At 47.7% G+C, this 121896-nt stretch overlaps 1 protein-coding gene across 2 annotated transcripts; it reads left to right on the forward strand.

Annotated features, from left to right (window-relative positions):
* The first annotated feature begins 59598 nt into the window (after positions 1-59598).
* MSANTD2 (Myb/SANT DNA binding domain containing 2) lies at positions 59599-120174 on the forward strand. 2 transcript variants are annotated; one of them, XM_073657374.1, is made up of 5 exons: positions 59599-60078; positions 103203-103455; positions 103667-103813; positions 115909-115966; positions 117185-120174. In XM_073657374.1, the coding sequence occupies exons 1-5, from the start codon at positions 59632-59634 to the stop codon at positions 118011-118013; spliced, it is 1734 nt and encodes a 577-aa protein (XP_073513475.1). In that variant the 5' UTR covers positions 59599-59631; the 3' UTR covers positions 118014-120174. The 2 variants fall into 2 exon arrangements, with proteins under 2 accessions (XP_073513475.1, XP_073513476.1); XM_073657375.1 differs by lacking the exon at positions 103667-103813.
* The last annotated feature ends 1722 nt before the right edge of the window (positions 120175-121896 follow it).

A 121896-nucleotide genomic window follows, 5' to 3' on the forward strand; every position in this document is an offset into this window, starting at 1 on the left:
GCGCTCAGTAAGTTTTTCCTGTCAGTTAATGCCTCCTCAGCACACGGTGACAGTTATTCCTGTCAGGTAATGCTTCCTCAGCACACAGTGACAGTTATTCCTGTCAGGTAATGTCTCATCAGCACTCAGTGAGTTATTCCTGTCAGGTCATGTCTCCTCAGCACACGGTGACAGTTATTCCTGTCAGGTAATGTCTCCTCAGCACTCAGTGAGTTATTCCTGTCAGGTAATGTCTCTTCAGCACACGGTGACAGTTATTCCTGTCAGGTAATGTCTCCTCAGCGCTCAGGGACAGTTATTCCTGTCAGGTAATGTCTCCTCAGCACACGGAGACAGTTATTCCTGTCAGTTAATGTCTCCTCAGCGCTCAGGGACAGTTATTCCTGTCATGTAATGTCTCCTCAGCACACGGTGACAGTTATTCCTGTCAGTTAATGTCACCTCAGCACACGGTGACAGTTGTTCCTGTCAGGTAATGTCTCCTCAGCGCTCAGTAAGTTTTCCCTGTCAGTTAATCCTCAGCGCTCAGGGACAGTTATTCCTGTCAGGTAATGTCTCATCAGCGCCCGGTGAGTTATTCCTGTCAGTTAATGTCACCTCAGCGCTCGGTGACACTTAGGCCTGTCAGGTAATGTCACCTCAGCACACGGTGACAGTTATTCCTGTCAGGTAATGTCTCCTCAGCACTCGGTGACAGTTATTCCTGTCAGGTAATGTCTCCTCAGCACTCAGTGAGTTATTCCTGTCAGGTAATGTCTCTTCAGCACACGGTGACAGTTATTCCTGTCAGGTAATGTCTCCTCAGCGCTCAGGGACAGTTATTCCTGTTAGGTAATGTCACCTCAGCGCTCGGTGACAGTTATTCCTGTCAGGTAATGTTTCCTCAGCGCTCAGTAAGTTTTTCCTGTCAGTTAATGCCTCCTCAGCACACGGTGACAGTTATTCCTGTCAGGAAATGCTTCCTCAGCACTCAGTGAGTTATTCCTGTCAGGTAATGTCTCTTCAGCACACGGTGACAGTTATTCCTGTCAGGTAATGTCTCCTCAGCGTTCAGGGACAGTTATTCCTGTCAGGTAATGTCTCCTCAGCACACGGTGAGTTATTCTTGTCAGGTAATGTCTCCTCAGCGCTCAGGGACAGTTATTCCTGTTAGGTTATGTCACCTCAGCGCTCGGTGACAGTTATTCCTGTCAGGTAATGTCACCTCAGCACTCGGTGACAGTTATTCCTGTCAGGTAATGTCTCCTCAGCGCTCAGTAAGTTTTTCCTGTCAGTTAATGCCTCCTCAGCACACGGTGACAGTTATTCCTGTCAGGTAATGCTTCCTCAGCACACAGTGACAGTTATTCCTGTCAGGTAATGTCTCATCAGCACTCAGTGAGTTATTCCTGTCAGGTCATGTCTCCTCAGCACACGGTGACAGTTATTCCTGTCAGGTAATGTCTCCTCAGCACTCAGTGAGTTATTCCTGTCAGGTAATGTCTCTTCAGCACACGGTGACAGTTATTCCTGTCAGGTAATGTCTCCTCAGCGCTCAGGGACAGTTATTCCTGTCAGGTAATGTCTCCTCAGCGCTCAGTAGGTTTTTCCTGTCAGTTAAGGCCTCCTCAGCACACAGTGACAGTTATTCCTGTCAGGTAATGTCACCTCAGCACACAGTGACAGTTATTCCTGTCAGGTAATGTCTCCTCAGCGCTCAGTAAGTTTTTCCTGTCAGTTAATGCCTCCTCAGCACACAGTGACAGTTATTCCTGTCAGGTAATGTCTCCTCAGCGCTCAGTAAGTTTTTCCTGTCAGTTAATGCCTCCTCAGCACACAGTGACAGTTATTCCTGTCAGGTAATGTCTCCTCAGCACACAGTGACAGTTATTCCTGTCAGGTAATGTCTCCTCAGCGCTCAGTAAGTTTTTCCTGTCAGTTAATGCCTCCTCAGCACACAGTGACAGTTATTCCTGTCAGGTAATGTCTCATCAGCACTCAGTGAGTTATTCCTGTCAGGTAATGTCTCTTCAGCACACGGTGACAGTTATTCCTGTCAGGTAATGTCTCCTCAGCGTTCAGGGACAGTTATTCCTGTCAGGTAATGTCTCCTCAGCACACGGTGAGTTATTCTTGTCAGTTAATGTCTCCTCAGTGCTCAGGGACAGTTATTCCTGTCAGGTAATGTCTCCTCAGCACACGGTGACAGTTATTTCTGTCAGTTAATGTCACCTCAGCACACGGTGACAGTTGTTCCTGTCAGGTAATGTCTCCTCAGCGCTCAGTAAGTTTTCCCTGTCAGTTAATGTCTCCTCAGCGATCAGGGACAGTTATTCCTGTCAGTTAATGTCTCATCAGCGCCCGGTGAGTTATTCCTGTCAGTTAATGTCACCTCAGCGCTCGGTGACACTTACGCCTGTCAGGTAATGTCACCTCAGCACACGGTGACAGTTATTCCTGTCAGGTAATGTCTCCTCAGCACACGGTGACAGTTATTCCTGTCAGTTAATGTCACCTCAGCGCACAGTAAGTTTTTCCTGCCAGTTAATGTCACCTCAGCACACGGTGACAGTTATTCCTGTCAGGTAATGTCTCCTCCGCGCTCAGGGACAGTTATTCCTGTCAGGTAATGTCACCTCTGCACACGGTGACAGTTATTCCTGTCAGGTAATGTCTCCTCAGCGCTCAGGGACAGTTATTCCTGTCAGGTAATGTCTCCTCAGCGCTCAGTAGGTTTTTCCTGTCAGTTAATGCCTCCTCAGCACACAGTGACAGTTATTCCTGTCAGGTAATGTCACCTCAGCACACAGTGACAGTTATTCCTGTCAGGTAATGTCTCCTCAGCGCTCAGTAAGTTTTTCCTGTCAGTTAATGCCTCCTCAGCACACAGTGACAGTTATTCCTGTCAGGTAATGTCTCCTCAGCGCTCAGTAAGTTTTTCCTGTCAGTTAATGCCTCCTCAGCACACAGTGACAGTTATTCCTGTCAGGTAATGTCTCCTCAGCACACAGTGACAGTTATTCCTGTCAGGTAATGTCTCCTCAGCGCTCAGTAAGTTTTTCCTGTCAGTTAATGCCTCCTCAGCACACAGTGACAGTTATTCCTGTCAGGTAATGTCTCATCAGCACTCAGTGAGTTATTCCTGTCAGGTAATGTCTCCTCAGCACACGGTGACAGTTATTCCTGTCAGGTAATGTCTCCTCAGCACTCAGTGAGTTATTCCTGTCAGGTAATGTCTCTTCAGCACACGGTGACAGTTATTCCTGTCAGGTAATGTCTCCTCATCGCTCAGGGACAGTTATTCCTGTCAGGTAATGTCTCCTCAGCACACGGTGACAGTTATTCCTGTCAGTTAACGTCTCCTCAGCGCTCAGGGACAGTTATTCCTGTCAGGTAATGTCTCCTCAGCACACGGTGACAGTTATTCCTGTCAGTTAATGTCACCTCAGCACACGGTGACAGTTGTTCCTGTCAGGTAATGTCTCCTCAGCGCTCAGTAAGTTTTCCCTGTCAGTCAATCCTCAGCGCTCAGGGACAGTTATTCCTGTCAGGTAATGTCTCATCAGCGCCCGGTGAGTTATTCCTGTCAGGTAATGTCACCTCAGCACACGGTGACAGTTATTCCTGTCAGGTAATGTCTCCTCAGCACACGGTGACAGTTATTCCTGTCAGTTAATGTCACCTCAGCGCACAGTAAGTTTTTCCTGTCAGTTAATGTCACCTCAGCACACGGTGACAGTTATTCCTGTCAGGTAATGTCTTTTCAGCGCTCAGGGACAGTTATTCCTGTCAGGTAATGTCTCCTCAGCACACGGTGACAGTTATTCCTGTCAGTTAATGTCACCTCAGCGCACAGTAAGTTTTTCCTGTCAGTTAATGTCACCTCAACACACAGTGACAGTTATTCCTGTCAGGTAATGTCTCCTCAGCGCTCAGGGACAGTTATTCCTGTCAGGTAATGTCACCTCAGCACACGGTGACAGTTATTCCTGTCAGGTAATGTCTCCTCAGCGCTCAGGGACAGTTATTCCTGTCAGGTAATGTCTCCTCAGCACACAGTGACAGTTATTCCTGTCAGGTAATGTCTCCTCAGCGCTCAGTAAGTTTCTCCTGTCAGTTAATGCCTCCTCAGCACACAGTGACAGTTATTCCTGTCAGGTAATGTCTCCTCAGCACACGGTGACAGTTATTCCTGTCAGGTAATGTCTCTTCAGCACACGGTGACAGTTATTCCTGTCAGGTAATGTCTCCTCAGCGCTCAGGGACAGTTATTCCTGTCAGGTAATGTCACCTCAGCACTCGGTGACAGTTATTCCTGTCAGGTAATGTCTCCTCAGCGCTCAGTAAGTTTTTCCTGTCAGTTAATGCCTCCTCAGCACACGGTGACAGTTATTCCTGTCAGGTAATGCTTCCTCAGCACACAGTGACAGTTATTCCTGTCAGGTAATGTCTCATCAGCACTCAGTGAGTTATTCCTGTCAGGTCATGTCTCCTCAGCACACGGTGACAGTTATTCCTGTCAGGTAATGTCTCCTCAGCACTCAGTGACTTATTCCTGTCAGGTAATGTCTCTTCAGCACACGGTGACAGTTATTCCTGTCAGGTAATGTCTCCTCAGCGCTCAGGGACAGTTATTCCTGTCAGGTAATGTCTCCTCAGCACACGGAGACAGTTATTCCTGTCAGTTAATGTCTCCTCAGCGCTCAGGGACAGTTATTCCTGTCATGTAATGTCTCCTCAGCACACGGTGACAGTTATTCCTGTCAGTTAATGTCACCTCAGCACACGGTGACAGTTGTTCCTGTCAGGTAATGTCTCCTCAGCGCTCAGTAAGTTTTCCCTGTCAGTTAATCCTCAGCGCTCAGGGACAGTTATTCCTGTCAGGTAATGTCTCATCAGCGCCCGGTGAGTTATTCCTGTCAGTTAATGTCACCTCAGCGCTCGGTGACAATTAGGCCTGTCAGGTAATGTCACCTCAGCACACGGTGACAGTTATTCCTGTCAGGTAATGTCTCCTCAGCACTCGGTGACAGTTATTCCTGTCAGGTAATGTCTCCTCAGCACTCAGTGAGTTATTCCTGTCAGGTAATGTCTCTTCAGCACACGGTGACAGTTATTCCTGTCAGGTAATGTCTCCTCAGCGCTCAGGGACAGTTATTCCTGTTAGGTAATGTCACCTCAGCGCTCGGTGACAGTTATTCCTGTCAGGTAATGTTTCCTCAGCGCTCAGTAAGTTTTTCCTGTCAGTTAATGCCTCCTCAGCACACGGTGACAGTTATTCCTGTCAGGAAATGCTTCCTCAGCACTCAGTGAGTTATTCCTGTCAGGTAATGTCTCTTCAGCACACGGTGACAGTTATTCCTGTCAGGTAATGTCTCCTCAGCGTTCAGGGACAGTTATTCCTGTCAGGTAATGTCTCCTCAGCACACGGTGAGTTATTCTTGTCAGTTAATGTCTCCTCAGTGCTCAGGGACAGTTATTCCTGTCAGGTAATGTCTCCTCAGCACACGGTGACAGTTATTCCTGTCAGGTAATGTCTCCTCAGCACTCAGTGAGTTATTCCTGTCAGGTAATGTCTCTTCAGCACACGGTGACAGTTATTCCTGTCAGGTAATGTCTCCTCAGCGTTCAGGGACAGTTATTCCTGTCAGGTAATGTCTCCTCAGCACACGGTGAGTTATTCTTGTCAGTTAATGTCTCCTCAGTGCTCAGGGACAGTTATTCCTGTCAGGTAATGTCTCCTCAGCACACGGTGACAGTTATTCCTGTCAGTTAATGTCACCTCAGCACACGGTGACAGTTGTTCCTGTCAGGTAATGTCTCCTCAGCGCTCAGTAAGTTTTCCCTGTCAGTTAATGTCTCCTCAGCGATCAGGGACAGTTATTCCTGTCAGTTAATGTCTCATCAGCGCCCGGTGAGTTATTCCTGTCAGTTAATGTCACCTCAGCGCTCGGTGACACTTACGCCTGTCAGGTAATGTCACCTCAGCACACGGTGACAGTTATTCCTGTCAGGTAATGTCTCCTCAGCACACGGTGACAGTTATTCCTGTCAGTTAATGTCACCTCAGCGCACAGTAAGTTTTTCCTGCCAGTTAATGTCACCTCAGCACACGGTGACAGTTATTCCTGTCAGGTAATGTCTCCTCCGCGCTCAGGGACAGTTATTCCTGTCAGGTAATGTCACCTCAGCACACGGTGACAGTTATTCCTGTCAGGTAATGTCTCCTCAGCGCTCAGGGACAGTTATTCCTGTCAGGTAATGTCTCCTCAGCGCTCAGTAGGTTTTTCCTGTCAGTTAATGCCTCCTCAGCACACAGTGACAGTTATTCCTGTCAGGTAATGTCACCTCAGCACACAGTGACAGTTATTCCTGTCAGGTAATGTCTCCTCAGCGCTCAGTAAGTTTTTCCTGTCAGTTAATGCCTCCTCAGCACACAGTGACAGTTATTCCTGTCAGGTAATGTCTCCTCAGCGCTCAGTAAGTTTTTCCTGTCAGTTAATGCCTCCTCAGCACACAGTGACAGTTATTCCTGTCAGGTAATGTCTCCTCAGCACACAGTGACAGTTATTCCTGTCAGGTAATGTCTCCTCAGCGCTCAGTAAGTTTTTCCTGTCAGTTAATGCCTCCTCAGCACACAGTGACAGTTATTCCTGTCAGGTAATGTCTCATCAGCACTCAGTGAGTTATTCCTGTCAGGTAATGTCTCTTCAGCACACGGTGACAGTTATTCCTGTCAGGCAATGTCTCCTCAGCGTTCAGGGACAGTTATTCCTGTCAGGTAATGTCTCCTCAGCACACGGTGAGTTATTCTTGTCAGTTAATGTCTCCTCAGTGCTCAGGGACAGTTATTCCTGTCAGGTAATGTCTCCTCAGCACACGGTGACAGTTATTTCTGTCAGTTAATGTCACCTCAGCACACGGTGACAGTTGTTCCTGTCAGGTAATGTCTCCTCAGCGCTCAGTAAGTTTTCCCTGTCAGTTAATGTCTCCTCAGCGATCAGGGACAGTTATTCCTGTCAGTTAATGTCTCATCAGCGCCCGGTGAGTTATTCCTGTCAGTTAATGTCACCTCAGCGCTCGGTGACACTTACGCCTGTCAGGTAATGTCACCTCAGCACACGGTGACAGTTATTCCTGTCAGGTAATGTCTCCTCAGCACACGGTGACAGTTATTCCTGTCAGTTAATGTCACCTCAGCGCACAGTAAGTTTTTCCTGCCAGTTAATGTCACCTCAGCACACGGTGACAGTTATTCCTGTCAGGTAATGTCTCCTCCGCGCTCAGGGACAGTTATTCCTGTCAGGTAATGTCACCTCTGCACACGGTGACAGTTATTCCTGTCAGGTAATGTCTCCTCAGCGCTCAGGGACAGTTATTCCTGTCAGGTAATGTCTCCTCAGCGCTCAGTAGGTTTTTCCTGTCAGTTAATGCCTCCTCAGCACACAGTGACAGTTATTCCTGTCAGGTAATGTCACCTCAGCACACAGTGACAGTTATTCCTGTCAGGTAATGTCTCCTCAGCGCTCAGTAAGTTTTTCCTGTCAGTTAATGCCTCCTCAGCACACAGTGACAGTTATTCCTGTCAGGTAATGTCTCCTCAGCGCTCAGTAAGTTTTTCCTGTCAGTTAATGCCTCCTCAGCACACAGTGACAGTTATTCCTGTCAGGTAATGTCTCCTCAGCACACAGTGACAGTTATTCCTGTCAGGTAATGTCTCCTCAGCGCTCAGTAAGTTTTTCCTGTCAGTTAATGCCTCCTCAGCACACAGTGACAGTTATTCCTGTCAGGTAATGTCTCATCAGCACTCAGTGAGTTATTCCTGTCAGGTAATGTCTCCTCAGCACACGGTGACAGTTATTCCTGTCAGGTAATGTCTCCTCAGCACTCAGTGAGTTATTCCTGTCAGGTAATGTCTCTTCAGCACACGGTGACAGTTATTCCTGTCAGGTAATGTCTCCTCATCGCTCAGGGACAGTTATTCCTGTCAGGTAATGTCTCCTCAGCACACGGTGACAGTTATTCCTGTCAGTTAACGTCTCCTCAGCGCTCAGGGACAGTTATTCCTGTCAGGTAATGTCTCCTCAGCACACGGTGACAGTTATTCCTGTCAGTTAATGTCACCTCAGCACACGGTGACAGTTGTTCCTGTCAGGTAATGTCTCCTCAGCGCTCAGTAAGTTTTCCCTGTCAGTCAATCCTCAGCGCTCAGGGACAGTTATTCCTGTCAGGTAATGTCTCATCAGCGCCCGGTGAGTTATTCCTGTCAGGTAATGTCACGTCAGCACACGGTGACAGTTATTCCTGTCAGGTAATGTCTCCTCAGCACACGGTGACAGTTATTCCTGTCAGTTAATGTCACCTCAGCGCACAGTAAGTTTTTCCTGTCAGTTAATGTCACCTCAGCACACGGTGACAGTTATTCCTGTCAGGTAATGTCTTTTCAGCGCTCAGGGACAGTTATTCATGTCAGGTAATGTCTCATCAGCGCCCGGTGAGTTAATGTCACCTCAGCGCTCGGTGACACTTACTCCTGTCAGGTAATGTCACCTCAGCACACGGTGACAGTTATTCCTGTCAGGTAATGTCTCCTCAGCACACGGTGACAGTTATTCCTGTCAGTTAATGTCACCTCAGCGCACAGTAAGTTTTTCCTGTCAGTTAATGTCACCTCAACACACAGTGACAGTTATTCCTGTCAGGTAATGTCTCCTCAGCGCTCAGGGACAGTTATTCCTGTCAGGTAATGTCACCTCAGCACACGGTGACAGTTATTCCTGTCAGGTAATGTCTCCTCAGCGCTCAGGGACAGTTATTCCTGTCAGGTAATGTCTCCTCAGCACACAGTGACAGTTATTCCTGTCAGGTAATGTCTCCTCAGCGCTCAGTAAGTTTCTCCTGTCAGTTAATGCCTCCTCAGCACACAGTGACAGTTATTCCTGTCAGGTAATGTCTCCTCAGCACACGGTGACAGTTATTCCTGTCAGGTAATGTCTCTTCAGCACACGGTGACAGTTATTCCTGTCAGGTAATGTCTCCTCAGCGCTCAGGGACAGTTATTCCTGTTAGGTAATGTCACCTCAGCGCTCGGTGACAGTTATTCCTGTCAGGTAATGTCACCTCAGCACTCGGTGACAGTTATTCCTGTCAGGTAATGTCTCCTCAGCGCTCAGTAAGTTTTTCCTGTCAGTTAATGCCTCCTCAGCACACGGTGACAGTTATTCCTGTCAGGTAATGCTTCCTCAGCACACAGTGACAGTTATTCCTGTCAGGTAATGTCTCATCAGCACTCAGTGAGTTATTCCTGTCAGGTCATGTCTCCTCAGCACACGGTGACAGTTATTCCTGTCAGGTAATGTCTCCTCAGCACTCAGTGAGTTATTCCTGTCAGGTAATGTCTCTTCAGCACACGGTGACAGTTATTCCTGTCAGGTAATGTCTCCTCAGCGCTCAGGGACAGTTATTCCTGTCAGGTAATGTCTCCTCAGCACACGGTGACAGTTATTCCTCAGTTAATGTCTCCTCAGCGCTCAGGGACAGTTATTCCTGTCAGGTAATGTCTCCTCAGCACACGGTGACAGTTATTCCTGTCAGTTAATGTCACCTCAGCACACGGTGACAGTTGTTCCTGTCAGGTAATGTCTCCTCAGCGCTCAGTAAGTTTTCCCTGTCAGTTAATCCTCAGCGCTCAGGGACAGTTATTCCTGTCAGGTAATGTCTCATCAGCGCCCGGTGAGTTATTCCTGTCAGTTAATGTCACCTCAGCGCTCGGTGACACTTACGCCTGTCAGGTAATGTCACCTCAGCACACGGTGACAGTTATTCCTGTCAGGTAATGTCTCCTCAGCACACGGTGACAGTTATTCCTGTCAGGTAATGTCTCCTCAGCACACGGTGACAGTTATTCCTGTCAGGTAATGTCTCCTCAGCACACGGTGACAGTTATTCCTGTCAGTTAATGTCACCTCAGCGCACAGTAAGTTTTTCCTGTCAGTTAATGTCACCTCAGCACACGGTGACAGTTATTCCTGTCAGGTAATGTCTACTCAGCGCTCAGGGACAGTTATTCCTGTCAGGTAATGTCACCTCAGCACACGGTGATAGTTATTCCTGTCAGGTAATGTTTCCTCAGCGCTCAGGGACAGTTATTCCTGTCAGGTAATGTCTCCTCAGCGCTCAGTAAGTTTTTCCTGTCAGTTAATGCCTCCTCAGCACACAGTGACAGTTATTCCTGTCAGGTAATGTCTCCTCAGCACACGGTGACAGTTATTCCTGTCAGGTAATGTCTCCTCAGCACTCAGTGAGTTATTCCTGTCAGGTAATGTCTCTTCAGCACACGGTGATAGTTATTCCTGTCAGGTAATGTCTCCTCAGCGCTCAGGGACAGTTATTCCTGTTAGGTAATGTCACCTCAGCGCTCGGTGACAGTTATTCCTGTCAGGTAATGTCTCCTCAGCGCTCAGTAAGTTTTTCCTGTCAGTTAATGCCTCCTCAGCACACGGTGACAGTTATTCCTGTCAGGTAATGTCTCCTCAGCACACGGTGACAGTTATTCCTGTCAGTTAATGTCACCTCAGCGCACAGTAAGTTTTTCCTGTCAGTTAATGTCACCTCAGCACACGGTGACAGTTATTCCTGTCAGGTAATGTCTTTTCAGCGCTCAGGGACAGTTATTCATGTCAGGTAATGTCTCATCAGCGCCCGGTGAGTTAATGTCACCTCAGCGCTCGGTGACACTTACGCCTGTCAGGTAATGTCACCTCAGCACACGGTGACAGTTATTCCTGTCAGGTAATGTCTCCTCAGCACACGGTGACAGTTATTCCTGTCAGTTAATGTCACCTCAGCGCACAGTAAGTTTTTCCTGTCAGTTAATGTCACCTCAGCACACGGTGACAGTTATTCCTGTCAGGTAATGTCTTTTCAGCGCTCAGGGACAGTTATTCATGTCAGGTAATGTCTCATCAGCGCCCGGTGAGTTAATGTCACCTCAGCGCTCGGTGACACTTACGCCTGTCAGGTAATGTCACCTCAGCACACGGTGACAGTTATGCCTGTCAGGTAATATCTCCTCAGCGCTCAGGGACAGTTATTCCTGTCAGGTAATGTCACCTCAGCACACGGTGACAGTTATTCCTGTCAGGTAATGTCTCCTCAGCGCTCAGGGACAGTTATTCCTGTCAGGTAATGTCTCCTCAGCACACAGTGACAGTTATTCCTGTCAGGTAATGTCTCCTCAGCGCTCAGTAAGTTTTTCCTGTCAGTTAATGCCTCCTCAGCACACAGTGACAGTTATTCCTGTCAGGTAATGTCTCCTCAGCACACGGTGACAGTTATTCCTGTCAGGTAATGTCTCTTCAGCACACGGTGACAGTTATTCCTGTCAGGTAATGTCTCATCAGCGCTCAGGGACAGTTATTCCTGTTAGGTAATGTCACCTCAGCGCTCAGGGACAGTTATTCCTGTCAGGTAATGTCTCCTCAGCACACAGTGACAGTTATTCCTGTCAGGTAATGTCTCCTCAGCGCTCAGTAAGTTTTTCCTGTCAGTTAATGCCTCCTCAGCACACAGTGACAGTTATTCCTGTCAGGTAATGTCTCCTCAGCACACGGTGACAGTTATTCCTGTCAGGTAATGTCTCTTCAGCACACGGTGACAGTTATTCCTGTCAGGTAATGTCTCCTCAGCGCTCAGGGACAGTTATTCCTGTTAGGTAATGTCACCTCAGCGCTCGGTGACAGTTATTCCTGTCAGGTAATGTCACCTCAGCACTCGGTGACAGTTATTCCTGTCAGGTAATGTCTCCTCAGCACACGGTGACAGTTATTCCTGTCAGGTAATGTCTCTTCAGCACACGGTGACAGTTATTCCTGTCAGGTAATGTCTCCTCAGCGCTCAGGGACAGTTATTCCTGTTAGGTAATGTCACCTCAGCGCTCGGTGACAGTTATTCCTGTCAGGTAATGTCACCTCAGCACTCGGTGACAGTTATTCCTGTCAGGTAATGTCTCCTCAGCGCTCAGTAAGTTTTTCCTGTCAGTTAACGCCTCCTCAGCACACGGTGACAGTTATTCCTGTCAGGTAATGCTTCCTCAGCACACAGTGACAGTTATTCCTGTCAGGTAATGTCTCATCAGCACTCAGTGAGTTATTCCTGTCAGGTCATGTCTCCTCAGCACACGGTGACAGTTATTCCTGTCAGGTAATGTCTCCTCAGCACTCAGTGAGTTATTCCTGTCAGGTAATGTCTCTTCAGCACACGGTGACAGTTATTCCTGTCAGGTAATGTCTCCTCAGCGCTCAGGGACAGTTATTCCTGTCAGGTAATGTCTCCTCAGCACACGGTGACAGTTATTCCTCAGTTAATGTCTCCTCAGCGCTCAGGGACAGTTATTCCTCTCAGGTAATGTCTCCTCAGCACACGGTGACAGTTATTCCTGTCAGTTAATGTCACCTCAGCACACGGTGACAGTTGTTCCTGTCAGGTAATGTCTCCTCAGCGCTCAGTAAGTTTTCCCTGTCAGTTAATCCTCAGCGCTCAGGGACAGTTATTCCTGTCAGGTAATGTCTCATCAGCGGCCGGTGAGTTATTCCTGTCAGTTAATGTCACCTCAGCGCTCGGTGACACTTACGCCTGTCAGGTAATGTCACCTCAGCACACGTTGACAGTTATTCCTGTCAGGTAATGTCTCCTCAGCACACGGTGACAGTTATTCCTGTCAGGTAATGTCTCCTCAGCACACGGTGACAGTTATTCCTGTCAGTTAATGTCACCTCAGCGCACAGTAAGTTTTTCCTGTCAGTTAATGTCACCTCAGCACACGGTGACAGTTATTCCTGTCAGGTAATGTCTACTCAGCGCTCAGGGACAGTTATTCCTGTCAGGTAATGTCACCTCAGCACACGGTGAAAGTTATTCCTGTCAGGTAATGTTTCCTCAGCGCTCAGGGACAGTTATTCCTGTCAGGTAATGTCTCCTCAGCGCTCAGTAAGTTTTTCCTGTCAGTTAATGCCTCCTCAGCACACAGTGACAGTTATTCCTGTCAGGTAATGTCTCCTCAGCACACGGTGACAGTTATTCCTGTCAGGTAATGTCTCCTCAGCACTCAGTGAGTTATTCCTGTCAGGTAATGTCTCTTCAGCACACGGTGATAGTTATTCCTGTCAGGTAATGTCTCCTCAGCGCTCAGGGACAGTTATTCCTGTTAGGTAATGTCACCTCAGCGCTCGGTGACAGTTATTCCTGTCAGGTAATGTCACCTCAGCGCTTGGTGACAGTTATTCCTGTCAGGTAATGTCTCCTCAGCGCTCAGTAAGTTTTTCCTGTCAGTTAATGCCTCCTCAGCACACGGTGACAGTTATTCCTGTCAGGTAATGTCTCCTCAGCACTCAGTGAGTTATTCCTGTCAGGTAATGTCTCTTCAGCACACGGTGACAGTTATTCCTGTCAGGTAATGTCTCCTCAGCGCTCAGGGACAGTTATTCCTGTTAGGTAATGTCACCTCAGCGCTCGGTGACAGTTATTCCTGTCAGGTAATGTCTCCTCAGCGCTCAGTAAGTTTTTCCTGTCAGATTATGCCTCCTCAGCACACAGTGACAGTTATTCCTGTCAGTTAATGTCTCCTCAGCACACGGTGACAGTTATTCCTGTCAGGTAATGTCTCCTCAGCACTCAGTGAGTTATTCCTGTCAGGTAATGTCTCTTCAGCACACGGTGACAGTTATTCCTGTCAGGTAATGTCTCCTCAGCGCTCAGGGACAGTTATTCCTGTCAGGTAATGTCACCTCAGCACACGGTTACAGTTATTCCTGTCAGGTAATGTCTCCTCAGCGCTCAGGGACAGTTATTCCTGTCAGGTAATGTCTCCTCAGCGCTCAGTAAGTTTTTCCTGTCAGTTAATGCCTCCTCAGCACACAGTGACAGTTATTCCTGTCAGGTAATGTCTCCTCAGCACACGGTGACAGTTATTCCTGTCAGGTAATGTCTTCTCAGCACTCAGTGAGTTATTCCTGTCAGGTAATGTCTCTTCAGCACACGGTGACAGCTATTCCTGTCAGGTAATGTCTCCTCAGCGCTCAGGGACAATTATTCCTGTTAGGTAATGTCACCTCAGTGCTCGGTGACAGTTATTCCTGTCAGGTAATGTCACCTCAGCGCTTGGTGACAGTTATTCCTGTCAGGTAATGTCTCCTCAGCGCTCAGTAAGTTTTTCCTGTCAGTTAATGCCTCCTCAGCACACGGTGACAGTTATTCCTGTCAGGTAATGCCTCCTCAGCACACAGTGACAGTTATTCCTGTCAGGTAATGTCACCTCAGCACACGGTGACAGTTATTCCTGTCAGGTAATGTCTCCTCAGCGCTCAGGGACAGTTATTCCTGTCAGGTAATGTCTCCTCAGCGCTCAGTAAGTTTTTCCTGTCAGTTAATGCCTCCTCAGCACACAGTGACAGTTATTCCTGTCAGGTAATGTTTACTCAGCACACGGTGACAGTTATTCCTGTCATGTAATGTCTCCTCAGCACTCAGTGAGTTATTCCTGTCAGGTAATGTCTCTTCAGCACACGGTGACAGTTATTCCTGTCAGGTAATGTCTCCTCAGCGCTCAGGGACAGTTATTCCTGTTAGGTAATGTCACCTCAGCGCTCGGTGACAGTTATTCCTGTCAGGTAATGTCACCTCAGCGCTTGGTGACAGTTATTCCTGTCAGGTAATGTCTCCTCAGCGCTCAGTAAGTTTTTCCTGTCAGTTAATGCCTCCTCAGCACACGGTGACAGTTATTCCTGTCAGGTAATGCCTCCTCAGCACACAGTGACAGTTATTCCTGTCAGGTAATGTCTCATCAGCACTCAGTGAGTTATTCCTGTCAGGTAATGTCTCCTCAGCACACGGTGACAGTTATTCCTGTCAGGTAATGTCTCCTCATCGCTCAGGGACAGTTATTCCTGTCAGGTAATGTCTCCTCAGCACACGGCGACAGTTATTCCTGTCAGTTAACGTCTCCTCAGCGCTCAGGGACAGTTATTCCTGTCAGGTAATGTCTCCTCAGCACACGGTGACAGTTATTCCTGTCAGTTAATGTCACCTCAGCACACGGTGACAGTTGTTCCTGTCAGGTAATGTCTCCTCAGCGCTCAGTAAGTTTTCCCTGTCAGTCAATCCTCAGCGCTCAGGGACAGTTATTCCTGTCAGGTAATGTCTCATCAGCGCCCGGTGAGTTATTCCTGTCAGGTAATGTCTCCTCAGCACACGGTGACAGTTATTCCTGTCAGTTAATGTCACCTCAGCGCACAGTAAGTTTTTCCTGTCAGTTAATGTCACCTCAGCACACGGTGACAGTTATTCCTGTCAGGTAATGTCTTTTCAGCGCTCAGGGACAGTTATTCATATCAGGTAATGTCTCATCAGCGCCCGGTGAGTTAATGTCACCTCAGCGCTCGGTGACACTTACGCCTGTCAGGTAATGTCACCTCAGCACACGGTGACAGTTATTCCTGTCAGGTAATGTCTCCTCAGCACACGGTGACAGTTATTCCTGTCAGTTAATGTCACCTCAGCGCACAGTAAGTTTTTCCTGTCAGGTAATGTCTCTTCAGCACACGGTGACAGTTATTCCTGTCAGGTAATGTCTCCTCAGCGCTCAGGGGCAGTTATTCCTGTTAGGTAATGTCACCTCAGCGCTCGGTGACAGTTATTCTTGTCAGGTAATGTCACCTCAGCACTCGGTGACAGTTATTCCTGTCAGGTAATGTCTCCTCAGCGCTCAGTAAGTTTTTCCTGTCAGTTAATGCCTCCTCAGCACACGGTGACAGTTATTTCTGTCAGGTAATGCTTCCTCAGCACACAGTGACAGTTATTCCTGTCAGGTAATGTCTCATCAGCACTCAGTGAGTTATTCCTGTCAGGTCATGTCTCCTCAGCACACGGTGACAGTTATTCCTGTCAGGTAATGTCTCTTCAGCACACGGTGACAGTTATTCCTGTCAGGTAATGTCTCCTCAGCGCTCAGGGACAGTTATTCCTGTTAGGTAATGTCACCTCAGCGCTCGGTGACAGTTATTCCTGTCAGGTAATGTCACCTCAGCACTCGGTGACAGTTATTCCTGTCAGGTAATGTCTCCTCAGCGCTCAGTAAGTTTTTCCTGTCAGTTAATGCCTCCTCAGCACACGGTGACAGTTATTCCTGTCAGGTAATGCTTCCTCAGCACACAGTGACAGTTATTCCTGTCAGGTAATGTCTCATCAGCACTCAGTGAGTTATTCCTGTCAGGTCATGTCTCCTCAGCACACGGTGACAGTTATTCCTGTCAGGTAATGTCTCCTCAGCACTCAGTGAGTTATTCCTGTCAGGTAATGTCTCTTCAGCACACGGTGACAGTTATTCCTGTCAGGTAATGTCTCCTCAGCGCTCAGGGACAGTTATTCCTGTCAGGTAATGTCTCCTCAGCACACGGTGACAGTTATTCCTCAGTTAATGTCTCCTCAGCGCTCAGGGACAGTTATTCCTGTCAGGTAATGTCTCCTCAGCACACGGTGACAGTTATTCCTGTCAGTTAATGTCACCTCAGCACACGGTGACAGTTGTTCCTGTCAGGTAATGTCTCCTCAGCGCTCAGTAAGTTTTCCCTGTCAGTTAATCCTCAGCGCTCAGGGACAGTTATTCCTGTCAGGTAATGTCTCATCAGCGCCCGGTGAGTTATTCCTGTCAGTTAATGTCACCTCAGCGCTCGGTGACACTTACGCCTGTCAGGTAATGTCACCTCAGCACACGGTGACAGTTATTCCTGTCAGGTAATGTCTCCTCAGCACACGGTGACAGTTATTCCTGTCAGGTAATGTCTCCTCAGCACACGGTGACAGTTATTCCTGTCAGGTAATGTCTCCTCAGCACACGGTGACAGTTATTCCTGTCAGTTAATGTCACCTCAGCGCACAGTAAGTTTTTCCTGTCAGTTAATGTCACCTCAGCACACGGTGACAGTTATTCCTGTCAGGTAATGTCTACTCAGCGCTCAGGGACAGTTATTCCTGTCAGGTAATGTCACCTCAGCACACGGTGATAGTTATTCCTGTCAGGTAATGTTTCCTCAGCGCTCAGGGACAGTTATTCCTGTCAGGTAATGTCTCCTCAGCGCTCAGTAAGTTTTTCCTGTCAGTTAATGCCTCCTCAGCACACAGTGACAGTTATTCCTGTCAGGTAATGTCTCCTCAGCACACGGTGACAGTTATTCCTGTCAGGTAATGTCTCCTCAGCACTCAGTGAGTTATTCCTGTCAGGTAATGTCTCTTCAGCACACGGTGATAGTTATTCCTGTCAGGTAATGTCTCCTCAGCGCTCAGGGACAGTTATTCCTGTTAGGTAATGTCACCTCAGCGCTCGGTGACAGTTATTCCTGTCAGGTAATGTCACCTCAGCGCTTGGTGACAGTTATTCCTGTCAGGTAATGTCTCCTCAGCGCTCAGTAAGTTTTTCCTGTCAGTTAATGCCTCCTCAGCACACGGTGACAGTTATTCCTGTCAGGTAATGTCTCCTCAGCACACGGTGACAGTTATTCCTGTCAGTTAATGTCACCTCAGCGCACAGTAAGTTTTTCCTGTCAGTTAATGTCACCTCAGCACACGGTGACAGTTATTCCTGTCAGGTAATGTCTTTTCAGCGCTCAGGGACAGTTATTCATGTCAGGTAATGTCTCATCAGCGCCCGGTGAGTTAATGTCACCTCAGCGCTCGGTGACACTTACGCCTGTCAGGTAATGTCACCTCAGCACACGGTGACAGTTATTCCTGTCAGGTAATGTCTCCTCAGCACACGGTGACAGTTATTCCTGTCAGTTAATGTCACCTCAGCGCACAGTAAGTTTTTCCTGTCAGTTAATGTCACCTCAACACACAGTGACAGTTATGCCTGTCAGGTAATGTCTCCTCAGCGCTCAGGGACAGTTATTCCTGTCAGGTAATGTCACCTCAGCACACGGTGACAGTTATTCCTGTCAGGTAATGTCTCCTCAGCGCTCAGGGACAGTTATTCCTGTCAGGTAATGTCTCCTCAGCACACAGTGACAGTTATTCCTGTCAGGTAATGTCTCCTCAGCGCTCAGTAAGTTTTTCCTGTCAGTTAATGCCTCCTCAGCACACAGTGACAGTTATTCCTGTCAGGTAATGTCTCCTCAGCACACGGTGACAGTTATTCCTGTCAGGTAATGTCTCTTCAGCACACGGTGACAGTTATTCCTGTCAGGTAATGTCTCCTCAGCGCTCAGGGACAGTTATTCCTGTTAGGTAATGTCACCTCAGCGCTCAGGGACAGTTATTCCTGTCAGGTAATGTCTCCTCAGCACACAGTGACAGTTATTCCTGTCAGGTAATGTCTCCTCAGCGCTCAGTAAGTTTTTCCTGTCAGTTAATGCCTCCTAGGCACACAGTGACAGTTATTCCTGTCAGGTAATGTCTCCTCAGCACACGGTGACAGGTATTCCTGTCAGGTAATGTCTCTTCAGCACACGGTGACAGTTATTCCTGTCAGGTAATGTCTCCTCAGCGCTCAGGGACAGTTATTCCTGTTAGGTAATGTCACCTCAGCGCTCGGTGACAGTAATTCCTGTCAGGTAATGTCACCTCAGCACTCGGTGACAGTTATTCCTGTCAGGTAATGTCTCCTCAGCACACGGTGACAGTTATTCCTGTCAGGTAATGTCTCTTCAGCACACGGTGACAGTTATTCCTGTCAGGTAATGTCTCCTCAGCGCTCAGGGACAGTTATTCCTGTTAGGTAATGTCACCTCAGCGCTCGGTGACAGTTATTCCTGTCAGGTAATGTCACCTCAGCACTCGGTGACAGTTATTCCTGTCAGGTAATGTCTCCTCAGCGCTCAGTAAGTTTTTCCTGTCAGTTAACGCCTCCTCAGCACACGGTGACAGTTATTCCTGTCAGGTAATGCTTCCTCAGCACACAGTGACAGTTATTCCTGTCAGGTAATGTCTCATCAGCACTCAGTGAGTTATTCCTGTCAGGTCATGTCTCCTCAGCACACGGTGACAGTTATTCCTGTCAGGTAATGTCTCCTCAGCACTCAGTGAGTTATTCCTGTCAGGTAATGTCTCTTCAGCACACGGTGACAGTTATTCCTGTCAGGTAATGTCTCCTCAGCGCTCAGGGACAACAGTTATTCCTGTCAGGTAATGTCTCCTCAGCGCTCAGGGACAGTTATTCCTGTCAGGTAATGTCTCCTCAGCACACGGTGACAGTTATTCCTCAGTTAATGTCTCCTCAGCGCTCAGGGACAGTTATTCCTGTCAGGTAATGTCTCCTCAGCACACGGTGACAGTTATTCCTGTCAGTTAATGTCACCTCAGCACACGGTGACAGTTGTTCCTGTCAGGTAATGTCTCCTCAGCGCTCAGTAAGTTTTCCCTGTCAGTTAATCCTCAGCGCTCAGGGACAGTTATTCCTGTCAGGTAATGTCTCATCAGCGGCCGGTGAGTTATTCCTGTCAGTTAATGTCACCTCAGCGCTCGGTGACACTTACGCCTGTCAGGTAATGTCACCTCAGCACACGGTGACAGTTATTCCTGTCAGGTAATGTCTCCTCAGCACACGGTGACAGTTATTCCTGTCAGGTAATGTCTCCTCAGCACACGGTGACAGTTATTCCTGTCAGGTAATGTCTCCTCAGCGTTCAGGGACAGTTATTCCTGTTAGGTAATGTCACCTCAGCGCTCGGTGACAGTTATTCCTGTCAGGTAATGTCACCTCAGCGCTTGGTGACAGTTATTCCTGTCAGGTAATGTCTCCTCAGCGCTCAGTAAGTTTTTCCTGTCAGTTAATGCCTCCTCAGCACACGGTGACAGTTATTCCTGTCAGGTAATGTCTCCTCAGCACTCAGTGAGTTATTCCTGTCAGGTAATGTCTCTTCAGCACACGGTGACAGTTATTCCTGTCAGGTAATGTCTCCTCAGCGCTCAGGGACAGTTATTCCTGTTAGGTAATGTCACCTCAGCGCTCGGTGACAGTTATTCCTGTCAGGTAATGTCTCCTCAGCGCTCAGTAAGTTTTTCCTGTCAGATTATGCCTCCTCAGCACACAGTGACAGTTATTCCTGTCAGTTAATGTCTCCTCAGCACACGGTGACAGTTATTCCTGTCAGGTAATGTCTCCTCAGCACTCAGTGAGTTATTCCTGTCAGGTAATGTCTCTTCAGCACACGGTGACAGTTATTCCTGTCAGGTAATGTCTCCTCAGCGCTCAGGGACAGTTATTCCTGTCAGGTAATGTCACCTCAGCACACGGTTACAGTTATTCCTGTCAGGTAATGTCTCCTCAGCGCTCAGGGACAGTTATTCCTGTCAGGTAATGTCTCCTCAGCGCTCAGTAAGTTTTTCCTGTCAGTTAATGCCTCCTCAGCACACAGTGACAGTTATTCCTGTCAGGTAATGTCTCCTCAGCACACGGTGACAGTTATTCCTGTCAGGTAATGTCTTCTCAGCACTCAGTGAGTTATTCCTGTCAGGTAATGTCTCTTCAGCACACGGTGACAGCTATTCCTGTCAGGTAATGTCTCCTCAGCGCTCAGGGACAATTATTCCTGTTAGGTAATGTCACCTCAGTGCTCGGTGACAGTTATTCCTGTCAGGTAATGTCACCTCAGCGCTTGGTGACAGTTATTCCTGTCAGGTAATGTCTCCTCAGCGCTCAGTAAGTTTTTCCTGTCAGTTAATGCCTCCTCAGCACACGGTGACAGTTATTCCTGTCAGGTAATGCCTCCTCAGCACACAGTGACAGTTATTCCTGTCAGGTAATGTCACCTCAGCACACGGTGACAGTTATTCCTGTCAGGTAATGTCTCCTCAGCGCTCAGGGACAGTTATTCCTGTCAGGTAATGTCTCCTCAGCGCTCAGTAAGTTTTTCCTGTCAGTTAATGCCTCCTCAGCACACAGTGACAGTTATTCCTGTCAGGTAATGTTTACTCAGCACACGGTGACAGTTATTCCTGTCATGTAATGTCTCCTCAGCACTCAGTGAGTTATTCCTGTCAGGTAATGTCTCTTCAGCACACGGTGACAGTTATTCCTGTCAGGTAATGTCTCCTCAGCGCTCAGGGACAGTTATTCCTGTTAGGTAATGTCACCTCAGCGCTCGGTGACAGTTATTCCTGTCAGGTAATGTCACCTCAGCGCTTGGTGACAGTTATTCCTGTCAGGTAATGTCTCCTCAGCGCTCAGTAAGTTTTTCCTGTCAGTTAATGCCTCCTCAGCACACGGTGACAGTTATTCCTGTCAGGTAATGCCTCCTCAGCACACAGTGACAGTTATTCCTGTCAGGTAATGTCTCATCAGCACTCAGTGAGTTATTCCTGTCAGGTAATGTCTCCTCAGCACACGGTGACAGTTATTCCTGTCAGGTAATGTCTCCTCATCGCTCAGGGACAGTTATTCCTGTCAGGTAATGTCTCCTCAGCACACGGCGACAGTTATTCCTGTCAGTTAACGTCTCCTCAGCGCTCAGGGACAGTTATTCCTGTCAGGTAATGTCTCCTCAGCACACGGTGACAGTTATTCCTGTCAGTTAATGTCACCTCAGCACACGGTGACAGTTGTTCCTGTCAGGTAATGTCTCCTCAGCGCTCAGTAACTTTTCCCTGTCAGTCAATCCTCAGCGCTCAGGGACAGTTATTCCTGTCAGGTAATGTCTCATCAGCGCCCGGTGAGTTATTCCTGTCAGGTAATGTCTCCTCAGCACACGGTGACAGTTATTCCTGTCAGTTAATGTCACCTCAGCGCACAGTAAGTTTTTCCTGTCAGTTAATGTCACCTCAGCACACGGTGACAGTTATTCCTGTCAGGTAATGTCTTTTCAGCGCTCAGGGACAGTTATTCATATCAGGTAATGTCTCCTCAGCGCCCGGTGAGTTAATGTCACCTCAGCGCTCGGTGACACTTACGCCTGTCAGGTAATGTCACCTCAGCACACGGTGACAGTTATTCCTGTCAGGTAATGTCTCCTCAGCACACGGTGACAGTTATTCCTGTCAGTTAATGTCACCTCAGCGCACAGTAAGTTTTTCCTGTCAGGTAATGTCTCTTCAGCACACGGTGACAGTTATTCCTGTCAGGTAATGTCTCCTCAGCGCTCAGGGACAGTTATTCCTGTTAGGTAATGTCACCTCAGCGCTCGGTGACAGTTATTCCTGTCAGGTAATGTCACCTCAGCACTCGGTGACAGTTATTCCTGTCAGGTAATGTCTCCTCAGCGCTCAGTAAGTTTTTCCTGTCAGTTAATGCCTCCTCAGCACACGGTGACAGTTATTTCTGTCAGGTAATGCTTCCTCAGCACACAGTGACAGTTATTCCTGTCAGGTAATGTCTCATCAGCACTCAGTGAGTTATTCCTGTCAGGTCATGTCTCCTCAGCACACGGTGACAGTTATTCCTGTCAGGTAATGTCTCTTCAGCACACGGTGACAGTTATTCCTGTCAGGTAATGTCTCCTCAGCGCTCAGGGACAGTTATTCCTGTTAGGTAATGTCACCTCAGCGCTCGGTGACAGTTATTCCTGTCAGGTAATGTCACCTCAGCACTCGGTGACAGTTATTCCTGTCAGGTAATGTCTCCTCAGCGCTCAGTAAGTTTTTCCTGTCAGTTAATGCCTCCTCAGCACACGGTGACAGTTATTCCTGTCAGGTAATGCTTCCTCAGCACACAGTGACAGTTATTCCTGTCAGGTAATGTCTCATCAGAACTCAGTGAGTTATTCCTGTCAGGTCATGTCTCCTCAGCACACGGTGACAGTTATTCCTGTCAGGTAATGTCTCCTCAGCACTCAGTGAGTTATTCCTGTCAGGTAATGTCTCTTCAGCACACGGTGACAGTTATTCCTGTCAGGTAATGTCTCCTCAGCGCTCAGGGACAGTTATTCCTGTCAGGTAATGTCTCCTCAGCACACGGTGACAGTTATTCCTCAGTTAATGTCTCCTCAGCGCTCAGGGACAGTTATTCCTGTCAGGTAATGTCTCCTCAGCACACGGTGACAGTTATTCCTGTCAGTTAATGTCACCTGAGCACACGGTGACAGTTGTTCCTGTCAGGTAATGTCTCCTCAGCGCTCAGTAAGTTTTCCCTGTCAGTTAATCCTCAGCGCTCAGGGACAGTTATTCCTGTCAGGTAATGTCTCATCAGCGCCCGGTGAGTTATTCCTGTCAGTTAATGTCACCTCAGCGCTCGGTGACACTTACGCCTGTCAGGTAATGTCACCTCAGCACACGGTGACAGTTATTCCTGTCAGGTAATGTCTCCTCAGCACACGGTGACAGTTATTCCTGTCAGGTAATGTCTCCTCAGCACACGGTGACAGTTATTCCTGTCAGGTAATGTCTCCTCAGCACACGGTGACAGTTATTCCTGTCAGTTAATGTCACCTCAGCGCACAGTAAGTTTTTCCTGTCAGTTAATGTCACCTCAGCACACGGTGACAGTTATTCCTGTCAGGTAATGTCTACTCAGCGCTCAGGGACAGATATTCCTGTCAGGTAATGTCACCTCAGCACACGGTGATAGTTATTCCTGTCAGGTAATGTTTCTTCAGCGCTCAGGGACAGTTATTCCTGTCAGGTAATGTCTCCTCAGCGCTCAGTAAGTTTTTCCTGTCAGTTAATGCCTCCTCAGCACACAGTGACAGTTATTCCTGTCAGGTAATGTCTCCTCAGCACACGGTGACAGTTATTCCTGTCAGGTAATGTCTCCTCAGCACTCAGTGAGTTATTCCTGTCAGGTAATGTCTCTTCAGCACACGGTGATAGTTATTCCTGTCAGGTAATGTCTCCTCAGCGCTCAGGGACAGTTATTCCTGTTAGGTAATGTCACCTCAGCGCTCGGTGACAGTTATTCCTGTCAGGTAATGTCACCTCAGCGCTTGGTGACAGTTATTCCTGTCAGGTAATGCCTCCTCAGCGCTCAGTAAGTTTTTCCTGTCAGTTAATGCCTCCTCAGCACACGGTGACAGTTATTCCTGTCAGGTAATGTCTCCTCAGCACACGGTGACAGTTATTCCTGTCAGTTAATGTCACCTCAGCGCACAGTAAGTTTTTCCTGTCAGTTAATGTCACCTCAGCACACGGTGACAGTTATTCCTGTCAGGTAATGTCTTTTCAGCGCTCAGGGACAGTTATTCATGTCAGGTAATGTCTCATCAGCGCCCGGTGAGTTAATGTCACCTCAGCGCTCGGTGACACTTACGCCTGTCAGATAATGTCACCTCAGCACACGGTGACAGTTATTCCTGTCAGGTAATGTCTCCTCAGCACACGGTGACAGTTATTCCTGTCAGTTAATGTCACCTCAGCGCACAGTAAGTTTTTCCTGTCAGTTAATGTCACCTCAACACACAGTGACAGTTATGCCTGTCAGGTAATGTCTCCTCAGCGCTCAGGGACAGTTATTCCTGTCAGGTAATGTCACCTCAGCACACGGTGACAGTTATTCCTGTCAGGTAATGTCTCCTCAGCGCTCAGGGACAGTTATTCCTGTCAGGTAATGTCTCCTCAGCACACAGTGACAGTTATTCCTGTCAGGTAATGTCTCCTCAGCGCTCAGTAAGTTTTTCCTGTCAGTTAATGCCTCCTCAGCACACAGTGACAGTTATTCCTGTCAGGTAATGTCTCCTCAGCACACGGTGACAGTTATTCCTGTCAGGTAATGTCTCTTCAGCACACGGTGACAGTTATTCCTGTCAGGTAATGTCTCCTCAGCGCTCAGGGACAGTTATTCCTGTTAGGTAATGTCACCTCAGCGCTCAGGGACAGTTATTCCTGTCAGGTAATGTCTCCTCAGCACACAGTGACAGTTATTCCTGTCAGGTAATGTCTCCTCAGCGCTCAGTAAGTTTTTCCTGTCAGTTAATGCCTCCTCAGCACACAGTGACAGTTATTCCTGTCAGGTAATGTCTCCTCAGCACACGGTGACAGTTATTCCTGTCAGGTAATGTCTCTTCAGCACACGGTGACAGTTATTCCTGTCAGGTAATGTCTCCTCAGCGCTCAGGGACAGTTATTCCTGTTAGGTAATGTCACCTCAGCGCTCGGTGACAGTTATTCCTGTCAGGTAATGTCACCTCAGCACTCGGTGACAGTTATTCCTGTCAGGTAATGTCTCCTCAGCACACGGTGACAGTTATTCCTGTCAGGTAATGTCTCTTCAGCACACGGTGACAGTTATTCCTGTCAGGTAATGTCTCCTCAGCGCTCAGGGACAGTTATTCCTGTTAGGTAATGTCACCTCAGCGCTCGGTGACAGTTATTCCTGTCAGGTAATGTCACCTCAGCACTCGGTGACAGTTATTCCTGTCAGGTAATGTCTCCTCAGCGCTCAGTAAGTTTTTCCTGTCACTTAACGCCTCCTCAGCACACGGTGACAGTTATTCCTGTCAGGTAATGCTTCCTCAGCACACAGTGACAGTTATTCCTGTCAGGTAATGTCTCATCAGCACTCAGTGAGTTATTCCTGTCAGGTCATGTCTCCTCAGCACACGGTGACAGTTATTCCTGTCAGGTAATGTCTCCTCAGCACTCAGTGAGTTATTCCTGTCAGGTAATGTCTCTTCAGCACACGGTGACAGTTATTCCTGTCAGGTAATGTCTCCTCAGCGCTCAGGGACAGTTATTCCTGTCAGGTAATGTCTCCTCAGCACACGGTGACAGTTATTCCTGTCAGGTAATGTCTTCTCAGCACTCAGTGAGTTATTCCTGTCAGGTAATGTCTCTTCAGCACACGGTGACAGCTATTCCTGTCAGGTAATGTCTCCTCAGCGCTCAGGGACAATTATTCCTGTTAGGTAATGTCACCTCAGTGCTCGGTGACAGTTATTCCTGTCAGGTAATGTCACCTCAGCGCTTGGTGACAGTTATTCCTGTCAGGTAATGTCTCCTCAGCGCTCAGTAAGTTTTTCCTGTCAGTTAATGCCTCCTCAGCACACGGTGACAGTTATTCCTGTCAGGTAATGCCTCCTCAGCACACAGTGACAGTTATTCCTGTCAGGTAATGTCACCTCAGCACACGGTGACAGTTATTCCTGTCAGGTAATGTCTCCTCAGCGCTCAGGGACAGTTATTCCTGTCAGGTAATGTCTCCTCAGCGCTCAGTAAGTTTTTCCTGTCAGTTAATGCCTCCTCAGCACACAGTGACAGTTATTCCTGTCAGGTAATGTTTACTCAGCACACGGTGACAGTTATTCCTGTCATGTAATGTCTCCTCAGCACTCAGTGAGTTATTCCTGTCAGGTAATGTCTCTTCAGCACACGGTGACAGTTATTCCTGTCAGGTAATGTCTCCTCAGCGCTCAGGGACAGTTATTCCTGTTAGGTAATGTCACCTCAGCGCTCGGTGACAGTTATTCCTGTCAGGTAATGTCACCTCAGCGCTTGGTGACAGTTATTCCTGTCAGGTAATGTCTCCTCAGCGCTCAGTAAGTTTTTCCTGTCAGTTAATGCCTCCTCAGCACACGGTGACAGTTATTCCTGTCAGGTAATGCCTCCTCAGCACACAGTGACAGTTATTCCTGTCAGGTAATGTCTCATCAGCACTCAGTGAGTTATTCCTGTCAGGTAATGTCTCCTCAGCACACGGTGACAGTTATTCCTGTCAGGTAATGTCTCCTCATCGCTCAGGGACAGTTATTCCTGTCAGGTAATGTCTCCTCAGCACACGGCGACAGTTATTCCTGTCAGTTAACGTCTCCTCAGCGCTCAGGGACAGTTATTCCTGTCAGGTAATGTCTCCTCAGCACACGGTGACAGTTATTCCTGTCAGTTAATGTCACATCAGCACACGGTGACAGTTGTTCCTGTCAGGTAATGTCTCCTCAGCGCTCAGTAAGTTTTCCCTGTCAGTCAATCCTCAGCGCTCAGGGACAGTTATTCCTGTCAGGTAATGTCTCATCAGCGCCCGGTGAGTTATTCCTGTCAGGTAATGTCTCCTCAGCACACGGTGACAGTTATTCCTGTCAGTTAATGTCACCTCAGCGCACAGTAAGTTTTTCCTGTCAGTTAATGTCACCTCAGCACACGGTGACAGTTATTCCTGTCAGGTAATGTCTTTTCAGCGCTCAGGGACAGTTATTCATATCAGGTAATGTCTCCTCAGCGCCCGGTGAGTTAATGTCACCTCAGCGCTCGGTGACACTTACGCCTGTCAGGTAATGTCACCTCAGCACACGGTGACAGTTATTCCTGTCAGGTAATGTCTCCTCAGCACACGGTGACAGTTATTCCTGTCAGTTAATGTCACCTCAGCGCACAGTAAGTTTTTCCTGTCAGGTAATGTCTCTTCAGCACACGGTGACAGTTATTCCTGTCAGGTAATGTCTCCTCAGCGCTCAGGGACAGTTATTCCTGTTAGGTAATGTCACCTCAGCGCTCGGTGACAGTTATTCCTGTCAGGTAATGTCACCTCAGCACTCGGTGACAGTTATTCCTGTCAGGTAATGTCTCCTCAGCGCTCAGTAAGTTTTTCCTGTCAGTTAATGCCTCCTCAGCACACGGTGACAGTTATTTCTGTCAGGTAATGCTTCCTCAGCACACAGTGACAGTTATTCCTGTCAGGTAATGTCTCATCAGCACTCAGTGAGTTATTCCTGTCAGGTCATGTCTCCTCAGCACACGGTGACAGTTATTCCTGTCAGGTAATGTCTCTTCAGCACACGGTGACAGTTATTCCTGTCAGGTAATGTCTCCTCAGCGCTCAGGGACAGTTATTCCTGTTAGGTAATGTCACCTCAGCGCTCGGTGACAGTTATTCCTGTCAGGTAATGTCACCTCAGCACTCGGTGACAGTTATTCCTGTCAGGTAATGTCTCCTCAGCGCTCAGTAAGTTTTTCCTGTCAGTTAATGCCTCCTCAGCACACGGTGACAGTTATTCCTGTCAGGTAATGCTTCCTCAGCACACAGTGACAGTTATTCCTGTCAGGTAATGTCTCATCAGAACTCAGTGAGTTATTCCTGTCAGGTCATGTCTCCTCAGCACACGGTGACAGTTATTCCTGTCAGGTAATGTCTCCTCAGCACTCAGTGAGTTATTCCTGTCAGGTAATGTCTCTTCAGCACACGGTGACAGTTATTCCTGTCAGGTAATGTCTCCTCAGCGCTCAGGGACAGTTATTCCTGTCAGGTAATGTCTCCTCAGCACACGGTGACAGTTATTCCTCAGTTAATGTCTCCTCAGCGCTCAGGGACAGTTATTCCTGTCAGGTAATGTCTCCTCAGCACACGGTGACAGTTATTCCTGTCAGTTAATGTCACCTGAGCACACGGTGACAGTTGTTCCTGTCAGGTAATGTCTCCTCAGCGCTCAGTAAGTTTTCCCTGTCAGTTAATCCTCAGCGCTCAGGGACAGTTATTCCTGTCAGGTAATGTCTCATCAGCGCCCGGTGAGTTATTCCTGTCAGTTAATGTCACCTCAGCGCTCGGTGACACTTACGCCTGTCAGGTAATGTCACCTCAGCACACGGTGACAGTTATTCCTGTCAGGTAATGTCTCCTCAGCACACGGTGACAGTTATTCCTGTCAGGTAATGTCTCCTCAGCACACGGTGACAGTTATTCCTGTCAGGTAATGTCTCCTCAGCACACGGTGACAGTTATTCCTGTCAGTTAATGTCACCTCAGCGCACAGTAAGTTTTTCCTGTCAGTTAATGTCACCTCAGCACACGGTGACAGTTATTCCTGTCAGGTAATGTCTACTCAGCGCTCAGGGACAGATATTCCTGTCAGGTAATGTCACCTCAGCACACGGTGATAGTTATTCCTGTCAGGTAATGTTTCTTCAGCGCTCAGGGACAGTTATTCCTGTCAGGTAATGTCTCCTCAGCGCTCAGTAAGTTTTTCCTGTCAGTTAATGCCTCCTCAGCACACAGTGACAGTTATTCCTGTCAGGTAATGTCTCCTCAGCACACGGTGACAGTTATTCCTGTCAGGTAATGTCTCCTCAGCACTCAGTGAGTTATTCCTGTCAGGTAATGTCTCTTCAGCACACGGTGATAGTTATTCCTGTCAGGTAATGTCTCCTCAGCGCTCAGGGACAGTTATTCCTGTTAGGTAATGTCACCTCAGCGCTCGGTGACAGTTATTCCTGTCAGGTAATGTCACCTCAGCGCTTGGTGACAGTTATTCCTGTCAGGTAATGCCTCCTCAGCGCTCAGTAAGTTTTTCCTGTCAGTTAATGCCTCCTCAGCACACGGTGACAGTTATTCCTGTCAGGTAATGTCTCCTCAGCACACGGTGACAGTTATTCCTGTCAGTTAATGTCACCTCAGCGCACAGTAAGTTTTTCCTGTCAGTTAATGTCACCTCAGCACACGGTGACAGTTATTCCTGTCAGGTAATGTCTTTTCAGCGCTCAGGGACAGTTATTCATGTCAGGTAATGTCTCATCAGCGCCCGGTGAGTTAATGTCACCTCAGCGCTCGGTGACACTTACGCCTGTCAGATAATGTCACCTCAGCACACGGTGACAGTTATTCCTGTCAGGTAATGTCTCCTCAGCACACGGTGACAGTTATTCCTGTCAGTTAATGTCACCTCAGCGCACAGTAAGTTTTTCCTGTCAGTTAATGTCACCTCAACACACAGTGACAGTTATGCCTGTCAGGTAATGTCTCCTCAGCGCTCAGGGACAGTTATTCCTGTCAGGTAATGTCACCTCAGCACACGGTGACAGTTATTCCTGTCAGGTAATGTCTCCTCAGCGCTCAGGGACAGTTATTCCTGTCAGGTAATGTCTCCTCAGCACACAGTGACAGTTATTCCTGTCAGGTAATGTCTCCTCAGCGCTCAGTAAGTTTTTCCTGTCAGTTAATGCCTCCTAAGCACACAGTGACAGTTATTCCTGTCAGGTAATGTCTCCTCAGCACACGGTGACAGTTATTCCTGTCAGGTAATGTCTCTTCAGCACACGGTGACAGTTATTCCTGTCAGGTAATGTCTCCTCAGCGCTCAGGGACAGTTATTCCTGTTAGGTAATGTCACCTCAGCGCTCAGGGACAGTTATTCCTGTCAGGTAATGTCTCCTCAGCACACAGTGACAGTTATTCCTGTCAGGTAATGTCTCCTCAGCGCTCAGTAAGTTTTTCCTGTCAGTTAATGCCTCCTCAGCACACAGTGACAGTTATTCCTGTCAGGTAATGTCTCCTCAGCACACGGTGACAGTTATTCCTGTCAGGTAATGTCTCTTCAGCACACGGTGACAGTTATTCCTGTCAGGTAATGTCTCCTCAGCGCTCAGGGACAGTTATTCCTGTTAGGTAATGTCACCTCAGCGCTCGGTGACAGTTATTCCTGTCAGGTAATGTCACCTCAGCACTCGGTGACAGTTATTCCTGTCAGGTAATGTCTCCTCAGCACACGGTGACAGTTATTCCTGTCAGGTAATGTCTCTTCAGCACACGGTGACAGTTATTCCTGTCAGGTAATGTCTCCTCAGCGCTCAGGGACAGTTATTCCTGTTAGGTAATGTCACCTCAGCGCTCGGTGACAGTTATTCCTGTCAGGTAATGTCACCTCAGCACTCGGTGACAGTTATTCCTGTCAGGTAATGTCTCCTCAGCGCTCAGTAAGTTTTTCCTGTCACTTAACGCCTCCTCAGCACACGGTGACAGTTATTCCTGTCAGGTAATGCTTCCTCAGCACACAGTGACAGTTATTCCTGTCAGGTAATGTCTCATCAGCACTCAGTGAGTTATTCCTGTCAGGTCATGTCTCCTCAGCACACGGTGACAGTTATTCCTGTCAGGTAATGTCTCCTCAGCACTCAGTGAGTTATTCCTGTCAGGTAATGTCTCTTCAGCACACGGTGACAGTTATTCCTGTCAGGTAATGTCTCCTCAGCGCTCAGGGACAGTTATTCCTGTCAGGTAATGTCTCCTCAGCACACGGTGACAGTTATTCCTCAGTTAATGTCTCCTCAGCGCTCAGGGACAGTTATTCCTGTCAGGTAATGTCTCCTCAGCACACGGTGACAGTTATTCCTGTCAGTTAATGTCACCTCAGCACACGGTGACAGTTGTTCCTGTCAGGTAATGTCTCCTCAGCGCTCAGTAAGTTTTCCCTGTCAGTTAATCCTCAGCGCTCAGGGACAGTTATTCCTGTCAGGTAATGTCTCATCAGCGGCCGGTGAGTTATTCCTGTCAGTTAATGTCACCTCAGCGCTCGGTGACACTTACGCCTGTCAGGTAATGTCACCTCAGCACACGGTGACAGTTATTCCTGTCAGGTAATGTCTCCTCAGCACACGGTGACAGTTATTCCTGTCAGGTAATGTCTCCTCAGCACACGGTGACAGTTATTCCTGTCAGGTAATGTCTCCTCAGCACACGGTGACAGTTATTCCTGTCAGTTAATGTCACCTCAGCGCACAGTAAGTTTTTCCTGTCAGTTAATGTCACCTCAGCACACGGTGACAGTTATTCCTGTCAGGTAATGTCTACTCAGCGCTCAGGGACAGTTATTCCTGTCAGGTAATGTCACCTCAGCACACGGTGACAGTTATTCCTGTCAGGTAATGTTTCCTCAGCGCTCAGGGACAGTTATTCCTGTCAGGTAATGTCTCCTCAGCGCTCAGTAAGTTTTTCCTGTCAGTTAATGCCTCCTCAGCACACAGTGACAGTTATTCCTGTCAGGTAATGTCTCCTCAGCACACGGTGACAGTTATTCCTGTCAGGTAATGTCTCCTCAGCACTCAGTGAGTTATTCCTGTCAGGTAATGTCTCTTCAGCACACGGTGATAGTTATTCCTGTCAGGTAATGTCTCCTCAGCGCTCAGGGACAGTTATTCCTGTTAGGTAATGTCACCTCAGCGCTCGGTGACAGTTATTCCTGTCAGGTAATGTCACCTCAGCGCTTGGTGACAGTTATTCCTGTCAGGTAATGTCTCCTCAGCGCTCAGTAAGTTTTTCCTGTCAGTTAATGCCTCCTCAGCACACGGTGACAGTTATTCCTGTCAGGTAATGTCTCCTCAGCACTCAGTGAGTTATTCCTGTCAGGTAATGTCTCTTCAGCACACGGTGACAGTTATTCCTGTCAGGTAATGTCTCCTCAGCGCTCAGGGACAGTTATTCCTGTTAGGTAATGTCACCTCAGCGCTCGGTGACAGTTATTCCTGTCAGGTAATGTCTCCTCAGCGCTCAGTAAGTTTTTCCTGTCAGATTATGCCTCCTCAGCACACAGTGACAGTTATTCCTGTCAGTTAATGTCTCCTCAGCACACAGTGACAGTTATTCCTGTCAGGTAATGTCTCCTCAGCACTCAGTGAGTTATTCCTGTCAGGTAATGTCTCTTCAGCACACGGTGACAGTTATTCCTGTCAGGTAATGTCTCCTCAGCGCTCAGGGACAGTTATTCCTGTCAGGTAATGTCACCTCAGCACACGGTTACAGTTATTCCTGTCAGGTAATGTCTCCTCAGCGCTTAGGGACAGTTATTCCTGTCAGGTAATGTCTCCTCAGCGCTCAGTAAGTTTTTCCTGTCAGTTAATGCCTCCTCAGCACACAGTGACAGTTATTCCTGTCAGGTAATGTCTCCTCAGCACACGGTGACAGTTATTCCTGTCAGGTAATGTCTTCTCAGCACTCAGTGAGTTATTCCTGTCAGGTAATGTCTCTTCAGCACACGGTGACAGCTATTCCTGTCAGGTAATGTCTCCTCAGCGCTCAGGGACAATTATTCCTGTTAGGTAATGTCACCTCAGTGCTCGGTGACAGTTATTCCTGTCAGGTAATGTCACCTCAGCGCTTGGTGACAGTTATTCCTGTCAGGTAATGTCTCCTCAGCGCTCAGTAAGTTTTTCCTGTCAGTTAATGCCTCCTCAGCACACGGTGACAGTTATTCCTGTCAGGTAATGCCTCCTCAGCACACAGTGACAGTTATTCCTGTCAGGTAATGTCACCTCAGCACACGGTGACAGTTATTCCTGTCAGGTAATGTCTCCTCAGCGCTCAGGGACAGTTATTCCTGTCAGGTAATGTCTCCTCAGCGCTCAGTAAGTTTTTCCTGTCAGTTAATGCCTCCTCAGCACACAGTGACAGTTATTCCTGTCAGGTAATGTTTACTCAGCACACGGTGACAGTTATTCCTGTCATGTAATGTCTCCTCAGCACTCAGTGAGTTATTCCTGTCAGGTAATGTCTCTTCAGCACACGGTGACAGTTATTCCTGTCAGGTAATGTCTCCTCAGCGCTCAGGGACAGTTATTCCTGTTAGGTAATGTCACCTCAGCGCTCGGTGACAGTTATTCCTGTCAGGTAATGTCTCCTCAGCGCTCAGTAAGTTTTTCCTGTCAGTTAATGCCTCCTCAGCACACGGTGACAGTTATTCCTGTCAGGTAATGCCTCCTCAGCACACAGTGACAGTTATTCCTGTCAGGTAATGTCTCATCAGCACTCAGTGAGTTATTCCTGTCAGGTAATGTCTCCTCAGCACACGGTGACAGTTATTCCTGTCAGGTAATGTCTCCTCATCGCTCAGGGACAGTTATTCCTGTCAGGTAATGTCTCCTCAGCACACGGCGACAGTTATTCCTGTCAGTTAACGTCTCCTCAGCGCTCAGGGACAGTTATTCCTGTCAGGTAATGTCTCCTCAGCACACGGTGACAGTTATTCCTGTCAGTTAATGTCACCTCAGCACACGGTGACAGTTGTTCCTGTCAGGTAATGTCTCCTCAGCGCTCAGTAAGTTTTCCCTGTAAGTCAATCCTCAGCGCTCAGGGACAGTTATTCCTGTCAGGTAATGTCTCATCAGCGCCCGGTGAGTTATTCCTGTCAGGTAATGTCTCCTCAGCACACGGTGACAGTTATTCCTGTCAGTTAATGTCACCTCAGCGCACAGTAAGTTTTTCCTGTCAGTTAATGTCACCTCAGCACACGGTGACAGTTATTCCTGTCAGGTAATGTCTTTTCAGCGCTCAGGGACAGTTATTCATATCAGGTAATGTCTCATCAGCGCCCGGTGAGTTAATGTCACCTCAGCGCTCGGTGACACTTACGCCTGTCAGGTAATGTCACCTCAGCACACGGTGACAGTTATTCCTGTCAGGTAATGTCTCCTCAGCACACGGTGACAGTTATTCCTGTCAGTTAATGTCACCTCAGCGCACAGTAAGTTTTTCCTGTCAGGTAATGTCTCCTCAGCACACGGTGACAGTTATTCCTGTCAGGTAATGTCTCCTCAGCGCTCAGGGACAGTTATTCCTGTTAGGTAATGTCACCTCAGCGCTCGGTGACAGTTATTCCTGTCAGGTAATGTCACCTCAGCACTCGGTGACAGTTATTCCTGTCAGGTAATGTCTCCTCAGCGCTCAGTAAGTTTTTCCTGTCAGTTAATGCCTCCTCAGCACACGGTGACAGTTATTTCTGTCAGGTAATGCTTCCTCAGCACACAGTGACAGTTATTCCTGTCAGGTAATGTCTCATCAGCACTCAGTGAGTTATTCCTGTCAGGTCATGTCTCCTCAGCACACGGTGACAGTTATTCCTGTCAGGTAATGTCTCCTCAGCACTCAGTGAGTTATTCCTGTCAGGTAATGTCTCTTCAGCACACGGTGACAGTTATTCCTGTCAGGCAATGTCTCCTCAGCACACGGTGACAGTTATTCCTCAGTTAATGTCTCCTCAGCGCTCAGGGACAGTTATTCCTGTCAGGTAATGTCTCCTCAGCACACGGTGACAGTTATTCCTGTCAGTTAATGTCTCCTCAGCGCTCAGGGACAGTTATTCCTGTCAGGTAATGTCTCCTCAGCACACGGTGACAGTTATTCCTGTCAGGTAATGTCTCCTCAGCACTCAGTGAGTTATTCCTGTCAGGTCATGTCTCCTCAGCACACGGTGACAGTTATTCCTGTCAGGTAATGTCTCCTCAGCACTCAGTGAGTTATTCCTGTCAGGTAATGTCTCTTCAGCACACGGTGACAGTTATTCCTGTCAGGCAATGTCTCCTCAGCACACGGTGACAGTTATTCCTCAGTTAATGTCTCCTCAGCGCTCAGGGACAGTTATTCCTGTCAGGTAATGTCTCCTCAGCACACGGTGACAGTTATTCCTCAGTTAATGTCTCCTCAGCGCTCAGGGACAGTTATTCCTGTCAGGTAATGTCTCCTCAGCACACGGTGACAGTTATTCCTGTCAGTTAATGTCACCTCAGCACACGGTGACAGTTGTTCCTGTCAGGTAATGTCTCCTCAGCGCTCAGTAAGTTTTCCCTGTCAGTTAATCCTCAGCGCTCAGGGACAGTTATTCCTGTCAGGTAATGTCTCATCAGCGCCCGGTGAGTTATTCCTGTCAGTTAATGTCACCTCAGCGCTCGGTGACACTTACGCCTGTCAGGTAATGTCACCTCAGCATACGGTGACAGTTATTCCTGTCAGGTAATGTCTGCTCAGCACACGGTGACAGTTATTCCTGTCAGGTAATGTCTCCTCAGCACACGGTGACAGTTATTCCTGTCAGGTAATGTCTCCTCAGCACACGGTGATAGTTATTCCTGTCAGGTAATGTTTCCTCAGCGCTCAGGGACAGTTATTCCTGTCAGGTAATGTCTCCTCAGCGCTCAGTAAGTTTTTCCTGTCAGTTAATGCCTCCTCAGCACACAGTGACAGTTATTCCTGTCAGGTAATGTCTCCTCAGCACACGGTGACAGTTATTCCTGTCAGGTAATGTCTCCTCAGCACTCAGTGAGTTATTCCTGTCAGGTAATGTCTCTTCAGCACACGGTGATAGTTATTCCTGTCAGGTAATGTCTCCTCAGCGCTCAGGGACAGTTATTCCTGTTAGGTAATGTCACCTCAGCGCTCGGTGACAGTTATTCCTGTCAGGTAATGTCACCTCAGCGCTTGGTGACAGTTATTCCTGTCAGGTAATGTCTCCTCAGCGCTCAGTAAGTTTTTCCTGTCAGTTAATGCCTCCTCAGCACACGGTGACAGTTATTCCTGTCAGGTAATGTCTCCTCAGCACACGGTGACAGTTATTCCTGTCAGTTAATGTCACCTCAGCGCACAGTAAGTTTTTCCTGTCAGTTAATGTCACCTCAGCACACGGTGACAGTTATTCCTGTCAGGTAATGTCTTTTCAGCGCTCAGGGACAGTTATTCATGTCAGGTAATGTCTCATCAGCGCCCGGTGAGTTAATGTCACCTCAGCGCTCGGTGACACTTACGCCTGTCAGGTAATGTCACCTCAGCACACGGTGACAGTTATTCCTGTCAGGTAATGTCTCCTCAGCACACGGTGACAGTTATTCCTGTCAGTTAATGTCACCTCAGCGCACAGTAAGTTTTTCCTGTCAGTTAATGTCACCTCAACACACAGTGACAGTTATGCCTGTCAGGTAATGTCTCCTCAGCGCTCAGGGACAGTTATTCCTGTCAGGTAATGTCACCTCAGCACACGGTGACAGTTATTCCTGTCAGGTAATGTCTCCTCAGCGCTCAGGGACAGTTATTCCTGTCAGGTAATGTCTCCTCAGCACACAGTGACAGTTATTCCTGTCAGGTAATGTCTCCTCAGCGCTCAGTAAGTTTTTCCTGTCAGTTAATGCCTCCTCAGCACACAGTGACAGTTATTCCTGTCAGGTAATGTCTCCTCAGCACACGGTGACAGTTATTCCTGTCAGGTAATGTCTCTTCAGCACACGGTGACAGTTATTCCTGTCAGGTAATGTCTCCTCAGCGCTCAGGGACAGTTATTCCTGTTAGGTAAGGTCACCTCAGCGCTCAGGGACAGTTATTCCTGTCAGGTAATGTCTCCTCAGCACACAGTGACAGTTATTCCTGTCAGGTAATGTCTCCTCAGCGCTCAGTAAGTTTTTCCTGTCAGTTAATGCCTCCTCAGCACACAGTGACAGTTATTCCTGTCAGGTAATGTCTCCTCAGCACACGGTGACAGTTATTCCTGTCAGGTAATGTCTCTTCAGCACACGGTGACAGTTATTCCTGTCAGGTAATGTCTCCTCAGCGCTCAGGGACAGTTATTCCTGTTAGGTAATGTCACCTCAGCGCTCGGTGACAGTTATTCCTGTCAGGTAATGTCACCTCAGCACTCGGTGACAGTTATTCCTGTCAGGTAATGTCTCCTCAGCACACGGTGACAGTTATTCCTGTCAGGTAATGTCTCTTCAGCACACGGTGACAGTTATTCCTGTCAGGTAATGTCTCCTCAGCGCTCAGGGACAGTTATTCCTGTTAGGTAATGTCACCTCAGCGCTCGGTGACAGTTATTCCTGTCAGGTAATGTCACCTCAGCACTCGGTGACAGTTATTCCTGTCAGGTAATGTCTCCTCAGCGCTCAGTAAGTTTTTCCTGTCAGTTAACGCCTCCTCAGCACACGGTGACAGTTATTCCTGTCAGGTAATGCTTCCTCAGCACACAGTGACAGTTATTCCTGTCGGGTAATGTCTCATCAGCACTCAGTGAGTTATTCCTGTCAGGTCATGTCTCCTCAGCACACGGTGACAGTTATTCCTGTCAGGTAATGTCTCCTCAGCACTCAGTGAGTTATTCCTGTCAGGTAATGTCTCTTCAGCACACGGTGACAGTTATTCCTGTCAGGTAATGTCTCCTCAGCGCTCAGGGACAGTTATTCCTGTCAGGTAATGTCTCCTCAGCACACGGTGACAGTTATTCCTCAGTTAATGTCTCCTCAGCGCTCAGGGACAGTTATTCCTGTCAGGTAATGTCTCCTCAGCACACGGTGACAGTTATTCCTGTCAGTTAATGTCACCTCAGCACACGGTGACAGTTGTTCCTGTCAGGTAATGTCTCCTCAGCGCTCAGTAAGTTTTCCCTGTCAGTTAATCCTCAGCGCTCAGGGACAGTTATTCCTGTCAGGTAATGTCTCATCAGCGGCCGGTGAGTTATTCCTGTCAGTTAATGTCACCTCAGCGCTCGGTGACACTTACGCCTGTCAGGTAATGTCACCTCAGCACACGGTGACAGTTATTCCTGTCAGGTAATGTCTCCTCAGCACACGGTGACAGTTATTCCTGTCAGGTAATGTCTCCTCAGCACACGGTGACAGTTATTTCTGTCAGGTAATGTCTCCTCAGCACACGGTGACAGTTATTCCTGTCAGTTAATGTCACCTCAGCGCACAGTAAGTTTTTCCTGTCAGTTAATGTCACCTCAGCACACGGTGACAGTTATTCCTGTCAGGTAATGTCTACTCAGCGCTCAGGGACAGTTATTCCTGTCAGGTAATGTCACCTCAGCACACGGTGACAGTTATTCCTGTCAGGTAATGTTTCCTCAGCGCTCAGGGACAGTTATTCCTGTCAGGTAATGTCTCCTCAGCGCTCAGTAAGTTTTTCCTGTCAGTTAATGCCTCCTCAGCACACAGTGACAGTTATTCCTGTCAGGTAATGTCTCCTCAGCACACGGTGACAGTTATTCCTGTCAGGTAATGTCTCCTCAGCACTCAGTGAGTTATTCCTGTCAGGTAATGTCTCTTCAGCACACGGTGATAGTTATTCCTGTCAGGTAATGTCTCCTCAGCGCTCAGGGACAGTTATTCCTGTTAGGTAATGTCACCTCAGCGCTCGGTGACAGTTATTCCTGTCAGGTAATGTCACCTCAGCGCTTGGTGACAGTTATTCCTGTCAGGTAATGTCTCCTCAGCGCTCAGTAAGTTTTTCCTGTCAGTTAATGCCTCCTCAGCACACGGTGACAGTTATTCCTGTCAGGTAATGTCTCCTCAGCACTCAGTGAGTTATTCCTGTCAGGTAATGTCTCTTCAGCACACGGTGACAGTTATTCCTGTCAGGTAATGTCTCCTCAGCGCTCAGGGACAGTTATTCCTGTTAGGTAATGTCACCTCAGCGCTCGGTGACAGTTATTCCTGTCAGGTAATGTCTCCTCAGCGCTCAGTAAGTTTTTCCTGTCAGATTATGCCTCCTCAGCACACAGTGACAGTTATTCCTGTCAGTTAATGTCTCCTCAGCACACGGTGACAGTTATTCCTGTCAGGTAATGTCTCCTCAGCACTCAGTGAGTTATTCCTGTCAGGTAATGTCTCTTCAGCACACGGTGACAGTTATTCCTGTCAGGTAATGTCTCCTCAGCGCTCAGGGACAGTTATTCCTGTCAGCTAATGTCACCTCAGCACACGGTTACAGTTATTCCTGTCAGGTAATGTCTCCTCAGCGCTCAGGGACAGTTATTCCTGTCAGGTAATGTCTCCTCAGCGCTCAGTAAGTTTTTCCTGTCAGTTAATGCCTCCTCAGCACACAGTGACAGTTATTCCTGTCAGGTAATGTCTCCTCAGCACACGGTGACAGTTATTCCTGTCAGGTAATGTCTTCTCAGCACTCAGTGAGTTATTCCTGTCAGGTAATGTCTCTTCAGCACACGGTGACAGCTATTCCTGTCAGGTAATGTCTCCTCAGCGCTCAGGGACAATTATTCCTGTTAGGTAATGTCACCTCAGTGCTCGGTGACAGTTATTCCTGTCAGGTAATGTCACCTCAGCGCTTGGTGACAGTTATTCCTGTCAGGTAATGTCTCCTCAGCGCTCAGTAAGTTTTTCCTGTCAGTTAATGCCTCCTCAGCACACGGTGACAGTTATTCCTGTCAGGTAATGCCTCCTCAGCACACAGTGACAGTTATTCCTGTCAGGTAATGTCACCTCAGCACACGGTGACAGTTATTCCTGTCAGGTAATGTCTCCTCAGCGCTCAGGGACAGTTATTCCTGTCAGGTAATGTCTCCTCAGCGCTCAGTAAGTTTTTCCTGTCAGTTAATGCCTCCTCAGCACACAGTGACAGTTATTCCTGTCAGGTAATGTTTACTCAGCACACGGTGACAGTTATTCCTGTCATGTAATGTCTCCTCAGCACTCAGTGAGTTATTCCTGTCAGGTAATGTCTCTTCAGCACACGGTGACAGTTATTCCTGTCAGGTAATGTCTCCTCAGTGCTCAGGGACAGTTATTCCTGTTAGGTAATGTCACCTCAGCGCTCGGTGACAGTTATTCCTGTCAGGTAATGTCACCTCAGCGCTTGGTGACAGTTATTCCTGTCAGGTAATGTCTCCTCAGCGCTCAGTAAGTTTTTCCTGTCAGTTAATGCCTCCTCAGCACACGGTGACAGTTATTCCTGTCAGGTAATGCCTCCTCAGCACACAGTGACAGTTATTCCTGTCAGGTAATGTCTCATCAGCACTCAGTGAGTTATTCCTGTCAGGTAATGTCTCCTCAGCACACGGTGACAGTTATTCCTGTCAGGTAATGTCTCCTCATCGCTCAGGGACAGTTATTCCTGTCAGGTAATGTCTCCTCAGCACACGGCGACAGTTATTCCTGTCAGTTAACGTCTCCTCAGCGCTCAGGGACAGTTATTCCTGTCAGGTAATGTCTCCTCAGCACACGGTGACAGTTATTCCTGTCAGTTAATGTCACCTCAGCACACGGTGACAGTTGTTCCTGTCAGGTAATGTCTCCTCAGCGCTCAGTAAGTTTTCCCTGTCAGTCAATCCTCAGCGCTCAGGGACAGTTATTCCTGTCAGGTAATGTCTCATCAGCGCCCGGTGAGTTAATGTCACCTCAGCGCTCGGTGACACTTACGCCTGTCAGGTAATGTCACCTCAGCACACGGTGACAGTTATTCCTGTCAGGTAATGTCTCCTCAGCACACGGTGACAGTTATTCCTGTCAGTTAATGTCACCTCAGCGCACAGTAAGTTTTTCCTGTCAGGTAATGTCTCTTCAGCACACGGTGACAGTTATTCCTGTCAGGTAATGTCTCCTCAGCGCTCAGGGACAGTTATTCCTGTTAGGTAATGTCACCTCAGCGCTCGGTGACAGTTATTCCTGTCAGGTAATGTCACCTCAGCACTCGGTGACAGTTATTCCTGTCAGGTAATGTCTCCTCAGCGCTCAGTAAGTTTTTCCTGTCAGTTAATGCCTCCTCAGCACACGGTGACAGTTATTCCTGTCAGGTAATGCTTCCTCAGCACACAGTGACAGTTATTCCTGTCAGGTAATGTCTCATCAGCACTCAGTGAGTTATTCCTGTCAGGTCATGTCTCCTCAGCACACGGTGACAGTTATTCCTGTCAGGTAATGTCTCCTCAGCACTCAGTGAGTTATTCCTGTCAGGTAATGTCTCTTCAGCACACGGTGACAGTTATTCCTGTCAGGTAATGTCTCCTCAGCGCTCAGGGACAGTTATTCCTGTCAGGTAATGTCTCCTCAGCACACGGTGACAGTTATTCCTCAGTTAATGTCTCCTCAGCGCTCAGGGACAGTTATTCCTGTCAGGTAATGTCTCCTCAGCACACGGTGACAGTTATTCCTGTCAGTTAATGTCACCTCAGCACACGGTGACAGTTGTTCCTGTCAGGTAATGTCTCCTCAGCGCTCAGTAAGTTTTCCCTGTCAGTTAATCCTCAGCGCTCAGGGACAGTTATTCCTGTCAGGTAATGTCTCATCAGCGCCCGGTGAGTTATTCCTGTCAGTTAATGTCACCTCAGCGCTCGGTGACACTTACGCCTGTCAGGTAATGTCACCTCAGCACACGGTGACAGTTATTCCTGTCAGGTAATGTCTCCTCAGCACACGGTGACAGTTATTCCTGTCAGGTAATGTCTCCTCAGCACACGGTGACAGTTATTCCTGTCAGGTAATGTCTCCTCAGCACACGGTGACAGTTATTCCTGTCAGTTAATGTCACCTCAGCGCACAGTAAGTTTTTCCTGTCAGTTAATGTCACCTCAGCACACGGTGACAGTTATTCCTGTCAGGTAATGTCTACTCAGCGCTCAGGGACAGTTATTCCTGTCAGGTAATGTCACCTCAGCACACGGTGACAGTTATTCCTGTCAGGTAATGTTTCCTCAGCGCTCAGGGACAGTTATTCCTGTCAGGTAATGTCTCCTCAGCGCTCAGTAAGTTTTTTATGTCAGTTAATGCCTCCTCAGCACACAGTGACAGTTATTCCTGTCAGGTAATGTCTCCTCAGCACACGGTGACAGTTATTCCTGTCAGGTAATGTCTCCTCAGCACTCAGTGAGTTATTCCTGTCAGGTAATGTCTCTTCAGCACACGGTGATAGTTATTCCTGTCAGGTAATGTCTCCTCAGCGCTCAGGGACAGTTATTCCTGTTAGGTAATGTCACCTCAGCGCTCGGTGACAGTTATTCCTGTCAGGTAATGTCACCTCAGCGCTTGGTGACAGTTATTCCTGTCAGGTAATGTCTCCTCAGCGCTCAGTAAGTTTTTCCTGTCAGTTAATGCCTCCTCAGCACACGGTGACAGTTATTCCTGTCAGGTAATGCCTCCTCAGCACACAGTGACAGTTATTCCTGTCAGGTAATGTCTCATCAGCACTCAGTGAGTTATTCCTGTCAGGTAATGTCTCCTCAGCACACGGTGACAGTTATTCCTGTCAGGTAATGTCTCCTCAGCACTCAGTGAGTTATTCCTGTCAGGTAATGTCTCTTCAGCACACGGTGACAGTTATTCCTGTCAGGTAATGTCTCCTCAGCGCTCAGGGACAGTTATTCCTGTTAGGTAATGTCACCTCAGCGCTCGGTGACAGTTATTTCTGTCAGGTAATGTCTCCTCAGTGCTCAGTAAGTTTTTCCTGTCAGATTATGCCTCCTCAGCACACAGTGACAGTTATTCCTGTCAGTTAATGTCTCCTCAGCACACGGTGACAGTTATTCCTGTCAGGTAATGTCTCCTCAGCACTCAGTGAGTTATTCCTGTCAGGTAATGTCTCTTCAGCACACGGTGACAGTTATTCCTGTCAGGTAATGTCTCCTCAGCGCTCAGGGACAGTTATTCCTGTCAGGTAATGTCACCTCAGCACACGGTTACAGTTATTCCTGTCAGGTAATGTCTCCTCAGCGCTCAGGGACAGTTATTCCTGTCAGGTAATGTCTCCTCAGCGCTCAGTAAGTTTTTCCTGTCAGTTAATGCCTCCTCAGCACACAGTGACAGTTATTCCTGTCAGGTAATGTCTCCTCAGCACACGGTGACAGTTATTCCTGTCAGGTAATGTCTCCTCAGCACTCAGTGAGTTATTCCTGTCAGGTAATGTCTCTTCAGCACACGGTGACAGCTATTCCTGTCAGGTAATGTCTCCTCAGCGCTCAGGGACAATTATTCCTGTTAGGTAATGTCACCTCAGTGCTCGGTGACAGTTATTCCTGTCAGGTAATGTCACCTCAGCGCTTGGTGACAGTTATTCCTGTCAGGTAATGTCTCCTCAGCGCTCAGTAAGTTTTTTCTGTCAGTTAATGCCTCCTCAGCACACGGTGACAGTTATTCCTGTCAGGTAATGCCTCCTCAGCACACAGTGACAGTTATTCCTGTCAGGTAATGTCACCTCAGCACACGGTGACAGTTATTCCTGTCAGGTAATGTCTCCTCAGCGCTCAGGGACAGTTATTCCTGTCAGGTAATGTCTCCTCAGCGCTCAGTAAGTTTTTCCTGTCAGTTAATGCCTCCTCAGCACACAGTGACAGTTATTCCTGTCAGGTAATGTTTACTCAGCACACGGTGACAGTTATTCCTGTCATGTAATGTCTCCTCAGCACTCAGTGAGTTATTCCTGTCAGGTAATGTCTCTTCAGCACACGGTGACAGTTATTCCTGTCAGGTAATGTCTCCTCAGCGCTCAGGGACAGTTATTCCTGTTCGGTAATGTCACCTCAGCGCTTGGTGACAGTTATTCCTGTCAGGTAATGTCTCCTCAGCGCTCAGTAAGTTTTTCCTGTCAGTTAATGCCTCCTCAGCACACGGTGACAGTTATTCCTGTCAGGTAATGCCTCCTCAGCACACAGTGACAGTTATTCCTGTCAGGTAATGTCTCATCAGCACTCAGTGAGTTATTCCTGTCAGGTAATGTCTCCTCAGCACACGGTGACAGTTATTCCTGTCAGGTAATGTCTCCTCAGCACTCAGTGAGTTATTCCTGTCAGGTAATGTCTCTTCAGCACACGGTGACAGTTATTCCTGTCAGGTAATGTCTCCTCAGCGCTCAGGGACAGTTATTCCTGTTAGGTAATGTCACCTCAGCGCTCGGTGACAGTTATTCCTGTCAGGTAATGTCTCCTCAGCGCTCAGTAAGCTTTTCCTGTCAGTTAATGCCTCCTCAGCACACAGTGACAGTTATTCCTGTCAGGTAATGTCTCCTCAGCACACGGTGACAGTTATTCCTGTCAGGTAATGTCTCCTCAGCACTCAGTGAGTTATTCCTGTCAGCTAATGTCTCTTCAGCACACGGTGACAGTTATTCCTGTCAGGTAATGTCTCCTCAGCGCTCAGGGACAGTTATTCCTGTTAGGTAATGTCACCTCAGCGCTCGGTGACAGTTATTCCTGTCAGGTAATGTCACCTCAGCGCTCGGTGACAGTTATTCCTGTCAGGTAATGTCTCCTCAGCGCTCAGGGACAGTTATTCCTGTCAGGTAATGTCTCCTCAGCGCTCAGTAGGTTTTTCCTATCAGTTAATGCCTCCTCAGCACACAGTGACAGTTATTCCTGTCAGGTAATGTCACTTCAGCACACAGTGACAGTTATTCCTGTCAGGTAATGTCTCCTCAGCGCTCAGTAAGTTTTTCCTGTCAGTTAATGCCTCCTCAGCACACAGTGACAGTTATTCCTGTCAGGTAATGTTTACTCAGCACACGGTGACAGTTATTCCTGTCATGTAATGTCTCCTCAGCACTCAGTGAGTTATTCCTGTCAGGTAATGTCTCTTCAGCACACGGTGACAGTTATTCCTGTCAGGTAATGTCTCCTCAGCGCTCAGGGACAGTTATTCCTGTTAGGTAATGTCACCTCAGTGCTCGGTGACAGTTATTCCTGTCAGGTAATGTCACCTCAGCGCTTGGTGACAGTTATTCCTGTCAGGTAATGTCTCCTCAGCGCTCAGTAAGTTTTTCCTGTCAGTTAATGCCTCCTCAGCACACGGTGACAGTAATTCCTGTCAGGTAATGCCTCCTCAGCACACAGTGACAGTTATTCCTGTCAGGTAATGTCTCATCAGCACTCAGGGACAGTTATTCCTGTCAGGTAATGTCACCTCAGCACACGGTGACAGTTATTCCTGTCAGGTAATGACTCCTCAGCGCTCAGGGACAGTTATTCCTGTCAGGTAATGTCTCCTCAGCGCTCAGTAAGTTTTTCCTGTCAGTTAATGCCTCCTCAGCACACAGTGACAGTTATTCCTGTCAGGTAATGTTTACTCAGCACACGGTGACAGTTATTCCTGTCATGTAATGTCTCCTCAGCACTCAGTGAGTTATTCCTGTCAGGTAATGTCTCTTCAGCACACGGTGACAGTTATTCCTGTCAGGTAATGTCTCCTCAGCGCTCAGGGACAGTTATTCCTGTTAGGTAATGTCACCTCAGCGCTCGGTGACAGTTATTCCTGTCAGGTAATGTCACCTCAGCGCTTGGTGAGTTATTCCTGTCAGGTAATGTCTCCTCAGCGCTCAGTAAGTTTTTCCTGTCAGTTAATGCCTCCTCAGCACACGGTGACAGTTATTCCTGTCAGGTAATGCCTCCTCAGCACACAGTGACAGTTATTCCTGTCAGGTAATGTCTCATCAGCACTCAGTGAGTTATTCCTGTCAGGTAATGTCTCCTCAGCACACGGTGACAGTTATTCCTGTCAGGTAATGTCTCCTCAGCGCTCAGGGACAGTTATTCCTGTCAGTTAATGCCTCCTCAGCGCACGGTGAGTTATTCCTGTCAGTTAATGTCTCCTCAGCACTCAGTGAGTTATTCCTGTCAGGTAATGTCTCTTCAGCACACGGTGACAGTTATTCCTGTCAGGTAATGTCTCCTCAGCACTCAGTGAGCTATTCCTGTCAGGTAATGTCACCTCAGCGCACGGTTACAGCTATTCCTGTCAGGTAATGTCTCCTCAGCACACAGTGACAGTTATTCCTGTCAGGTAATGTCTCATCAGCACTCATTAAGTTTTTCCTGTCAGTTAATGCCTCCTCAGCACACAGTGACAGTTATTCCTGTCAGGTAATGTTTCCTCAGCGCTCAGTAAGTTATTCCTGTCAGTTAATGCCTCCTCAGCACAAAGTGACAGTTATTCCTGTCAGGAAATGCTTCCTCAGCACACAGTGAGTTATTCCTGTCAGGTAATGTCTCCTCAGCTTACGGTGACAGTTATTCCTGTCAGGTAATGTCTCCTCAGCGCACAGTGACAGTTATTCCTGTTAGGTAATGTCACCTCAGCACACAGTGACAGTTATTCCTGTCAGGTAATGTCTCCTCAGCGCTCATTAAGTTTTTCCTGTCAGTTAATGCCTCCTCAGCACACAGTGACAGTTATTCCTGTCAGGTAATGTTTCCTCAGCGCTCAGTAAGTTATTCCTGTCAGTTAATGCCTCCTCAGCACACAGTGACAGTTATTCCTGTCAGGAAATGCTTCCTCAGCACACAGTGAGTTATTCCTGTCAGGTAATGTCTCCTCAGCAAACGGTGACAGTTATTCCTGTCAGGTAATATCTCATCAGCAAACAGTGAGTTATTCCTGTCAGGTAATGTCTCCTCAGCACACGGTGACAGTTATTCCTGTCAGGTAATGTCTCCTCAGCGCTCAGGGATAGTTTTTCCTGTCAGTTAATGCCTCCTCAGCACACAGTGACAGTTATTCCTGTCAGGTAATGTCTCCTCAGCACACAGTGACAGTTATTCATGTCAGGTAATGTCTCCTCAGCGCTCAGCAAGTTTTTCCTGTCAGTTAATGCCTCCTCAGCACACAGTGACAGTTATTCCTGTCAGGTAATGTCTCCTCAGCACACGGTGACAGTTATTCCTGTCAGGTAATGTCTCCTCAGCACTCAGTGAGTTATTCCTGTCAGGTAATGTCTCTTCAGCACACGGTGACAGTTATTCCTGTCAGGTAATGTCTCCTCAGCGCTCAGGGACAGTTATTCCTGTCAGGTAATGTCTCCTCAGCACACGGTGACAGTTATTCCTGTCAGGTAATGTCTCCTCAGCACTCAGTGAGTTATTCCTGTCAGGTAATGTCTCGTCAGCACACGGTGACAGTTATTCCTGTTAGGTAATGTCTCCTCAGCGCTCAGGGACAGTTATTCCTGTTAGGTAATGTCACCTCAGCACTCGGTGACAGTTATTCCTGTCAGGTAATGTCACCTCAGCGCTTGGTGAGTTATTCCTGTCAGGTAATGTCTCCTCAGCGCTCAGTAAGTTTTTCCTGTCAGTTAATGCCTCCTCAGCACACAGTGACAGTTATTCCTGTCAGGAAATGCTTCCTCAGCACACAGTGAGTTATTCCTGTCAGGTAATGTCTCCTCAGCAAACGGTGACAGTTATTCCTGTCAGGTAATGTCTCATCAGCACACAGTGAGTTATTCCTGTCAGGTAATGTCTCCTCAGCACACGGTGACAGTTATTCCTGTCAGGTAATGTCTCCTCAGCGCTCAGGGACAGTTATTCCTGTCAGTTAATGCCTCCTCAGCACACAGTGACAGTTATTCCTGTCAGGTAATGTCTCCTCAGCACACAGTGACAGTTATTCATGTCAGGTAATGTCTCCTCAGCGCTCAGCAAGTTTTTCCTGTCAGTTAATGCCTCCTCAGCACACAGTGACAGTTATTCCTGTCAGGTAATGTCTCCTCAGCACACGGTGACAGTTATTCCTGTCAGGTAATGTCTCCTCAGCACTCAGTGAGTTATTCCTGTCAGGTAATGTCTCTTCAGCACACGGTGACAGTTATTCCTGTCAGGTAATGTCTCCTCAGCGCTCAGAGACAGTTATTCCTGTCAGGTAATGTCTCCTCAGCACACGGTGACAGTTATTCCTGTCAGGTAATGTCTCCTCAGCACTCAGTGAGTTATTCCTGTCAGGTAATGTCTCTTCAGCACACGGTGACAGTTATTCCTGTCAGGTAATGTCTCCTCAGCGCTCAGGGACAGTTATTCCTGTTAGGTAATGTCACCTCAGCGCTCGGTGACAGTTATTCCTGTCAGGTAATGTCACCTCAGCGCTTGGTGAGTTATTCCTGTCAGGTAATGTCTCCTCAGCGCTCAGTAAGTTTTTCTTGTCAGTTAATGCCTCCTCAGCACACGGTGACAGTTATTCCTGTCAGGTAATGCCTCCTCAGCACACAGTGACAGTTATTCCTGTCAGGTAATGTCTCATCAGCACTCAGTGAGTTATTCCTGTCAGGTAATGTCTCCTCAGCACACGGTGACAGTTATTCCTGTCAGGTAATGTCTCCTCAGCACTCAGTGAGTTATTCCTGTCAGGTAATGTCTCTTCAGCACACGGTGACAGTTATTCCTGTCAGGTAATGTCTCCTCAGCGCTCAGGGACAGTTATTCCTGTTAGGTAATGTCACCTCAGCGCTCGGTGACAGTTATTCCTGTCAGGTAATGTCTCCTCAGCGCTCAGTAAGTTTTTTTCTTGTCAGTTAATGCCTCCTCAGCACACGGTGACAGTTATTCCTGTCAGGAAATGCTTCCTCAGCACACAGTGACAGTTATTCCTGTCAGGTAATGTCTCCTCAGCACACGGTGACAGTTATTCCTGTCAGGTAATGTCGCCTCAGCGCTCAGGGACAGTTATTCCTGTCAGGTAATGTCTCCTCAGCACACGGTGAGTTATTCCTGTCAGTTAATGTCTCCTCAGCGCTCAGGGACAGTTATTCCTGTCAGGTAATGTCTCCTCAGCACACGGTGACAGTTATTCCCGTCAGTTAATGTCACCTCAGCACACCGTGACAGTTGTTCTTGTCAGGTAATGTCTCCTCAGCGCTCAGTAAGTTTTCCCTGTCAGTTAATGTCTCTTCAGCGCTCAGGGACAGTTATTCCTGTCAGGTAATGTCTCATCAGCGCCCGGTGAGTTATTCCTGTCAGGTAATGTCACCTCAGCACACGGTGACAGTTATTCCTGTCAGGTAATGTCACCTCAGCACACGGTGACAGTTATTCCTGTCAGGTAATGTCTCCTCAGCGCTCAGGGACAGTTATTCCTGTCAGGTAATGTCACCTCAGCACACGGTGACAGTTATTCCTGTCAGGTAAAGTCTCCTCAGCGCTCAGAGACAGTTATTCCTGTCAGGTAATGTCTCCTCAGCGCTCAGTAGGTTTTTCCTGTCAGTTAATGCCTCATCAGCACACAGTGACAGTTATTCCTGTCAGGTAATGTCACCTCAGCACACAGTGACAGTTATTCCTGTCAGGTAATGTCTCCTCAGCGCTCAGTAAGTTTTTCCTGTCAGTTAATGCCTCCTCAGCACACAGTGACAGTTATTCCTGTCAGGTAATGTCTCATCAGCACTCAGTGAGTTATTCCTGTCAGGTAATGTCTCCTCAGCACACGGTGACAGTTATTCCTGTCAGATAATGTCTCCTCAGCACTCAGTGAGTTATTCCTGTCAGGTAATGTCTCTTCAGCACACGGTGACAGTTATTCCTGTCAGGTAATGTCTCCTCAGCGCTCAGGGACAGTTATTCCTGTTAGGTAATGTCACCTCAGCGCTCGGTGACAGTTCTTCCTGTCAGGTAATGTTACCTCAGCGCTCGGTGACAGTTCTTCCTGTCAGGTAATGTCTCCTCAGCGCTCAGTAAGTTTTTCCTGTCAGTTAATGCCTCCTCAGCACACGGTGACAGTTATTCCTGTCAGGTAATGCCTCTTCAGCACACAGTGACAGTTATTCCTGTTAGGTAATGTCTCATCAGCACTCAGTGAGTTATTCCTGTCAGGTAATGTCTCATCAGCACACGGTGACAGTTATTCCTGTCAGGTAATGTCTCCTCAGCACTCAGTGAGTTATTCCTGTCAGGTAATGTCTCTTCAGCACACGGTGACAGTTATTCCTGTCAGGTAATGTCTCCTCAGCACTCAGGGACAGTTATTCCTGTTAGGTAATGTCACCTCAGCGCTCGGTGACAGTTATTCCTGTCAGGTAATGTCTCCTCAGCGCTCAGTAAGTTTTTCCTGTCAGTTAATGCCTCCTCAGCACACGGTGACAGTTATTCCTGTCAGGAAATGCTTCCTCAGCACACAGCGACAGTTATTCCTGTCAGGTAATGTCTCCTCAGCACACGGTGACAGTTATTCCTGTCAGGTAATGTCTCCTCAGCACTCAGTGAGTTATTCCTGTCAGGTAATGTCTCTTCAGCACACGGTGACAGTTATTCCTGTCAGGTAATGTCTCCTCAGCGCTCAGGGACAGTTATTCCTGTCAGGTAATGTCTCCTCAGCACACGGTGAGTTATTCCTGTCAGTTAATGTCTCCTCAGCGCTCAGGGACAGTTATTCCTGTCAGGTAATGTCTCCTCAGCACACGGTGACAGTTATTCCTGTCAGGTAATGTCTCCTCAGCACTCAGTGAGTTATTCCTGTCAGGTAATGTCACCTCAGCGCACGGTTACAGTTATTCCTGTCAGGTAATGTCTCCTCAGCACACAGTGACAGTTATTCCTGTCAGGTAATGTCTCATCAGCACACAGTGACAGTTATTCCTGTCAGGTAATGTCTCCTCAGCTTACGGTGACAGTTATTACTGTCAGGTAATGTCTCCTCAGCGCACAGTGACAGTTATTCCTGTTAGGTAATGTCACCTCAGCACACAGTGACAGTTATTCCTGTCAGGTAATGTCTCCTCAGCGCTCAGTAAGTTTTTCCTGTCAGTTAATGCCTCCTCAGCACACAGTGACAGTTATTCCTGTCAGGTAATGTCTCCTCAGCGCTCAGTAAGTTTTTCCTGTCAGTTAATGCCTCCTCAGCACACAGTGACAGTTATTCCTGTCAGGTAATGTCTCCTCAGCACACGGTGACAGTTATTCCTGTCAGGTAATGTCTCATCAGCACACAGTGAGTTATTCCTGTCAGGTAATGTCTCCTCAGCACACGGTGACAGTTATTCCTGTCAGGTAAAGTCTCCTCAGCGCTCAGGGACAGTTATTCCTGTCAGTTAATGCCTCCTCAGCACACAGAGACAGTTATTCCTGTCAGGTAATGTCTCCTCAGCACACAGTGACAGTTATTCCTGTCAGGTAATGTCTCCTCAGCGCTCAGCAAGTTTTTCCTGTCAGTTAATGCCTCCTCAGCACACAGTGACAGTTATTCCTGTCAGGTAATGTCTCCTCAGCACTCAGTGAGTTATTCCTGTCAGGTAATGTCTCCTCAGCACTCAGTGAGTTATTCCTGTCAGGTAATGTCTCTTCAGCACACGGTGACAGTTATTCCTGTCAGGTAATGTCTCAGCGCTCAGGGACAGTTATTCCTGTCAGTTAATGCCTTCTCAGCACTCAGTGAGTTATTCCTGTCAGGTAATGTCTCTTCAGCACACGGTGACAGTTATTCCTGTCAGGTAATGTCTCCTCAGCACTCAGTGAGTTATTCCTGTCAGGTAATGTCACCTCAGCGCACGGTTACAGTTATTCCTGTCAGGTAATGTCTCCTCAGCACACAGTGACAGTTATTCCTGTCAGGTAATGTCTCATCAGCACACAGTGACAGTTATTCCTGTCAGATAATGTCTCCTCAGCTTACGGTGACAGTTATTACTGTCAGGTAATGTCTCCTCAGCGCACAGTGACAGTTATTCCTGTTAGGTAATGTCACCTCAGCACACAGTGACAGTTATTCCTGTCAGGTAATGTCTCCTCAGCGCTCAGTAAGTTTTTCCTGTCAGTTAATGCCTCCTCAGCACACAGTGACAGTTATTCCTGTCAGGTAATGTCTCCTCAGCGCTCAGTAAGTTTTTCCTGTCAGTTAATGCCTCCTCAGCACACAGTGACAGTTATTCCTGTCAGGTAATGTCTCCTCAGCACACGGTGACAGTTATTCCTGTCAGGTAATGTCTCATCAGCACACAGTGAGTTATTCCTGTCAGGTAATGTCTCCTCAGCACACGGTGACAGTTATTCCTGTCAGGTAAAGTCTCCTCAGCGCTCAGGGACAGTTATTCCTGTCAGTTAATGCCTCCTCAGCACACAGAGACAGTTATTCCTGTCAGGTAATGTCTCCTCAGCACACAGTGACAGTTATTCCTGTCAGGTAATGTCTCCTCAGCGCTCAGCAAGTTTTTCCTGTCAGTTAATGCCTCCTCAGCACACAGTGACAGTTATTCCTGTCAGGTAATGTCTCCTCAGCACTCAGTGAGTTATTCCTGTCAGGTAATGTCTCCTCAGCACTCAGTGAGTTATTCCTGTCAGGTAATGTCTCTTCAGCACACGGTGACAGTTATTCCTGTCAGGTAATGTCTCAACGCTCAGGGACAGTTATTCCTGTCAGTTAATGCCTTCTCAGCACTCAGTGAGTTATTCCTGTCAGGTAATGTCTCTTCAGCACACGGTGACAGTTATTCCTGTCAGGTAATGTCTCCTCAGCACTCAGTGAGTTATTCCTGTCAGGTAATGTCACCTCAGCGCACGGTGACAGTTATTCCTGTTAGGTAATGTCTCCTCAGCGCACGGTGACAGTTATTCCTGTCAGGTAATGTCTCCTCAGCACACGGTGACAGTTATTCCTGTCAGGTAATGTCTCCTCAGCGCTCAGGGACAGTTATTCCTGTCAGTTAATGCCTCCTCAGCGCACAGTGACAGTTAATCCTGTCAGGTAATGCCTCCTCAGCACACAGTGACAGTTATTCCTGTCAGGTAATGTCTCATCAGCACTCATTAAGTTTTTCCTGTCAGTTAATGCCTCCTCAGCACACAGTGACAGTTATTCCTGTCAGGTAATGTTTCCTCAGCGCTCAGTAAGTTATTCCTGTCAGTTAATGCCTCCTCAGCACAAAGTGACAGTTATTCCTGTCAGGAAATGCTTCCTCAGCACACAGTGAGTTATTCCTGTCAGGTAATGTCTCCTCAGCTTACGGTGACAGTTATTCCTGTCAGGTAATGTCTCCTCAGCGCACAGTGACAGTTATTCCTGTTAGGTAATGTCACCTCAGCACACAGTGACAGTTATTCCTGTCAGGTAATGTCTCCTCAGCGCTCATTAAGTTTTTCCTGTCAGTTAATGCCTCCTCAGCACACAGTGACAGTTATTCCTGTCAGGTAATGTTTCCTCAGCGCTCAGTAAGTTATTTCTGTCAGTTAATGCCTCCTCAGCACACAGTGACAGTTATTCCTGTCAGGAAATGCTTCCTCAGCACACAGTGAGTTATTCCTGTCAGGTAATGTCTCCTCAGCAAACGGTGACAGTTATTCCTGTCAGGTAATGTCTCATCAGCAAACAGTGAGTTATTCCTGTCAGGTAATGTCTCCTCAGCACACGGTGACAGTTATTCCTGTCAGGTAATGTCTCCTCAGCGCTCAGGGATAGTTTTTCCTGTCAGTTAATGCCTCCTCAGCACACAGTGACAGTTATTCCTGTCAGGTAATGTCTCCTCAGCACACAGTGACAGTTATTCATGTCAGGTAATGTCTCCTCAGCGCTCAGCAAGTTTTTCCTGTCAGTTAATGCCTCCTCAGCACACAGTGACAGTTATTCCTGTCAGGTAATGTCTCCTCAGCACACGGTGACAGTTATTCCTGTCAGGTAATGTCTCCTCAGCACTCAGTGAGTTATTCCTGTCAGGTAATGTCTCTTCAGCACACGGGACAGTTATTCCTGTCAGGTAATGTCTCCTCAGCGCTCAGGGACAGTTATTCCTGTCAGGTAATGTCTCCTCAGCACACGGTGACAGTTATTCCTGTCAGGTAATGTCTCCTCAGCACTCAGTGAGTTATTCCTGTCAGGTAATGTCTCTTCAGCACACGGTGACAGTTATTCCTGTCAGGTAATGTCTCCTCAGCGCTCAGGGACAGTTATTCCTGTTAGGTAATGTCACCTCAGCACTCGGTGACAGTTATTCCTGTCAGGTAATGTCACCTCAGCGCTTGGTGAGTTATTCCTGTCAGGTAATGTCTCCTCAGCGCTCAGTAAGTTTTTCCTGTCAGTTAATGCCTCCTCAGCACACAGTGACAGTTATTCCTGTCAGGAAATGCTTCCTCAGCACACAGTGAGTTATTCCTGTCAGGTAATGTCTCCTCAGCAAACGGTGACAGTTATTCCTGTCAGGTAATGTCTCATCAGCACACAGTGAGTTATTCCTGTCAGGTAATGTCTCCTCAGCACACGGTGACAGTTATTCCTGTCAGGTAATGTCTTCTCAGCGCTCAGGGACAGTTATTCCTGTCAGTTAATGCCTCCTCAGCACACAGTGACAGTTATTCCTGTCAGGTAATGTCTCCTCAGCACACAGTGACAGTTATTCATGTCAGGTAATGTCTCCTCAGCGCTCAGCAAGTTTTTCCTGTCAGTTAATGCCTCCTCAGCACACAGTGACAGTTATTCCTGTCAGGTAATGTCTCCTCAGCACACGGTGACAGTTATTCCTGTCAGGTAATGTCTCCTCAGCACTCAGTGAGTTATTCCTGTCAGGTAATGTCTCTTCAGCACACGGTGACAGTTATTCCTGTCAGGTAATGTCTCCTCAGCGCTCAGGGACAGTTATTCCTGTCAGGTAATGTCTCCTCAGCACACGGTGACAGTTATTCCTGTCAGGTAATGTCTCCTCAGCACTCAGTGAGTTATTCCTGTCAGGTAATGTCTCTTCAGCACACGGTGACAGTTATTCCTGTCAGGTAATGTCTCCTCAGCGCTCAGGGACAGTTATTCCTGTTAGGTAATGTCACCTCAGCGCTCGGTGACAGTTATTCCTGTCAGGTAATGTCACCTCAGCGCTTGGTGAGTTATTCCTGTCAGGTAATGTCTCCTCAGCGCTCAGTAAGTTTTTCTTGTCAGTTAATGCCTCCTCAGCACACGGTGACAGTTATTACTGTCAGGTAATGCCTCCTCAGCACACAGTGACAGTTATTCCTGTCAGGTAATGTCTCATCAGCACTCAGTGAGTTATTCCTGTCAGGTAATGTCTCCTCAGCACACGGTGACAGTTATTCCTGTCAGGTAATGTCTCCTCAGCACTCAGTGAGTTATTCCTGTCAGGTAATGTCTCTTCAGCACACGGTGACAGTTATTCCTGTCAGGTAATGTCTCCTCAGCGCTCAGGGACAGTTATTCCTGTTAGGTAATGTCACCTCAGCGCTCGGTGACAGTTATTCCTGTCAGGTAATGTCTCCTCAGCGCTCAGTAAGCTTTTCCTGTCAGTTAATGCCTCCTCAGCACACAGTGACAGGTATTCCTGTCAGGTAATGTCTCCTCAGCACACGGTGACAGTTATTCCTGTCAGGTAATGTCTCCTCAGCACTCAGTGAGTTATTCCTGTCAGGTAATGTCTCTTCAGCACACGGTGACAGTTATTCCTGTCAGGTAATGTCTTCTCAGCGCTCAGGGACAGTTATTCCTGTTAGGTAATGTCACCTCAGCGCTCGGTGACAGTTATTCCTGTCAGGTAATGTCACCTCAGCGCTCGTTGACAGTTATTCCTGTCAGGTAATGTCTCCTCAGCGCTCAGTAAGTTTTTCCTGTCAGTTAATGCCTCCTCAGCACACGGTGACAGTTATTCCTGTCAGGTAATGCCTCTTCAGCACACAGTGACAGTTATTCCTGTCAGGTAATGTCTCATCAGCACTCAGTGAGTTATTCCTGTCAGGTAATGTCTCATCAGCACACGGTGACAGTTATTCCTGTCAGGTAATGTCTCCTCAGCACTCAGTGAGTTATTCCTGTCAGGTAATGTCTCTTCAGCACACGGTGACAGTTATTCCTGTCAGGTAATGTCTCCTCAGCGCTCAGGGACAGTTATTCCTGTTAGGTAATGTCACCTCAGCGCTCGGTGACAGTTATTCCTGTCAGGTAATGTCTCCTCAGCGCTCAGTAAGTTTTTTTCTTGTCAGTTAATGCCTCCTCAGCACACGGTGACAGTTATTCCTGTCAGGAAATGCTTCCTCAGCACACAGTGACAGTTATTCCTGTCAGGTAATGTCTCCTCAGCACACGGTGACAGTTATTCCTGTCAGGTAATGTCGCCTCAGCACTCAGTGAGTTATTCCTGTCAGGTAATGTCTCTTCAGCACACGGTGACAGTTATTCCTGTCAGGTAATGTCTCCTCAGCGCTCAGGGACAGTTATTCCTGTCAGGTAATGTCTCCTCAGCACACGGTGAGTTATTCCTGTCAGTTAATGTCTCCTCAGCGCTCAGGGACAGTTATTCCTGTCAGGTAATGTCTCCTCAGCACACGGTGACAGTTATTCCCGTCAGTTAATGTCACCTCAGCACACCGTGACAGTTGTTCTTGTCAGGTAATGTCTCCTCAGCGCTCAGTAAGTTTTCCCTGTCAGTTAATGTCTCTTCAGCGCTCAGGGACAGTTATTCCTGTCAGGTAATGTCTCATCAGCGCCCGGTGAGTTATTCCTGTCAGGTAATGTCACCTCAGCACACGGTGACAGTTATTCCTGTCAGGTAATGTCACCTCAGCACACGGTGACAGTTATTCCTGTCAGGTAATGTCTCCTCAGCGCTCAGGGACAGTTATTCCTGTCAGGTAATGTCACCTCAGCACACGGTGACAGTTATTCCTGTCAGGTAAAGTCTCCTCAGCGCTCAGAGACAGTTATTCCTGTCAGGTAATGTCTCCTCAGCGCTCAGTAGGTTTTTCCTGTCAGTTAATGCCTCATCAGCACACAGTGACAGTTATTCCTGTCAGGTAATGTCACCTCAGCACACAGTGACAGTTATTCCTGTCAGGTAATGTCTCCTCAGCGCTCAGTAAGTTTTTCCTGTCAGTTAATGCCTCCTCAGCACACAGTGACAGTTATTCCTGTCAGGTAATGTCTCATCAGCACTCAGTGAGTTATTCCTGTCAGGTAATGTCTCCTCAGCACACGGTGACAGTTATTCCTGTCAGATAATGTCTCCTCAGCACTCAGTGAGTTATTCCTGTCAGGTAATGTCTCTTCAGCACACGGTGACAGTTATTCCTGTCAGGTAATGTCTCCTCAGCGCTCAGGGACAGTTATTCCTGTTAGGTAATGTCACCTCAGCGCTCGGTGACAGTTCTTCCTGTCAGGTAATGTTACCTCAGCGCTCGGTGACAGTTCTTCCTGTCAGGTAATGTCTCCTCAGCGCTCAGTAAGTTTTTCCTGTCAGTTAATGCCTCCTCAGCACACGGTGACAGTTATTCCTGTCAGGTAATGCCTCTTCAGCACACAGTGACAGTTATTCCTGTTAGGTAATGTCTCATCAGCACTCAGTGAGTTATTCCTGTCAGGTAATGTCTCATCAGCACACGGTGACAGTTATTCCTGTCAGGTAATGTCTCCTCAGCACTCAGTGAGTTATTCCTGTCAGGTAATGTCTCTTCAGCACACGGTGACAGTTATTCCTGTCAGGTAATGTCTCCTCAGCACTCAGGGACAGTTATTCCTGTTAGGTAATGTCACCTCAGCGCTCGGTGACAGTTATTCCTGTCAGGTAATGTCTCCTCAGCGCTCAGTAAGTTTTTCCTGTCAGTTAATGCCTCCTCAGCACACGGTGACAGTTATTCCTGTCAGGAAATGCTTCCTCAGCACACAGTGACAGTTATTCCTGTCAGGTAATGTCTCCTCAGCACACGGTGACAGTTATTCCTGTCAGGTAATGTCTCCTCAGCACTCAGTGAGTTATTCCTGTCAGGTAATGTCTCTTCAGCACACGGTGACAGTTATTCCTGTCAGGTAATGTCTCCTCAGCGCTCAGGGACAGTTATTCCTGTCAGGTAATGTCTCCTCAGCACACGGTGAGTTATTCCTGTCAGTTAATGTCTCCTCAGCGCTCAGGGACAGTTATTCCTGTCAGGTAATGTCTCCTCAGCACACGGTGACAGTTATTCCTGTCAGGTAATGTCTCCTCAGCACTCAGTGAGTTATTCCTGTCAGGTAATGTCACCTCAGCGCACGGTTACAGTTATTCCTGTCAGGTAATGTCTCCTCAGCACACAGTGACAGTTATTCCTGTCAGGTAATGTCTCATCAGCACACAGTGACAGTTATTCCTGTCAGGTAATGTCTCCTCAGCTTACGGTGACAGTTATTACTGTCAGGTAATGTCTCCTCAGCGCACAGTGACAGTTATTCCTGTTAGGTAATGTCACCTCAGCACACAGTGACAGTTATTCCTGTCAGGTAATGTCTCCTCAGCGCTCAGTAAGTTTTTCCTGTCAGTTAATGCCTCCTCAGCACACAGTGACAGTTATTCCTGTCAGGTAATGTCTCCTCAGCGCTCAGTAAGTTTTTCCTGTCAGTTAATGCCTCCTCAGCACACAGTGACAGTTATTCCTGTCAGGTAATGTCTCCTCAGCACACGGTGACAGTTATTCCTGTCAGGTAATGTCTCATCAGCACACAGTGAGTTATTCCTGTCAGGTAATGTCTCCTCAGCACACGGTGACAGTTATTCCTGTCAGGTAAAGTCTCCTCAGCGCTCAGGGACAGTTATTCCTGTCAGTTAATGCCTCCTCAGCACACAGAGACAGTTATTCCTGTCAGGTAATGTCTCCTCAGCACACAGTGACAGTTATTCCTGTCAGGTAATGTCTCCTCAGCGCTCAGCAAGTTTTTCCTGTCAGTTAATGCCTCCTCAGCACACAGTGACAGTTATTCCTGTCAGGTAATGTCTCCTCAGCACTCAGTGAGTTATTCCTGTCAGGTAATGTCTCCTCAGCACTCAGTGAGTTATTCCTGTCAGGTAATGTCTCCTCAGCACTCAGTGAGTTATTCCTGTCAGGTAATGTCTCTTCAGCACACGGTGACAGTTATTCCTGTCAGGTAATGTCTCAGCGCTCAGGGACAGTTATTCCTGTCAGTTAATGCCTTCTCAGCACTCAGTGAGTTATTCCTGTCAGGTAATGTCTCTTCAGCACACGGTGACAGTTATTCCTGTCAGGTAATGTCTCCTCAGCACTCAGTGAGTTATTCCTGTCAGGTAATGTCACCTCAGCGCACGGTGACAGTTATTCCTGTTAGGTAATGTCTCCTCAGCGCACGGTGACAGTTATTCCTGTCAGGTAATGTCTCCTCAGCACACGGTGACAGTTATTCCTGTCAGGTAATGTCTCCTCAGCGCTCAGGGACAGTTATTCCTGTCAGTTAATGCCTCCTCAGCGCACAGTGACAGTTAATCCTGTCAGGTAATGCCTCCTCAGCACACAGTGACAGTTATTCCTGTCAGGTAATGTCTCATCAGCACTCAGTGAGTTATTCCTGTCAGGTAATGTCTCCTCAGCGCTCAGGGACAGTTATTCCTGTCAGGTAATGTCTCCTCAGCGCTCAGGGACAGTTATTTTTGTCAGGTAATGTCTCCTCAGCGCTCAGGGACAGTTATTCCTGTCAGGTAATGTCTCCTCAGCGCTCAGGGACAGTTATTCCTGTCAGGTAATGTCTCCTCAGCGCTCAGGGACAGTTATTCCTGTTAGGTAATGTCACCTCAGCGCTCAGTGACAGTTATTCCTGTTAGGTAATGTCACCTCAGCGCTCGGTGACAGTTATTCCTGTCAGGTAATGTCTCCTCAGCACTCAGTAAGTTTTTCCTGTCAGTTAATGCCTCCTCAGCACACGGTGACAGTTATTCCTGTCAGGTAATGTCTCCTCAGGCGCCATTCCTCTTTCCCGCCTCTTTTCGCTGGCACGAAGCGTCCCTCTACTGCAACTCCAGTGGCCCCTCCCATGGTCTGTCGTCACTTCCGGCCGCACACAAGGGGAAAGATGGCGGCGCCCTGTAATTCGGAGCTTCCGTCCGAGGCTTCGTCTTGCCTGAAAATCCCGAAGAGCGAGGTTTTATCGCCGCCCTCCCCCGGGCTCAGCGATGGGAACCGCTCCTTGTCCAATCCGTCCACCCCGAGCCGCTCATCCCCTCTCAGCGCCGGTGTGGCTGGCGGCGGGGCGGCCCCGGCGGGCCTGAGCGGGGCCTCCCCCTCCGTGTCGTTCTCCACAGCCTGCCGCGGCATGTCCTGGACTCCGGCCGAGACCAACGCACTCATCGCCGTGTGGGGGAACGAGCGGCTGGTGGAGGCGCGGTACCAGCAGCTGGAGGGCGCCGGCACCATCTTCGGAACCAAGGCGCCTGGGCCCGCCATGTACGACCGGGTCTCCCGGGCCCTCGCTGAGCTGGGCTACGAGCGCACCCCCAGCCAGTGCCGGGAGCGAATGAAGGTAACTGCGGGAGCACCGTCAGTCACACACACGACCCCGCCGCCATGACCGGCCACCTCCGCTCGTCTCCTGTGCTGCCCGGAGCACACACAGAGGTGACACCGGCGGAAGAGCCGCCACTGCGAGGGGGAGGAGCCGGTGACCAACAACCAATCAGCACGTGGCTCTCACCTTCCAACTGTCCTGAGAACGTAGCCGGCATCTGATTGGCTGCTGCTACATTGTACCATGTAGTGATAGTGACACATTCTGCCCCTCCTCCATAATCCTCAGGATGTCCTGACTGCAGGTGTGACCTGTGTATACACTGTGTATGTATATATACACTGACTGCAGCCGGGATGCTGTGTATATACCCCCTGACTGCAGGTGTGACCTGTGTATATACTGGAGATAGATAGATAGATATAGATATATATATATATATATATATATATATATATATATATATATACATACACCCTGTGCAGGTGTGACCTGTGTATACACTGTGTTATATATATATATATATATATATATATATATACACACATATACACACACTGACTGCAGCCGGGATGCTGTGTATAGACCTCCTGACTGCAGGTGTGACCTGTGTATACACTGTGTATGTATATATACACTGACTGCAGCCGGGATGCTGTGTATAGACCTCCTGGCTGCAGGTGTGACCTGTGTATACACTGTGTATGTATATATACACTGACTGCAGCCGGGATGCTGTGTTTAGACCCCCTGACTGCAGGTGTGACCTGTGTATGTATATATACACTGACTGCTGCCGGGATGCTGTGTATATACCCCCTGACTGCAGGTGTGACCTGTGTATACACGGTGTATGTATATATACACTGACTGCAGCCGGGATGCTGTGTATAGACCTCCTGACTGCAGGTGTGACCTGTGTATACACGGTGTATGTATATATACACTGACTGCAGCCGGGATGCTGTGTATAGACCTCCTGACTGCAGGTGTGACCTGTGTATACACTGTGTATGTATATATACACTGACTGCAGCCGGGATGCTGTGTATATACCCCCTGACTGCAGGTGTGACCTGTGTATACACTGTGTATGTATATATACACTGACTGCAGCCGGGATGCTGTGTATAGACCTCCTGACTGCAGGTGTGACCTGTGTATACACTGTGTATGTATATATATACACTTGACTGCAGCCGGGATGCTGTATATAGACCCCCTGACTGCAGGTGTGACCTGTGTATACACTGTGTATGTATATATACTGACTGCAGCCAGGATGCTGTGTACAGACCCCCTGACTGCAGGTGTGACCTGTGTATATACTGTGTATGTATATATACACTGATTGCAGCCGGGATGCTGTGTATAGACCTCCTGACTGCAGGTGTGACCTGTGTGTACACTGTGTATTTATATATACACTGACTGCAGCAGGGATGCTGTGTATATACCCCCTGACTGCAGGCGTGACCTCTGTATACACTGTGTATGTATATATACACTAACTGCAGCCAGGATGCTGTGTATAGACCCCTTGACTGCAGGTGTGACCTGTGTATACACTGTGTATGTATATATACACTGACTGCAGCCGGGATGCTGTGTATATACCCCCTGACTGCAGGTGTGACCTGTGTATACACTGTGTATGTATATATACACTGACTGCAGCCGGGATGCTGTGTATAGACCTCCTGACTGCAGGTGTGACCTGTGTATACACTGTGTATGTATATATACACTGACTGCAGCCGGGATGCTGTGTATATACCCCCTGACTGCAGGTGTGACCTGTGTATACACTGTGTATGTATATATACACTGACTGCAGCCGGGATGCTGTGTATAGACCTCCTGACTACAGGTGTGACCTGTGTATACACTGTGTATGTATATATACACTGCCTGCAGCCGGGATGCTGTGTATAGACCTCCTGACTGCAGGTGTGACCTGTGTATACACTGTGTATGTATATATACACTGACTGCAGCCGGGATGCTGTGTATAGACCCCCTGACTGCAGGTGTGACCTGTGTATACACTGTGTATGTATATATACACTGACTGCAGCCGGGATGCTGTGTATAGACCTCCTGACTGCAGGTGTGACCTGTGTATATACTGTGTATGTATATATACACTGACTGCAGCCGGGATGCTGTGTATATACCCCCTGACTGCAGGTGTGACCTGTGTATACACTGTGTATGTATATATACATAGACTGCAGCTGGGATACTGTGTATAGACCCCCTGACTGCAGGTGTGACCTGTGTATACACTGTGTATGTATATATACACTGACTGCAGCCGGGCTGCTGTGTATAGACCTCCTGACTGCAGGTGTGACCTGTGTATGTATATATACACTGACTGCTGCCGGGATGCTGTGTATATACCCCCTGACTGCAGGTGTGACCTGTGTATACACTGTGTATGTATATATACACTGACTGCAGCCGGGATGCTGTGTATATACCCCCTGACTGCAGGTGTGACCTGTGTATACACTGTGTATAGACCTCCTGACTGCAGGTGTGACCTGTGTATACACTGTGTATGTATATATACACTGACTGCAGCCGGGATGCTGTGTATAGACCTCCTGACTGCAGGTGTGACCTGTGTATACACTGTGTATAGACCTCCTGACTGCAGGTGTGACCTGTGTATACACTGTGTATGTATATATATACACTGACTGCAGCCGGGATGCTGTATATAGACCCCCTGACTGCAGGTGTGACCTGTGTATACACTGTGTATGTATATATACTGACTGCAGCCAGGATGCTGTGTACAGACCCCCCTGACTGCAGGTGTGACCTGTGTATACACTGTGTATGTATATATACACTGACTGCAGCCGGGATGCTGTGTATAGACCCCCTGACTGCAGGTGTGACCTGTGTATACACTGTGTATGTATATATATACTGACTGCAGCCGGGATGCTGTGTATAGACCTCCTGACTGCAGGTGTGACCTGTGTATATACTGTGTATGTATATATACGCTGACTGCAGCCGAGATGCTGTGTATAGACCTCCTGACTGCAGATGTGACCTGTGTATACACTGTGTATGTATATATACACTGACTGCAGCCGGGATGCTGTGTATAGACCTCCTGACTGCAGGTGTGACCTGTGTATACACTGTGTATGTATATATACACTGACTGCAGCCGGGATGCTGTGTATATACCCCCTGACTGCAGGTGTGACCTGTGTATACACTGTGTATGTATATATACACTGACTGCAGCCGGGATGCTGTGTATAGACCTCCTGACTACAGGTGTGACCTGTGTATACACTGTGTATGTATATATACACTGCCTGCAGCCGGGATGCTGTGTATAGACCTCCTGACTGCAGGTGTGACCTGTGTATACACTGTGTATGTATATATACACTGCCTGCAGCCGGGATGCTGTGTATAGACCTCCTGACTGCAGGTGTGACCTGTGTATACACTGTGTATGTATATATACACTGCCTGCAGCCGGGATGCTGTGTATAGACCCCCTGACTGCAGGTGTGACCTGTGTATACACTGTGTATGTATATATACACTGACTGCAGCCGGGATGCTGTGTATAGACCCCCTGACTGCAGGTGTGACCTGTGTATACACTGTGTATGTATATATACACTGACTGCAGCCGGGATGCTGTGTATAGACCCCCTGACTGCAGGTGTGACCTGTGTATACACTGTGTATGTATATATACACTGACTGCAGCCGGGATGCTGTGTATAGACCCCCTGACTGCAGGTGTGACCTGTGTATACACTGTGTATGTATATATACACTGACTGCAGCCGGGATGCTGTGTATAGACCTCCTGACTGCAGGTGTGACCTGTGTATATACTGTGTATGTATATATACACTGACTGCAGCCGGGATGCTGTGTATATACCCCCTGACTGCAGGTGTGACCTGTGTATACACTGTGTATGTATATATACATAGACTGCAGCTGGGATACTGTGTATAGACCCCCTGACTGCAGGTGTGACCTGTGTATACACTGTGTATGTATATATACACTGACTGCAGCCGGGCTGCTGTGTATAGACCTCCTGACTGCAGGTGTGACCTGTGTATGTATATATACACTGACTGCAGCCGGGATGCTGTGTATAGACCTCCTGACTGCAGGTGTGACCTGTGTATACACTGTGTATGTATATATACACTGACTGCAGCCGGGATGCTGTGTATATACCCCCTGACTGCAGGTGTGACCTGTGTATACACTGTGTATAGACCTCCTGACTGCAGGTGTGACCTGTGTATACACTGTGTATGTATATATATACACTGACTGCAGCCGGGATGCTGTATATAGACCCCCTGACTGCAGGTGTGACCTGTGTATACACTGTGTATGTATATATACTGACTGCAGCCAGGATGCTGTGTACAGACCCCCCTGACTGCAGGTGTGACCTGTGTATACACTGTGTATGTATATATACACTGACTGCAGCCGGGATGTTGTGTATAGACCCCCTGACTGCAGATGTGACCTGTGTATACACTGTGTATGTATATATACACTGACTGCAGCCGGGATGTTGTGTATAGACCCCCTGACTGCAGGTGTGACCTGTGTATACACTGTGTATGTATATATACACTGACTGCAGCCGGGATGTTGTGTATAGACCCCCTGACTGCAGGTGTGACCTGTGTATACACTGTGTATGTATATATACACTGACTGCAGCCGGGATGCTGTGTAGAGACCCCCTGACTGCAGGCGTGACCTGTGTATACATTCTGTATGTATATATACACTGACTGCAGCCGGGATGCTGTGTATAGACCTCCTGGCTGCAGGTGTGACCTGTGTATATACTGTGTATGTATATATACACTGATTGCAGCCGGGATGCTGTGTATAGACCTCCTGACTGCAGGTGTGACCTGTGTGTACACTGTGTATTTATATATACACTGACTGCAGCAGGGATGCTGTGTATATACCCCCTGACTGCAGGCGTGACCTGTGTATACACTGTGTATGTATATATACACTGACTGCAGCCAGGATGCTGTGTATAGACCCCCTGACTGCAGGTGTGACCTGTGTATACACTGTGTATGTATATATACACTGACTGCAGCCGGGATGCTGTGTATAGACCTCCTGACTGCAGGTGTGACCTGTGTATACACTGTGTATGTATATATACACTGACTGCAGCCGGGATGCTGTGTATATACCCCCTGACTGCAGGCGTGACCTGTGTATACACTCTGTATGTATATATACACTGACTGCAGCCGGGATGCTGTGTATAGACCTCCTGACAGCAGGTGTGACCTGTGTATATACTGTGTATGTATATATACACTGACTGCAGCCGGGATGCTGTGTATAGACCTCCTGACTGCAGGTGTGACCTGTGTATACACTGTGTATGTATATATACACTGACTGCAGCCGGGATGCTGTGTATAGACCCCCTGACTGCAGGTGTGACCTGTGTGTACACTGTGTATTTATATATACACTGACTGCAGCTGGGATGCTGTGTATATACCCCCTGACTGCAGGTGTGACCTGTGTATACACTGTGTATGTATATATACACTGACTGCTGCCGGGATGCTGTGTATAGACCTCCTGACTGCAGGTGTGACCTGTGTATACACTGTGTATGTATATATACACTGACTGCAGCCGGGATGCTGTGTATATACCCCCTGACTGCAGGTGTGACCTGTGTATACACTGTGTATGTATATATACTGACTGCAGCCAGGATGCTGTGTATAGACCCCCTGACTGCAGGTGTGACCTGTGTATACACTGTGTATGTATATATACACTGACTGCAGCCGGGATGCTGTGTATAGACCTCCTGACTGCAGGTGTGACCTGTGTATACACTGTGTATATATATATACACTGACTGCAGCCGGGATGCTGTGTATAGACCTCCTGACTGCAGGTGTGACCTGTGTATACACTGTGTATGTATATATACACTGACTGCAGCCGGGATGCTGTGTATAGACCTCCTGACTGCAGGTGTGACCTGTGTATACACTGTGTATGTATATATACACTGACTGCAGCCGGGATGCTGTGTATAGACCTCCTGACTGCAGGTGTGACCTGTGTATACACTGTGTATGTATATATACACTGACTGCAGCCGGGATGCTGTGTATAGACCTCCTGACTGCAGGTGTGACCTGTGTATACACTGTGTATGTATATATACACTGACTGCAGCCGGGATGCTGTATATAGACCCCCTGACTGCAGGTGTGACCTGTGTATACACTGTGTATGTATATATACACTGACTGCAGCCGGGATGTTGTGTATATACCCCCTGACTGCAGGCGTGACCTGTGTATACATTCTGTATGTATATATACACTGACTGCAGCCGGGATGCTGTGTATAGACCTCCTGGCTGCAGGTGTGACCTGTGTATATACTGTGTATGTATATATACACTGATTGCAGCCGGGATGCTGTGTATAGACCTCCTGACTGCAGGTGTGACCTGTGTATATACTGTGTATGTATATATACACTGATTGCAGCCGGGATGCTGTGTATAGACCTCCTGACTGCAGGTGTGACCTGTGTATACACTGTGTATGTATATATACACTGACTGCAGCCGGGATGCTATGTATAGACCTCCTGACTGCAGGTGTGACCTGTGTATACACTGTGTATGTATATATACACTGACTGCAGCCGGGATGCTGTGTTTAGACCCCCTGACTGCAGGTGTGACCTGTGTATGTATATATACACTGACTGCTGCCGGGATGCTGTGTATATACCCCCTGACTGCAGGTGTGACCTGTGTATACACTGTGTATGTATATATACACTGACTGCAGCCGGGATGCTGTGTATAGACCTCCTGACTGCAGGTGTCACCTGTGTATACACTGTGTATGTATATATACACTGACTGCAGCCGGGATGCTGTGTATAGACCTCCTGACTGCAGGTGTGACCTGTGTATACACTGTGTATGTATATATACACTGACTGCAGCCGGGATGCTGTGTATATACCCCCTGACTGCAGGTGTGACCTGTGTATACACTGTGTATGTATATATACACTGACTGCAGCCGGGATGCTGTGTATAGACCTCCTGACTGCAGGTGTGACCTGTGTATACACTGTGTATGTATATATACACTGACTGCAGCCGGGATGCTGTGTATATACCCCCTGACTGCAGGTGTGACCTGTGTATACACTGTGTATAGACCTCCTGACTGCAGGTGTGACCTGTGTATACACTGTGTATGTATATATATACACTGACTGCAGCCGGGATGCTGTATATAGACCCCCTGACTGCAGGTGTGACCTGTGTATACACTGTGTATGTATATATACTGACTGCAGCCAGGATGCTGTGTACAGACCCCCCTGACTGCAGGTGTGACCTGTGTATACACTGTGTATGTATATATACACTGACTGCAGCCGGGATGTTGTGTATAGACCCCCTGACTGCAGATGTGACCTGTGTATACACTGTGTATGTATATATACACTGACTGCAGCCGGGATGTTGTGTATAGACCCCCTGACTGCAGGTGTGACCTGTGTATACACTGTGTATGTATATATACACTGACTGCAGCCGGGATGTTGTGTATAGACCCCCTGACTGCAGGTGTGACCTGTGTATACACTGTGTATGTATATATACACTGACTGCAGCCGGGATGCTGTGTAGAGACCCCCTGACTGCAGGCGTGACCTGTGTATACATTCTGTATGTATATATACACTGACTGCAGCCGGGATGCTGTGTATAGACCTCCTGGCTGCAGGTGTGACCTGTGTATATACTGTGTATGTATATATACACTGATTGCAGCCGGGATGCTGTGTATAGACCTCCTGACTGCAGGTGTGACCTGTGTGTACACTGTGTATTTATATATACACTGACTGCAGCAGGGATGCTGTGTATATACCCCCTGACTGCAGGCGTGACCTGTGTATACACTGTGTATGTATATATACACTGACTGCAGCCAGGATGCTGTGTATAGACCCCCTGACTGCAGGTGTGACCTGTGTATACACTGTGTATGTATATATACACTGACTGCAGCCGGGATGCTGTGTATAGACCTCCTGACTGCAGGTGTGACCTGTGTATACACTGTGTATGTATATATACACTGACTGCAGCCGGGATGCTGTGTATATACCCCCTGACTGCAGGCGTGACCTGTGTATACACTCTGTATGTATATATACACTGACTGCAGCCGGGATGCTGTGTATAGACCTCCTGACAGCAGGTGTGACCTGTGTATATACTGTGTATGTATATATACACTGACTGCAGCCGGGATGCTGTGTATAGACCTCCTGACTGCAGGTGTGACCTGTGTATACACTGTGTATGTATATATACACTGACTGCAGCCGGGATGCTGTGTATAGACCCCCTGACTGCAGGTGTGACCTGTGTGTACACTGTGTATTTATATATACACTGACTGCAGCTGGGATGCTGTGTATATACCCCCTGACTGCAGGTGTGACCTGTGTATACACTGTGTATGTATATATACACTGACTGCTGCCGGGATGCTGTGTATAGACCTCCTGACTGCAGGTGTGACCTGTGTATACACTGTGTATGTATATATACACTGACTGCAGCCGGGATGCTGTGTATATACCCCCTGACTGCAGGTGTGACCTGTGTATACACTGTGTATGTATATATACTGACTGCAGCCAGGATGCTGTGTATAGACCCCCTGACTGCAGGTGTGACCTGTGTATACACTGTGTATGTATATATACACTGACTGCAGCCGGGATGCTGTGTATAGACCTCCTGACTGCAGGTGTGACCTGTGTATACACTGTGTATATATATATACACTGACTGCAGCCGGGATGCTGTGTATAGACCTCCTGACTGCAGGTGTGACCTGTGTATACACTGTGTATGTATATATACACTGACTGCAGCCGGGATGCTGTGTATAGACCTCCTGACTGCAGGTGTGACCTGTGTATACACTGTGTATGTATATATACACTGACTGCAGCCGGGATGCTGTGTATAGACCTCCTGACTGCAGGTGTGACCTGTGTATACACTGTGTATGTATATATACACTGACTGCAGCCGGGATGCTGTGTATAGACCTCCTGACTGCAGGTGTGACCTGTGTATACACTGTGTATGTATATATACACTGACTGCAGCCGGGATGCTGTATATAGACCCCCTGACTGCAGGTGTGACCTGTGTATACACTGTGTATGTATATATACACTGACTGCAGCCGGGATGTTGTGTATATACCCCCTGACTGCAGGCGTGACCTGTGTATACATTCTGTATGTATATATACACTGACTGCAGCCGGGATGCTGTGTATAGACCTCCTGGCTGCAGGTGTGACCTGTGTATATACTGTGTATGTATATATACACTGATTGCAGCCGGGATGCTGTGTATAGACCTCCTGACTGCAGGTGTGACCTGTGTATATACTGTGTATGTATATATACACTGATTGCAGCCGGGATGCTGTGTATAGACCTCCTGACTGCAGGTGTGACCTGTGTGTACACTGTGTATTTATATATACACTGACTGCAGCAGGGATGCTGTGTATATACCCCCTGACTGCAGGCGTGACCTGTGTATACACTGTGTATGTATATATACACTGACTGCAGCAGGGATGCTGTGTATAGACCCCCTGACTGCAGGCGTGACCTGTGTATACACTGTGTATGTATATATACACTGACTGCAGCCAGGATGCTGTGTATAGACCCCCTGACTGCAGGTGTGACCTGTGTATACATTGTGTATGTATATATACACTGACTGCAGCCGGGATGCTGTGTATATACCCCCTGACTGCAGGCGTGACCTGTGTATATACTGTGTATGTATATATACACTGACTGCAGCCGGGATGCTGTGTATAGACCTCCTGACTGCAGGTGTGACCTGTGTGTACACTGTGTATTTATATATACACTGACTGCAGCTGGGATGCTGTGTATATACCCCCTGACTGCGGGTGTGACCTGTGTATACACTGTGTATGTATATATACACTGACTGCTGCCGGGATGCTGTGTATAGACCTCCTGACTGCAGGTGTGACCTGTGTATACACTGTGTATGTATATATACACTGACTGCAGCCGGGATGCTGTGTATATACCCCCTGACTGCATTTGTGACCTGTGTATACACTGTGTATGTATATATACACTGACTGCAGCCGGGATGCTGTGTATATACCCCCTGACTGCAGGTGTGACCTGTGTATACACTGTGTATGTATATATACACTGACTGCAGCCGGGATGCTGTGTATAGACCTCCTGACTGCAGGTGTGACCTGTGTATACACTGTGTATGTATATATACTGACTGCAGCCAGGATGCTGTGTATAGACCCCCTGACTGCAGGTGTGACCTGTGTATACACTGTGTATGTATATATACACTGACTGCAGCCGGGATGCTGTGTATAGACCTCCTGACTGCAGGTGTGACCTGTGTATACACTGTGTATGTATATATATACTGACTGCAGCCGGGATGCTGTGTATAGACCTCCTGACTGCAGGTGTGACCTGTGTATATACTGTGTATGTATATATACGCTGACTGCAGCCGAGATGCTGTGTATAGACCTCCTGACTGCAGATGTGACCTGTGTATACACTGTGTATGTATATATACACTGACTGCAGCCGGGATGCTGTGTTTATACCCCCTGACTGCAGGTGTGACCTGTGTATATACTGTGTATGTATATATACACTGACTGCAGCCGGGATGCTGTGTATAGACCTCCTGACTGCAGGTGTGACCTGTGTATACACTGTGTATGTATATATACACTGACTGCAGCCGGGATGCTGTGTATATACCCCCTGACTGCAGGTGTGACCTGTGTATATACTGTGTATGTATATATACACTGACTGCAGCCGGATGCTGTGTATAGACCTCCTGACTGCAGGTGTGACCTGTGTATACACTGTGTATGTATATATACACTGACTGCAGCCGGGATGCTGTGTATATACCCCCTGACTGCAGGTGTGACCTGTGTATACACTGTGTATGTATATATACACTGACTGCAGCCGGGATGCTGTGTATAGACCTCCTGACTGCAGGTGTGACCTGTGTATACACTGTGTATGTATATATACACTGCCTGCAGCCGGGATGCTGTGTATAGACCTCCTGACTGCAGGTGTGACCTGTGTATACACTGTGTATGTATATATACACTGACTGCAGCCGGGATGCTGTGTATAGACCCCCTGACTGCAGGTGTGACCTGTGTATACACTGTGTATGTATATATACACTGACTGCAGCCGGGATGCTGTGTATAGACCTCCTGACTGCAGGTGTGACCTGTGTATACACTGTGTATGTATATATACACTGACTGCAGCCGGGATGCTGTGTATAGACCTCCTGACTGCAGGTGTGACCTGTGTATACACTGTGTATGTATATATACACTGACTGCAGCCGGGATGCTGTGTATAGACCTCCTGACTGCAGGTGTGACCTGTGTATACACTGTGTATGTATATATACACTGACTGCAGCCGGGATGCTGTGTATAGACCTCCTGACTGCAGGTGTGACCTGTGTATACACTGTGTATGTATATATACACTGACTGCAGCCGGGATGCTGTGTATATACCCCCTGACTGCAGGTGTGACCTGTGTATACACTGTGTATGTATATATACACTGACTGCAGCCGGGATGCTGTGTATAGACCCCCTGACTGCAGGTGTGACCTGTGTATACACTGTGTATGTATATATATACTGACTGCAGCCGGGATGCTGTGTTTATACCCCCTGACTGCAGGTGTGACCTGTGTATACACTGTGTATGTATATATACACTGACTGCAGCCGGGATGCTGTGTATAGACCCCCTGACTGCAGGTGTGACCTGTGTATACACTGTGTATGTATATATACACTGACTGCAGCCGGGATGCTGTGTATAGACCTCCTGACTGCAGGTGTGACCTGTGTATACACTGTGTATGTATATATACACTGACTGCAGCCGGGATGCTGTGTTTAGACCCCCTGACTGCAGGTGTGACCTGTGTATGTATATATACACTGACTGCTGCCGGGATGCTGTGTATATACCCCCTGACTGCAGGTGTGACCTGTGTATACACTGTGTATGTATATATACACTGACTGCAGCCGGGATGCTGTGTATAGACCTCCTGACTGCAGGTGTGACCTGTGTATACACTGTGTATGTATATATACACTGACTGCAGCCGGGATGCTGTGTTTAGACCCCCTGACTGCAGGTGTGACCTGTGTATGTATATATACACTGACTGCTGCCGGGATGCTGTGTATATACCCCCTGACTGCAGGTGTGACCTGTGTATACACTGTGTATGTATATATACACTGACTGCAGCCGGGATGCTGTGTATAGACCTCCTGACTGCAGGTGTGACCTGTGTATACACTGTGTATGTATATATACACTGACTGCAGCCGGGATGCTGTGTATATACCCCCTGACTGCAGGTGTGACCTGTGTATACACTCTGTATGTATATATACACTGACTGCAGCCGGGATGCTGTGTATAGACCTCCTGACAGCAGGTGTGACCTGTGTATACACTGTGTATGTATATATACACTGACTGCAGCCGGGATGCTGTGTATATACCCCCTGACTGCAGGTGTGACCTGTGTATACACTGTGTATGTATATATACACTGACTGCAGCCGGGATGCTGTGTACAGACCCCCCTGACTGCAGGTGTGACCTGTGTATACACTGTGTATGTATATATACACTGACTGCAGCCGGGATGTTGTGTATAGACCCCCTGACTGCAGATGTGACCTGTGTATACACTGTGTATGTATATATACACTGACTGCAGCCGGGATGTTGTGTATAGACCCCCTGACTGCAGGTGTGACCTGTGTATACACTGTGTATGTATATATACACTGACTGCAGCCGGGATGCTGTGTATAGACCCCCTGACTGCAGGCGTGACCTGTGTATACATTCTGTATGTATATATACACTGACTGCAGCCGGGATGCTGTGTATAGACCTCCTGGCTGCAGGTGTGACCTGTGTATATACTGTGTATGTATATATACACTGATTGCAGCCGGGATGCTGTGTATAGACCTCCTGACTGCAGGTGTGACCTGTGTGTACACTGTGTATTTATATATACACTGACTGCAGCAGGGATGCTGTGTATATACCCCCTGACTGCAGGCGTGACCTGTGTATACACTGTGTATGTATATATACACTGACTGCAGCCAGGATGCTGTGTATAGACTCCCTGACTGCAGGTGTGACCTGTGTATACACTGTGTATGTATATATACACTGACTGCAGCCGGGATGCTGTGTATAGACCTCCTGACTGCAGGTGTGACCTGTGTATACACTGTGTATGTATATATACACTGACTGCAGCCGGGATGCTGTGTATATACCCCCTGACTGCAGGCGTGACCTGTGTATACACTCTGTATGTATATATACACTGACTGCAGCCGGGATGCTGTGTATAGACCTCCTGACAGCAGGTGTGACCTGTGTATATACTGTGTATGTATATATACACTGACTGCAGCCGGGATGCTGTGTATAGACCTCCTGACTGCAGGTGTGACCTGTGTATACACTGTGTATGTATATATACACTGACTGCAGCCGGGATGCTGTGTATAGACCTCCTGACTGCAGGTGTGACCTGTGTATACACTGTGTATGTATATATATACACTGACTGCAGCCGGGATGCTGTGTATAGACCCCCTGACTGCAGGTGTGACCTGTGTGTACACTGTGTATTTATATATACACTGACTGCAGCTGGGATGCTGTGTATATACCCCCTGACTGCAGGTGTGACCTGTGTATACACTGTGTATGTATATATACACTGACTGCAGCCGGGATGCTGTGTATAGACCTCCTGACTGCAGGTGTGACCTGTGTATACACTGTGTATGTATATATACACTGACTGCAGCCGGGATGCTGTGTATAGACCTCCTGACTGCAGGTGTGACCTGTGTATACACTGTGTATGTATATATACACTGACTGCAGCCGGGATGCTGTGTATAGACCTCCTGACTGCAGGTGTGACCTGTGTATACACTGTGTATGTATATATACACTGACTGCAGCCGGGATGCTGTGTATAGACCTCCTGACTGCAGGTGTGACCTGTGTATACACTGTGTATGTATATATACACTGACTGCAGCCGGGATGCTGTGTATAGACCCCCTGACTGCAGGTGTGACCTGTGTATACACTGTGTATGTATATATACACTGACTGCAGCCGGGATGCTGTGTATAGACTTCCTGACTGCAGGTGTGACCTGTGTATACACTGTGTATGTATATATATACACTTGACTGCAGCCGGGATGCTGTATATAGACCCCCTGACTGCAGGTGTGACCTGTGTATACACTGTGTATGTATATATACTGACTGCAGCCAGTATGCTGTGTACAGACCCCCTGACTGCAGGTGTGACCTGTGTATACACTGTGTATGTATATATACACTGACTGCAGCCGGGATGTTGTGTATATACCCCCTGACTGCAGGCGTGACCTGTGTATACATTCTGTATGTATATATACACTGACTGCAGCCGGGATGCTGTGTATAGACCTCCTGGCTGCAGGTGTGACCTGTGTATATACTGTGTATGTATATATACACTGATTGCAGCCGGGATGCTGTGTATAGACCTCCTGACTGCAGGTGTGACCTGTGTGTACACTGTGTATTTATATATACACTGACTGCAGCAGGGATGCTGTGTATATACCCCCTGACTGCAGGCGTGACCTGTGTATACACTGTGTATGTATATATACACTGACTGCAGCCAGGATGCTGTGTATAGACCCCCTGACTGCAGGTGTGACCTGTGTGTACACTGTGTATTTATATATACACTGACTGCAGCTGGGATGCTGTGTATATACCCCCTGACTGCGGGTGTGACCTGTGTATACACTGTGTATGTATATATACACTGACTGCTGCCGGGATGCTGTGTATAGACCTCCTGACTGCAGGTGTGACCTGTGTATACACTGTGTATGTATATATACACTGACTGCAGCCGGGATGCTGTGTATATACCCCCTGACTGCATTTGTGACCTGTGTATACACTGTGTATATATATATATATATATATATATATACACTGACTGCAGCCGGGATGCTGTGTATATACCCCCTGACTGCAGGTGTGACCTGTTTATACACTGTGTATGTATATATACACTGACTGCAGCCGGGATGCTGTGTATAGACCTCCTGACTGCAGGTGTGACCTGTGTATACACTGTGTATGTATATATACTGACTGCAGCCAGCATGCTGTGTATAGACCCCCTGACTGCAGGTGTGACCTGTGTATACACTGTGTATGTATATATACACTGACTGCAGCCGGGATGCTGTGTATAGACCTCCTGACTGCACGTGTGACCTGTGTATACACTGTGTATGTATATATACACTGACTGCAGCCGGGATGCTGTGTATATACCCCCTGACTGCAGGTGTGACCTGTGTATACACTGTGTATGTATATATACACTGACTGCAGCCGGGATGCTGTGTATAGACCCCCTGACTGCAGGTGTGACCTGTGTATACACTGTGTATGTATATATATATACTGACTGCAGCCGGGATGCTGTGTATAGACCTCCTGACTGCAGGTGTGACCTGTGTATACACTGTGTATGTATATATACGCTGACTGCAGCCGAGATGCTGTGTATAGACCTCCTGACTGCAGATGTGACCTGTGTATACACTGTGTATGTATATATACACTGACTGCAGCCGGGATGCTGTGTATATACCCCCTGACTGCAGGTGTGACCTGTGTATATACTGTGTATGTATATATACACTGACTGCAGCCGGGATGCTGTGTATAGACCTCCTGACTGCAGGTGTGACCTGTGTATACACTGTGTATGTATATATACACTGACTGCAGCCGGGATGCTGTGTTTATACCCCCTGACTGCAGGTGTGACCTGTGTATATACTGTGTATGTATATATACACTGACTGCAGCCGGGATGCTGTGTATAGACCTCCTGACTGCAGGTGTGACCTGTGTATACACTGTGTATGTATATATACACTGACTGCAGCCGGGATGCTGTGTATATACCCCCTGACTGCAGGTGTGACCTGTGTATACACTGTGTATGTATATATACACTGACTGCAGCTGGGATGCTGTGTATAGACCTCCTGACTACAGGTGTGACCTGTGTATACACTGTGTATGTATATATACACTGCCTGCAGCCGGGATGCTGTGTATAGACCTCCTGACTGCAGGTGTGACCTGTGTATACACTGTGTATGTATATATACACTGACTGCAGCCGGGATGCTGTGTATAGACCCCCTGACTGCAGGTGTGACCTGTGTATACACTGTGTATGTATATATACACTGACTGCAGCCGGGATGCTGTGTATATACCCCCTGACTGCAGGTGTGACCTGTGTATATACTGTGTATGTATATATACACTGACTGCAGCCGGGATGCTGTGTATAGACCCCCTGACTGCAGGTGTGACCTGTGTATACACTGTGTATGTATATATACACTGACTGCAGCCGGGATGCTGTGTATAGACCTCCTGACTGCAGGTGTGACCTGTGTATACACTGTGTATGTATATATACATAGACTGCAGCTGGGATACTGTGTATAGACCCCCTGACTGCAGGTGTGACCTGTGTATACACTGTGTATGTATATATACACTGACTGCAGCCGGGCTGCTGTGTATAGACCTCCTGACTGCAGGTGTGACCTGTGTATGTATATATACACTGACTGCAGCCGGGATGCTGTGTATAGACCTCCTGACTGCAGGTGTGACCTGTGTATACACTGTGTATGTATATATACACTGACTGCAGCCGGGATGCTGTGTATATACCCCCTGACTGCAGGTGTGACCTGTGTATACACTGTGTATTTATATATACACTGACTGCAGCCGGGATGCTGTGTATATACCCCCTGACTGCAGGTGTGACCTGTGTATACACTGTGTATTTATATATACACTGACTGCAGCTGGGATGCTGTGTATATACCCCCTGACTGCAGGTGTGACCTGTGTATACACTGTGTATGTATATATACACTGACTGCTGCCGGGATGCTGTGTATAGACCTCCTGACTGCAGGTGTGACCTGTGTATACACTGTGTATGTATATATACACTGACTGCAGCCGGGATGCTGTGTATATACCCCCTGACTGCAGGTGTGACCTGTGTATACACTGTGTATGTATATATACTGACTGCAGCCAGGATGCTGTGTATAGACCCCCTGACTGCAGGTGTGACCTGTGTATACACTGTGTATGTATATATACACTGACTGCAGCCGGGATGCTGTGTATAGACCTCCTGACTGCAGGTGTGACCTGTGTATACACTGTGTATGTATATATACACTGACTGCAGCCGGGATGCTGTGTATAGACCTCCTGACTGCAGGTGTGACCTGTGTATACACTGTGTATGTATATATACACTGACTGCAGCCGGGATGCTGTGTATAGACCTCCTGACTGCAGGTGTGACCTGTGTATACACTGTGTATGTATATATACACTGACTGCAGCCGGGATGCTGTGTATAGACCTCCTGACTGCAGGTGTGACCTGTGTATACACTGTGTATGTATATATACACTGACTGCAGCCGGGATGCTGTGTATAGACCTCCTGACTGCAGGTGTGACCTGTGTATACACTGTGTATGTATATATACACTGACTGCAGCCGGGATGCTGTGTATAGACCCCCTGACTGCAGGTGTGACCTGTGTATACACTGTGTATGTATATATACACTGACTGCAGCCGGGATGCTGTGTATAGACCTCCTGACTGCAGGTGTGACCTGTGTATACACTGTGTATGTATATATATACACTTGACTGCAGCCGGGATGCTGTATATAGACCCCCTGACTGCAGGTGTGACCTGTGTATACACTGTGTATGTATATATACTGACTGCAGCCAGGATGCTGTGTACAGACCCCCTGACTGCAGGTGTGACTTGTGTATACACTGTGTATGTATATATACACTGACTGCAGCCGGGATGTTGTGTATATACCCCCTGACTGCAGGCGTGACCTGTGTATACATTCTGTATGTATATATACACTGACTGCAGCCGGGATGCTGTGTATAGACCTCCTGGCTGCAGGTGTGACCTGTGTATATACTGTGTATGTATATATACACTGATTGCAGCCGGGATGCTGTGTATAGACCTCCTGACTGCAGGTGTGACCTGTGTGTACACTGTGTATTTATATATACACTGACTGCAGCAGGGATGCTGTGTATATACCCCCTGACTGCAGGCATGACCTGTGTATACACTGTGTATGTATATATACACTGACTGCAGCCAGGATGCTGTGTATAGACCCCCTGACTGCAGGTGTGACCTGTGTGTACACTGTGTATTTATATATACACTGACTGCAGCTGGGATGCTGTGTATATACCCCCTGACTGCGGGTGTGACCTGTGTATACACTGTGTATGTATATATGCACTGACTGCTGCCGGGATGCTGTGTATAGACCTCCTGACTGCAGGTGTGACCTGTGTATACACTGTGTATGTATATATACACTGACTGCAGCCGGGATGCTGTGTATATACCCCCTGACTGCAGGTGTGACCTGTGTATACACTGTGTATGTATATATACACTGACTGCAGCCGGGATGCTGTGTATAGACCCCCTGACTGCAGGTGTGACCTGTGTATACACTGTGTATGTATATATATACTGACTGCAGCCGGGATGCTGTGTATAGACCTCCTGACTGCAGGTGTGACCTGTGTATATACTGTGTATGTATATATACACTGACTGCAGCCGGGATGCTGTGTATATACCCCCTGACTGCAGGTGTGACCTGTGTATATACTGTGTATGTATATATACACTGACTGCAGCCGGGATGCTGTGTATAGACCCCCTGACTGCAGGTGTGACCTGTGTATACACTGTGTATGTATATATACACTGACTGCAGCCGGGATGCTGTGTATAGACCTCCTGACTGCAGGTGTGACCTGTGTATACACTGTGTATGTATATATACATAGACTGCAGCTGGGATACTGTGTATAGACCTCCTGACTGCAGGTGTGACCTGTGTATACACTGTGTATGTATATATACACTGACTGCAGCCGGGATGCTGTGTTTATACCCCCTGACTGCAGGCGTGACCTGTGTATACACTCTGTATGTATATATACACTGACTGCAGCCGGGATGCTGTGTATAGACCTCCTGACAGCAGGTGTGACCTGTGTATATACTGTGTATGTATATATACACTGACTGCAGCCGGGATGCTGTGTATAGACCTCCTGACTGCAGGTGTGACCTGTGTATACACTGTGTATGTATATATACACTGACTGCAGCCGGGATGCTGTGTATAGACCTCCTGACTGCAGGTGTGACCTGTGTATACACTGTGTATGTATATATATACACTGACTGCAGCCGGGATGCTGTGTATAGACCCCCTGACTGCAGGTGTGACCTGTGTGTACACTGTGTATTTATATATACACTGACTGCAGCTGGGATACTGTGTATATACCCCCTGACTGCAGGTGTGACCTGTGTATACACTGTGTATGTATATATACACTGACTGCAGCCGGGATGCTGTGTATAGACCTCCTGACTGCAGGTGTGACCTGTGTATACACTGTGTATGTATATATACACTGACTGCAGCCGGGATGCTGTGTATAGACCTCCTGACTGCAGGTGTGACCTGTGTATACACTGTGTATGTATATATACACTGACTGCAGCCGGGATGCTGTGTATAGACCTCCTGACTGCAGGTGTGATCTGTGTATACACTGTGTATGTATATATACACTGACTGCAGCCGGGATGCTGTGTATAGACCTCCTGACTGCAGGTGTGACCTGTGTATACACTGTGTATGTATATATACACTGACTACAGCCGGGATGCTGTGTATAGACCCCCTGACTGCAGGTGTGACCTGTGTATACACTGTGTATGTATATATACACTGACTGCAGCCGGGATGCTGTGTATAGACCTCCTGACTGCAGGTGTGACCTGTGTATACACTGTGTATGTATATATATACACTTGACTGCAGCCGGGATGCTGTATATAGACCCCCTGACTGCAGGTGTGACCTGTGTATACACTGTGTATGTATATATACTGACTGCAGCCAGGATGCTGTGTACAGACCCCCTGACTGCAGGTGTGACCTGTGTATACACTGTGTATGTATATATACACTGACTGCAGCCGGGATGTTGTGTATATACCCCCTGACTGCAGGCGTGACCTGTGTATACATTCTGTATGTATATATACACTGACTGCAGCCGGGATGCTGTGTATAGACCTCCTGACTGCAGGTGTGACCTGTGTATACACTGTGTATGTATATATACACTGACTGCAGCCGGGATGCTGTGTATAGACCCCCTGACTGCAGGTGTGACCTGTGTATACACTGTGTATGTATATATACACTGACTGCAGCCGGAATGCTGTGTATAGACCTCCTGACCACAGGTGTGACCTGTGTATACACTGTGTATGTATATATACACTGCCTGCAGCCGGGATGCTGTGTATAGACCTCCTGACTGCAGGTGTGACCTGTGTATACACTGTGTATGTATATATACACTGACTGCAGCCGGGATGCTGTGTATAGACCCCCTGACTGCAGGTGTGACCTGTGTATACACTGTGTATGTATATATACACTGACTGCAGCCGGGATGCTGTGTATAGACCTCCTGACTGCAGGTGTGACCTGTGTATATACTGTGTATGTATATATACACTGACTGCAGCCGGGATGCTGTGTATATACCCCCTGACTGCAGGTGTGACCTGTGTATATACTGTGTATGTATATATACACTGACTGCAGCCGGGATGCTGTGTATAGACCCCCTGACTGCAGGTGTGACCTGTGTATACACTGTGTATGTATATATACACTGACTGCAGCCGGGATGCTGTGTATAGACCTCCTGACTGCAGGTGTGACCTGTGTATACACTGTGTATGTATATATACATAGACTGCAGCTGGGATACTGTGTATAGACCTCCTGACTGCAGGTGTGACCTGTGTATACACTGTGTATGTATATATACACTGACTGCAGCCGGGATGCTGTGTTTATACCCCCTGACTGCAGGCGTGACCTGTGTATACACTCTGTATGTATATATACACTGACTGCAGCCGGGATGCTGTGTATAGACCTCCTGACAGCAGGTGTGACCTGTGTATATACTGTGTATGTATATATACACTGACTGCAGCCGGGATGCTGTGTATAGACCTCCTGACTGCAGGTGTGACCTGTGTATTCACTGTGTATGTATATATACACTGACTGCAGCCGGGATGCTGTGTATAGACCTCCTGACTGCAGGTGTGACCTGTGTATACACTGTGTATGTATATATATACACTGACTGCAGCCGGGATGCTGTGTATAGACCCCCTGACTGCAGGTGTGACCTGTGTGTACACTGTGTATTTATATATACACTGACTGCAGCTGGGATACTGTGTATATACCCCCTGACTGCAGGTGTGACCTGTGTATACACTGTGTATGTATATATACACTGACTGCAGCCGGGATGCTGTGTATAGACCTCCTGACTGCAGGTGTGACCTGTGTATACACTGTGTATGTATATATACACTGACTGCAGCCGGGATGCTGTGTATAGACCTCCTGACTGCAGGTGTGACCTGTGTATACACTGTGTATGTATATATACACTGACTGCAGCCGGGATGCTGTGTATAGACCTCCTGACTGCAGGTGTGATCTGTGTATACACTGTGTATGTATATATACACTGACTGCAGCCGGGATGCTGTGTATAGACCTCCTGACTGCAGGTGTGACCTGTGTATACACTGTGTATGTATATATACACTGACTACAGCCGGGATGCTGTGTATAGACCCCCTGACTGCAGGTGTGACCTGTGTATACACTGTGTATGTATATATACACTGACTGCAGCCGGGATGCTGTGTATAGACCTCCTGACTGCAGGTGTGACCTGTGTATACACTGTGTATGTATATATATACACTTGACTGCAGCCGGGATGCTGTATATAGACCCCCTGACTGCAGGTGTGACCTGTGTATACACTGTGTATGTATATATACTGACTGCAGCCAGGATGCTGTGTACAGACCCCCTGACTGCAGGTGTGACCTGTGTATACACTGTGTATGTATATATACACTGACTGCAGCCGGGATGTTGTGTATATACCCCCTGACTGCAGGCGTGACCTGTGTATACATTCTGTATGTATATATACACTGACTGCAGCCGGGATGCTGTGTATAGACCTCCTGGCTGCAGGTGTGACCTGTGTATATACTGTGTATGTATATATACACTGATTGCAGCCGGGATGCTGTGTATAGACTTCCTGACTGCAGGTGTGACCTGTGTGTACACTGTGTATTTATATATACACTGACTGCAGCAGGGATGCTGTGTATATACCCCCTGACTGCAGGCGTGACCTGTGTATACACTGTGTATGTATATATACACTGACTGCAGCCAGGATGCTGTGTATAGACCCCCTGACTGCAGGTGTGACCTGTGTGTACACTGTGTATTTATATATACACTGACTGCAGCTGGGATGCTGTGTATATACCCCCTGACTGCGGGTGTGACCTGTGTATACACTGTGTATGTATATATACACTGACTGCTGCCGGGATGCTGTGTATAGACCTCCTGACTGCAGGTGTGACCTGTGTATACACTGTGTATGTATATATACACTGACTGCAGCCGGGATGCTGTGTATATACCCCCTGACTGCATTTGTGACCTGTGTATACACTGTGTATATATATATACACTGACTGCAGCCGGGATGCTGTGTATATACCCCCTGACTGCAGGTGTGACCTGTTTATACACTGTGTATGTATATATACACTGACTGCAGCCGGGATGCTGTGTATAGACCTCCTGACTGCAGGTGTGACCTGTGTATACACTGTGTATGTATATATACACTGACTGCAGCCGGGATGCTGTGTTTATACCCCCTGACTGCAGGTGTGACCTGTGTATACACTGTGTATGTATATATACACTGACTGCAGCCGGGATGCTGTGTATAGACCTCCTGACTACAGGTGTGACCTGTGTATACACTGTGTATGTATATATACACTGACTGCAGCCGGGATGCTGTGTATATACCCCCTGACTGCAGGTGTGACCTGTGTATACACTGTGTATTTATATATACACTGACTGCAGCCGGGATGCTGTGTATAGACCTCCTGACTGCAGGTGTGACCTGTGTATACACTGTGTATGTATATATACATAGACTGCAGCTGGGATACTGTGTATAGACCCCCTGACTGCAGGTGTGACCTGTGTATACACTGTGTATGTATATATACACTGACTGCAGCCGGGCTGCTGTGTATAGACCTCCTGACTGCAGGTGTGACCTGTGTATACACTGTGTATGTATATATACACTGACTGCAGCCGGGATGCTGTGTATAGACCCCCTGACTGCAGGTGTGACCTGTGTATACACTGTGTATGTATATATACACTGACTGCAGCCGGGATGCTGTGTATATACCCCCTGACTGCAGGTGTGACCTGTGTATATACTGTGTATGTATATATACACTGACTGCAGCCGGGATGCTGTGTATAGACCCCCTGACTGCAGGTGTGACCTGTGTATACACTGTGTATGTATATATACACTGACTGCAGCCGGGATGCTGTGTATAGACCTCCTGACTGCAGGTGTGACCTGTGTATACACTGTGTATGTATATATACATAGACTGCAGCTGGGATACTGTGTATAGACCCCCTGACTGCAGGTGTGACCTGTGTATACACTGTGTATGTATATATACACTGACTGCAGCCGGGCTGCTGTGTATAGACCTCCTGACTGCAGGTGTGACCTGTGTATGTATATATACACTGACTGCAGCCGGGATGCTGTGTATAGACCTCCTGACTGCAGGTGTGACCTGTGTATACACTGTGTATGTATATATACACTGACTGCAGCCGGGATGCTGTGTATATACCCCCTGACTGCAGGTGTGACCTGTGTATACACTGTGTATTTATATATACACTGACTGCAGCCGGGATGCTGTGTATATACCCCCTGACTGCAGGTGTGACCTGTGTATACACTGTGTATTTATATATACACTGACTGCAGCTGGGATGCTGTGTACAGACCCCCTGACTGCAGGTGTGACCTGTGTATACACTGTGTATGTATATATACACTGACTGCTGCCGGGATGCTGTGTATAGACCTCCTGACTGCAGGTGTGACCTGTGTATACACTGTGTATGTATATATACACTGACTGCAGCCGTGATGCTGTGTATATACCCCCTGACTGCAGGTGTGACCTGTGTATACACTGTGTATGTATATATACTGACTGCAGCCAGGATGCTGTGTATAGACCCCCTGACTGCAGGTGTGACCTGTGTATACACTGTGTATGTATATATACACTGACTGCAGCCGGGATGCTGTGTATAGACCTCCTGACTGCAGGTGTGACCTGTGTATACACTGTGTATGTATATATACACTGACTGCAGCCGGGATGCTGTGTATAGACCTCCTGACTGCAGGTGTGACCTGTGTATACACTGTGTATGTATATATACACTGACTGCAGCCGGGATGCTGTGTATAGACCTCCTGACTGCAGGTGTGACCTGTGTATACACTGTGTATGTATATATACACTGACTGCAGCCGGGATGCTGTGTATAGACCTCCTGACTGCAGGTGTGACCTGTGTATACACTGTGTATGTATATATACACTGACTGCAGCCGGGATGCTGTGTATAGACCTCCTGACTGCAGGTGTGACCTGTGTATACACTGTGTATGTATATATACACTGACTGCAGCCGGGATGCTGTGTATAGACCCCCTGACTGCAGGTGTGACCTGTGTATACACTGTGTATGTATATATACACTGACTGCAGCCGGGATGCTGTGTATAGACCTCCTGACTGCAGGTGTGACCTGTGTATACACTGTGTATGTATATATATACACTTGACTGCAGCCGGGATGCTGTATATAGACCCCCTGACTGCAGGTGTGACCTGTGTATACACTGTGTATGTATATATACTGACTGCAGCCAGGATGCTGTGTACAGACCCCCTGACTGCAGGTGTGACTTGTGTATACACTGTGTATGTATATATACACTGACTGCAGCCGGGATGTTGTGTATATACCCCCTGACTGCAGGCGTGACCTGTGTATACATTCTGTATGTATATATACACTGACTGCAGCCGGGATGCTGTGTATAGACCTCCTGGCTGCAGGTGTGACCTGTGTATATACTGTGTATGTATATATACACTGATTGCAGCCGGGATGCTGTGTATAGACCTCCTGACTGCAGGTGTGACCTGTGTGTACACTGTGTATTTATATATACACTGACTGCAGCAGGGATGCTGTGTATATACCCCCTGACTGCAGGCGTGACCTGTGTATACACTGTGTATGTATATGTACACTGACTGCAGCCAGGATGCTGTGTATAGACCCCCTGACTGCAGGTGTGACCTGTGTGTACACTGTGTATTTATATATACACTGACTGCAGCTGGGATGCTGTGTATATACCCCCTGACTGCGGGTGTGACCTGTGTATACACTGTGTATGTATATATACACTGACTGCTGCCGGGATGCTGTGTATAGACCTCCTGACTGCAGGTGTGACCTGTGTATGTATATATACACTGACTGCAGCCGGGATGCTGTGTATAGACCTCCTGACTGCAGGTGTGACCTGTGTATACACTGTGTATGTATATATACACTGACTGCAGCCGGGATGCTGTGTATATACCCCCTGACTGCAGGTGTGACCTGTGTATACACTGTGTATTTATATATACACTGACTGCAGCCGGGATGCTGTGTATATACCCCCTGACTGCAGGTGTGACCTGTGTATACACTGTGTATTTATATATACACTGACTGCAGCTGGGATGCTGTGTATATACCCCCTGACTGCAGGTGTGACCTGTGTATACACTGTGTATGTATATATACACTGACTGCTGCCGGGATGCTGTGTATAGACCTCCTGACTGCAGGTGTGACCTGTGTATACACTGTGTATGTATATATACACTGACCGCAGCCGGGATGCTGTGTATATACCCCCTGACTGCAGGTGTGACCTGTGTATACACTGTGTATGTATATATACTGACTGCAGCCAGGATGCTGTGTATAGACCCCCTGACTGCAGGTGTGACCTGTGTATACACTGTGTATGTATATATACACTGACTGCAGCCGGGATGCTGTGTATAGACCTCCTGACTGCAGGTGTGACCTGTGTATACACTGTGTATGTATATATACACTGACTGCAGCCGGGATGCTGTGTATAGACCTCCTGACTGCAGGTGTGACCTGTGTATACACTGTGTATGTATATATACACTGACTGCAGCCGTGATGCTGTGTATAGACCTCCTGACTGCAGGTGTGACCTGTGTATACACTGTGTATGTATATATACACTGACTGCAGCCGGGATGCTGTGTATAGACCCCCTGACTGCAGGTGTGACCTGTGTATACACTGTGTATGTATATATACACTGACTGCAGCCGGGATGCTGTGTATAGACCTCCTGACTGCAGGTGTGACCTGTGTATACACTGTGTATGTATATATATACACTTGACTGCAGCCGGGATGCTGTATATAGACCCCCTGACTGCAGGTGTGACCTGTGTATACACTGTGTATGTATATATACTGACTGCAGCCAGGATGCTGTGTACAGACCCCCTGACTGCAGGTGTGACTTGTGTATACACTGTGTATGTATATATACACTGACTGCAGCCGGGATGTTGTGTATATACCCCCTGACTGCAGGCGTGACCTGTGTATACATTCTGTATGTATATATACACTGACTGCAGCCGGGATGCTGTGTATAGACCTCCTGGCTGCAGGTGTGACCTGTGTATATACTGTGTATGTATATATACACTGATTGCAGCCGGGATGCTGTGTATAGACCTCCTGACTGCAGGTGTGACCTGTGTGTACACTGTGTATTTATATATACACTGACTGCAGCAGGGATGCTGTGTATATACCCCCTGACTGCAGGCGTGACCTGTGTATACACTGTGTATGTATATATACACTGACTGCAGCCAGGATGCTGTGTATAGACCCCCTGACTGCAGGTGTGACCTGTGTGTACACTGTGTATTTATATATACACTGACTGCAGCTGGGATGCTGTGTATATACCCCCTGACTGCGGGTGTGACCTGTGTATACACTGTGTATGTATATATACACTGACTGCTGCCGGGATGCTGTGTATAGACCTCCTGACTGCAGGTGTGACCTGTGTATACACTGTGTATGTATATATACACTGACTGCAGCCGGGATGCTGTGTATATACCCCCTGACTGCATTTGTGACCTGTGTATACACTGTGTATGTATATATACACTGACTGCAGCCGGGATGCTGTGTATATACCCCCTGACTGCAGGTGTGACCTGTGTATACACTGTGTATGTATATATACACTGACTGCTGCCGGGATGCTGTGTATAGACCTCCTGACTGCAGGTGTGACCTGTGTATACACTGTGTATGTATATATACACTGACTGCAGCCGGGATGCTGTGTATATACCCCCTGACTGCAGGTGTGACCTGTGTATACACTGTGTATGTATATATACTGACTGCAGCCAGGATGCTGTGTATAGACCCCCTGACTGCAGGTGTGACCTGTGTATACACTGTGTATGTATATATACACTGACTGCAGCCAGGATGCTGTGTATAGACCTCCTGACTGCAGGTGTGACCTGTGTATACACTGTGTATGTATATATACACTGACTGCAGCCGGGATGCTGTGTATATACCCCCTGACTGCAGGTGTGACCTGTGTATACACTGTGTATGTATATATACACTGACTGCAGCCGGGATGCTGTGTATAGACCCCCTGACTGCAGGAGTGACCTGTGTATACACTGTGTATGTATATATATACTGACTGCAGCCGGGATGCTGTGTATAGACCTCCTGACTGCAGGTGTGACCTGTGTATATACTGTGTATGTATATATACGCTGACTGCAGCCGAGATGCTGTGTATAGACCTCCTGACTGCAGATGTGACCTGTGTATACACTGTGTATGTATATATACACTGACTGCAGCCGGGATGCTGTGTATATACCCCCTGACTGCAGGTGTGACCTGTGTATATACTGTGTATGTATATATACACTGACTGCAGCCGGGATGCTGTGTATAGACCTCCTGACTGCAGGTGTGACCTGTGTATACACTGTGTATGTATATATACACTGACTGCAGCCGGGATGCTGTGTATATACCCCCTGACTGCAGGTGTGACCTGTGTATATACTGTGTATGTATATATACACTGACTGCAGCCGGGATGCTGTGTATATACCCCCTGACTGCAGGTGTGACCTGTGTATACACTGTGTATGTATATATACACTGACTGCAGCCGGGATGCTGTGTATAGACCCCCTGACTGCAGGTGTGACCTGTGTATACACTGTGTATGTATATATACACTGACTGCAGCCGGGATGCTGTGTATAGACCTCCTGACTACAGGTGTGACCTGTGTATACACTGTGTATGTATATATACACTGCCTGCAGCCGGGATGCTGTGTATAGACCTCCTGACTGCAGGTGTGACCTGTGTATACACTGTGTATGTATATATACACTGACTGCAGCCGGGATGCTGTGTATAGACCTCCTGACTGCAGGTGTGACCTGTGTATATACTGTGTATGTATATATACACTGACTGCAGCTGGGATGCTGTGTATATACCCCCTGACTGCAGGTGTGACCTGTGTATATACTGTGTATGTATATATACACTGACTGCAGCCGGGATGCTGTGTATAGACCCCCTGACTGCAGGTGTGACCTGTGTATACACTGTGTATGTATATATACACTGACTGCAGCCGGGATGCTGTGTATAGACCTCCTGACTGCAGGTGTGACCTGTGTATACACTGTGTATGTATATATACATAGACTGCAGCTGGGATACTGTGTATAGACCCCCTGACTGCAGGTGTGACCTGTGTATACACTGTGTATGTATATATACACTGACTGCAGCCGGGCTGCTGTGTATAGACCTCCTGACTGCAGGTGTGACCTGTGTATGTACATATACACTGACTGCAGCCGGGATGCTGTGTATAGACCTCCTGACTGCAGGTGTGACCTGTGTATACACTGTGTATGTATATATACACTGACTGCAGCCGAGATGCTGTGTATAGACCTCCTCACTGCAGGTGTGACCTGTGTATACACTGTGTATGTATATATACACTGACTGCAGCCGGGATGCTATGTATAGACCTCCTGACTGCAGGTGTGACCTGTGTATACACTGTGTATGTATATATACACTGACTGCAGCCGGGATGCTGTGTTTAGACCCCCTGACTGCAGGTGTGACCTGTGTATGTATATATACACTGACTGCTGCCGGGATGCTGTGTATATACCCCCTGACTGCAGGTGTGACCTGTGTATACACTGTGTATGTATATATACACTGACTGCAGCCGGGATGCTGTGTATAGACCTCCTGACTGCAGGTGTGACCTGTGTATACACTGTGTATGTATATATACACTGACTGCAGCCGGGATGCTGTGTATAGACCTCCTGACTGCAGGTGTGACCTGTGTATACACTGTGTATGTATATATACACTGACTGCAGCCGGGATGCTGTGTATATACCCCCTGACTGCAGGTGTGACCTGTGTATACACTGTGTATGTATATATACACTGACTGCAGCCGGGATGCTGTGTATAGACCTCCTGACTGCAGGTGTGACCTGTGTATACACTGTGTATGTATATATACACTGACTGCAGCCGGGATGCTGTGTATATACCCCCTGACTGCAGGTGTGACCTGTGTATACACTGTGTATAGACCTCCTGACTGCAGGTGTGACCTGTGTATACACTGTGTATGTATATATATACACTGACTGCAGCCGGGATGCTGTATATAGACCCCCTGACTGCAGGTGTGACCTGTGTATACACTGTGTATGTATATATACTGACTGCAGCCAGGATGCTGTGTACAAACCCCCCTGACTGCAGGTGTGACCTGTGTATACACTGTGTATGTATATATACACTGACTGCAGCCGGGATGTTGTGTATAGACCCTCTGACTGCAGATGTGACCTGTGTATACACTGTGTATGTATATATACACTGACTGCAGCCGGGATGTTGTGTATAGACCCCCTGACTGCAGGTGTGACCTGTGTATACACTGTGTATGTATATATACACTGACTGCAGCCGGGATGCTGTGTATAGACCCCCTGACTGCAGGCGTGACCTGTGTATACATTCTGTATGTATATATACACTGACTGCAGCCGGGATGCTGTGTATAGACCTCCTGGCTGCAGGTGTGACCTGTGTATATACTGTGTATGTATATATACACTGATTGCAGCCGGGATGCTGTGTATAGACCTCCTGACTGCAGGTGTGACCTGTGTGTACACTGTGTATTTATATATACACTGACTGCAGCAGGGATGCTGTGTATATACCCCCTGACTGCAGGCGTGACCTGTGTATACACTGTGTATGTATCTATACACTGACTGCAGCCAGGATGCTGTGTATAGACCCCCTGACTGCAGGTGTGACCTGTGTATACACTGTGTATGTATATATACACTGACTGCAGCCGGGATGCTGTGTATAGACCTCCTGACTGCAGGTGTGACCTGTGTATACACTGTGTATGTATATATACACTGACTGCAGCCGGGATGCTGTGTATATACCCCCTGACTGCAGGTGTGACCTGTGTATACACTCTGTTTGTATATATACACTGACTGCAGCCGGGATGCTGTGTATAGACCTCCTGACAGCAGGTGTGACCTGTGTATATACTGTGTATGTATATATACACTGACTGCAGCCGGGATGCTGTGTATAGACCTCCTGACTGCAGGTGTGACCTGTGTATACACTGTGTATGTATATATACACTGACTGCAGCCGGGATGCTGTGTATAGACCTCCTGACTGCAGGTGTGACCTGTGTATACACTGTGTATGTATATATATATACACTGACTGCAGCCGGGATGCTGTGTATAGACCCCCTGACTGCAGGTGTGACCTGTGTGTACACTGTGTATTTATATATACACTGACTGCAGCTGGGATGCTGTGTATATACCCCCTGACTGCAGGTGTGACCTGTGTATACACTGTGTATGTATATATACACTGACTGCTGCCGGGATGCTGTGTATAGACCTCCTGACTGCAGGTGTGACCTGTGTATACACTGTGTATGTATATATACACTGACTGCAGCCGGGATGCTGTGTATATACCCCCTGACTGCAGGTGTGACCTGTGTATACACTGTGTATGTATATATACTGACTGCAGCCAGGATGCTGTGTATAGACCCCCTGACTGCAGGTGTGACCTGTGTATACACTGTGTATGTATATATACACTGACTGCAGCCGGGATGCTGTGTATAGACCTCCTGACTACAGGTGTGACCTGTGTATACACTGTGTATGTATATATACACTGCCTGCAGCCGGGATGCTGTGTATAGACCTCCTGACTGCAGGTGTGACCTGTGTATACACTGTGTATGTATATATACACTGACTGCAGCCGGGATGCTGTGTATAGACCTCCTGACTGCAGGTGTGACCTGTGTATACACTGTGTATGTATATATACACTGACTGCAGCCGGGATGCTGTGTATAGACCTCCTGACTGCAGGTGTGACCTGTGTATACACTGTGTATGTATATATACACTGACTGCAGCCGGGATGCTGTGTATAGACCTCCTGACTGCAGGTGTGACCTGTGTATACACTGTGTATGTATATATACACTGACTGCAGCCGGGATGCTGTGTATATACCCCCTGACTGCAGGTGTGACCTGTGTATACACTGTGTATGTATATATACACTGACTGCAGCCGGGATGCTGTGTATAGACCCCCTGACTGCAGGTGTGACCTGTGTATACACTGTGTATGTATATATATACTGACTGCAGCCGGGATGCTGTGTATAGACCTCCTGACTGCAAATGTGACCTGTGTATACACTGTGTATGTATATATACACTGACTGCAGGTGTGACCTGTGTATACACTGTGTATGTATATATACACTGACTGCAGCCGGGATGCTGTGTATATGCCCCCTGACTGCAGGTGTGACCTGTGTATACACTGTGTATGTATATATACACTGACTGCAGCCGGGATGCTGTGTATAGTCCTCCTGACTACAGGTGTGACCTGTGTATACACTGTGTATGTATATATACACTGCCTGCAGCCGGGATGCTGTGTATAGACCTCCTGACTGCAGGTGTGACCTGTGTATACACTGTGTATGTATATATACACTGACTGCAGCCGGGATGCTGTGTATAGTCCTCCTGACTACAGGTGTGACCTGTGTATACACTGTGTATGTATATATACACTGCCTGCAGCCGGGATGCTGTGTATAGACCTCCTGACTGCAGGTGTGACCTGTGTATACACTGTGTATGTATATATACACTGACTGCAGCCGGGATGCTGTGTATAGACCCCCTGACTGCAGGTGTGACCTGTATATACACTGTGTATGTATATATACACTGACTGCAGCCGGGATGCTGTGTATAGACCTCCTGACTGCAGGTGTGACCTGTGTATACACTGTGTATGTATATATACACTGTCTGCAGCCGGGATGCTGTGTATAGACCTCCTGACTGCAGATGTGACCTGTGTATACACTGTGTATGTATATATACACTGACTGCAGCCGGGATGCTGTGTATAGACCTCCTGACTGCAGGTGTGACCTGTGTATACACTGTGTATGTATATATACACTGACTGCAGCCGGGATGCTGTGTATAGACCCCCTGACTGCAGGTGTGACCTGTGTATACACTGTATGTATATATACACTGACTTCAGCCGGGATGCTGTGTATATACCCCCTGACTGCAGGTGTGACCTGTGTATACACTGTGTATGTATATATACACTGACTGCAGCCGGGATGCTGTGTATAGACCCCCTGACTGCAGATGTGACCTGTGTATACACTGTGTATGTATATATACACTGACTGCAGCCGGGATGCTGTGTATAGACCCCCTGACTGCAGGTGTGACCTGTGTATACACTGTGTATGTATATATACACTGACTGCAGCCGGGATGCTGTGTAAATACCCCCTGACTGCAGATGTGACCTGTGTATACACTGTGTATGTATATATACACTGACTGCAGCCGGGATGCTGTGTATAGACCCCCTGACTGCAGGTGTGACCTGTGTATACACTGTGTATGTATATATACACTGTGTATGTATATATACACTGACTGCAGATGTGACCTGTGTATACACTGTGTATGTATATATACACTGACTGCAGCCGGGATGCTGTGTAAATACCCCCTGACTGCAGATGTGACCTGTGTATACACTGTGTATGTATATATACACTGACTGCAGCCGGGATGCTGTGTATAGACCTCCTGACTGCAGGTGTGACCTGTGTATACACTGTGTATGTATATATACACTGACTGCAGCCGGGATGCTGTGTATAGACCCCCTGACTGCAGGTGTGACCTGTGTATACACTGTGTATGTATATATACACTGACTGCAGCCGGGATGCTGTGTATAGACCTCCTGACTGCAGGTGTGACCTGTGTATACACTGTGTATGTATATATAGACTGACTGCAGCCGGGATGCTGTGTATAGACCTCCTGACTGCAGGTGTGACCTGTGTATACACTGTGTATGTATATATACACTGACTGCAGCCGGGATGCTGTGTATATACCCCCTGACTGCAGGTGTGACCTGTGTATACACTGTGTATTTATATATACACTGACTGCAGCCGGGATGCTGTGTATATACCCCCTGACTGCAGGTGTGACCTGTGTATACACTGTGTATTTATATATACACTGACTGCAGCTGGGATGCTGTGTATATACCCCCTGACTGCAGGTGTGACCTGTGTATACACTGTGTATGTATATATACACTGACTGCTGCCGGGATGCTGTGTATAGACCTCCTGACTGCAGGTGTGACCTGTGTATACACTGTGTATGTATATATACACTGACTGCAGCCGGGATGCTGTGTATATACCCCCTGACTGCAGGTGTGACCTGTGTATACACTGTGTATGTATATATACTGACTGCAGCCAGGATGCTGTGTATAGACCCCCTAACTGCAGGTGTGACCTGTGTATACACTGTGTATGTATATATACACTGACTGCAGCCGGGATGCTGTGTATAGACCTCCTGACTGCAGGTGTGACCTGTGTATACACTGTGTATGTATATATACACTGACTGCAGCCGGGATGCTGTGTATAGACCTCCTGACTGCAGGTGTGACCTGTGTATACACTGTGTATGTATATATACACTGACTGCAGCCGGGATGCTGTGTATAGACCTCCTGACTGCAGGTGTGACCTGTGTATACACTGTGTATGTATATATACACTGACTGCAGCCGGGATGCTGTGTATAGACCTCCTGACTGCAGGTGTGACCTGTGTATACACTGTGTATGTATATATACACTGACTGCAGCCGGGATGCTGTGTATAGACCTCCTGACTGCAGGTGTGACCTGTGTATACACTGTGTATGTATATATACACTGACTGCAGCCGGGATGCTGTGTATAGACCCCCTGACTGCAGGTGTGACCTGTGTATACACTGTGTATGTATATATACACTGACTGCAGCCGGGATGCTGTGTATAGACCTCCTGACTGCAGGTGTGACCTGTGTATACACTGTGTATGTATATATACACTGACTGCAGCCGGGATGCTGTGTATAGACCTCCTGACTGCAGGTGTGACCTGTGTATACACTGTGTATGTATATATATACACTTGACTGCAGCCGGGATGCTGTATATAGACCCCCTGACTGCAGGTGTGACCTGTGTATACACTGTGTATGTATATATACTGACTGCAGCCAGGATGCTGTGTACAGACCCCCTGACTGCAGGTGTGACCTGTGTATACACTGTGTATGTATATATACACTGACTGCAGCCGGGATGTTGTGTATATACCCCCTGACTGCAGGAGTGACCTGTGTATACATTCTGTATGTATATATACACTGACTGCAGCCGGGATGCTGTGTATAGACCTCCTGGCTGCAGGTGTGACCTGTGTATATACTGTGTATGTATATATACACTGATTGCAGCCGGGATGCTGTGTATAGACCTCCTGACTGCAGGTGTGACCTGTGTGTACACTGTGTATTTATATATACACTGACTGCAGCAGGGATGCTGTGTATATACCCCCTGACTGCAGGCGTGACCTGTGTATACACTGTGTATGTATATATACACTGACTGCAGCCAGGATGCTGTGTATAGACCCCCTGACTGCAGGTGTGACCTGTGTGTACACTGTGTATTTATATATACACTGACTGCAGCTGGGATGCTGTGTATATACCCCCTGACTGCGGGTGTGACCTGTGTATACACTGTGTATGTATATATACACTGACTGCTGCCGGGATGCTGTGTATAGACCTCCTGACTGCAGGTGTGACCTGTGTATACACTGTGTATGTATATATACACTGACTGCAGCCGGGATGCTGTGTATATACCCCCTGACTGCATTTGTGACCTGTGTATACACTGTGTATGTATATATACACTGACTGCAGCCGGGATGCTGTGTATATACCCCCTGACTGCAGGTGTGACCTGTGTATACACTGTGTATGTATATATACACTGACTGCAGCCGGGATGCTGTGTATAGACCTCCTGACTGCAGGTGTGACCTGTGTATACACTGTGTATGTATATATACTGACTGCAGCCAGGATGCTGTGTATAGACCCCCTGACTGCAGGTGTGACCTGTGTATACACTGTGTATGTATATATACACTGACTGCAGCCGGGATGCTGTGTATAGACCTCCTGACTGCAGGTGTGACCTGTGTATACACTGTGTATGTATATATACACTGACTGCAGCCGGGATGCTGTGTATATACCCCCTGACTGCAGGTGTGACCTGTGTATACACTGTGTATGTATATATACACTGACTGCAGCCGGGATGCTGTGTATAGACCCCCTGACTGCAGGTGTGACCTGTGTATACACTGTGTATGTATATATATACTGACTGCAGCCGGGATGCTGTGTATAGACCTCCTGACTGCAGGTGTGACCTGTGTATATACTGTGTATGTATATATACGCTGACTGCAGCCGAGATGCTGTGTATAGACCTCCTGACTGCAGATGTGACCTGTGTATACACTGTGTATGTATATATACACTGACTGCAGCCGGGATGCTGTGTATATACCCCCTGACTGCAGGTGTGACCTGTGTATATACTGTGTATGTATATATACACTGACTGCAGCCGGGATGCTGTGTATAGACCTCCTGACTGCAGGTGTGACCTGTGTATACACTGTGTATGTATATATACACTGACTGCAGCCGGGATGCTGTGTATATACCCCCTGACTGCAGGTGTGACCTGTGTATATACTGTGTATGTATATATACACTGACTGCAGCCGGGATGCTGTGTATAGACCTCCTGACTGCAGGTGTGACCTGTGTATACACTGTGTATGTATATATACACTGACTGCAGCCGGGATGCTGTGTATATACCTCCTGACTGCAGGTGTGACCTGTGTATACACTGTGTATGTATATATACACTGACTGCAGCCGGGATGCTGTGTATAGACCCCCTGACTGCAGGTGTGACCTGTGTATACACTGTGTATGTATATATACACTGACTGCAGCCGGGATGCTGTGTATAGACCTCCTGACTGCAGGTGTGACCTGTGTATATACTGTGTATGTATATATACACTGACTGCAGCCGGGATGCTGTGTATATACCCCCTGACTGCAGGTGTGACCTGTGTATATACTGTGTATGTATATATACATTGACTGCAGCCGGGATGCTGTGTATAGACCCCCTGACTGCAGGTGTGACCTGTGTATACACTGTGTATGTATATATACACTGACTGCAGCCGGGATGCTGTGTATAGACCTCCTGACTGCAGGTGTGACCTGTGTATACACTGTGTATGTATATATACATAGACTGCAGCTGGGATACTGTGTATAGACCCCCTGACTGCAGGTGTGACCTGTGTATACACTGTGTATGTATATATACACTGACTGCAGCCGGGCTGCTGTGTATAGACCTCCTGACTGCAGGTGTGACCTGTGTATGTATATATACACTGACTGCAGCCGGGATGCTGTGTATAGACCTCCTGACTGCAGGTGTGACCTGTGTATACACTGTGTATGTATATATACACTGACTGCAGCCGAGATGCTGTGTATAGACCTCACTGCAGGTGTGACCTGTGTATACACTGTGTATGTATATATACACTGACTGCAGCCGGGATGCTATGTATAGACCTCCTGACTGCAGGTGTGACCTGTGTATACACTGTGTATGTATATATACACTGACTGCTGCCGGGATGCTGTGTATATACCCCCTGACTGCAGGTGTGACCTGTGTATACACTGTGTATGTATATATACACTGACTGCAGCCGGGATGCTGTGTATAGACCTCCTGACTGCAGGTGTGACCTGTGTATACACTGTGTATGTATATATACACTGACTGCAGCCGGGATGCTGTGTATAGACCTCCTGACTGCAGGTGTGACCTGTGTATACACTGTGTATGTATATATACACTGACTGCAGCCGGGATGCTGTGTATATACCCCCTGACTGCAGGTGTGACCTGTGTATACACTGTGTATGTATATATACACTGACTGCAGCCGGGATGCTGTGTATAGACCTCCTGACTGCAGGTGTGACCTGTGTATACACTGTGTATGTATATATACACTGACTGCAGCCGGGATGCTGTGTATATACCCCCTGACTGCAGGTGTGACCTGTGTATACACTGTGTATAGACCTCCTGACTGCAGGTGTGACCTGTGTATACACTGTGTATGTATATATATACACTGACTGCAGCCGGGATGCTGTATATAGACCCCCTGACTGCAGGTGTGACCTGTGTATACACTGTGTATGTATATATACTGACTGCAGCCAGGATGCTGTGTACAGACCCCCCTGACTGCAGGTGTGACCTGTGTATACACTGTGTATGTATATATACACTGACTGCAGCCGGGATGTTGTGTATAGACCCTCTGACTGCAGATGTGACCTGTGTATACACTGTGTATGTATATATACACTGACTGCAGCCGGGATGTTGTGTATAGACCCCCTGACTGCAGGTGTGACCTGTGTATACACTGTGTATGTATATATACACTGACTGCAGCCGGGATGCTGTGTATAGACCCCCTGACTGCAGGCGTGACCTGTGTATACATTCTGTATGTATATATACACTGACTGCAGCCGGGATGCTGTGTATAGACCTCCTGGCTGCAGGTGTGACCTGTGTATATACTGTGTATGTATATATACACTGATTGCAGCCGGGATGCTGTGTATAGACCTCCTGACTGCAGGTGTGACCTGTGTGTACACTGTGTATTTATATATACACTGACTGCAGCAGGGATGCTGTGTATATACCCCCTGACTGCAGGCGTGACCTGTGTATACACTGTGTATGTATCTATACACTGACTGCAGCCAGGATGCTGTGTATAGACCCCCTGACTGCAGGTGTGACCTGTGTATACACTGTGTATGTATATATACACTGACTGCAGCCGGGATGCTGTGTATAGACCTCCTGACTGCAGGTGTGACCTGTGTATACACTGTGTATGTATATATACACTGACTGCAGCCGGGATGCTGTGTATATACCCCCTGACTGCAGGTGTGACCTGTGTATACACTCTGTATGTATATATACACTGACTGCAGCCGGGATGCTGTGTATAGACCTCCTGACTGCAGGTGTGACCTGTGTATATACTGTGTATGTATATATACACTGACTGCAGCCGGGATGCTGTGTATAGACCTCCTGACTGCAGGTGTGACCTGTGTGTACACTGTGTATTTATATATACACTGACTGCAGCTGGGATGCTGTGTATATACCCCCTGACTGCAGGTGTGACCTGTGTATACACTGTGTATGTATATATACACTGACTGCTGCCGGGATGCTGTGTATAGACCTCCTGACTGCAGGTGTGACCTGTGTATACACTGTGTATGTATATATACACTGACTGCAGCCGGGATGCTGTGTATAGACCTCCTGACTGCAGGTGTGACCTGTGTATACACTGTGTATGTATATATACACTGACTGCAGCCGGGATGCTGTGTATAGACCTCCTGACTGCAGGTGTGACCTGTGTATACACTGTGTATGTATATATACACTGACTGCAGCCGGGATGCTGTGTATATACCCCCTGACTGCAGGTGTGACCTGTGTATACACTGTGTATGTATATATACACTGACTGCAGCCGGGATGCTGTGTATAGACCCCCTGACTGCAGGTGTGACCTGTGTATACACTGTGTATGTATATATATACTGACTGCAGCCCGGATGCTGTGTATAGACCTCCTGACTGCAAATGTGACCTGTGTATACACTGTGTATGTATATATACACTGACTGCAGGTGTGACCTGTGTATACACTGTGTATGTATATATACACTGACTGCAGCCGGGATGCTGTGTATATACCCCCTGACTGCAGGTGTGACCTGTGTATACACTGTGTATGTATATATACACTGACTGCAGCCGGGATGCTGTGTATAGTCCTCCTGACTACAGGTGTGACCTGTGTATACACTGTGTATGTATATATACACTGCCTGCAGCCGGGATGCTGTGTATAGACCTCCTGACTGCAGGTGTGACCTGTGTATACACTGTGTATGTATATATACACTGACTGCAGCCGGGATGCTGTGTATAGACCCCCTGACTGCAGGTGTGACCTGTGTATACACTGTGTATGTATATATACACTGACTGCAGCCGGGATGCTGTGTATAGTCCTCCTGACTACAGGTGTGACCTGTGTATACACTGTGTATGTATATATACACTGCCTGCAGCCGGGATGCTGTGTATAGACCTCCTGACTGCAGGTGTGACCTGTGTATACACTGTGTATGTATATATACACTGTCTGCAGCCGGGATGCTGTGTATAGACCTCCTGACTGCAGATGTGACCTGTGTATACACTGTGTATGTATATATACACTGACTGCAGCCGGGATGCTGTGTATAGACCTCCTGACTGCAGGTGTGACCTGTGTATACACTGTGTATGTATATATACACTGACTGCAGCCGGGATGCTGTGTATAGACCCCCTGACTGCAGGTGTGACCTGTGTATACACTGTGTATGTATATATACACTGACTGCAGCCGGGATGCTGTGTATAGACCTCCTGACTGCAGGTGTGACCTGTGTATACACTGTGTATGTATATATACACTGACTGCAGCCGGGCTGCTGTGTATAGACCTCCTGACTGCAGGTGTGACCTGTGTATACACTGTATGTATATATACACTGACTTCAGCCGGGATGCTGTGTATATACCCCCTGACTGCAGGTGTGACCTGTGTATACACTGTGTATGTATATATACACTGACTGCAGCCGGGATGCTGTGTATAGACCCCCTGACTGCAGGTGTGACCTGTGTATACACTGTATGTATATATATACACTGACTGCAGCCGGGATGCTGTGTAAATACCCCCTGACTGCAGATGTAACCTGTGTATACACTGTGTATGTATATATACACTGACTGCAGCCGGGATGCTGTGTATATACCCCCTGACTGCAGATGTGACCTGTGTATACACTGTGTATGTATATATACACTGACTGCAGCCGGGATGCTGTGTATAGACCCCCTGACTGCAGGTGTGACCTGTGTATACACTGTGTATGTATATATACACTGACTGCAGCCGGGATGCTGTGTAAATACCCCCTGACTGCAGATGTGACCTGTGTATACACTGTGTATGTATATATACACTGACTGCAGCCGGGATGCTGTGTATAGACCCCCTGACTGCAGGTGTGACCTGTGTATACACTGTGTATGTATATATACACTGTGTATGTATATATACACTGACTGCAGATGTGACCTGTGTATACACTGTGTATGTATATATACACTGACTGCAGCCGGGATGCTGTGTAAATACCCCCTGACTGCAGATGTGACCTGTGTATACACTGTGTATGTATATATACACTGACTGCAGCCGGGATGCTGTGTATAGACCTCCTGACTGCAGGTGTGACCTGTGTATACACTGTGTATGTATATATACACTGACTGCAGCCGGGATGCTGTGTATAGACCCCCTGACTGCAGGTGTGACCTGTGTATACACTGTGTATGTATATATACACTGACTGCAGCCGGGATGCTGTGTATAGACCTCCTGACTGCAGGTGTGACCTGTGTATACACTGTGTATGTATATATACACTGACTGCAGCCGGGATGCTGTGTATAGACCTCCTGACTGCAGGTGTGACCTGTGTATACACTGTGTATGTATATATACTCTGACTGCAGCCGGGATGCTGTGTATAGACCTCCTGACTGCAGGTGTGACCTGTGTATACACTGTGTATGTATATATACACTGACTGCAGCCGGGATGCTGTGTATAGACCTCCTGACTGCAGGTGTGACCTGTGTATACACTGTGTATGTATATATACACTGACTGCAGCCGGGATGCTGTGTATAGACCCCCTGACTGCAGGTGTGACCTGTGTATACACTGTGTATGTAGGAAAACGGGATCCATGAGTGTGTGCTGACGGGGCCAATGGCTAATGATGTAGACGGTCACTGTATGTTCTGCAGTGCTGCAGAATCTTTGGGATATATATATATATATATATATATATATATACTGCAATCAGGGGTTCCCCAGGACTCGATAATGAGACATATTTATATACATGTGACATAATCCTTTCATCTTTGGTTTTATGTTGTCACTTGTCCTTTGCGTTATTTGGGGGGTGACATGGATGTTGTCGCGTCCGCTGCACTTAATGTGTGTTACAGTCAGACGCTCTGCATTACATGTAACACGGACTCTGCCGGTGGCGGTGAGCCCAGTAGATGGCTGACAGACAGCAGCGCTGCTCGTGTCCCATGGAGTCCAGAATTATCGTGTGTATTGCCGATTTATAGTGCTCTGTAAGAAGAGATGTTAGAGGGCTCGTCCAATCTATAAAGTTTCCTTAGTACTGTCGGACAGCCCCCTTGAGTTGTCATCTTTCAGTGCGTTAGTAGTTTTTCATGACGACCTCTGTTTTCCGCCGGGTTATGTGAGTACTGCTGCCAATGAGGAGCCGCTGTCAGACGTGACAGTCTTCTGGCACTCTCCATGCTCGGACGGTGACTCTCTTGTGCAGATGTGATGAGGATTACGCAGCGTTCATGCGTCCCGGCCACTCTGTGATAAGATATATAATTTAGGACCATATGTTAATCAGGCTGGAGGTGCACTGACACGCCTCTAATCCACTTTCATCCTGATTTACATACCCCTCCATGTTATTTCAGACCCTCCGCAGATGCTACAGTCGGGTAAAAGAGCGCGGCGTCGGCAAACGGAAGAGCAGCTACACATTCGAGCAGCTGGAAAGGGTCTTCGGACAAGGGGGATGGGACACGCAGCCATGTCAACCCGTGCTCATCAACAGCAGCGGCCTGTACCAGGAGATGGAGTCTGACGGCAGCACCATGGAGGACTATTCACAGGAGGACTGGGGCAACCACAGCCAGGACATCCAGGGCTTTCCTGGGGAGGATTTAGGTAAGACCTGATAGCTGGAGCTTTTCTTCTATCCTTGCATTAAGTCTGTACATAAAATGTCTTGAGGAGATGGTGAGAGTCGTCCTTCGGATGACTGTGTATCTAACCTGTATAAATGTATATATTCCTTACAAATCATTCATCTCTTCCCTATAACTGACTGCAGCCTAGATAATGGCAAATGGCATAAAACATTCTCACACTTGCACAGGGGTAGAAAAGTCTAACATATCATACTTGACACCGGCGCCATTCCGCAATGCCGGCGAGCCGCACACACGGGGAGAGACGCAGTGCGGAGTCTTCAGAGGAGGCAATGAGGCAGTGGAAGACATTGGGAAGAGGCCGGAGGAGCCAGGTGAGGTTCAGCCGGTGGACGCCACCAATGTCTGTGTGTGTGTGTAAATGAGATCTACAAGTCTGTGCCTCCGCTGTCTGTTCTTGATAGAAGTCCTTGCGATGTCCGGTCACCGGGTTGTCATTCTGCGCTCCCAGACTTTCCAATAGCAAATCTACCTCTAATGAGGTATCCAATTCCTGGGCCCATTTTTTCCTATTGCGAAGTCTGGAGCAAACTGTAATGACAGCCTGATGGACCGAGTGTCCTCGAAATGGACAGAAATTCCATCTTTAGAAATTAGAAAACCAGAGTGTGATGGAAAACCATGCAAGGACTTGTCTGTGTATGTATGTAATAATTTCTTTATATAGACTACAGTAAACTGATTCGCTGGACCCCATCTGTACTCTGTGGCCACCGGAATAGAGCTGTGTGACGCCCCTGAGGTGTCATCCCTGTGCTGAGTAGTAGCCCGGTGACATCATGTGTGCTGCGCTGCAATGTGATGATGTCACGGGGCCTACGAATCAGAAGACGCGCTGGGCTGAACTCTGGAGTTTTGTAACTTTCTTTAAAAAAAATGTGTGCATATATATATATATATATATATATATATATATATATATATATATATATATATATATATATATATATATATATATATATATATATATATATTAGTACAGACCAAAAGTTTGGACACACCTTCTCATTTAAAGATTTTTCTGTATTTTCATGACTATGAAAATTGTACATTCACACTGAAAGCATCAAAACTATGAATTACCACATGTGGAATTATATACTTAACAAAAAAGTGTGAAACAACTGAAAATATGTCTTATATTCTAGGTTCTTCAAAGTAGCCACCTTTTGCTTTGATGACTGCTTTGCACACTCTTGGCATTCTCTTGATGAGCTTCAAGAGGTAGTCACCGGAAATGGTTTTCACTTCACAGGTGTGCCCTGTCAGGTTTAATAAGTGGGATTTCTTGCCTTATAAATGGGGTTGGTACCATCAGTTGTGTTGTGCAGAAGTCAGGTGGATACACAACTGATAGTCCTACTGAATAGACTGTAAGCTGCTTTTATCTTGCCATAATACAAATTCTAAGTAAAGAAAAACGAGTGGCCATCATTACTTTAAGAAATGAAGGTCAGTCAGTCCGAAAAATTGGGAAAACTTTGAAAGTGTCCCCAAGTGCAGTTGCAAAAACCATCAAGCGCAACAAAGAAACTGGCTGACATGAGGACCGCCCCAGGAAAGGAAGACCAAGAGTCACCTCTGCTTCTGAGGATAAGTTTATCCGAGTCACCAGCCTCAGAAATCGCAGGTTAACAGCAGCTCAGATTAGAGACCAGGTCAATGCCACACAGAGTTCTAGCAGCAGACACATCTCTATAACAACTGTTAAGAGGAGACTTTGTGCAGCAGGCCTTCATGGTAAAATAGCTGCTAGGAAACCACTGCTAAGGACAGGCAACAAGCAGAAGAGACTTGTTTGGGCTAAAGAACACAAGGAATGGACATTAGACCAGTGGAAATCTGTGCTTTGGTCTGATGAGTCCAAATTTGAGATCTTTGGTTCCAACCACCGTGTCTTTGTGCGACGCAGAAAAGGTGAACGGATGGACTCTACATGCCTGGTTCCCACCGTGAAGCATGGAGGAGGAGGTGTGATGGTGTGGGGGGGCTTTGCTGGTGACACTGTTGGGGATTTATTCAAAATTGAAGGCATACTGAACCAGCATGGCTACCACAGCATCTTGCAGCGGCATGCTATTCCATCCGGTTTGCGTTTAGTTGGACCATCATTTATTTTTCAACAGGACAATGACCCCAAACCCACCTCCAGGCTGTGTAAGGGCTATTTGACCAAGAAGGAGAGTGATGGGGGGCTACGCCAGATGACCTGGCCTCCACAGTCACCAGACCTGAACCCAATCGAGATGGTTTGGGGGGAGCTGGACCGGAGAGTGAAGGCAAAAGAGCCGACAAGTGCTAAGCATCTCTGGGAACTCCTTCAAGATTGTTGGAAGACCATTTCCGGTGACTACCTCTTGAAGCTCATCAAGAGAATGCCAAGAGTGTGCAAAGCAGTCATCAAAGCAAAAGGTGGCTACTGTGAAGAACCTAGAATATAAGACATATTTTCAGTTGTTTCACACTTTTTTGTTAAGTATATAATTCCACATGTGTTAATTCATAGTTTTGATGCCTTCAGTGTGAATGTACAATTTTCATAGTCATGAAAATACAAAAATATATATACACACGCTTACAAAGAGTTACTGAAAGTAAATAAAATGTGTGTATAAAATATCAATTTTTGGGGTGTAATTCCTTTTGTGTGTGTATATAGTGGGTACGGAAATTATGCGGACCCCTTTCAATTTTTCACTCTTTGTTTCATTGCAGCAATTTGGTAAATTCTGAAAAGTTCATTTTATTTCTCATTAAAGTACACTCTGCACCCCATCTTGATTGGAAAAAAAACAGATGTAGAAATGTTTGCCAATTTATTAAAAAAGAAAAACTGAAATATCACCTGGTGATAAGTCTTCAGACCCTTTGCTCAGTATTGAGTAGAAGCCCCCTTTTGAGCTAGTACAGCCATGAGTCTTCTTGGGAATGATGCAACAAGTTTTTCACCCCTGGATTTGGGGATCCTCGGCCATTCTTCCTTGCAGATCCTCTCCAGTTCCGTCAGGTTGGATGGTGAACGTTGGTGGACAGCCATTTTCAGGTCTCTCCAGAGATGCTCCATTGGGTTTAGGTCAGGGCTCTGGCTGGGCCAGTCAAGAATGGTCACAGAGTTGTTCTGAAGCCACTCCTTTGTTATTTTAGCTGTGTCATTGTCTTGATGGAAGGTGAACCTTCGGCCAAGGCTGAGGTCCAGGATATCTCTGTACTTGGCCACATTCATGTTTCCTTCAATTGCAACCAGTTGTCCTGTCCCTGCAGCTGGAAAACACCCCCATAGCATGATGCTGCCACCACCATGTTTCACTGTTGGGATTGTATTGGGCAGGTAATGAGCAGTGCCTGGTTTTCTCTACACATACCGCTTAGAATTATCACCAAAAAGTTCTATCTTCTTCTCATCAGACCAGAGAATCTTATTTCTCATACTCTGGGGGTCCTTCATGTGTTTTTGAGCAAACTCTATGCAGGCTTTCATATGTCTTGCACTAATGAGAGGCTTCCGTCGGGCCACTCTGCCATAAAGATCCGACTGGTGGAACGCTGCAGTGATAGTTGACGTTGTGGAACTTTCTCCCATCTCCCTACTGCATCTCTGGAGCTCAGCCACAGTCATCTTGGGGTTCTTCTTTACCTCTCTCACCAAGGCTCTTCTCCCACGATTGCTCAGTTTGGCTGAACGGCCAGGTCTAGAAAGACTTCTGGTGGTCCCAAACGTCTTCCATTTCAGGATTATGGAGACCACTGTGCTCTTAGGAGCCTTGAGTAATGCAGAAATTCTTTTGTAACCTTGGCCAGATCTGTGCCTTGCCACAATTCTGTCTCTGAGCTCCTTGGGCAGTTCCTTTGAGCTCATGATTCTCATTTGGTCTGACATGCACTGTGAGCTGTGAGGTCTTATATAGACAGGTGTGTGCCTTTCCAAATCAAGTCCTATCAGTTTAATGAAACACAGCTGGACTCCAATGAAAGAGTAGAGCCATCTCAAGGAGGATCACAAGGAAATGGACAGCATGTGACTTAAATATGAGTGTCTGAGCAAAGGGTCTGAATACTTATGACCATGTGATATTTCAGTTTTTCTTTTTTAATAAATTTGCAAAAATTTCTACATTTCTGTTTTTTTTCAGTCCAGATGGGGTGCAGAGTGGACTTTAATGAGAAAAAATTTTTTTACCAAATGGCTGCAATGAAACAAAGAGTGAAAAATTTAAAGGGGTCTGAATACTTTCCGTACCCACTGTATGTAAAAAATATATATATTTTATACATATCTCACACACTATATATGTATATAATAAATTTTATATATATGAAATGAGAGAGGTTGGTTGGCAATGGCCCACTTTTTTACCTTTATTCATAGGAATGCTGCCTGCTTTTTCGTACCTTTACCTATGATACAGCAGGATAATTGTTTGGGCGGCCTTCCACCCATTGTAACTTCTATGGTGCTGTTGTTTCTTGCAAATCTCTTGAATGCAGAAGTTTTGTTGATGGGGCGTAAGACTCAGGACTGGGGGAAGTTTCCTTATTTCGTCTTTCTGTCCTCTTCATGTCACAGTTGAGCCATAGATTTGTGCACAGAAAGCGCTGCTTGTTTTTGTAGTTCACTTTTCACCGGAGCCAGCGAACATCAGACTGATTGATCTTAACCTGATATTATCTAGTGGATATTCTGTATATTTGGTGCCGATTGTAGTAGGGGGAGTCTTGTGCCAGATCAACAAGGACCTTACAAAATGAAGTTAGTTTTCCCCAAATTAGAGAATCTCCAGTAAATGAGACGACCTCATGGAAAATAGTCAGGACTTTGAGCTGCAGATCTGCAACTACAACCCGACCTTCAGGGACTGACACTCGTCCTGATTCTGTGCCGTCGAGTCTCCGGCTCTGAATGGTAACGGTGCAGACTGTGAACAAGATCACTTTACATGCCGTTCACATTCCTGTAACTTCTAGGTAAGGGATATATCGGCACCAGGTCCACACAGGTGCTTCAGATTCCTTCTGTCGGTCAGATTCGTTGTGATCCTAATCTATGACGCAATATCCGGATATCTAAGGAGGCATCATTATAGGGCAAAATTTTTGACATTTGCATCTGGCATGATGGAAGAAAAGCAAAGCAGATTGTATACCGTATTTTTCGGTCAATAAGACGCACCTAGGTTTTAGAGGAGGAAAATAGGGGGAAAACAAATGTGATCATGATGCACTATTCTGGGGGGAGATCTGCTGCTGACACTGTTATAGAGGTAATGTCCCTCAATTCTATACTTATATCCCATATATATATATATATTATGTATATATATATTATGTATATATATTTATTATGTATATGTGTGTGAGTATTTATTACAATATACTGCTCAAAAAAATAAAGGGAACACTCAAATAACCCCTCCTAGACTTGAATGAATGAAATCTTCTCATTGAATATTTTGTTCTGTACAAAGTTGAATGTGCTGACAACAAAATCACACAAAAATCATCAATGGAAATCACATTTATTAACCAATGGAGGCCTGGATTTGGAGTCACCCCCAAAATTAAAGTGGAAAGACACACTACAGGCTGATCCTAATTTGATTTAATGTCCTTAAAACAAGTAAAAAATGAGGCTGAGTATTGTGTGTGGCCTCCACGTGCCTGTATGACCTCCCTACAACGCCTGGGCATGCTCCTGATGAGGCTGAGTATTGTGTGTGGCCTCCACGTGCCTGTATGACCTCCCTACAACGCCTGGGCATGCTCCTGATGAGGCTCAGTATTGTGTGTGGCCTCCACGTGCCTGTATGACCTCCCTACAACGCCTGGGCATGCTCCTGATGAGGCTCAGTATTGTGTGTGGCCTCCACGTGCCTGTATGACCTCCCTACAACGCCTGGGCATGCTCCTGATGAGGTTGCGGATGGTCTCCTGTGGGATCTCCTCCCAGACCTGGAATAAAGCATCCGCCAATTCCTGGACAGTCTGTGGTGCAACGTGACGTTGTTGGATTGAGCGAGACATGATGTCCCAGATGTGCTGTCACATGTGCTCAGTGTGAACCTGCTTTCATCTGTGAAGAGCACAGGGCGCCAGTGGCCACTTTGCCAATCCTGGTGTTCTGTGGCAAATGCGAAGCGTTCTGCACGGTGTTGGGCTGTGAGCACAACCCCCATCTGTGGACGTCGGGCCCTCATACCACCCTCATGGAGTCGGTTTCTAACCGTTTGTGCAGACACATGCACATTTGTGGCCTGCTGGAGGTCATTTTGCAGGGCTCTGGCAGTGCTCCTCCTGTTCCTCCTTGCACAAAGGAGGAGGTAGCGGTCCTGCCTCTGGGTTGTTGCCCTCCTACGGCCCCCGCCACGTCTCCTGGTGTACTGGCCTGTCTCCTGGTAGCGCCTCCAGCCTCTGGACACTACGCTGACAGACAAAGCAAACCACCTTGCCACAGCTTGCATTGATGTGCCATCCTGGATGAGCTGCACTACCTGAGCAACTTCTGTGGTTGTAGAGTCCGTCTCATGCTACCACGAGTGTGAAAGCACAACCAGCATTCAAGTGACCAAAACTTCAGCCAGAAAGCATTGGCACTGAGATGTGGTCGGTGGTCCCCACCTGCAGAACCACTCCTTTATTGTGTCTTGATAATTGCCAATAATTTCCATCTATTGTCTATTCCATTTGCACAACAGCATGTGAAATTGATTGTCAATCAGTGTTGCTTCCTCAGTGGAGAGTTTGATTTCACAGAAGTTTGATCCTGGTATGCATGGCCCCCTCATCCCCATTCTGGTGTATATGGCTCCCCCATCCACATTGTGGTGTATATGGCTCCCCCATCCCCATTCTTGTTTCTAAGGCTCCCATCCCCATCCCCATTCTGGTGTATATGGCACCCCCATCCCCATTCTGGTGTATATGGCTCCCCCCATCCCCATTCTGGTGTATATGGCTCCCCCATCCCCATTCTGGTGTATATGGCTCCCCCATCCCCATTCTGGTGTATATGGCTCCCCCATCCCCATTCTGGTGTATATGGCACCCCCATCCCCATTCTGGTGTATATGGCTCCCCCCATCCCCATTCTGGTGTATATGGCTCCCCCATCCCCATTCTGGTGTATATGGCTCCCCCATCCCCATTCTGGTGTATATGGCTCCCCCATCCCCATTCTGGTGTATATGGCTCCCCCATCCCCATTCTGGTGTATATGGCTCCCCCATCCCCATTCTGGTGTATATGGCTCCCCCATCCCCATTCTGGTGTATATGGCTCCCCCATCCCCATTCTGGTGTATGCGGCTCCCCCATCCCCATTCTGGTGTATGCGGCTCCCCCCCCCATTCTGGCGGATAAGGCTCCACTCCCCACTCTGGTGGTTAAGGCTCCCACGCCCCCCCCCCCCTCCCCCATTCTGGCGGATAAGGCCTCCACCCCCCCCCATTCTTTCGGATAAGGCCCCCCCCCCATTCTGGTGTATAAGGCTACCCCCCCCTTATTCTGGCAGATAAGGCCCCCCCTCCCATCCCCATTCTGGTGTATAAGGCTCCCCCCCCTTATTCTGGTGGATAAGGCTCCCCCCCCCATCCCCATTCTGGCGTACATGGCTCCCCCCCCCATCCCCATTCTGGCGTACATGGCTCCCCCCCCCCCCCCATCCCCATTCTGGCGTACATGGCTCCCCATCCCCATTCTGGCGTACAAGGCTCCCCCCCCCATCCCCATTCTGGCGTATAAGGCTCCCCCCCCCCATCCCCATTCTGGCGTATAAGGCTCCCCCCCATCCCCATTCTGGCGTATAAGGCTCCCCCCCCCCCCCCATCCCCATTCTGGCGTATAAGGCTCCCCCCCCCCCCCCCCCCATCCCCATTCTGGCGTATAAGGCTCCCCCCCCCCCCATCCCCATTCTGGCGTATAAGGCTCCCCCCCCCCCCATCCCCATTCTGGCGTATAAGGCTACCCCCCATCCCCATTCTGGCGTATAAGGCTACCCCCCATCCCCATTCTGGCGTATAAGGCTACCCCCCATCCCCATTCTGGCGTATAAGGCTACCCCCCATCCCCATTCTGGCGTATAAGGCTACCCCCCATCCCCATTCTGGCGTATAAGGCTACCCCCCATCCCCATTCTGGCGTATAAGGCTACCCCCCATCCCCATTCTGGCGTATAAGGCCCCCCCCCCCCCCTCCCATCCCCATTCTGGTGGATGACTCCCCCCCCCTTTATTCTGGTGGATAAGGCTCCCCCCCCCATTCTGGCGTATAAGGCCCCCTCCCATCCCCATTCTGGTGGATAAGACTCCCCCCCCCCCCCCCCCCCTTATTCTGGTGGATAAGGCTCCCCCCCCATCCCCATTCTGGCGTACATGGCTCCCCCCCCCATCCCCATTCTGGCGTACATGGCTCCCCCCCCCATCCCCATTCTGGCGTATAAGGCTACCCCCCATCCCCCTTCTGGCGTATAAGGCTCCCCCTTCTGGCGTATAAGGCGCCCCCCCATCCCCATTCTGGCGTATAAGGCGCCCCCCCATCCCCATTCTGGCGTATAAGGCGCCCCCCCATCCCCATTCTGGCGTATAAGGCGCCCCCCCATCCCCATTCTGGCGTATAAGGCTGCCCCCCCATCCCCATTCTGGCGTATAAGGCTACCCCCCATCCCCATTCTGGCGTATAAGGCTACCCCCCATCCCCATTCTGGCGTATAAGGCTACCCCCCATCCCCATTCTGGCGTATAAGGCTACCCCCCATCCCCATTCTGGCGTATAAGGCTACCCCCCATCCCCATTCTGGCGTATAAGGCCCCCTCCCCCCCCTCCCCTTTATTCTGGTGGATAAGGCTCCCCCCCCCATTCTGGCGTATAAGGCCCCCTCCCATCCCCATTCTGGTGGATAAGACTCCCCCCCCCCCCCCCCCCCTTATTCTGGTGGATAAGGCTCCCCCCCCATCCCCATTCTGGCGTACATGGCTCCCCCCCCCATCCCCATTCTGGCGTACATGGCTCCCCCCCCCATCCCCATTCTGGCGTATAAGGCTACCCCCCATCCCCCTTCTGGCGTATAAGGCTCCCCCTTCTGGCGTATAAGGCGCCCCCCCATCCCCATTCTGGCGTATAAGGCGCCCCCCCATCCCCATTCTGGCGTATAAGGCGCCCCCCCATCCCCATTCTGGCGTATAAGGCGCCCCCCCATCCCCATTCTGGCGTATAAGGCGCCCCCCCATCCCCATTCTGGCGTATAAGGCGCCCCCCCATCCCCATTCTGGCGTATAAGGCTACCCCCCATCCCCATTCTGGCGTATAAGGCTACCCCCCATCCCCATTCTGGCGTATAAGGCTACCCCCCATCCCCATTCTGGCGTATAAGGCTACCCCCCATCCCCATTCTGGCGTATAAGGCTACCCCCCATCCCCATTCTGGCGTATAAGGCTACCCCCCATCCCCATTCTGGCGTATAAGGCCCCCTCCCCCCCCTCCCATCCCCATTCTGGCGTATAAGGCTCCCCCCCCCATTCTGGCGTACATGGCTCCCCCCCCCATCCCCATTCTGGCGTACATGGCTCCCCCCCCCATCCCCATTCTGGCGTACATGGCTCCCCCCCCATCCCCATTCTGGAGTACATGGCTCCCCCCCCCCATCCCCATTCTGGCGTACATGGCTCCCCCCCCCATCCCCATTCTGGCGTACATGGCTCCCCCCCCCATCCCCATTCTGGCGTATAAGGCTACCCCCCATCCCCATCCCATCCCCATTCTGGCTTATAAGGCTCCCCCCATCCCCCTTTTGGCGTATAAGGCTCCCCCCCCATCCCCCTTTTGGCGTATAAGGCTCCCCCCCCCCATCCCCGTTCTGGCGTATAAGGCTCCCCCCCATCCCCCTTTTGGCGTATAAGGCTCTCCCCCCCCCCCCATCCCCCTTTTGGCGTATAAGGCTCCCCCCCCCATCCCCCTTTTGGCGTATAAGGCTCCCCCCCCATCCCCCTTTTGGCGTATAAGGCTCCCCCCCCCATCCCCGTTCTGGCGTATAAGGCTCCCCCCCATCCCCCTTTTGGCGTATAAGGCTCTCCCCCCCCCCCCCCCATCCCCCTTTTGGCGTATAAGGCTCCCCCCCCCCCCCCCATCCCCCTTTTGGCGTATAAGGCTCCCCCCCCCCATCCCCCTTCTGGCGTATAAGGCTCCCCCCCCATCCCCCTTTTGGCGTATAAGGCTCCCCCCCCATCCCCCTTTTGGCGTATAAGGCTCCCCCCCCCATCCCCCTTTTGGCCTCCCCCCCCCCCCCCCCCCATCCCCCTTCTGGCGTATAAGGCTCCCCCCCCCCATCCCCCTTCTGGCGTATAAGGCGCCCCCCCATCCCCCTTCTGGCGTATAAGGCTACCCCCCCCATCCCCATTCTGGCGTATAAGGCTACCCCCCCATCCCCATTCTGGCGTATAAGGCTACCCCCCCCATCCCCATTCTGGCGTATAAGGCTACCCCCCATCCCCATTCTGGCGTATAAGGCTACCCCCCATCCCCATTCTGGCGTATAAGGCTACCCCCCATCCCCATTCTGGCGTATAAGGCTACCCCCCATCCCCATTCTGGCGTATAAGGCCCCCCCCCCCTCCCATCCCCATTCTGGCGGATAAGGCCCCCCCCCCTTATTCTGGTGGATAAGGCTCCCCCCCCCCCCCCCCCCATTCCGGTGTATATGGCTACCCCCCATCCCCATTCTGGCGTACATGGCTCCCCCCCCCCCCATCCCCATTCTGGCGTATAAGGCTTTCCCCCCCCCCCCATTCTGGTGTATATGGCTCCCCCCCCATCCCCCTTCTGGCGTATAAGGCTCCCCCCCATCCCCCTTCTGGCGTATAAGGCTCCCCCCCCATCCCCCTTCTGGCGTATAAGGCTCCCCCCCCATCCCCCTTCTGGCGTATAAGGCTCCCCCCCATCCCCCTTCTGGCGTATAAGGCTCCCCCCCCATCCCCCTTCTGGCGTATAAGGCTCCCCCCCCCCCCCCCATCCCCCTTCTGGCGTATAAGGCTCCCCCCCATCCCCCTTCTGGTGTATAAGGCTCCCCCCCCCATCCCCCTTCTGGCGTATAAGGCTCCCCCCCATCCCCCTTCTGGCGTATAAGGCTCCCCCCCATCCCCCTTCTGGCGTATAAGGCTCCCCCCCTTCTGGTGTATAAGGCTCCCCCCCATCCCCCTTCTGGCGTATAAGGCGCACCCCCATCCCCCTTCTGGCGTATAAGGCTCCCCCCCTTCTGGTGTATAAGGCTCCCCCCCCATCCCCCTTCTGGCGTATAAGGCTCCCCCTTCTGGCGTACATGGCTACCCCTATCACTGCCATTTTCTGATACATGTATTGTTTTCATTTTTCGGTCGATCAGTTCCTTCACGGCTCTATCGTAGATACATTTTGATCGCTTCTTACTTCATTCCTTCTGGAGTTGCGGCGACCGTAAAGTCGTAATTCTGACGATTCGATTATTTTTTTTTTTCTTTCTTCTTCTCTTTAGTTTAGCGCTTTGGGTTAATTGGTTTTATACATTGCTAGATCTGACTTTTAGGGATGTGGAGATGCCAAGTGTGTGTGTGTGTGTGTGTGTGTGTGTGTGTGTGTGTGTATATATATATATATTTATAAAACTTCTTTATTTGTAATGGGAGAAAAAGGAGTGATTGGAATTTGTGTGGGGTTTTTTTTAATTTATTTTATATATATTTTTAAAACTTATGTATATTTTATTTTTTAACGCCTGCAATCATCTGAATGGTTTATGCATCTATATTACATAGTAAAAATCACGGCATCCTATGACTCAAAACCCCCTTGCTGCAATGAACGTTGCACCCCAGGGCGCTGATGCCCACTTAGGACTTTCGCCCCCCCCAGTGCCATGCTCTATAATGCTGCTGTCTGTGATTGACAGTGGCATTTCACAGGTTTGCAGCTGTAGACGTAGCTCATCTCTCCTCGCGGCTGTTATTGTAGAGGCCGGGAATGGTGCGGGCGCAGCTCCTGAGCCTGCGCCATTCACCTAGACCTGACGAGTGCCATACTTGTACGCTGCTCATAGTTATGGGGTGCATGTGAGTTTGCTGGTTTCACTGCATTATCCTTTATATATCACAAGTTGGTATTCGTAATGACCTGGTTGTGAACTGTCCAGCAGTGTTACCGGGAGATTCTCCACCACTGCCAGAGGAGACAGCAGACGTTTACGGCAGCCTGAATTCCCATCTCCTCTATATTCATGGATTTCCTCCATACTTTCACATTTTTAGGCATAATTTGCATGTTGCACCTCTGAATTTTGGAGCAGTTTATAAATTCATCCTGTAGCATGAAACTTGCGGCAATGCCGGACACGCTGCGATCTTACACATCCACGCCACTGATCCTAAATCCTTACTTTCTTTTTTTATTTTAGAAGAAATCAATGTTCCTAAAAGACCGCCGAAGAACAAAGAACCCGCAGAGGACCTACAGTAAGTATCAGCCTCGAGGGTCTGACCGGGTGACCCCATAGGCCGCCTGAATGTCTCGCTGCTGTGTCTGACGTCTCCCACTCTCTTCTCTGGTGGACTGGACAAGCTGATAAAGTGGCCGGATTATTATCCTGGGTCCCGAAGTCACGTGAAAGGCATATTAGGAAATATTTAATATTTTATCATTGACCTGTGACTTTTTTTTTATCATGGACTGCTTATCTTGACTGCTGCCGTGAGGTCGATCATACCTCACGTGACCGCTGCCGCCAATCCAGACCATTAAGGGCAGTGATTGACTGCACCGGTGACATGGGTTATACACAACAGCAGCCGAGAGGATCAGGGACGCAGTGCTGGAGCGAGGAGGTAAAATGCGTGAGAATTATCTGTTTGTTTCTGGATCAGGACAGATTTTTATCTCACAACCCATTTAATGGAAAGAAAAATTCTGACTTTTTTTTATCATTTTCTAAAAACCCTGTTTTATACTTTAAAAAAAAAAAAAAAACTTATCTGCACTTGTCAAAAATTTTCATCTGGTAAATTGACCTGTGGTGTCAGTACCTCGACTATCTCCGACTTCACCCTATGGAAATGGATGTGGTTAAATTTACAACAAAATGCACGTTACATGTTGGTTTTACTGTGGAAAATCTGCAACGTGTGAATTTACCTTTTGGTAATAAATGGCAAGTGGCTTGCTTATTGTTAATGGCCATGAAGAATTGTGTGACCATTAACAATAGTCAGGTCATCTGCGATTAATTACGAATGATGCAACATTTAGTTAGTGGCTTTTCAGCAGACGGACCAAAGGTGGGCGCTCGGGTGGACTTTCCAGGATGTATTTTTAATGATGGGCCATTTAGTGCAATCACTTTCGTCCCCTGCTGACACCTTTACTGGTGACACGTTGCCCGTTTCCATCCATGCACTTCACTGAATGTCTGCGGCTTTGCAACATTGCATGTTTTTCCAGGTGGATCGATTCTAACTTGTTTCACTGACTGGTTAATAACCATTTTGTGAACCAGCGCAGCTCTACCGTGGCGTGGGGCGGCTGCACGATCCCTACCTTTGTTTTATCAGGGCAGCCCGTCTTCATGTCACTTGCTGCTTTTTCTTTTTTGTTTTTTTTTAGCCGTCCGTTCTCTTGTTGCAGATTTTATGTTTCTCGTGAAACCTCCTTTTAATCAAAGCTGTTGTAACTTGCAGGAAAAGGGAGATTCTGCAGACCATCATGCACATCCTGGAGTCCGTCCAGCTCAAGTGGGAGCTGTTTCAAAGCTGGACAGAGTTTTCACGGTTGCACCTCTCGAACAAGCTGGCAATATTTGGCATTGGATACAACACCCGGTGGAAGGAGGACATCCGATACCATTACGCCGAAATCAGTTCCCAGGTTCCGCTGGGAAAACGTCTACGTGAGTACTTCAACCCCGAGAAGCCGGAGGGGCGGGTGGTGATGACCAGAGTGCAGAAAATGAATTGGAAAAACGTATACTATAAGTTTCTGGAGATCACCATCAGCGAAGCGCGGTGTCTGGAGCTGCACATGGAGACCGACTGGATTCCTATAGCTCACTCCAAGCCGATCGGCGGAGATATAGTTCAGTACCTCTTACCCGGCGGGATCCCCAAGTGTCCGGGGCTTTACGCTATTGGATACGAGGAATTGAGGAACAAAGCTGACAATGCGGTAGTCGATTTAGTCAATGATGGCAATTGCGAGTCTCCAACGGGGCCCGACTCAAAGTCCGACCCAGTAACTGCGAAAATCACCTACTGTTACCTCGGCATCGCCGAGAGCATAACGCTACAGCAGTGCTTGTTCTTTCATTTCCAGTCCACCATCAAGAACCAAAGCAAAGAGTGGGCTAGCATCAATGGATTCTTAGCGCAGAACTGTAAGGTCGAGCCGGGGGTCTCCCCGAAAACTATCTATATCAAGTTTGTTGAGGTGGAGAGAGATTTTCTTTCCGCGGGGTCTTTAGTTGAGTGCCTGGAAAAAGCCATCGGGTACCCCTTAAAGTTCAACAAATGAATCGTGTCCTTTATAAGGACTTGGGCTCGGCCGTCTGCTTTCTCGCCAGGGTTTTGCTGTTGAACTGTGAATGAGTTTGGTCCATTGGAATGAGGACGGGGCGAAGGTTGGGGGGGAACGCCTGTCTGATATTCGGAAGAATCGTCCCCACTCCCTTTTTTTTTTTTTTTTTTTTTTTTTGAAGACCTTGGAGTATGGGGATCGTGTGTTTGGTGGGTTCAAATGACGTTTTTATAAAAAAAGAATTTTATTGTAGAGCCCTGATATGTATTGCTGTATGTACATTCCACATTGGACATAGTTATACTTTCATTTTTTAAAGAAAATAATGTAATTGTTTTATTTTTTTTTGTTCACATCACATTTTTACATATCGATTTGTGAGTCGACAAAGTAACGAATGATGAGAAAAAAAAAAGCCAAGAGGCCGTCGCAGCCCAGGTAGATGATATTGTATATAATTTAGATAATCACTTTTTTTTTTTTTTTTTTTATACCCATTAAGTGTTTTTAATATTTCCAGCCAGTGTTGCCTGCAAAGACTTTGTTTCTGTGACGTACTGTATCCACTCTTAGCCGTCTTGCCATATCATTTATTTTATTATTATTCAGTAAAGTATTATTTTTTTTTCTACTGCAAGTAAGAAATTAAGAAGCATTGAGAAGAGGTGTGTGTGCACGTCCGGTCATTATATGACTCCACCAAGAGTTGTGCCGCAGTCCTGCTCATCCCACCGTCTACAACCAAAGCCGGGGGGCTACTGATCATGGAGAGGTCAAATGCCCGAGGTTCACCAGCTACAGGAGGTCCGCAGTGCCTTTCTCTAAAGAGTAGGAGCGTCTCTAAATGCTATGTTACAGTTTAAAAGGAGAATTTATCTACAAAAACAGTGGAATTATTATACTCCGGAGCTGCACTCACTATTCTGGTGCAGTCACTGTGTACATACATTACATTACTGATCCTGAGTTACATCCTGTATTATACCCCAGAGCAGCACTCACTATTCTGCTGGTGCAGTCACTGTGTACATACATTACATTACTGATCCTGAGTTACATCCTGTATTATACTCCAGAGCTGCACTCACTATACTGCTGGTGCAGTCTCTGTGTACATACATTACATTACTGATCCGGAGTTACCTCCTGTATTATACTCCAGAGCTGCACTCACTATTCTGCTAGTTCAGTGACTATACTTACAGTACAAGTTTGGGCACCCCTGGTCAAAATTCCTGTTATTGTGAACAGTTAAGCAAGTTGAAGATGAAATGATCTCTATAAGGCCTAAAGGTAAAGATGACGCATTTCCTTTGTATCTTAAGTAAAAAAATATATATATTTTCATCTTTTACATTTTATAAATTACAAAAAGAAAAATAGTCCAATGCAAAAGTTTGTGCACCCTGCATGGTTAGTTCCTAGTTGCGCCCCCTTTTTCAAGTATCACAGCTTGTAAACACTTTTTGTAGCCGGACAAGAGTCTTTCAGTTCTTGTCTGAGGGATTTTCCTCCGTTCTTCCTTGGAGAATTCTTCCAGTTCTGTGAGATTCCTGGGGAGTCTTGCATCCTCTGCTGTTTTGAGGTCTAGCCACAGATTTTCAATGTTGTTCAGATCAGGGGACTGTGAGGGCCATTGTAAAACCTTCAGCTTGCGCCTTTTGAGGTCGTCTATTGTGGATTGTGATTTGTGTTTAGGATCATTATCCGTTTGTAGAATCATCCTCTTTTCATCTTCAGCTTTTTTACAGATGGTGTTATGTTTGCATCAAGAATTTGTTGAAATTTCATTGAATCCATTCTTCCCTCTACCCGTGAAATGTTCCCATTGGCTGCAACACAACCCCAAAGCATGATTGATCCTCCCCCATGCTTAATGGTTGGCAGGATGTTCTTTTCCTGAAATTCTGTGCTCTTTTTTTCTCCACACGTACCTGTGATCATTGTGTTCACAGAGTTCTATTTTGTGTTTCAGACCTTATCTGAGCACACAAATCTCTAAGGGTGCCCAAACTTTTGCATCAGCCCATTTTCCTTTTTGTAATTTTTAAACTTTAAAAAATGACAATTTTTTTGTTTGCCTAAAATACAAAGGAAATGTGTCATCTATAACTTTAGGCCTTTTAGAGATCATTTTATCTTCAGCATTCAACATTACTGATCCTGAGTTACATCCTGTATTATCCTCCAGAGCTGCACTCACTATTTTGCTGGTGGAGTCACTGTGTACATACATTACATTACTGATCCAGGAACTGATCCTGAGTTACATCCTGTATTATACTCCAGAGCTGTACTCACTATTCTGCTGGTGGAGTCACTGTGTACATACATTACATTACTGATCCTGAGTTACATCCTGTATTATACTCCAGAGCTGCACTCACTATTCTGCTGGTGCAGTCACTGTGTACATACATTACTGATCCTGAGTTACATCCTGTATTATACTCCAGAGCTGCACTCACTATTCTGCTGGTGCAGTCACTGTGTACATACATTGCATTACTGATCCTGAGTTACATCCTGTATTATACCCCAGAGCTGCATTCAACTCTGTAGACTTCAGAGCTGGTATTTCCCAGCATTCCCTGTCTGATGTTCTACACTCTCGTGATTGACATTCTGGAAAATGTCTTTGCACCAGATTCTGTACAGTCTTAGCAAAGCTGATAAGAGAGGTCTCTGATAAGCTTGCTGATTATTTCCAATAGCAGCAGAATAGTGAGTGCAGCTCTGGAGTATAATACAGGAGGTAACTCGGGATCAGTAATGTAATGTATGTACACAGTGACTGCACCAGCAGAATAGTGAGTGCAGCTCTGGAGTATAATACAGGAGGTAACTCAGGATCAGTAATGTAATGTATGTACACAGTGACTGCACCAGCAGAATAGTGAGCGCTGCTCTGGAGTATAATTCAGGATCAGTGATGTATCTCAGCTGTTTCTGTAGATGAATATTCTCTATATGTAGACTGTAATTTGGCGGTCTGAGGGGGGGTGTACACTTTAGCTTTTTCTCACCAGACACCTGTTGCAGCAGTGGCCTCTCTTTCTGGTGCGCGGGGTCGTGTATGAACAGTTTATTTTGGCTTTGTGTCCTGCAGTAAGTGACTTTTTATCACTTCACACATCGGGTTTATCCAGTGAGATCCACGTGTCGCATCTTATATAAGATCGTTCTCTGCCGCTGGTGACCCGGTCGTGCTCATGTGATCGGCGCCATCTTTTATTTATTTCAGCCTTTTTCCTGCGGGTGGCAGCAGAGGACCGTCATCTCCGCTAACGCATTGCTTTTTTTTTCCTGATTTAGTCCTTTACCCCCTGGACTTGTGTGCGAGGGTCGCCCCTGCGGATGGTCGGGTGCTTCAGAATTTCCTGCAGCGTTTTTCCAGCTTTTGCAGATTGTTTCGCTTTACAGATAGTTCTGAGGTTTACGACGTGTGCCTGATTCATGACGAGACTTGAGCCATGAACCCGATCACTCAGTACAACTGTCTACACAACCAAAAAATGTTTCTTTCCGGCGCTCGGTCACTGGAGGTTCCCGGCCATCAAGGTCCTCGTCTCTAAATTTTCACTTTTGTATATTAACCTTTTTTTGTCATTTTAAGGACAGTTTTTTGCAGGAGTCCTGAGTATTTCAGTGTTTGACGTAGCTGCTAATAGTTTCACTATTTAAGTCTTTTCCCCCCTTTTTTTTTTTCTCTCTCCATGACAGCAGTATATACATTGTATATCTCATGTGTTCTGTCTGAGCTTACGTGCTGGGCCGATGCTTATGAACTTGTCTTAATAAGAAATCAAGGAAGTTCTGATGGACGGCGATGTTACATTATTACGTTTCAGTATGTTGCGTGTCCGTCGCTGAGGCCGCA

Source organism: Phyllobates terribilis, unplaced genomic scaffold (assembly GCF_046119375.1).
Source record: "Phyllobates terribilis strain yellow unplaced genomic scaffold, ASM4611937v1 Scaffold_12__6_contigs__length_324123572, whole genome shotgun sequence".
Taxonomy (NCBI): domain Eukaryota; kingdom Metazoa; phylum Chordata; class Amphibia; order Anura; family Dendrobatidae; genus Phyllobates; species Phyllobates terribilis.

Excerpts from the sequence above, each read along its gene's own strand:
- MSANTD2 (XM_073657374.1), top strand. The coding sequence starts at position 59,632 with ATGGCGGCGCCCTGTAATTCGGAGCTTCCGTCCGAGGCTTCGTCTTGC. Across the intron at positions 60,079-103,202 it reads AGTGCCGGGAGCGAATGAAG|ACCCTCCGCAGATGCTACAG; the intron begins GTAACTGCGGGA and ends ATGTTATTTCAG. Across the intron at positions 103,814-115,908 it reads GAAGAGGCCGGAGGAGCCAG|AAGAAATCAATGTTCCTAAA; the intron begins GTGAGGTTCAGC and ends TTTTTATTTTAG.